The sequence below is a fragment of the Apodemus sylvaticus genome, chromosome 12, assembly GCF_947179515.1.
Source record: "Apodemus sylvaticus chromosome 12, mApoSyl1.1, whole genome shotgun sequence".
NCBI lineage: Eukaryota > Metazoa > Chordata > Mammalia > Rodentia > Muridae > Apodemus > Apodemus sylvaticus.
Genome location: NC_067483.1, coordinates 39880534 through 40022016, shown reverse-complemented (window position 1 = coordinate 40022016; position 141483 = coordinate 39880534). Strand labels below are relative to the sequence as shown.

Genomic DNA, 141483 nt, shown 5'->3' with positions numbered 1-141483 from the left:
TGTTTTGTTTTTGAAACAGGGTTTCACTCTGTAGCCTTGGCTATGTCAGAATTCACTGTGTGGACCAGGCTGGCCTCAAAGTCACAAAGATCTATCTGTCTCTGTCTCCCAAGTGTTGGGATTAAAGGTGTGCTTCAGACAAAGGGAAGATTCAAAAAGCTAGTACCAGGTGTTTATAATTCCAGTTTAGGATCAGAAGCAGGAGGATCATGAGTTCAAGACCATCCTGGGCTATTTAGTGTGGTGATAAGAGAACTTGCCACCATGTGGCCCTGGAGTTTATCCTGAGCCTTGCAGAAACACGCCATGGTGGCATACACCTGTGACTGCAGTGCTCAGGAGATGGAGACAGAAAGACTAGGAATCTGAGGTTAACCTCGATTATATGGTAAGTTCTAGGCCAGCCTGAGCTACAAGTCTAGTCTTAAGGGAAAAAAAAAAAAACAAGAAGAGAGGGCTGGAGAGACAGTTCAGCTATTAAGAACAGGGACTATTCTTCCAGAGGATCCAGGTTAGATTCCCAGCACCCACATGGCGAGCTCACAATTGTTAAGAATGCCAAGCTGGACGGTGGTGGCACACGCCTTTAATCCCAGCACTTGGGAGGCAGAGGCAGGCGGATTTCTGAGTTCAAGGCCAGCCTGGTCTACAGAGTGAGTTCCAGGGCAGCCAGGGATACACAGAGAAACCCTGTCTCAGAAAAAAAAAAAAAAAAGGAATTCCAGTCCTAGGGGATGCAACGCTGCTGGCCTCTGCAGGCACTGCACAGATGTGGTACAAACTTAAATTCATAGAAATAAATAACAATAAAAAAGTAAAAAGATGAAAGAGGCCATCAGAGCTCCCTTCTTGATGTCAAGGGTGGGGCTACTGCTCCAGTTTCAAAATAGACTTGGTCTAAAGCTTTAAGTGGTCCCTTAGCAGTGGGATGCTAGCCTAGTGTTTCTGGACCGCAGTTTCTCCTGCCTGGCAGAGCCGTAGAGGAGACTGCTGTCCGGTCTGAAGGCAGCATCAAGCCAAGGAGAATTACCCATGAGCCATGCCATCCAGCAGGACATACCTGGTATGACTTGGCTCTCTGCTTCATTATACTTTTTTTTCTTTGCAGGAACGAGAATGACTCCTATACATCTCTGACCTTACATATCCATTGATGGAGGATGATTTCGCCTCCGTCCTTGTTAATTCCAACCTGCCCACTCCCCCCATCCCATTCTCCCCAGCTCCCACCACCCCCAAGGGCTCTGGCCCCTAGCTCATGGTGCTTATGGGAGGTAGCAGCATCTTGATGAGGTCAGGCCTAGCTGAAGAGAGTCAGGTCACTGATGCTGGTGGTTGTGGGGTGCAATTGAAAAGGATTATGGGACACTGCTCACTTGACACCCATGCACCCTGTCTCTTTCTCTCTGTCTCCTACTCTCCCCTTACTGGCCATTCTGAGGTAAGGAAGTTCTGCCACATACTCCTGCCCCATGACAGGCTCCAAAATGCAGGAGGCCAGTTGAGGCAGGGCTGAAAACAGGCAGAGTCAAGCTTCCCTCCTTGAGAGTGGATTCACAGCGACAGTTGCACTCTTCCGCGTCATTCTCACCGCCTCTGACTGACGCGAGCCTTTGGGCTCCAGGGCTGAGCTTAAATGGGGCCCCACTTTGGGGGCTGTTGGATGAAATAAATGTACTTGGTGTACAAGAAGGATGTGAACAGGACAGGGTGCTGTGGACTGAGTCACACCCCCTCCCCTTCCTGTGTCATAACCCCCAGTGTGCCTGTATTTGGAGCAAGGAAGTACTTAAGATTAAATGAGGCTACAAGTATGGGCTCTGCAGGAGTGATATCCTGATAAGGAGAGGGCCGGGGAGTTCAGTCCTTCCTTCCTGCCTTTTGAGGACACAGCAGAGGGCTGATTAGAAGCCAAGATGAGTGCCTTGACCAGAAACCTTGGTCTGGGACTTTTAATCTTTATAAGTGGGGGAAAATAAACTTCAGTTTATAAGTTTCTGAGTCACTATGGTTGACTTTGTGGCCCCAGGACACTAATATAATCTGTAGTGATTATACTCCAGGGCTCTGTGGCACCTCACCACTGATGACACGTGGAGCCCCATTATATCAAGAGGACAAAGGAGGCCTCTTCTGACCTCTGATATCCTTGCCACAAATAAGACAAGAGCAAAATAACCTTTGGGGTACTGCTGTGCATCCCAAATTCAAACCGGGTTCCAGGCAGGGGCTGGGAACCAGCCATGAAGACTCTGCTTCTAAGCTCCAGAGCATAGAGGGCCAGAGAGATGGCTCAGGGGCTAAGAGCGCTGGCTGCATTTCCAAAAGACTCAGGGTTGAGTCCTAGCACCCACACGGTGGCCCACGACCATCTGTAACTTCAGTTCCAGGAGCTCCAATGCCCCTTTCTGGCCTTTGAGGTCACTGCACGCATGTGGTGCACAGACAGATGCAGGCAAAACATCCATATTCATATAATTGTACAAATAAGTTTAAAAAGTAAGAGAGGGAAGCAGTGGAAAGGATACAGCTCTGTTGGTAGAATGTTTGCCTGGGTTTCGTGAAACCCCAGATTTGGTCCCCAGCGCCACCAAACATTACACACAAAACCATAAAATCAAATAAAAAATAAAATCAAACAAAAAAGTCTCCACATTAATTATATACAAAGGAAAGACTTTGTTGACGTCAAGGTCTACTTATTAATACATATCCTTGTGTGGTTATTTTTCTCTTAATGTGTCAAATCTTTTCATGGTCTGTGAAGATGGTGATTCCTGTGTGCTCAGCCCATCCAGATTTATGAACTGTTGCAGAATGTTTGTGTGGCTGCAGTCCTCTGTTCAGGGAAGTCATTTCCCTCCAGTAGAGGGACAGCCCTATCTGTGGAGGACAAGTCTCAGCCGAATGGAGGTGGTCGGGCTGGCAGCCTATAAGCTTATGGTCAGCCAAACTGGAAGATGAGCGCCCAACTCCTCCCACCACACTCTGCACACAAAGGGAGGGTAGACAGAGGGAAAATTACGGTTTGGAATCGACCATCTTGGACCTACTCACAATCCACTCTGGAAAAGTGGTCAACAGAGGAGACGTTGAGGGAGCCTCCTTCCCTTGCTGGTTTTTAGCACTTTGTAAGTCGAGGCAGCCTCTGAGGCAAATGTGCTCCACAGGCCCCTGTCTACTTGTCACAGCCACTGGGAAGGTCAGGACCTCGAGAACCAGGTGTGCTGCAGCATCCCTCCTGCAGGCCCAGGTGCCCAGGGTCCAGAGGACTGATCTAGTGTGAGTGAAGGACATTAGCCAATGTTTGCAGGGAGAGCACACGGGGGTGGGGGTGTTTGGGGGGGTGGGGGTATGGGAGGTGGGGGGAAACACAGCAGCAGCTTGCAAAGAGCTGTGCTCAGAGTACCACAGGGGCTCAGCAAAGCAGAAGGTAAGCTCCGGAAGGGAAGGCCTGGCAGGAGCAACAGGAGCCTACCAGGAGATGTTGGGACAGACTGGCTCGTGGGGGCTTAGTGTGTCCTCTCAGGCTGCTCTGCCAGAAGATAGGAGGCTAGCTTCTACACCACACATCTGTCTCCTGCTCCGCCGGAGTCGGACAGGTTCTGGTCAAAGAACCAACAGGTTCAGCACCTGATGAGGCTCCTTTCTTGGCTCACAAGTGGCCATCTTTCTGCTGTAAGCTTGTATGGAGGAAGGGACGAGGGCTTCTCTGGAGTTTCTTGTAAGGGCGCCGGATTCACTCAGAGTGTGTGGCTCTCAGGACCCCATCCTGCCTCCAACATCGCCTTCTCACACCATCTTCTACTGTGGGGGGGAAGGGCTCACTGAATGAATTTTGGTGAGCGTTGATGGGAGAATGAACTAAAAGAACCGTTCTGCAGTATAAACGGTTGAGCGTGTAAAATACACTCATCATATATAGCTATAAGTTTGAGTGCCCTTTCTCTCTCAAACATTAGGGATAGAACCCAAGCATAGCCGGGAGGTGGTGGCACATGCCTTTCATCCCAGTACTCTGGAGGCAGACGCAGGCAGAACTGAGTTGTGGCCAGTCTGGTCTACAGATCTAGTTCCGGAGGCAGACGCAGGCAGAACTGAGTTGTGGCCAGCCTGGTCTACAGATCTAGTTCCAGAACAGCCAGGGATACACAGAGAAACCCTGTCTCAAAACAAAACAAAAACAAAGAACGTGCTAGGTAAGCACTCTACCAGGGAGCCAGCCCCATATCTAGGCTCTTATTTTAGAATTAATAATAAAGAGACTGGCAAAAGATGGCTCAGTGGATAAACGCACTTCTTTCACAAGCCCGATGACCTGAGTTCTATCCACAAATCCATGAAAAAAATAAATAAATCAGGCATTACAGTGTCCATCTATAATACCGGAGCCGCCACAGTGAGATAGAAGGCAGAGACTTGAGAAGCCCACCTCCCACCCCTTCCTGAAGCCCCGGAGCCAGCTGGCCTTGTGCAGGAGGCTCAAGAAACAAGAGAGGTCTGAGAAACAAGGTGAAAGGAAGAACACACCTTGGAAATTGACCTTTGACCTCCACACATGCTGGCCGTGAAAAGGTACTCACAGCCAATCCTGGTGACCCGAGTCTGATCCCCAAACTCACAGTGGAAGGACGTCGCCTACTACTGTGAGTTGTCCTGTGACCTCCATATACATGCTGTGGCAAACACACACACTGTCACTTGTGCATTTGCAAACACAGGCACACACATGCACATACACACATTCAGTCAGGCACACATACACACACATGCACACACATGCATGTACACATACTCACACAAGTACACACACACACTTGAGCACACACACGGACATGCACACGCAAACACACACACACAAGCACACGAGCACACATATGCACATGTACACGTGTGCTCAGGCATGAGTGCGCATGCTAGAAGAGATGCCCTGAGCTGGAGTTCACCTGCCCTCAGGAAACTGAGAGCTAGCTAGAGAGACAGACATAGTCATATGTAAACTTGGATGGTGTTTGGTTCAAGTCCAGTAACTTAAGATGACAGTGGAATCTAAGTGGGACTACACCCTCACACCTGGTGGAATGGCTATGACCCAGAACATTGACAGAACCGGATGCTGGGGAGTGTGTGTGGAATACTCACTGCTGGTGAGAATATGGAATACCACAGCAGCTTTGAAAGACAGTCCAGATCTTTCTCTTCTGTTCTTTTCTATTCTATTCTTTTCAGATTTTCAAGACAGGGTTTCTCTATATAAGCCTGGCTATCCTAGAACTTGATCTGTAGACCAGGCTAGCCTAAAACTCAGAGATTTGCTTGCCCCTGCTTCCCAAGTGTCTAGGATTAAAGCCGTGTGCCACCATTGTCCAGTTCTGTGGATGTTTCTATGGTGAGCACACTCTTACCACATGGTTCAGCAACTGTCTCTTTAGTATTATTTACTCCAAGAACATTCATCCTAAAACAAATGTCACACTAAAGCCCGCAGGTGCATTTTTATAGCAGCTTTACTGATGGTTGCCAAGATTTGGAAGCAACCAAGATATTCCGCAATAAGCTGTGGTGCATACAGTTGCTGAAATATTATTCGGCCCTGAAAAGGAATGAGCTGTCAATCCATGAAAAGACAAAAAGGAACCTTACATCTTAACATGTATGACTATATATTTGCAACATGTGTGACTATATGTTTGTGACATGTGTGACTGCTCTGATGCAGACACTGATAATGGGAGTGGGTATGTGTGGAGTTGGAATATTTGGGAACTCTGTACTTTCCATTCAACTTTCCTGCAAATCTGAAATTGCTCTAAAAGGTAAAAATCTATGTTTAAAAAATAGGAAGGAAGTCTGGAATATTGAGGGAAGATAAGGTCGATATCAGTGACGGAGAAGACAACGAGAAGCAGGCCTTGAAGACAAGACGGAACAGGCCTGGCAAGAAATGAAGGGCCAAGCAGTCTTAGGAAAGGGAGGCAGGCCTGCTGCAAGGTTCGCTTAGACGCGTGAATTTGTTCCAATAGGTTCACACATTCGCAAAGCCTCTGGGTGGAATGCAGATTGGCTTTTGGCTTCTGCTTGATTTTGCTAGGAGAGGGAGAAAAAAACCACACCCAGCTGAGCCAGGCAGTGAGGAGGACTCCAATGTGCCTGACCACCCATGCGTGCATTCACAGGTGGCCATCTAAATCCGGAACTCCTGTGCTGGAGGCACACATCAAAGGTGGGACTGGCAAGATGAAACAAACCTTTCCTTCTCCAAGTTGCTTTTGGTCTTGGTATTTATCTCAGCAACAGAAAACATACCAGCATACTTTCTTCCTGCCTTCTTCCCTTCCTCCCTTCTTCCCTCTCTCCTTCCTTCCTAATTCTCTTTCTTTCTTTCTTTCTTTCTTTCTTTCTTTCTTTCTTTCTTTCTTTCTTTCTTTCTTTCTCTCTCTCTCTCTCTCTCTCTCTCTCTCTCTCTCTTTCTTTCTTTCTTTCTTTCTTTCTTTTTTTTTTGAGATAGGGTTTCTCTGTATAGCCCTGGCTGTCCTGGAACTCACTCTGTAGACCACACTGGCCTCGAACTCAGAAATCCACCTGCCTCTGCCTCTGCCTCCCAGAGTGCTAGGATTACAGGCGTGTGCCACCACTGCTCGGTCTTTCCTATTTCTTGAAAGAGAGTCTTGTGTAACCCAGACTGGCCTTGAGTTCATAATCCTCCTGTCTCAGCCTCCCAGAGGTGGAGGGCACATGCTTTATGCCATGCCCAGTTTACCAGCAATGCCCTTGAGAGTTGTATCTCCATTTTCTTTGCAAGACTTAGAGTTGTTGTTGTTATTGTTGCTTTTAAAGATTTATTTATTTTATGTATGTGAGTACACTGTCACTGTCTTCAGACACACCAGAAGAGGGCATCAGATCTCATTACAGATGGTTGTGAAGCACCAAGTGGTTGCTGGGAATTGAACTCAGAACCTCTGGAAGAGCAGACGGTGCTCTTAACCATTGAGCCATCTCTCCAGCCCAACTTAGCGTTTTTATTTGGGATTTTTTTTTTTTAATATATAACTTGGTCATTTGTTTTTAAGTGCATATATGGAGTTGCAGCTGAACTCACCACACAGGGTTTTTTTTTTTTTTTTTTTTTTTTGGATTTGGTTTTTTCAAGACAGGGTTTCTCTGTATAGCCTTGGCTGTCCTGGAGCTCACTCTGTAGACCAGGCTGGCCTCGAACTCAGAAATCCGCCTGCCTCTGCCTCCCAGAGTGCTGGGATTACAGGTGTGCGCCACCACTGCCCGGCCACTACACAGGTTTTAAAGTATAAATAATGCTTAGAGACGTGTGAGTAGATGGCTGGGATCATCACTGACATGTGGAGAACTTTCAGACACAGGCTGGAATCAGCTCTATTTGGTCTTTGATCATCTGACCAGTCCACTCTGAGTGCCTGCTGCACACCAAAGTGTTCAAAGCCTTGGGCACCTGGCAGTGGAAAAAGAGACAAAAATCCATGCTTGTATTCTCTTTGGGGGAGACAGACCAAAACAAGATAAATCATTAAAATACATGTTGTGTTAGATAGTAATCAATGCTAAGAAGGAAAACACAGAACTGAGAAGATGTTGTGCCCGTAGGGGCAGAAGCTCAGAAGCTAAAACAATCGGCCTAAAACTTCACAGCTGGAGGTGACTCACATGTATAGGCTCACGGAGTTTGTGTTAGCAGCTGGTGCTCAATTTATAACATGCTAAGTTTGAAATGTGCATGCTAAGTTTGAAGTGGTACCACTAAGCAAACTGTGTGTGTGTGTGTGTGTGTGTGTGTGTGTGTGTGTGTTAGGGACTACTGAAAACCTTGTGCATCCTAGGAAAGTGTTAATCCCATCAGATGAAACTAAGAAAACTATACACTTTTTGAGCCAAATTTGAAGCAAACTTCATTAAATACTGGCCAAGATGATGTAGATTGGCCATCCCCCTGACTCCCAGAGAAGGGCTTCGAACTACATCAGTCTGGTGCTTATAAAGGTGAAGCCCACAAGGCTATGCGCCTATCCGCTTTCCATCTTCATCCAATCAGGGGCAAGCACACATCCTGAAGTTCTTTCTGCATAAGTAACTCCCTCCTAAGTGTGATCAGTACATCCTGTGCCTTTGGAGCAACCAACTTTGTTTTCAGAAATGAAAACACGCGGCTTGTTTATTAATTCTCAGGCTTCCAGGAAGTCATCTGTCCTTGGACAACTAGGTCTGACAGGTTAGAGACATTTTTTCTTATAAATTTCTCAAGCACAGTAAGTAAAACTTAAAACACAACTTTTAGCCCTCACAAAGGTATTCTACGAGGGAGGTACACTCCCCTTGAATAAACAACGGGATAATCACGGGTGGGGTTCTAGAAAGAAAGTGGTTCAGATTAGGTATACAAATGTGAGCATCACCTGATGAGAACCATCCATTTAGTGTGTTATACAAAATTGGGTGAAATCACCTTAGAAGGGTCCACATTTAAAATGAGATGATAATTGAACTGTCAAGATGGTTCAGTGACTGTGCGAGCCCTGAGCCCGAGTTAGCTCCTCAGAACCCACAGCTGAAGACACTGATTCCTGAAAAACTATCCACTGACCACCACACTGCACACACACACACACACACACACACACACACACACACACACAGTCTCACATGCACAACTAATAAACTTACAAAAATAGATGCTTCACGAGCCCTGAGCCCTGGGAAGTCCCAGAATCTCGAGGAACAACCGCCCCCCCCCCCCCAAAAAAAAAGGATAAACAAGGAAGGGGAAGAGAAGTCAGAGGAGTGAATCTCACTCTTAGAAGCCACCTTCAGGAGACGCTTCAGCTCCTCACTTGGGCCCACGGTAACTATGAGAAGATGGAAGTCTCACAGCTGTGTCTACATTGTGTGTCTTTCTGACTCCTTCACTGTGACTGAAAACTCAGAGGTAAGTGCTACCTTTAGCCTTTCCTAAATTACCTTGGATTCCATGAGTGACAAAACTTTGCTGGATAGAGTGTAATTATCCAAGAGGATGAAGCTCCACCCCAGAGCAGAACAAACCACATCCTAAGAACCACCTTGTCCTCTCAGGCCTTTTAAGGCCCGACTTCTAGGACAGAAAAGGAGACAACAAGAGAGGAGACAACACCTTATCCAGAAAGGCTTTATTATGCATATCCCTTTTATCCCTTGCCCCAAGTAGTCACTTTGAACGACTACTCTCCTCTCTGCGGGTCACCATTGTCCTCTTCCTTAATTGATGTATTAGGAGCAGGTGCCCGAGCTGCTGTTCAGACTGCCCTAAAACCCCAGTTACAGCAGGAGTCAAACCAGGTGAGAACAATGCCCCGAAACCAAGTGGAAAAGTCTCTGAAAGAAGACCTGAGGAGATCTTTACCTTTGCAAATGCTGCTGGAGGAAAACCGGAAGTTGGATGAAGGGAGCATTCATCACCATGGTGGAGGCCATGGCGATGGGTGGAGAACTGGCTAAAAAACGAGGAAAGCTAGAGGCTGATTACTAATCTCTCCTAGATTATTTTGTGAAGAAGAAAGAAGAAAACTGGGTTTGTAATTGAAGGGGAAAGTAGAGTTCAGAGGCTCTGTAGCCCAGGTTGTCCTGACACCCATGATCTTCCTTCCGGTTTCAGCTTCTGGGGTTGTTTTGTTTTGTTTGTTTTGTTTTGTTTTGTTTTGTATGAGAAAGAACAAGAGATAGTGTGCTGAATAGATGAGGAGAGGAAGAAGCAAGAAACAGCGTTGCTGTGCAAGATTTGGGTGGGCGGAAGTAGAGTAGGCCCTGAAGGAGAGGGCACCCTCACGGAGCGCAGGGACAGGGAGGCATTGTGTACAAGCAAGGGACAGCCAGGCGTGTGCATGTGACCAGCTCTTCAACTAGGAGGCAGGAGGAAGGGGGAATGCTGGAGCTCTGAGGCAAGGAGAAGAGAGACAAAGGCACTGCTGAAGGAGTGGGGTGTGAGTGCCATGGCCGCGGACCAGCGATGGGTTCCCGGAGCAGCCCCGCCCGGCCATACTCAGCTGACCAGAACAGATGCAGAGAGATGGGTTGGGCCGGGGAAGTGCAGCTGTCAAGGCTCACAGCTCTGAGGATCACTGTGCAGGCGGTTGGTGCAGTCTGAGTGTGTGCCTGTGCCTCCAGAGTGATTATTAATAATGTCCTCCTCATTCTCAGATTCCCCCCCCTCTCTCTCTGATATAGGGTCTCATGTAACCCAGATTAGCATCCATCTCCATGTAGATTCAAAACAGGCTTTGAAGTCATAATCCTCTTGCCTCCGACTCCAAGTACTGTGATTACAATTGTATGCTGCCAGGCCCTGCTTTCACTTCTGTAATCATTTGTATAGTAAAGGAAATGTCTTTTCACAGGCTGTAGAGCCAAAATGGCATTACTGATGTTTCAGAATTCATCAATGTTTGGCTTACCTTCCTTCCTTCTTACCTACCTTCCTTCCTTCCTTTCTTCCTTTCTTTCTGTGTGTGTGTATATGTGTGTGTATGTGTGTGTGTGTGTGTGGTGCGCGCGCACAAGTCTGAGGTGCATGTTCATGGAGACCTAGAAGTGAGTCAGGTGTCTTCTGTTTAGGCTTTGGTACTTTGAGGCAGGGTCTCTCCTTGAAGCTGGAGCTCATATTTCTCAACTGGGCTGGCAGGTAGCAAGTCCCAGGGGTCCTTCTCGTGCCCAGCCCTTATCTCCAGTACTGCAGTTACAGATGTACATGGGATCACTCCAGCTTTTATGTGGGTGCTGGGATCCAAGCTCCCACCCCCATGCTTGTAAACAACCACTGAGAATCCCTCCAGCCCCTCTATGAGGTCAGCCACAGAAGCAGCTCTCAGTCCCCAGCACAGCTATCACTGGTCACAGAACCTACTTACTAAGCTCTTTTGGGGTTGCGGGGTGACCTCAGAGAAGTCTGCACTTATTAGGACAGAATGATGCATGAATACACGTAGCCTCAGATTCAGAGTAGCCTCAGAACCCCCACAGCATCACTTTTGTCACATGTCACATGTCTGCCTAGTTGAAGAGGACATGGAAGTCATCTCTCAATGAGAGGAGCGTTCAAGTCACTTTACAAGAAGGCTTTATGGAGCTGGAAGTAGAGCCACATCCCCCACCCTTTTTTATAACAAGGCCACATGGCATCGGTGATAATGTTTGGCTCCTCTGGAAACAATGTAATTCTGACCCTAAGTTTGGATTCTCTTTCCTTCTTTCCAAAGATACTAGGGAAACACTCAAAACTGTAGCCATTGTTTAGTTAACTTTACCTGTGCTGATGCTGAGGGTCCTGGCACAAATGGGGCTTCTCAACCCACCTCATCCTCCTGAGGAGAGGGTCCGTGTGCAACTGTGCTTCCTCAGGAGAAACTGCAGCACACTGGCACAAACAGCTTATCTCAATTCCAAACAGTTGTCGGAATGTAGTCGTGTATCCATGGCTCTTACAACTGTGTGACAAAATACCACAAAGTTGTCATCTACAGTTTCTATGATCAGGAATCTCACTCTTGGTTTCAACAGATGGAAATAAAACTGCACACTGATTGGCCTTCCTCCAAAGGCCTACTAGGGAAAGGTCCCTTTGCAAGCCCCCGGTACATTGGTAGGGTTCCTTTCCAGTCCCTCTTGGCCTGGAGCGCAGCTCAAGAATAGAGGGTACGCTTAGCCAATGTGATGCCCTAGGGTCTATCCTGGGCAGCATATACATGAGTCTCTTCACTTTTGTCTTATAACTTACTTGTGGAATTTCTACCCATCCATTGTCAGTTTCATCACAAGAGAAGACTCTGTGGGGCTCATATCAACCAAGTTCAAGGGTTTTGTGTTCTTTTTTAACTAGAAAGGGAATGTGGTGCCCATTAATGGAAGCTGGGTCTCCTAGTGGTTAGCTAGTAAGTCGTGGTGGTTTGCATAGGAATGGCCCCACAGGCTCCTATACCTGAATACTCAGTCACCAGGGAGTGGAAGGAACTCTCTAATAGTATTAGAAGGATTAAGGAGGTGTGACTTGTTGGAAGAAGTGTGTCTCTAGGAGGTGGGCTTTGAGGTTTTCAGAAGCCCACACCTGGTCTGCCATGTGGATAATGGACTAACCCTCTTGAAATGTAAGCAACCTCACCCCTCCCCTCAATTAAATGCTTTCTTTTATAAGAATTGTGTCTTGGTCATGGTGCTTCTTCACAGCAATATAACAGCGACTAAGACATACATCAACCAGCAGGAATCTGAGAATTCTGGCAACCTTCCTCACAAGGTCCAGGAAGCAGGGGCCTGAAAAGATGGCTCAAGGGTTAAAAGCAGTCGCTGTTCTTGCAGAGGATCTGAGTTTGGTTCCTATACCCACATCGGACGGCTGTCATCTGCCTATAATTCCACCTCCAGGGGAGATGATGTCCTCTTCTCTGACTTCCATGGGACACTACACCTATGTGCATGAATCTGCATACAGATACACACATACGCATAACTAAAATTTGAAATAAAATATTCTTGAAAAGACTAGAAAGCAGTAAGTTCCTCAGAAGAGTGGACACAGCCAAGCCCACCAAACATAAAGAGCTGAATCCATGTGTAGAAATCTACTTTCACAGCACAATACCTGTACCAAGAGGCAGCGCTGGTGTTGGCACCATGGCTAAGACCTCTGGAAGACATTGGAGAAAGTACATCAGGATCTGCCACTCAGCTGAGGCTCTAACAGTATGGCCTGCCTGCTAGATCCTTCTGGCCCTGGAAGAGTTGAAATAGTGGGATAAGACTTGGGAGCCACAAGATTTGGGAGCCACAAAGCTGACATCATTGGGACAGAGACACCAAGCCGGAATCAGCTGCCAATATGTAGGAACAAAGGATGCAGGATTAGTATATTGTCTCATTTGGAAAATAAGATGGCAGAGAGTTGAACAGACAGGGAACAGAACTCTGGCCTCCTGAGTTCAAGGGTCATGTGTGTTGGAGGGTCTATGTGTGGGAATCTACTTAGCACAGTTGCATGGTAAGTCTCTCTCTCTCTCTCTCTCTCTCTGTGTGTGTGTGTGTGTGTGTGTGTGTGTGTGTGTATGTGTGTGTGTGTGTGTGTGTGGTGTACATGTGCAGGTGTGGCCTGGCTAACTTGGAACTTGCTGTATAGATCAGGTTGGCCTCCAGCAGTCCTCCCATCCTTCCCTCCCAAGTGCTGGGGTTAGGGCTGTGCACCATTCTGCTGGTTAACAACTGCATGTTAGAAAGGCTGTGATCCATCTCAGTGGTGGAGCACTTACCAAGCACATGGGGGACCTGGGCCCCATCCTTAGTGTGTGTGGGGTTGGTATTAACGCTGGTTAAAATAGGGACTGAGAACATAGCTCAAGGGCAGAATGCCTATCTAACTTGAACAACACCCTAGATTTTGATTCCCAGCACTGCAAATATGAAATAGTGTAACATTAAATTGAATTAGAAATTTGAAATCAAGCCGGGTGGTGGTGGCTCACGCCTGTAATCCCAGCACTCTGGGAGGCAGAGGCAGGCGGATCTCTGACTTCGAGGCCAGCCTGGTCTACAGAGTGAGTTCCAGGACAGCCAGGGCTACACAGAGAAACCCTGTCTCGAAAAAAACCAAATCCAAAAAACCAAAAAAAAAAAAAAAAAAAAAAAAAAAAAAAAAAAAAAAAGAAAGAAAGAAAGAAAGAAATTTGAAATCAATAGGAAGCAGGGTGGTGGTGGTGCACGCCTTTAATCCCAGCACTTGGGAGGCAGAGGCAGGCAGATTTCTGAGTTCGAGACCAGCCTGGTCTACAGAGTGAGTTCAACAACAGCAACAACAAAAACAACAACAAAAAACAACAACAACAAAAAAGAAATCAATAGAAAATTAAAACCTAACTAAGATGACATTAAAAGAGGGAGAAAATGATAAGGAAAAATAAGTATAACTGACAGAGAACAGCAAAATAAATGTAAGCAAAGTGAAAGAATTAAATAGAGACACACGGATCTGGGTGAGTTAGTATACTAAAACCAACTAAACTTCCTCGAATCAGTTCAAGTTGAAGCAAGTAATAAAAAGAATCTCATAACTCATAAGAGCATAAATAATAGGAGTGAGTACAGTGTAAGAAACTAGGAAGCAACAACTGGTCATGAAACAACAGCTAGTGGTGGTAGCAGTGACACACACCTTCTACTTCAGCCCTCAGGCGGAAGAGACAAGCAGATCTCTGTTAGTTTCAGGGTTACAACATGAGGTATTGTCTAAACAAAAGAAAAAGAGGGGCTGGAGAGATGGCTCAGTGGTTAAGAGCACTGACTGTTCTTTGGAAGGTCCTGAGTTCAAATCCCAGCAACCACATGGTGGCTCACAACCATCCATAATGAGATCTGACTCCCTCTTACAGAGTGTCTGAAGACAGCTACAGTGTAATTACATATTATAAATAAATAAATATTTAAACAAACAAACAAAAAGAAACTCAGAGGAAAGTGTGCTAGTTTGAGGGGCTGGAGAGATGGCTCAGCGGTTAAGAGCACTGACTGCTGCTCTTCCAGGGGTCCTGAGTTCAATTCCCAGCAATCACATGGGGGCTCACAACCATCTGGAACAGAATCTGACGCTCTCTTCCGGTGCGTCTGAAGACAGTGTACAGTGTACTCACATACATAAAATAAATAAATCTTTTTTTTTTTTTTTAAGTGCGCTAGTTTGAATAGGTTTGGCCCCAATAGATTCAAGTTTGAATGCTTGGCCAATAGGGAGTAGCACTATTAGGAGGTGTGGCTTTCTTGGAGCAGGTGTGGCCTCATTGGAGTAGGTGTGGCCTCATTGGAGTAGGTGTGGCCTTGTTGAGTAGGTGGCCTTGTTGGAATAGGTGTGTCACTGTGTAGGTGGGCTTTGAAGTCTCTTAATGCTCAGGCTCAACTAAGTGCAGGGCAGTCTCCTGCTGCTGTCTGTGGATCAAGATGTAAACCTCTTAGTGTCTCCAGCACCACATCTGGTCTGCCTGCACACTGCCGTGCTTCCTGCCACGATGGTAATGGACCTCTGAAACTGTAAGCCAGCCCCAGTTTATGAGTTTACCTTAGTAGAGGTGTCCTTTCACAGCAATAAAACCCTAAGAAAGGCAGTAAGGATGAGAGTAATGGTGTTTACATCTGAAGCAACAATAGATTGAAAAGCTCCGTGATGTCAGGCTAAGTCAACTAGAGACACTGAGGCGGCTCCAGCATCAAATCTCAGCTGCTTCCAGACAGGCTCCCTGTCATAACTGAGGGACACAGACAGCTATGCAAGTGGCTCTTTTCTCTCTCTTCTTCCCTAAGGATGATAAGTAACAAGGACCAGATAAACCAAAAGAGAAGTTGTGTTGCTGCATACTGGTTCATTTTGATTCCCAGCACTGCAAATATGAAATAGTGTAACATTAAATTGAATTAGAACAGCTGGGCTGCCCCCCTTTGCCAAACTGGCTGGTCTATGTCAAAATGCAGAGCAGGGTGGGGAATTTGCCTGGTACCCCACAGCTCTGGCTCTGAGAGATTCGGATCTCATAGCCCTGAAAGCCTTGAGACGGTGGAAACAGAAGCCTGATCCCTGGGGTACATTCCCCACTAAGAGCCGCTCTGTCCGACGACAAAGCAGAAGTCACAGGTTTACAAAAACCAGTGTACAGAGTCCAGAAAACATTTCTAACTTGGTGTCTTTCAAAAGAGAAAGAAGCTTGGATTATGCCTTTAATCCTAGCCCTCCAGAGGCAGAGGCAGGTGGATCTCTGTAAGTGTTAGGCCAGCATGGTCTACAGAGTGAGTTACGTAATGGTCAGAGAAACACTGTCTAGAAAAAAAAAAAAAGAAAAGAAAAGAAAGAGGCCCTTCCGAATTCCTAGTTCAGTAGCCAGCACTGCTATCTATCCTCTGAGGGCTGGCAACTGAGTGACTTGGGGTGGTTCCCAGTCTCATGCCCCTCCCCCCACGGTAGTGCCCAAATGAAGAGCAAATGACTTAAGGGTTATACACAGTCGCTTTTATCCTGACCAGGGACTCCTGCAAAAAAACAGAGTTCAACTTTGAAACAATCCTACCGGACACAGACAGAAGGTAACAATGGGTAAAAACTCAAGGAGGATTCTGAGGTCTTTAAGGCCTGTGCCCTAATTTGTTGGCTATCTCCTGTCATGTGACACAGTATACCAAATTTCAGTGGCCTGTGACAACAGATACCTTGGATGTTTCTGGGAGGCAGGAGTTCCACAGTGACATACAGCAGGCTGAGTACTGGAGCCCTCACTAGAATTGTCCAGTTTCCTCTTGGTGTGATGGCAACTTCGCTAACAGAGAGGAAGCCCTCACGTGTCACTTCCACTTTGCACTGTTCTATAGAGGTGCGTCACTGTGCTACACACAGCCCACACTTCAGGGGGACAGAATCACACACCCATATTGGTTTCTTTGTTCTGTGACAGAGTCTCACTGTAGATCTCCATCTAGCTGGCCTTGAACTCACAGATGTCTTCGTGCCTCTGCCTCCTGGACACTGGGATTAAAGATGTGCACCACCACACACAGCACAGCATGCCTTGCTGGGCGTAGTTTGCTGACCCTGGCTAAGTCATCCCAGTCCCTCAACCCCTCTTGAAGATTCCAATTCCTCGGGACTCCTGATGTACCCATTTTTAAAGGGAGGAACTCTGACAACTTACTTTGAAACTGATGCCTGTGACAACATTTGACAGCCCTTCCCCTCCCCCCTCCTGCCTCCATTGCTCCCTGGGCATCCTTCTGAGCGACATTTTGCTCTCTCTGTTCCTTGGTTCCTGGGCTTTCTTTCCTCATTCTCATGTTTACTCCCAGCTACACTGAACACCTTTCTCCCAGTTTGGGTACAAACATCCTGTGAGTGTGTGTGTATGTGTGTGTGTGTATGTGAGTGTGTATGTATGTGTGTGTGTGGTGTGTGTGTGTGGTGTGTGTGTATGTGAGTGTGTATGTATGTGTGTGTATGTGTGTATGTGTGTGTATGTGAGTGTGTATGTATGTGTATGTTTGTATGTTTGTGTGTGTGTATATGTGAGCATGTATGTATGTGTGTGTTTGTGTGTGTGTGTATATGTGAGTGTGTATGTATGTGTGTGTTTGTATGTGTGTATGTATGAGTGTGTATGTGTATATGTGTGTGTATGTGAGTGTGTATGTATGTGTGTGTATGTGAGTGTGTATGTGTGTGTGTATGTATGTGTGTATGTATGTGTGTGTTTGTGTGTATGTGTGTATGTATGTGAGTGTGTATGTATGTGTGTATGTGAGTGTGTATGTATGTGTTTGTATGTGTGTGTGTATGTGAGTGTGTATGTATGTGTGTGTGGTATGTGTATGTGTATATGTATGTATGTATGTGTGTGTTTGTGTGTGTGTGTGTGTGTGTGTGGTGCTGGGAATAGAACTCAGAGCTTTGAGCTTTCCAGGCATGCCTTCTACCACTTGGCTACATGTCCAGGCCAGGGACAAACCTTTCCCGAAAGAGCCATGGCTTCATGCGTCAGTCAGACTCTTTTTTTTTTTTAAATATTTATTTATTTATTTACCATATGTGAGTACACTGTAGCTGTCTGCAGACACCTCAGAAGAGAGCATCAGATCCCATTACAGATAGCTGTAAGTCACCATGTGGTTGCTGGGATTTGAACTCAGGACCTTCAGAAGAGCCATTAGTGCTCTTAACCGCTGAGCCATCTCTCCAGCCCTCAGTCAGACTCTTAACAAAAACTTTACTAAGTTGCCATCGTAGGCAAGTACCATGGACAGTATGTCAGTGAACATCTTGACTGTGTACCAATAAAACTTTATTTGCAAAACAGGCTGCCAGCCTGCTAGGCATAGTTTACTGACCCCTGGATAACTCATCAAAGTCCCTCAACCCCTCTTCTAGACTCAGTTCCTCAGGACTCCTGATGCATGTCCCCCTGCACTCTGACTAGTGCCCCCTGGGTGTCTTCGAACATCCCCCCACCTCCCAGTTCTCTGCACATTTGGGTTTTCTGTTCTTTCTCTTCTAAGTGACGACCCCAGTTTTTCAGTTGCTAGAGCCAGAAACCCAGGTGTGATCACAACTTGTTCCTATTCCCAACTCATGTGCACATTCAGTCTATGACCAGCCTATTTCTAGTCATCTCAAGTCTGTCCTCTTGGCCACACCCCCACTGCCACCGCTGAGGTTGTTTGTACCATTTTATGCCTGAAATACCTCAATAGTCTCCTGGAGTAAAAAATGAATGCTCTAAAGAAGTCCAACCACATCCTAACTCCAAAGCCTGGAAATATATTACCTTATATGCCAAGGGGGCTGTGGATATGTAGCCAAATTAAGGAAGTTTGTTTTACATCTCTCAGTGTAATCACAAAGGACCAACCAAAGGGAAGTGACAGGGAATCGGAGATTAGGAAGGGGTCATTTGAAGATGGAGAGAAGACCACATGACCCAAAGAACGCCAAAGACATCCAGGTGCTGGGAAAGAAGGACAGACTGTTGGCATGGACCTGCAGAAGCAGTCAGCCTCGCCTGCCCCTTAACATCCATCAGCCTATTGAGTCTGACTTTGGGCGTCTAATCTCTGGAACTGTAGATAGAACAGCTGTGATGTCTGAAGCCACTGAATCATTAGAGCTGCAACAGGAAGTGACCGCATCTCCCAACCCTTCCCCCCAGTTCTCTCACTCCAGCCTGTTTGTCCACACCACCCCAAACACAAACGAGACCTATCACTCCCCATGGAGAACACGTCAGTGACCCCCTCCTCCACCCTCAGTATAAACTCCAAGCTCCTGGCAGGGCTGCACCATCCACCCCCATTATGCCCTGACCGTAGCAAGTTTGATGTCATGCTCTTTTGAAATGAACTGGATGCTCTGATAAAATGCCTTTCTCTTCTCTTCTCTTCTCTTCTCTTCTCTTCTCTTCTCTTCTCTTCTCTTCTCTGTCCCAACCCCCCCCCGCCCCCCCCTAGAACAGTTCTTCTAAGCCTACTTCAGTTTCTGGCTGGGGTGTCATTTCTAAAAGGATCTAGCTGGTCCCTGGCCTCCGAGGGCCATTCTGAAGTCAATCCTATTGAAAGTGACATCACACTGTCGAAGACTGAACATCTGTGTGGGCGGCACAGTACGCATAGCTCCTGACATGCTGGCTGGGGCAGGGAGGGAATGAGTCAAGGAGGCTCCCTGGGGTGAGACTGGGGGCTCCATGTCTGTCTTTCCCCTTAAGACAAGTGAGACAGGGGAGTCCTTGGGGACAGAGAAATGGAGCAGGCCAGGAGGTGAGAGCTGAACTGCCCTCATTTCCCTCTGCTCAGCCCTGGTGGGGAAGATTCTGGAAGGATTGCCAGACAGCACTGCCCCACTGCTACAATTAGCTGAGCCTTTCATTCCTCTCTACAAAGAAGAGCAAGCAAATCAAAGGGAGATAAAAGTGAGTGTCCCACAGAGGACTTTGAGAAGAGGGAGAAGGACCAGGAGGGTGGTGGCAGGACCAGGCAGAGGCGGAGAGAAAGCCCCACAGGACAAACAAAGACGAAAGGCAGCAGATCCCGAGGATCAGACGTGGAGACACACGGACAAGAAGAGACCAGGCCACGGGACAGCAGCCTGTCAGCCTAGGAGGAGGGGATGAAGAAAGATAAAAAGCTTGTGTGAATGGCCAGAGAAGAGGGTGGAGAGGGACCCCAAATGGAGTTGGGACAAAGGCCTGAAAGGACAAAACTGCCACTGTCCCAAAAGCCACCACGGAAGACAAAGAGGAGCTGAGACAAAGGCCTAGAGGAGATGGAAGGGAGCCATGTGGCCCTGTATTGGTGACAGGGATGTCAACGCTAGCGCTTAGTGTGCTGTCCAGTGCTTAGTAAGCCGACTGGCAGAGGTCATCACGGGACTGGCCTCTGTTTAATGCCTGCTTCCTGTGTTTGGACTTTGTATCAATGTAATTAAAAAAATAAACAGAAACAAGGTATCGAGCAGCTTTCAGACAGGTAGATAGGCCTTTGTTTGACTTCTTTCTCTCAATTTAACGTTGTGGGTAGTATTACAAAGTCATTGTTAACATTGTATAGTATTCCACTGTGTGATGTGACTGTGTCAGGTCAGTTTGCCTATCTGGAAAAAGATTTTGGGTTGGACTCACTAGTCCTTATTCGAAACATTAGGCTGAGGTGTGCTGCAAAGTTTAGAACAGAAAGTGTACACCACACACACACACACACACACACACACACACATACAGACACACACACACTCAGCTCCCCATGCAGGTCCACTGCAGTGTCATTAGTCAAGTACAGAATTTCTTTAAAGACGAGGGTGAATTCACCTTGTAGTCAGCTTCTCCTTGGTTAGATGTTTTAAGTTTAGCTTTTTTTTTCTTTCCGGTTTTTCAAAGCAGGGTTTCTCTGTATAGTCCTGGCTGTCCTGGAACTCACTCTGTAGACCAGGCTGGCCTCAAACTTAGAAATCCACCTGCCTCTGTCTCCCAAGTGCTGGGATTAAAGGCGTGCGCCATCACTGCCCAGCCTATAAATTTAGCTTTTTGTTTATTTGTTTTTTTGGATTTGGTTTTTTTTTCAAGACAGGGTTTCTCTGTATAGCCCTGGCTGTCCTGGAACTCACTCTGTAGACCAGGCTGGCCTTGAACTTAGCAATCTGCCTGCCTCTGCTTCCCAGAGTGCTGGGATTACAGGCGTGCACCACCACCGCCCAACTAAATTTAGCTTTTAAACTGAGTTTTGAATTTAGTTTAGTGTGGGGGGGGGCCTTTTGGGTTTCAGGACTAAGGTGGAAGAACTGTGGATTCCCCTTTGCTGTGTCTCAGTGATGTTTGTTTCGGAAAATTCTGGCAGATAGCTTGGATATTAGGTTTAAGACAGCCATAGTCATAAGTGTGGGGTGGGACTCGGAGTTGACCGAGGGTTCAAGTTCTGACTCTGTGGGAGTGGGGGGTGAAGGGACACTGGAGGACAGGCGGGCTGCAGAGCTCACTCCCCTGCTGTGGTTGTTTGGACATCGTAAACTTCTTTGTTTTTCTAACCTCAGCTTGTAATCCTAGGAACTGTTGATTATATTTTTTGTATGATTTTTTAAAAGCTCATTTCTTTCTTGTTTCCACTCGTGCTCCACTCCTCCGGCTCTGTTCTCCTTATCTTGATCGTTCCTTATCTCCATTTTGTCCTTTATAATTTTATATTGCATTCTTTTATCTCATCTTATCTCCTTGTTTTTTATTGCTATTGTGTTATTTCTTCCTGACTGCGAAGAGACCCCTGGGGTTTGGAGGAGAAAGCTGTGCTGCCCGCCCCCTCCACCCCTCCCTGGAGCCAGTGTCCTCTGTGCCTGGGAAAGTTTCCTCCCCTGGGGAAATTCCTGGATGGTGGGGAGCCTCAAAATTTAAGTCCAAGCCTTGACTATTAATTGGTGGTGGGACTTTTGAAGGCTTGGGAAACACATAGGCTCCAGAGCAGGAAGCTGTTATAAGTGGCGGGGATTTAATTTTAAGCAAACAGTTCTTTGTCCAGACCAGGGACATGGAGGACACAGCATGAGCACCCCTTCCTGTCTACTGAACAGTATTCCTCGCTCACCAACTCTCTGAGTTTGCTGAGGTGAGGTTTGTAATGATGGTGAAGCTGAAGCCACGCTGCGGTCCTTCCTGTGGTGCCTGGTTCTCCACGTCTGTACTGGTGCAGGAAACACTGTCCCACACATTCAGGGCGGAGTAATAGCGGCTCCTTTCTAGCCATTGCCTATGAACCTCAGAAAAGAAAAAGAAGCTACCCAAAGGATGGCTAGGCCTCCTAGTGTAGCAGAGATGCCCTCCGGCAGCCAGGCTGCAGTGACCTTAACCCAAGAGAAATGCTGGGGTCTCCTCACTGGGCCTTGGCAGACTGAAAAGCCCTGGCTTTGGGAGGAATCTGTTTGTGGTGACGGCGGGGGTGGGGTGGGGGAGAGCGTATTACAAGTGCACCTCTGAGCTGGTGCTTTGCAGATTCTTCTGCCCCCACACTACTGACTCTGAAAGGGAATGAGACCCCGTAAGTGGCTGCCAGTGCCTGGGGGCTAAGGCTCCCCTCACAAAGGACTGAAGTCTCCCTTTCCTGAGGAGTGGAGAGGTGGAAAGCAGGCTCGACCACAGCTGTCAGTAGCCTCCAAGTTGACTGCCTGCACCAGGACTCCTCACCACGCATGCGCATGCGCCCCATCTCCAGACCCCCCTCAGCGCTCCGACCTTCCTCACTCAGCTTTCTTGAAGCTGTGTCTTCAGATTCCACCTCTGCTGTGGTGAGCAAGGACAGGCGTCCACTCACACTGGAGCTGCGTGGCGAGAAAGCGCTGCGTTCCAGAGCCTCTTCCCCAACAGTGCAGTGGGGACAGGTTTCATGGGGACCAGTAGTCCTGTCTGGCTATCTCAGGGCTGAGTAGCTGGTGAACTGTGGGTCGGAACAGGAATTATTTTTAGCTCATTTAATCATTTTTCTGCATATTGCCTTTATATTGTTTTAATAATCTTTTCATTTAGTCTACTTTGCTTCATCTTTTTTATTAGCTACTCTACTTCCCCCCGCCGCCCCCCCCCCCCCCCCGGCCTATGTTCTGGGTTTTTGGTTTTTTGTTTTTTTTTTTTCATCTTAATAAACTGGTTGCTGGGAGCACAGGTCTCAAAGGACAGCCAGGAGACGGGCTTCAGTTCACACAAGGGAAGCCTTCTGCTCTCTCCTCTCTAACCCACCACAGGTTTCTTTGCTAGACATCTCCCGTCCCCAAGGACCCTTCCGGACTGTTACAAATTTCTACTGTGGATTGTGGGGCCTCTGGGCAACAGTTCTCCCCAAGGGAGATGATAATGCATTCACCCAAACTAACAAATAAATACAGAAAGCCGGCTCGTCCACTATTATGTTTGGAATGATAATGCATGCACAAAGCCCACAAACATGCAGACACTGGGCTGTGAAGCCAGTTCCATGAGGCTTGCTTACTTAGCCTGTCAATTCTCAACAGCAACAAAGCCCAGGTACATCTAGAATCCCAGTACTCAGAGGGCGTGGGGTGGCTAGAAGGCTCGGTGGGCAGATGTGGTTGTTGTGCAGGCCTGGAAACCTGAGTTCCGTCCCTGGAACCCATATAAAAAAGAAGGGAAGAGACAACTTCACAAACTTGTCCTCTGATCTCCATACAAACATGGTGGCACACATGCTTATGCACACACACACACAATCAAATAAATAGCTTAAAACAACAGCAACAAAAGACAAACAAATGCATACTATGAAGAAAAAACTGTTTTTCCTACAATTCTTATTCCCATCTCAGAGTAACTTCGCCAGTGAAAGCAAGTGTGGGAATAGAAAGGACAGACCCACAGCTTAGCTATGCACAGCCCATTTAAACTGATCAGTTCCCAGGTTAGACAGATTGAAGCAGGGGGTTTCTAGGCGTAAACCTTGCCTATTAGTCACAGGAGAGGCAGAGTCCTAGCTAGGCAACCCCCTGTCCTGGCTTCATCATGCCAGTTGGCTGCTGTCCCTGAAGAATGTGCCTATACTACAGGCCCCATAGGCTCCTTACAGCCTCCAGACAATTGTCTGGTCAGGCAGAAACACCCACTCCCCACCACCAAGTCAGCGTGAGGATGGATGGTACCTGCCTCTGTCTCCAAGCTTAGAGAAGGGTCAGCCCGGAAAGTGTGTTACGATTTTCTCCCAATCATGCCCCTCTCTAAAAGAAGTGGCCGTAGCCATCCCCCCATCCTGTCTAAATCTGGAAGACACTCTCAATATGACATACTTACCCAGCTGGGCAGTGCAGTTAGAGAGGCAGAGCTTCCTGCTAGCACCCTGCAGAGGGGTGAGAAGAATGTAAGAGGGTCAACTGGGAGGTGAGACGTTAGAGGCACAGACAGCCTCCATGCGGGTAAGAAGATAGACAGGAGCGGGAGAGGAACAGAGATAAAGGGAAGAAGACAGACTGCCTGCATCCCTGGGCCGGAGCGACATCCATCCATCTCTGAGGCCAGGTACCTGATTGAACACTGAAAACCATGCACCATCCCAGACAGCTACCTTGAACCTAATGTTCATCTTCCCTTCAAAGAAGCAGCCAGGAATTTTGACTTGAAAGTTAAGCAAAGCGGTGCCTGGTGAGGGTTGTGGTGCATCTGCAATCGTATCACTTAGGCAGCAGAATCAGGGGGTGTCCTCAAGTTCACCCCAAGGGCACCCACACTAACGTGCACATGCCTCTGCATAGACATGCATACATGTAATTTAAAACAAAACAAATCCCTTCATTTTAAAGGAACAAAGTGTAAGATAAAGAAAGGAAGGAAGAAGAAAGAAAACCATTAAGGAGATGACGTCATCTTGAATCTTCAAATGGTGAAAAGGTGTGGCTTGTAAGGCAGGAATGTCCCAGAGGCGGTGGAGACAGCAGCAGCCCTGCCAGGTTTGAGTGAGGTCATCAAGGGCTCTGCTGAGTGTGGAGGTGACAGATCCCTGCCCTGGCTCACTCCAAGTAGAACAGACACATCTTTTAAGGCTCTGAATCGGCAGACATCTCTAATCGAGGACTGATGCACTACGCGCACAGCAGAGCATCCTCTGGCTTGCTGGATTCTCTTCTAGCAACTGGAAAAATAAAAGCCGACTTTTCCCATCTTCTGTAGCCGAGGGAGACTCATGACAGGAGGGAACTGAGTTGGTTTTGGAAAGATGTTTTCTTTTAATAAACAGAACACCTATATCGGATACCATTTCCTCTGTTACTGGTGGGAAAGTTTTTTCACCTGAATTCGGATGTGATGACATTTTTATTGTGACTTTGAGAAAGATCTGGAAAAAAACTAAACTGCTCTTCCCAATACCACTATGTCCCAAGGCAGTGCAAGCCACTGATAATCCCAGGTTTTGTGTTCTGTAAGGAAAACAGATCCAAATGTGTTTTAACCTTTCTGTTTCTCTTCTCTGAGATGCTACTCTATCTATAAGTGATCCAATAGGTATGGCTGACGTCATAAGAAAGGGTCTTTGTGGAGCCATTGACCCTTCCAGCCGAGATGTGTCCCCAAATACCCTGCATCTAGATTGGAAAATTGTAAGTCTGGTGAGGAGCCTTCTTCCTCAGGGGCCCTGGCCTCAGCCTGGCTCAGATGCCCCCTGTGGCGTTTCTCCCAGATGAAGCACCCCCCCACACACACACCCTCAATGTTCCCTCTGTAGGAATCTAGGCCCTGGGCCGAGTGCCAAGGAAGTGAAAAAGACAGCTGTACCCCATGGTACCCCCAGGACCCAGGAGGTGCTGGGATGGTGGGGCGCGGCCTGCGGTGAGCCAGGATTGGCCCTCTCCCAGGACAGCAGTACACCTGACACAGAAGCATGTCCTTGTCACCTCCCCTTTCCCGCAGCCTGGGACTCTGGGAGCAGCAACCCTGTCTCCAGAGACTCCCTAGACAATCTGGAGATTCAGGCAGCCTGGAAAAATAAAAGGCAGCCCCCAGGGACCGAGCATCCATCTGTGATCCACTGTGCACCACTGTGCGGTTCCTCACGGCTATGGCTGGGGTGACATAGTTCATCTCCTCAGTAGCTCTCTCGCTCCTCCATCCTCCTCTTCACCCTTGGCCTCCTCTACCTTTTTCTGCCCTCCCCGCTCCATCTCACGCTCACCCCCTCCACCTCCTCACATGCTCACACCATCACCTCTGTCTCCGCCCTCTCCCCTTCCCCCATTCTCTCATCTCTTCTTACCTTTACCTCCCTCCATTTTTTTTTCCTGCTCCAGAATTCATTTCTACAGTTCTCACATCTCCAAAAACTCTAATGCTCCCTGGGTCTCTTTCTCCAGCAAAGACTCCCAAGCTCCAGCCTCAGAGAGTCACCTATTGCTTGTCCATGTGCCCTTAGGCACTGTAAATCCAACAAGTTCAGATCGTCAGTTTTCCTTGTTCCCATTGACCTTAAAGTCCCCATTCTCTACTATAGTAATTTCCTATTTCTGCTAGAGTCCATTGCCAATAAACTTACGGGTCTATTTGTTTTGAGACAGTGTTTTATTATGTAGTCCAGACTGACCTCAAACCACTGATCCCCCTGCCTCAGATCTGTGAGTGTTGGCCTTGAAAACTCAGTGGTTTGTAACTCCACAGATACTTACAATCCTGAAGGCCAGAGGTCTGAAGTGCATCTCATCTTCGAAACGGGAAATATATTCATATATTCCGTGGGCTACAATGTGAACGACTGTGGGAGGGGTCGTTTTTCCGCCTACTCCTGGGCTTTGCTCTTTAAGAGGAATTACTTCCATCTCTGAATGCTTTCTGTGGGTCATTTGAACACAGTGTTGGAGGTCCAGCTCAAAGCCTCATACATGTGCTGCCCTCTGAGTTTTTTCAAACATCATAGGAAAAAAAAATTAAAAGTGACCTTTGGACTCTCTAAACCCTACTGGCAGAAGTCTAGCTGACAGGGCTCGGCTGCAGACATACGCTGGCTTTCATGAGGAAAACAAGGTGAGTTAGAAGTCAGAAGCAAGAGCCAAGAGTCGTGGAGTTTATGCTTTTTGCCTGGCTAGTGTTCAGAATTACTGTGGGTCATTGGCCACCTTTTAAATAGAAATGTGTATAGCAGCTATCCTACCACAACGTATATTGTACATTCGGGGGTCAGATAACACCTCTTTATAACCAGCCAAGAGGAGGCTATTCTGTGTGTGTATAGTGGTAGGGAGCTTGGCAGAGTCTGGAACCACCAGAAATGTACTTCTGGGCATGCCTACGGGGATTGTCTCCATTATACTAACTGACGTGGTAGGACCCATCTTAATTTGGGAAGGACCATTCCTTGAGCAGGGGACCCTGGATTGTGGAGGACAGAGAGAGCAAGCCAAATGCAGTCATTCCCTGTTCACTTCTGACCAGGGTCATAATGTGACCAGCTGCTTCAGGCTCCTACTGACATCATGCCATCCCTGTCACAATGAGCTGTACCTTGAGCTGTGAACTAAAGTCAACCTTTTGTTCCCTAAATTGCATCTATCAAAGTATTCTATTACAGTAACAAGAACAGAATCTAAGACACTCACTTAAGCCACTACACCTGAGGAGCCTCATCTTCCTACACTTGGATAGGACTTGATTTAGATGATAGAACAGGACCTTGGGGTCCTTAAGAGGGGGTGAGTGTATTTTGCCTGCAGACATAGACCTTAAGAATGTCTAAGTTTAGCCGGGCAGTGGTGGCGCATGCCTGTAATCCCAGCACTTGGGAGGCAGAGGCAGGTGGATTTCTGAGTTTGAGGCCAGCCTGGTCTACAGAGTGAATTCCAGGACAGCCAGAACTACACAGAGAAACCCTGTCTCGAAAAACAAACAAACAAACAAACAAACAAACACAAAAAGAAAGAAAGAAAGAGAGAGAGAGAGAGAGAGAGAGAGAGAGAGAGAAAGAAAGAAAGAAAGAAAGAAAGAAAGAAAGAAAGAAAGAAAGAAAGAAGAATGTCAAGAATGTCTACATTTTTCACTGCTGCGACCATATATAATCTGAGTCAAATAACTTGGAGATGGAGGATTCATTTTGCCTCACAGTTCCAAAGGTTCCTATCTGTCATTAGTTGGCTCCAATGCTATGGGCCTGAAGTGAGGTCATAGCAGAGAGCCTGTGGTAGATCAGTTCCCCTCCTGGGGACCAGGAAATGCAGAGGAATGGGAGGCAGAGGCCAGGAACAAGGTAGATCTCTGGGGTACACTTTCAATCACCTGCTTTCTCTAAGTAGTCCCCAGCTTCTAATTTCCATCATGTTCCAATAATGCTGCCGATGGGGGACTGGGCTGACATACAGGGGCCTGTGAGGGACACTCTATAACCAACTAGAGCAATGGAAGGCAAAGGGAGTCATCTCCCCATGGCCATCAACTCTTCACAGTCTCACTCTTGGGCACCCTCCCACACTGGATGCCACTTGGATCAGATCAGAAGGATAATGGTTGCTGACTGGGTGCACGATCCTGTGGTGGTTTGGATGGTGTCCCCCACATACAGAGTGGCATTATTAGAGCCACCTTGTTGGGGTGGGTGTGGCCTTATCGAGGAAGTGTGTCACTTGTGGGGCAGATTTGAGTTTCCAAAGCTCCAACCAGGCCCAGTGTCACTCTCTCTTCGTGCGGCCTTCAGATCAAGATGTAGAACTCTCAGCTCTTCTCCAGCATCGTGTCTGCCTGGACACTACTGTGCTTCCTTCCATGAGACTCATGGACTGAACCTCTGAACTGTGAGCCAGTCCCAATTAAATGCTTTCCTTTATAAGAGTTGGTGTGGTCATGGTATCCCTGTACAACAATGACAACCCTAAGATGTATCTCTACATCTTTTCCTTTTGGATCACTCATTCTGTAGGAGACAGACAGACTGCCATGTTGTGAGTAGCCCACAAGCCAAGGAAGAAAGACCCTGGGTCAGAACTGATCCAAGAACCAGAGACAATATCATTATTATTTAACCTGGCCAGGTTTTGGTGTGATCTTCTATTCAGCAATAACTTTTTTAAGAGCTAGAGAAACAGGGGCAATTCACTGAAAGCAGTTTCCATGAGGAAACTTCCTTATGTATCTGTGTTCACGTTGGGCCTCTTTGATGGTGTATCTTCTGCCCGACTGTAGCTTTCTTCAATTCATACTAGAAGGTGTCTCTGGCTGACAAATTAACAGTAACACTGTCCTTTGCCACAGCATCTCTCTGCCCCACATACATCCTTCACATAGGCCATTGGTTCATTTTCACTGCCTCCCCCTGCCAGAACAGAGGCTCCACAAGAGTCTTACTTTTTTTATTGCTGTGACGAAACACCATTGCCAAGGCAACTTCTGAAAGAAAGCATTTAACTGGGCTTATGACTTCAAAGGGTTAGAGTCCATGATGACAGAGTGAGGAAAACTTACTGGTAGGTTTCTGGAACAGCACCTGGGAGCTCACTCAGAACTGCTGTAGGATATTTGATCACATAGTAAACTGGGAAAACCCTGTTGTGGTTGGCCCAGCCCTAGCACACACCTCTAACCCAAGAACTTTCTGTAAACAGGATTAAATAAAGTCATAGGTCTAGAGGCAGAGCAAGGAGACAGCTGACAGGGAGTGTGCATAAGGAAAAGTTGAAGGGTATTTAAGACATTGTGAAGTAAGCGCTGTTTCCTTCTGGGATGTCGGAGGAGGAAGAAGGTCAGCTAGGTGCTTTCTCTGATGCTCTGAACTAACAGGGTTTTGTTATAGCATCCAGCTCCTGAGTCTTCATTTGGTAAATCAAAAGTTTGGGATTCTGTTTTAAAACCAACAGAGGACAGGGAGAACTAATTGGGAAGGCCACGAGTCTTTCCTTATAGCTTCAAATTCCATCCTCAAGTGACACACCTTCTCCAGCAAGGCCACACCCCCTAATCCTTCACAAACAGTTCTACCAACTGGGGACCAAGAATTCAAACATATGAGCCTATGGGGGCCATTCTCTTGCAAACCACTACAATACAGGAAAGGAGCCTGCCCCTCCAGCTCAGTCTGGGCCTTAGAACAGTGCGTAGGGTGACAAGAGAAGCCACTTCTCCACAGTCCATAATCCCTGTGCTGCTCCAGAGGTCCATTGCAGTCCTGTGTTCCCCATACTCTTCCTTCTTCTAGAATGTTTTCCCCTTTCTTCCTCAGGTAACAGACATACTGTCTTTGAAGTAAGTTCAGTGCCTGGGCCCTTGCCCATCTGGGGTGGAAGTACTACACTACACAGGACTCTGCACAGGACTCCACCTTATTCTGCAATGGTGCATGGTCTGCTGAAGAGTCTAGGCCCTGTAATGTGTGCATCTGTGGAGGACTGGCTTGGGCCATTTCTCCTTTACAATCATATCCAGGGCTCAGCCAGTGTTTACTGAATGGGCTGGGGCTAGATGCCACCATGTACTTACCCCCCAGGAGACATTATAATAAGCTAACATAGTAGAGCTGTTTTGTGATTTGGGCAGGGGGGTCATGTCAACTTTTAAAATGTCTTAAGATGAGAGTGGTAGAAAAGTGTTATTGAAACCTATAACTAAAGAAGCTTCTTAAAAATATATACAGTATATAAAAAGCTTAAATGGGGTGGCAATGCCCTATGAGATACCACAGGCTAACAAAAAAGAATCCCAGAACCAACGATGGGTTACCCCTTATGGATGCTTTAAATGTGTTGGCCAGTGAGATCCGTAGGTCTCCCAATGTTATTGCTTGCCCTCAGAACTAATGTCAAACCCCTTTTGCTAAAGACAACGTATATTTGAGTCAGAGAGAAATCAAGGTCCTACTTGTGGTAGTTTGAATACGCTTGGCCTTGAGAGTAGCACAATTAGAAGGTGTGGCCTTGTTGGAGTAGGTATGGCTTTGTGAGAGGAAGTGCATCACTGTGGGGGTGGGCTTTTAGACCCTCCTCCTAGCCACATGGGAGGCAGTCTTCTCCCATTTGCCTTCAGAACAAGATGTGGAACTCTCAGCTCCTCTGCATCATGCCTGCCTGGATGCTGCCATGTTCCTGCCTTGATGATAATGGACTGAACCTCTGAACCTGTAATCCAGCCCCAATTAAATGCTGTCCTTATAGGAGTTCCTTTGGTCATGGTGTTTGCTCACAGCAGTAAGACCCTAAGTCAGACAGTACTGATCTGTAAGCTTCATCCCTATTATCTTGCTTTCATAGCTATGGAAGGTGGTAACTAGGCTACTGGAAGAGTAAAGCCATCAATTTTACTCAACTGTGAACCCCAAGAGCTACAACTGGTCAAGGGACAGAGAATAAGAGACTATATATAGGGCCCAGGGATCATTGCAAAAGAGATTACAAGAGCCACGGGTAGTGGATGGCCACGAGAGAACAGTATTTTCCAAACACTACAGGGCAGCTGCATGTGTCAACTCATATCAGTTGTGACAGAACAGATGAGACTTGCACAAGCTCCAGCCAAACAAAATCCCAGTATGGGGAGGTGACTGTAAAGTTCCACCTGAGGAGCTACTGGCAAATGGTAGATACTAGGCGTGAGAGAGTCAGTTTTCTTTAAGGGTGGAGCCTGTGGTAGGTCAACTTCACCTCACACTTGGTAGAAGACCTTGCACCTAAGAGGCTATGGGTAGCACAAACTGAACTTGATGGGTTTGGAGGGTTGAGGCACAAAATGGAGTGGAGCTGGGAGGAGTTGGGGGAGGCGTGGAGATGGCTGCAACATGGGAAATTCTCAGAGAGCTGAAAGAAAGACAAAAAGACTTAGTGTAGTAATTCATGCTAGTGCTCTCAGTTTCCACGAGACAGGAAGAGGCAGAGAGGCAGAGAGGCAGAGAGGCAGAGGCAGCAAGTTCTAAGCCAGCCTGGGCTACATAAGAATTTCAGGCCAGCCGGGCAGTGGTATCACACGCCTTTAATCCCAGCACTTGGGAGGCAGAGGCAGGCAGATTTCTGAGTTCAAGGCCAGCCTGGTGTATACAGTGAGTTCCAGGACAGCCAGGGTTACACAGAGAAACCCTGTCATGAAAAACAAAAACAAAACAAAACAAAATAAACAAACAAACAAAAAAACCAAAAAAAATAAAAAACCCCAAAGATGTTGAGGCCAACCAAATCTACACAGTGAAACTCAATGTCAAAACAACAACAGCAACAAAAAACAACAAAACACCAAAAAAACCCAATGACAATAATAAATAATAAAGTCTATGTAGATCAGTCTAGATGTAATTAAAACAACAACAACAACAAAACCTTTTCAGCCCTTTGTTGGTTGAATACATAGCGTGCCTGCCGTGTGTGTGTGTGTGTGTGTGTGTGTGTGTGTGTGTGTGTGTGTGTGGAAGGCTGAGCATAACCTGGTAGGAAGACGGTGGGAAGACGGCGGGTGGGAAGGGTTGGCCTCCCTGGCTGGGACTGGTTCCAGTGTAGCTTTGTCTTCATCTCCAGGTGCTACCAGCAGGCTGGATCAGTGGGCTCCGTGGATCTTGGCTCCCTTAGTGGACTGCACAGGAACTGAGAGAGACAATTCTGTGTGCCTCACTTTCCTCTTGTGGAACCAGAGGATCACGTGGAGAGCACAGCACTTGTGACAGAAGAGAGAGCATGAATTTGGTCACAGAAAGCCAGTGAGGGAGAAGACAAGGCCGAGAAGAAGATGGAGAGAGGTGCCTCATGACTCGAAACTCTCCGGCATTGAGGCTCCAAGCACAGCCCCCTAGATACGGCAGCACATCTTCTTCCCCAGCAAAAAGCCTTCCTCAGAACAAAAGGCCTGTCACCAAAAGCACTTATTTAGCAACAATAAGAGCAAACACACAAGGTACAAAAAACATGTTTCTCAAAAAATTTCCAATTCAATTCAGCAAATATTTATTTTCCTGAAGGGAAAAAAAAAAGAAGCAGAGATATATAAAGAAATAGAAACATGGATTTTTTTTTCTTGGTTTTGATTGAAAAGCCTATTGGTACAACCAAGAGAACAGCTTTGCCCCAGTGAGTCAAAGCACAATGGGAATGCATTTTTAAAATAGAAAAGAACACTAATATATAAATATACCAAGGTAATTTTAAATCACGGTGGTATCTCAGAGCTCCAGTGGGGGATGGGTCTCATGCCCAAAGGCAATTTATATTCCATCTTTCTCGTGGGCTGCCTGGAGATACAGTCTAATCCAGGGCGAGTGTCCATCGTCATGTTAGGAATGTGGCAGGGTGGCAGCTAAAGAGATGGCTCAACAGCTAAGAGCACTTGGTGTTCCTGCCGAGGACCTGGGCTTGGTTACCAGCACTTGCACACAAGTTCATAACAACCTTCACCTCAGTCCTAGAAGAGCCAGTGTCTTCTGTCCTCTGAAGGGACCAGGCGTGCACATGCTGCGCATGTGTACTCCTGCACACAAAATAAATAAATCTGAAAAACAAAACAATGCGTGGTATCGGGACAAATGATAAATGACCATCAGTACATTTGATCTTAGCCGAAATGCCAAGAAAATGATAATTTTTCATCAGTAAAGACATAGATGGCTATGTCTTTCTCCCAGGGAGAAAGAGCCGGGTATCATGGTACACTCTTGCAAGCTTAGAACTCAGAAGCTGGCAGAGGGTCAAGAGTTCAAAGCCAGCCAGATGTGATGCCAGCCAGATGTAGTGGCAAACACTTTTATTCCCAGCACTGGGGAGGCAGAGGCTGGGGCATCTCTGAGTTTAAGACCAGCCTGGTCTACAGAGGGAGTTTCAGGGCAACCAGGGCTACACAGAGAAACCCTTTCTCAAAGAGAGAGAGAGAGAGAGAGAGAGAGAGAGAGAGAGAGAGAGAGAGAGAGAGAGAGAGAGAGAGAGAGAGAGAGAACAAAAACAAGTTCAAGGCCAGCCTGAGTTATATGTATGGAGTTTGAGGCCAACTAGTGCTACGTTGCTATGCTACAGGAGACAGCATCCCAAACAAAAAGAAAAGGGAGGAAAGGCAAAAGACAAAAGAAAGGAAGGATAATTTTGAAGCCAATGGAATTCCTATGTGCCAGTTTAGGGTAGGGAGAGAAAATAAAAGTTTCCTCTAAGTTTCTGTCTAAGTTTCTTCACCATTTCTGTTGCTGCGCTGAGACACCATGACTAAAAAGCAAACTGGGGGAGACAGAGTTTATTTGACTTACATTTCTGTATCGCTGTCCATCAACAAAGCAGCAAGGACAGGAACTCAGAAGGGAAGGAACCTGAAGTGTGGAGCTGATCCAGGAGCTGATGCAGAGGCCAAGGAGGCGTGTGTGCTGCTTCCCATGGCTTGATCAACCTTTCTCGTGGAACCCGGGACCAGAACCCGGGACCATCAGCCTAGGGATGGCACCACAGTGGCCTGGCCCTCCCCATCAAGCACCCGTTAAGAAAATGCCCTACAGCAGGATCTCAAAGAGGTGTTTTCTAAATTAATTTCTCCATTCAATAACTAATTTGTGTCAAGTTGACATAAGACCAGCCAGCACACTCACATATAAAATGGATTCAGTTACCTAAGTGTTCCTTCAAGCTGTAGTGTGCTGTGATTCTGAAGAGCTTGTGTAGGAACCTGGGGTTAGATACCGTGTGGGAGTCCTGGAAAATCTGCAGGATACCGGGAAAGACAGTCAAGACCAAATGCCCTAAAGAAATGCCCAAGAGGCTCACCCTAATCCCAGCAGGGATGTTTAGCACAGTGCTGTGAGCCTGTGCATAGCAGGGAAAATGGAACCCTGGGTAAGCTAGACGGGGAGGTAGGAGACTGGGGTACCCCTCTGCCAGGCAGAGGCAAAAGACAATAAGGATGATGCCAGACAGCCTTGCCACAGTGACCTGCCTGCTTCGTTTGGGATGACAGCTGCTTGTCGTGAGATCTCTAGGATGGACTGAAGCAGTTAGACAGTGCTCTGCCTGTCCACCCAGGGTCATCTAGTGCTCTTTTTAGTCTGTCAAGGATGGTCCAGAAACTGTAGTTATTTGTAAATGGGCCCCAAGCACTGGGGAGAGATACCCAGGATCCTGCCTGGTTCTCAGGGAACGAGGTTCTCGGATCTCCGTCTGTCCTTTTTTCTTGTGAGAGTACTTGCTGTCCAGTGTCCTGGCGTCCTCTATTGTGATTTGTGGGGTGGAGCTTAGACAGAATCCTAACATCCTCTACTCTGGTTCTCTGTCACCCACGCCCACCTGATGACGATACACACTGAGGGGACCTGCTGTGTCCCTCCACCCTTGAACACCCACGGACACTTCCACACTTCTGTCCCGAAGGCCATTCCCTGGCTTAATTATTTGCAGATCTTCTTTCTCTTTGGAGTCTCCCAAAGTCCAAAGACTCTTCAATGATTAAACCCAGAGGCAGGGAGAGGAAGGGGCCCACCCCTGGGCCTTTGGAATGGGCTGGGTGATGAGGTCATCATTGATCTCTATTGTGCAGCTGAAGATTATTCCTCTCTGGGAGAAGCTGAGAAGCAGTGTCACCACACCCCCTATCCCCATGGAACTGGCTGTGCCTGATGCCCGGAGCCCTCTCTCTGTCCCTACGAGGAACCTGGGTCGCGATGGGTGTTTACTCGGTTTCTCTCATTGGAGGCCTCCCCTTGCTGCCCCTCCACACGGTTTCTTTTTGTCTTTCTCTGAGCAAGTAGGCTTCCATGCTTTGGCCTCTGTCAGAGCAATTGCCCCTACGCACACAGCCTTCCTTCCCTGAGTGCCTGTGTGCTCACTTTCCCAGGCCTGCCCTGGAAAGGAAACAGCCAGAGGCAGGAGGATTCCTAAAAATACACTGCTGTTTCCTAATGGCTGGGTGAGCAGGAGGTGGACATCACTGCAAGCTACGGGCGACTTTTAGCTCCACCATCCCTGGGGTGCAGAGGAGCGTCCGGGAAACCGGGAAAGAAAGCGGATCTGCCTCATAGAGTCTCAAAGATGGCCCTGAGCTCCAGAGCTCCACTGTATAGTTATCTATGATAATCCCGCGTTTTGTTTGTATAATGCTGAGACATTTTTGTTGATTTCATTTTGCTCAGAAGCACGATGACCTCATCTGTCCTGGGTGAGGAGGCAGCCCAGATAGGAGCTCCCCTTGGAAAACAGGGCAGGCAGTTAAAGCACTTTCCCAGGTCAAAACCAGAACCTGTGCCTGTGAGCTGGATCAGCAAATAAAAGTGCTAGCCTGGTGGCCCAAGTTCAATGCCCAGAACCCATACAGAAAGCAGTCTGTCACTGTAATCCCATTATTCCCAGGGCAAGATGGAAAGCGGAGACTGGAGAATTTCCTGGAAGTTCACAGGACCCATAGCCTAGAGTACTTGGCCCATCTGCAGAACCCTGTCCAGCAAGGTAGCAGGTAACTTGAAAGCTGTTCTCTGATTCACATACAGACCAAGGCATTTCTGCAAACGCACTGGCGTGCACGCACACCCCAACATAAATAAATACTCAAAACCAGGATCCCAGTCCCCTGGCTCTCGTCAGTGTCTAGCTTTACTGAGACAGTACTGGGGTCTCATGGAGGAGTTGGGAGTGATGGAATTTTCACTTTTCTTTGAAATCCCCTAGTGAGACCGCCAACCCCACAAGAGATCTGAGTCTCCTGACCTCGCACAGGTCCTTCTTGAGTCTGAGTGTTGTCTTGGTCAAGAGCAGAGCCTTCTGTGGAATAAAGGATGCTCACAGTGCCTATGACTGGCTTCTGCTTTGGGCGGGATTCAGTGCTTGAGTAACCTCAATTCCCAAGAATGCTGGGTAGAGGGCTCGCTAGTTACTCTTATTTTGGGATGAGGTAATAGGATCATAGGCGTTAACATGCCCTGAGTTGCACAGCTAATAAGAGGCAGGAAACAAGATTTGAGAGCAGGACTTCCTGAACTCTGGAGCAAACGTCTGTAACTGTGAACCACGTACCTGCCATGGTTGGATGCCCTCCTGGAGGGAGGCACCCAACTCCATTTGGGCTGCTGTTGCAAAATGCATACATAGGATTTGTGTGAAACAACAGGCCTATCTCACAGTCCAAGGCCAGGGTATATGAATTCATATGTGTATGTGCACATGTGTGTATGCACGTGTGTGGTGTATGCATGTGTATGCATTCATGTGTGTTTCTGGGTGTGTGTGTCTGTGTGTACATGTGTGCACATAGAGCCAGTTATCAACATCTAGCGTCTTCCCCAGTCACTCTGTACTTTAGTTTTTGAGACGGGTTTCCTTGTGAGACCTGGCCAGCTTGTGTGACTGGCCAGTCAGTCCCACCGATCCTCCTGTCCCTGCCTCCTCAGCACTGGAATTACACCCTCAGTGCTGCTTCTGGGGTGCTGGGGATGACAGCTAAGATCCCCGAGCTTCGATGGCAAGAACTGTACCTACTAAGCTGTTCCCTTAGCTCCTCTTTCTTATCTCTCTACATAAAAAAAAAAAAAAAAAAAAAAAAAGATAAGGTCTTGTGATGGGCCTCAGGTTGTCCTTGAACTCAAGACCTCCCAGATGTTGCGCTGACTGAGCAGGTGCAGGCTTATGAGGGGCCTAGCTCAGATGTCTTACAAGACTTAATGTCTTCTTGCTTGAGTTCAGACATTTGTTTTAGCACAAGTTTCTTTCCAGGTGGGGAAAGGGTTCTCATCACAGAGTCTGCTGACCTTTGCCATGGCAGGTGGGGGGGAGGGGGTCTCAGGGAGGGTAAAATGGTGTCACTAGTGGAGAAAGCAGCTAGCACCCTGGCCTGGGACTGTGAAATAGGCCTGTTGTTTTACACAAATCCTATCTATGCGGGGGTTTTTTTGCAACAGCAGCCCAAACTGAGGCAGTTGCCTCCCTCCAGGAGGGTCTCCAACCATGGCGGGGATGTGGTTCACAGTTACACAGTTACAATTGTTTGCTCCAGAGTTCAGGAAGTCCTGCTCTCAAATCTTGTGTGTGCATACGCCAAACACACATATGCACACATACATATGAATGCATGCACATGCATATACCACACATACATGTGCACACACATATGGATTCATACACATGCATACACCACACATACTTGTGCACACACATATGAATTCATACACATGCATACACCACACACATGTGCACACACATATGAATTCATACACACATATACACCACACATACATGTGCGCACACACACATATTACAATAAGTAAAAGGAATAAAGAGCAAGAGAAATGAACAAGGAGGGGGAGGAAGAAAAATTGTGTCCCCTGACATCTGTTATCTTCAACCCAGGAGGCTCCCATCCCATTTTCTTCATCTTCCAGTCATAATTCCTTTCCCCACTTCTTTTGTGTTTGAACCAAGGCAAAGAATCCCCCAGAGCTACGGCCATCTTAGCATCCAACATCCAGCAGGGTCCTGAGCACATCATGCTTGCTAGTTTCCAGGGCTGGTGTGTTGGCACACCAGTGTCCGGTTCTGTGCCTTCACTTTGGCTTTTTTAATGTCCAGAACTCAGTATGGAACAAAAGAGAATAGTTCTTTCTCCAGAAGGGGACTCCAGCACCCCGTCTCATGGCCGCCTCTGCTTACTGACAGGGTTAGCGGGCCTCTGGTCCCCTGGAGTCTGTGTCCAGAGGGCCGGTGAGCCACACTTGGTTTGGGATTGCTCAGTGAGGCCCTGAAGGGGGGATGCCAAGTGGTCCCAGCAGCCCCAGTGAGGCTTCCAATGAGCCTGTCCCCATGCTATGCTAGGTCACCAGATCTCACGTAACACAAAATTCCCTGATTTGTAGTTTACTGACAGTGACGGAATTAAGACTTCCACAACCACCGATGACATGCCGCCAGGAATTAAACTCTCCTGGGCTTGTCACACTTGGGAGTTTCGAGAGCTTGTGCTGTGTCACACCGGTGTCCCTTCCAATCGCACCTGTTGTGGCTCCCAGGTGTCTCTGATTCAGGGGCCGCGTTTGGCTTTGTCTCAGTCCCTGGAAGGTGTCTGATGAATAGTCTGGGAAAACCAGACCCAGACGCTCCATCTCCCCAAGCACCCCGGCTCCAGCCACGGGGGAAAGGAGCAAACAGTGGGAAGCCTTGATGTCTGAAAGGTTTTTTTTTTCTTTTAAGGAGTTCAAAGTAGTTCTGCCTCTGATCTTTCCTTAGCCTCCCGATACCCTGGGGTGGTTAGTGGGGGAGCAGCCGGACCGATCTCAGTATCCCCCTCAAAGATGGATCCACTGAGGCCCAGAAGTCTCAGACAGTTGGTTCAAGGCCACTAGCAGTTGGTAACAGAGGCTGATGTGGGAGCTGTAGCATGCCCCACAGCTCCCTTCCCCCACTCCACCTGCTCATGACCCACGAAAGGAAGCCTGGGTGTAGTTGCTTGAGAGCTCCCTGCGGTTTTCCCAGACAGAACCCAGGTCTCAACTTCTCAGCTCAGACCACACACCCTTAGTGCCTCCAGGGGAGCTGGCCCGACAGGCTTCCCTTGGGGCGGAGCCAGCTCTATCTCCGCTCATTAGCAGGTCTGTTTCCAGGTGGATCTAGCACTGGGTCATTAAAGCAATAAACAAACTGCTGATTGTCGGGTGGGCTAGACCTGGCACCCACGCTCCCTGCATTGTGCTGAGTTCCAGCGGGCCCACACAGCCCCTGAAACAATGCCTCACTTCCTCCCAGGAAGCTGCAGACCCAAGCCAGCCTCCTGGGCTCGCCCACGTGCTCTGGCCAAGCCATTGTCTTGGAGTCCTACGGATCCAGCCATTCCCATGACTAGGGTAGCTGTATCCTCTTTGCAGTCCAAAAGGAGGGGGTCAAGTGACCCGGACAAAGAGCTGTCGTTTCCCAGTGGGTGCTATTGCCAAATCTCCAGGCTCCTGGTCAGGAGTTCCAAAGCTCTGCCTATACAAGATCCATGACCCAGCCTCTCCCTGGAACATAGATACAAAGTAGAATTTAGAAACAAAGGCAAGAAAGGAACGCAGAGAAAGCCTAAGTCAGTAGGTCTCAACCTTCCTAAAGCTGTGACCCTTTAATACCTCATGTTGTGGTAACCCCCAACCATAAAATTATTTTCTTCGCTACTTTATAACTGTAGTTTTGCTACTCTTATGAGTCCAAATGTAAATATCCGTGTTTTCCGATGGTCTTAGGTGACCCCTGTGAAAACTTTGGGTTGTGACCCACAGGTTGAGAAACGCTTAGTCGGCCAGACTCCCTCTCCAGGCTTGTTCCATCACCAGGATGTTTGTGAGTCTATCCCCTGCGTACACATGCACACACATGCACACGTGTGCGCATACACACACACACACATACATATGCACATACATACAAGAGCACTGGAGACACACACACATGTTGAGGGCTGATACAGGCAATGTTAGGAATAGAAGGAGGATCAGCCATGTGTGCAGTCACCTGCAGGGACAGGAAGAATACTGGCAAACTCGGTGGGTGGAGGGAGTGGGGGTTGGGGGAGGGGGGTCTTTCTCATACTATTCTAAGGGGCATTCTTTTCTCATTCCCAGAACTGAGGGAAGGCGTGCTATGCAGGAGTCACAGAATACCTAGGATTCCACCTCTCTCTCTCTCTCTCTCTCTCTCTCTCTCTCTCTCTCTCTCTCTCTCTCTCTCCTCTCTCCTTCTTTCCCATTTTTCTTTTTTCTCCAGTGCTAGATATTGAACTCAGGCTCCTATGAATTCTGTGCATGGATTTTACCATTGAGACCCATCTACCCTGTTTGAGTTATAGGTTTGCTTTCTCTCTTTTCTTTCTTTTTCTTTTTTCTTCCTTCTTTCCTTCCTTCCTTTCCTTCTTTTTCTTTCATTTTTTCTTTTTTGAACGGGAACTTACCATGGTTGCTCTGAACTCTGAACCATGATGGCTCAGAAATCATCATGTAGACCAGTCTGGCTTTGAACCCACAGAAATACCCCTCCTCCCAAGTGCTGGGATTAAAGGCACACACCACAGTCCTTAGGAAGCGTTGCTTTATTGAGACGGGGTCTCCTTATGTGTAGCTCAGACTCACTTAAACACCCCTTCCTGACTCTCCCTGGAGTGCTGGGATTATAGGCATGTGCCACCATGGCTGGCCTTTTCTTTCCAGCATCTCCTTTTGGGATACCTTATGGAATGATGTCTTAAGGCACAGGCGAGGACTGGGGACAGCAGGAACTTGGGTCTACAAGAGGATGAGATTAGAGTGAGGAAACCCAGAAAGCCACAGCCAGGTCTGTGGGAACATGTGTGCAGTCTAGGAAAGGCTGTGCCAGAGGCCCGCAGGGAGGTGTTGAGGGCTGAGACAATTGTGCCAGAGACGCTGTGTGCAGTCCTGCCCTCTGCCAAGACCCGAAGGAGCAGAGGAAGCTGGTGTGTCTGACTGAGGCCCAAATGTGTATCTGTCCAACACGATGCACTGTGTGCAGTTTGGCCCAGAGCCCTGAGGTAACTTCTCCTGAAGCCAGCTGGAGAGCTGAAGTAGAGCTGTAGTCTACGAGAGGCGCCTGGTTGTGGAGGCAGGTGAGGGAAGGGCTTGGCTGGGGGCAGTGGGGCAGGCAAAGAACCCTTCTCAGGGAAGGGAGCCCAGATATGGATGGCTCTGGGGTAAAAGAAAATAAAAATATGTGAATGAGTGTGTGTGTGTGTGTGTGTGTCCAAAGGTGAGTCCAAGAATGACTTCACATTGCCTCAGTATAGATCCAGTAAGGCTGCCTCCCTCTCCCTCCTTCCTTCCCCCTCCCTCCCTCCCTCCCCCTCCCTCTCCCCCTCCCTCTGAGGTATGCTAGGCTGGCTTCAAACTGGATTTAAACTGGACAAATAGCTGAGGGTTGCCTTGAATCCCTCTTCTCCCTCCATCCACCTCCCAAGTGCTGGGATTACAGGTTTGGGTAGCCAAACCTGACAAAAAATCATATCATTTTTATATGATGAGGTCTATGATTCTTTTTCCTTCATTCTTGTGTTTATTGTGACATCACTTGAAATGGGTATGGTGGTGTAAGGCCAGCACTTGGGAGGTGACACAAAAGGATGAGGAATTCAAGGTCCTCCTTGGCTATTTAGTGAGTTTGAAGCCAGCTCCAATTACTTACGGTCATGTCTCAAAAGCAAAGCAAAACAAGCAAACAAACAGAAAAAGAAAAAAGAAAAAAGAAAAACCATCAGGAAGACATGTAGGTCTATTTCCAGACTCTCTTGCTACATGTTCTCTAGAGGAACACTCCTCTGGTTACAACACTGATGACACAGACAGAGTTTCACAGCAAGGTGACATGAAAGCTACTTTGCCCTGGCAGATTACAGGTGCATGCCTGTAATCCCAGCACTCTGGGAGGCAGAAGCAGGTGGATTTCTGAATTCAAGGCCAGCCTGGTCTACAGAGTGAGTTCCAGGACAGCCAGGGCTATACAGAGAAACCCTGTCTTGAAAAACCAACCAACCAACCAACCAACAAACAAACAAACAAACAAACAAACAAACAAAAAACTACTTGTCTCTTCCTTTAGATATTCTAGGTCCTTTGAGTTCCCAACTTGCCAATTTTAGACTTAGTATGTCATCTTTTGCAAAAATTACTGAATGATTGTGATTGTTCTGCATCAAGAGTTCAAATTTAGAAGAGTGAACATCTTTTTTTTTTTTTTTAAAAAAAGACTTATGAACCAAGTGCAGTCTCTCGATGCCTGTTATCGAGGTCAATAGAAGGAGTTGGTTCCTCCAGAACTGGAGTCAGGGAAGGGTGCCAGCCTCCATGTAGGTGGTGGGAATCAAACCTGGGTCCTCTGTAAGTACAAGTAGTCTTAACCACTGAGCCAATTCTCCAGCCTGAGAATAAACATCTTAATAATACTGACTCTTCTTGAGGCTGGACAGAAAACTCAACAGTTAAGAACATGTTCCGCTCTTGCAAAGAAGGGGAAGATTGATTCCTAACAGCTCACAGTTGCCTATCACTCCAGCTTAGGGAAATGGAGGGGATTGATGTGTGTACTTACACACATGGGCATGTGATTTCTAAAAATATATTGGGGCTGGAAAGATGGCTTAGGGATTAAGAGAACTTGCTGCTCTTCCCGAGGACCTACATTCAATTCTCAGAACCTATATCACCACCACCTTGTAATGCTCCGGAGAACAAATACAGATGTTCTGGTCTGTACTGCAGCCTGCCCATGTTGATGTCCGTGGTCTGGGTTGCCTCTGAGGGCCTTGTCTGGGTTCATGGTCCTACTGCAGCCTGGGGTAGTGTTTGGGGTCTGTGATAAACATAGAAACCATGTGGAATTCCATGATCCAGTTTCCCACTGACTGTGAAGAACAAGGAGGCTACTTCTGTGAAGACATCAATGATTGCAGCTGCACAGTTGAGGGGGAGGGACATGTGAGAATCCTTACCTCTGCCCCCCTCAAGTAACAGCATAGACAAGAAGCCACCAAAGAAAACACTTACACATCTGATAGGGATGCTGAAGAGTAGCTCTCCACAATTGATGGTTTCTGGCAGAAGTGAGGAGGAGAAGGACTCAGTTCTATTAAAGGGCAGGCTACCAAGAGTTTGACCATGCTCCAATGGGTATATGGATAACACAAACTGAACTTATTTATTTATTTAAAAATTATTATTTTTTATTTTTACTTTTTTAGGAGAGGGTAGGTCACAAGGGTTGGGGACAGACATGGAAGGACTGGAAAGTGAGTGCTGAAAAAAGAAATCTTTAAAGACTCATGGTGACTCTCTGGAGGCAGAGGCAGGCTGAGTTTTGTGACTTGAAGGTCAGCCTGTTCTACTTAGTTAGTTCCAGACCAGAGTAACTGTGAGACTTTATTTTTTTTAAAAAAATACATGTATATACATATACATACATACATACATACACACACACACACACACACATTCACATATATATGGACTCTTGCATGACTTTGGACTTGACCAGACTAGAGCAACAGGGAACGGAGAAACAACAGATACACACAGAGAGAAACCAAGATCTGTTAGGCTGTGGGAGATTCACAGGCCATCGGGAAACCCAGTGTATTTATTACATTAACTTAATGAGGGGTCAGGCTTATTATCCACAGCTGAATGAAGAGGCAAACTAGCCAGTCTTGGTAGGGGAGTCTCTGTGGGGGAGCAGTTCCTGGAAAAGTCATCCAGAGGAGGGAGCTGTGGTTGACACCTTGCCACACACTGTCAACATTAAGTAGAGCCCTGGAAAGGTCTAGCCACTCCCATTGGTTTGAGGCATTAGGGTCCCTGATGTTGGCCATGCTCAGGTCAACAATATGCATTCATATAGGATATATTCTGTCCCCCTAGACTCTCATCTATGAAAATGGTATATATCTTCATACATTTAGATTTTTGCCAATGACCAGCCTCAGTGTGGAGAGGGGTTCCTGAGAGAAGGAGTGTATGGGAACTGGAAAACAACTCAAAATCAAATCATGGATTCGAGCTGATGGCCTGTGTTCTGCTGGAGACAGCTTTCTAGACAGCTCTCTGCTCCATGTTCTGCTTTTCTCTTGCTATTCTAAAAAACACTCTGGACCAAAAGCCCAGTCTTATTTACATATCAATTCAGTCATTAGCCCAGGTTTCTTTTTAATTATCCCATGAATCAACATCCCTTGATGCCAGCCCCTTGATTCTTAAAAGAGTCAGCAAATACAAGCACAGACAATAAAATAGCAGGTGGGATCCTGCTCTGAAATTATCATTCCTACCACACCTGGGTCTGGACCTAAACTCCCTCTGTCCCAGGCTGACCTTGAACTCAGAAATCTGCCTGCCTTTGTAAGCGTAAACAAAAAAGTTTAGCTAGGTGGGATCTTGACTTGTGATCACCACTCTCTAAAATCTCTATCTCCTTCCTTAATACATTTCTGACAAGCTGACGCATAGTGCATCTGCTTCTATTCCTTTAGATCTGTGAAGCCCCTTATACAATTCATATTGCATCTTTATATTTTGCATAGTTGAGAAATTACATATTTTTGAACTCAAGTTTTCAGAGTTCTTTCCCACAGCCTTAAAGGCTGTCCTGAAGGTCACAGAATTCTCTGATTATCATGAAACCATTAGCCTCGGCAGAAAGAATATTCCTCAAAGGAGGAGCATGAATTAAAAGATATATATTGAAATTTGGAGGCCCTTGCCCTCCTGGTTTTGCTCCAGGGGCAGGAACCACATCACACCACCCCTTGTGCATGACTAAGCAGGACTCAGCAGACTTTTAATTTCTCTCAGAAATGTTTTATAGTCTTCAGTGTAAATTACTTATTATTTGTTTATTAAATTTATCTCTAAATAGTCCATATTTGATAATGCTACTCTTAATAGCTCCTTATTTCATTTTTTTCAATGTATATAACTCATGTATATACATGTGTATGTAATGTTAAAACTGGGAACTTATAAATGCTAGGCAAGTATTCTACCACTGGGATGGGATGGGATGGGAACCACATCCCCAACTTCTTACAATTGATTATTGTACAGTGACCTTATATTCTATAACATACTTGAGTCACTTACTGGGTCTCAAAATTTGTTGTAATTTGTTGAAAAATTCTTAGGGTTTCCCATATGTACTATATTAACTGTAAATAAATTTAATAAAATAATAAAAGCAGTCAATCTCTTTGTTTTCCTATTTCCTAGTTGAGCATATTTATAACTTCTAGAAAGCCTGATTAGCATGAAGGAGGCACTAAACTCAGTCCTCAGCACAAAACAAAACAAAAGCCTACAACAAACAGGGACTGGAGATATGGCTCACTGGGTAAAAGTATGTGCTGCACAAGCATGAGGACCTGAGTTCAAATCCCCAGAACCCATCTAAGTTTCAGGGTGTTAGAGATTACACCTGCAACCTCAGCACTAAGGGTGCTGGTGTGGGTCACTGGGGCTTGCTGACTACCAGCTTCGCTACAGGTTCAGTAAGAGACCCTGTCTCAAGAGAATAAAATAGAGACCACTAGCGTAAGGTACACAATGTCTTCTCTGGCCTTTGTGAACATGTACACAGATGTACTTACCCCAACACACATATGTGCATATGTCACACACATACGTACACACACACACATCACATACACATCACACACATGCCAAACAAACAGGCATAACTATTTTTGAGCCCTGCCTCCCTGGATTACTCCCACTTGACCCTAATATATACATTTATTTCTGAGTTCAATTAAAAACAGTTAAGGCTTTGTGTCTGTGCTCATGGGAGACACTAGCCTGCGGTATGCTTTCCTTATGTCATTGGTTTCCTTTCAGGGTATTGCCTCAGAATAAGGAGAAATGTTTCTTCTCTCTGTTTTCAAACACTGTGTGATTGGAATTATTTTCAACTTCAGCTGTTTGATAAATAGTGTACTGTTTTGTTGTTGGCTTTGTCAAGGGACAGTGAGACAGGGTTTCACTCTGTGAGTAGCTCAGGCTGGCCTCCACCTCGCTGTGTAGCCCAGCCTGGCTTCAAACTCATGGTAATCCTCCTCCCCCAGTGCTGTTATGTGTCACCAGGCCCTGCCACGTTCTTATTGTGAGAACAAGCCTTAATAAGTAGAGAACTATTTAAATTTTATATTTTTCTAGGGCCAGTTTTGATAATACCTGTGCCCTAAGTAATTTGTTCATTTGACATCTAATTTGACAAATTTATTCCCCAACATTGCTAATAATACCGGTAGTGTAAGGTACACAATGTCCTCTCTGGCCTTTGTGAACATGTCCACAGATGTACTTACCCATGCCTTGTTTTTATCTTGTCTAGGGGTTCTGAGACTGGGTCTTATGTAACCCAGGCTGTCCTAAGATTTGCTATGTAGCCAAAGATGACCTTGAATTTCACATCTTACTGCCTCTGCTTCTCAAGTGTTGCAATTACAAATATTCACTACCATGCTGGTGCTTCACAAATTCCAGGCAAACACTCTGAACTGAGCTCCACCTCAACCCTCAACATAGCTTTCCTATTCTCTCCACTCCTGTAGGGTCTGAAGTAATGGCACCCTGTCTTTTTATTGCTCATACTAAAAGTTAGTGTCGCTTTTTGTTGTCAATCAGTCTGGCTAGAGGATCATTGATCTAATCGGTCTTCTCAAGAAACCAGCCTTGGGCTCATTGATTCCCTTTATTTTTAGTCTCTTTCTTTTTTTTTTTTTTTTCAGTGATGTCTGTTTTTTTTCTTCCAGCTTTGCCTTGGGGAGGACATGGAAGGGGACCGACTTGCACTGCCATCTCCAGTTATAAACCTCCAAGAGTCTGTGTGAGACATCAGCTCAGACCGTTCTGTGCATCCTCTGTGTTATAGGGGAACACAAATCTATAGGTGGAAATCAGTATTGTCTGGGTCCCTTAGCCATCTTAGTCTTCCTTTACTGATAGATTCTTGCAGGAAAGCATGTAAGATATATTACAGGAGTTTATACTGGGTGCCAGAGGCTGTCAGAAATTCTAAGGGGGTGGGGGATGCACAAATCACTCTCTTTGCTTTCAAAATCATTCCAGTAAAAACAAAATGAAGCAAACAAACAAAAGTAAAACCACGGTCCAGTTTATTGAGGAAGACAGGAAGTTCTCAGCCAACCCCACCCAGACCTCAGAACAGAGTCTTCTTGGGGTGACCCAAGAGCCACGGGGAGGGCATGGAAACTCCGATGACTGCCATGGATGAGGATGAGGATGGGAATGAGGGGTGGTCAGGGCACTTCAGAGAAGACTTTTGGAGTAGATCCACCAGTGGGACATACCTCTGCAGTCCTAGCCCAAGGGAGGCAGAGGCAAGGATGATGGGAAGCTTGAAGCCAGCCGGGACTATGTGAGACTATCTCAATAACTAAATATGAGTTACAGATGGAGCACAGTTGGTAGAGTGCTTGTTTAGCATGCCTGAAGCCCTGGGGTCCTTCCCCAGCACTGTATAAACTGCCTCTGGTTGGAACATTTCTGCACTCGCAGCCCTCAGGAGGTGGAGCTGGAGGATAAGATGTTCAAAGTCATCTTCAGCTGCAAAGCAAGCTTTAGGCCAGCCTGGAATGCGTGAGACCTTGAGTAAATAAAACAGAGCCAGTGAGGAACACAATTCCCTCATGCAGAGTGGCCTTGGCTTATATAGACTCACTCTGTAAAGTCTTTCCCTAGGGTTCCAATCTCTTGACTGGATTGGAGTCCAAGCTCACTGTGGGCAGGTAGCTTCAGTCTTCCCACTGGGCCGTCTGACACAGCAGGTAAGTCAAGTGCCATCCTCCATTTATGATCTGTTCTGTTCTAGGTATTAGAAATGAGTCATTAGGCCAACACACACTCACTGACAACAGATTGTTCTTGGATACTGTTGTAAACATCAGGTGGTAGTGATCACTTGAGACATACTGCCACAATATTCTCATAGACTGACTACAGTTTTTAAGAATCTGGTCCAAGCAGTAGTGGCTTATGGCTTTAGTCCCAGCACTCCAGAAACAAAGGCGAGGAACTCTGTGCGTTCAAGGCCAGCCTAATCTACAGAGCTAATTCTAGGACAGCCAAGACTGCACACACACACATACACACACACACACACACACACACACACACACACAACTCTGTCTCAGGAAACAACAAAAGAAAGAAAGAAAGAAAGAAAGAAAGAAAGAAAGAAAGAAAGAAAGAAAGAAAGAAAGAAAGAGAAAGAAAGAAGGAAGGAAGGAAGGAAGGAAGGAAGGAAGGAAGAAAAAAAGAAAGAAAGAAAGAAAGAAAGAAAGAAAGAAAGAAAGAAAGAAAGAAAGAAAGAAAGAAAGAAAGAAAGAAAGAGTAAATCCGGAAGTTAGGTTGGGTGTGGTGGACCACACCTTTATCCCAGTATTCTGGAGGCAGAGGCAGGTGGATCTTTGAAAATTCAAGTCCATCCTGGTCTATATATCAAGTTCCAGGTCAATCATGCCTACATTGTGAAACCCTGTCTCAAAGTAAATAAATAAATGAGCAAATGTGAAGCCCCTGCTTGCCTTCCCAGATTCCTGAGAACAGGACATGAGGGGCAGAGCAGGCTTACATGGATTCAGAGGCTCATTCACACAGTGGTCAGATCATCCCCCATCAGACACCCTGATGACCACAGAGGTCTCTCCTTGCTTACATGACCCAGTATGGACAGAGCTAATTATTTTCTAAACGTTGTCTGAGTGATACGACTCCAGGCTGGACATTCTTTAGTTGTTAAAATTTCAGACTTTTTTTTAGGGAACTAGTGTCTGAAGGAATTGATTCTGCTGCTGGAACAAAGGCTCCTGTCACTCAGGCTTACACAACACCAGTTTATTGTCCTGTGGTTGTTGAGGAACAAGCATTGCAGGGCTTTATGAGGGCTCCCGCAGCAGGGCCCCCGCCAGACTTCACTGATGTTCAATACTCTTCTTTTATCTCATGGCCTGGGAAAACGGCTGCAGCTCCTGCCGCCATGCCTACATTCTAGCCAGGGACAGGAAGAGAAGAGGGAGAACACCCCACTTTCTTCTGTGAGACATGACCAGGAAGTTGCATGCATCTTTCTGCGCAGGTCTTGCAGGGCAGAACCAGGAAGTATGCATATCTCAGCTTTACTGGGCAGAACCAGGAAACTGTATGTAACTTCTGCCTAGGGCAGACTCCAGGCACTTGCCCATCCTCAACAGCAAGAAGAGGTTGAGAAATGTAATATTTTTATTGGTAGTCATTTTCTCAGCTAAACTCACATTACCCAAGAAAGGAAAAGCTGATATTGGGGAGACAACCAGCAGTATTTTACACAAGAACCCCGGCAATCTTGCCTGGAAGAAAGACAACATGGGTACATAAACTTTTACTAGACTGTAACTTTATTATTTCTCACCGCTGGGACAGAGCCCAGGGTCTCACACATGTCAGTGTTCCACCGCTGAACTACAGTCTACCCCCTCAGATAGCAACCATCTGAAGGTGTGTAACATGAGAGAGCTCGGCCAATTTAAGGGCTCTTTGTTTAGCTTTGAAACAGGATCTGTCTAATCAGAGATGACCCACACTGTGGAGAGCTGGTCTAGCCTCTGGTTTGCTGCCATCTTCGTCCTGTCTCAGCCTCCCAGGTGCTGGGATTGTACACGTGATCCTGAGACAGTGTGTCAGCTGAGGCTGCTGAGAGCTGATCTTTCTGCCTCTTTCTCCCAAGATGAATGAAGATAGGGATGTGTTACACTCAGCATCTGAATAGCAGTCCTACTGTGCAAGCCTCCTATCTCCCTGAGGGAACTGTATCTGTTAGTGTCCTGAACTACAGGCAGGACAGGCCAGCTTTGAGGCCAATGGGGCTTTAGGGGTTTTTGCAGAGCCAGCTGGGAAAACAGAAGGCATACAGCCTCCTCCCTGGGGCATCTGGGCTAGCCTGGAAGCTTCTCCTGAGGGCTGTGTCTCCATCCTCCACATTTAATAAGCTGGGAGAATTGAAAACAGTTTTTAAAAAATGGCAGCTAATACAAGAGACAATAAAAAAAAAGATAAACTCAAAAGAAATAAAGAGATGGTTAAAAACAGTTAAAAGGGGAGAGGGGACAGCAGGCAATAAAAGAAGAAACTAAAAATAAGCCAAAGAGACTAAGAAGAAATTAAAAGACAACAAAGGCATGACTAGTCAAGGGTTAGAAATAAAAGACAGTGAGAAAAGAGATAATATAATAACAATAAATCTAGACGATAAGAGGAGATAGGAGGAAATAATATGAAATAGCTAGAAGAAAGACACAACAGATTAAAAATGACAGAGATAAGTAAAATCATTAAAACTCGAACAATAAACGACCAAAGAGATGAAAATGATAAAATGTATCAAAAGGCTAAAGCAGCAAAAACTCCAGCAGGTGTGGCGCCACATCTATAACCTGAGTGCTTGGGAGACGGAGGCAGGAAGATGAGGAGCTCCTGGTCATCGTCTTCAGTCACAAAGGAGTCCCAGGCTAGACTGGCCACGCGAGATGCTGTCTCAAAAAATATAAGGAAAAATGTATACATGCCCCATGTGTGCATGTATGTGCATGTATATGTTAAAAGGCTGGGCTGCAGGGGAGGGTGACAGGATAATAGACAATTTCCTTTCAAGGTAACAGAATGAATGCAGCCACAACGTGTGTGTAAGTACACAGCCCAGGCTCCCGAGGACAAAGCCTGAGTCAATGGAGCCTGCTTATGCAGGCCATAGCCTCTGAGCATCTGTAACAACAGCCAAGGCGCCCCAGGAGGAGCTTTCCCGACAGAAGTTATGGACTCTCAGCCCCCGAGGCTGGCAGTGGTGGTCCAGGATCGAGGGGCTGGGAGGGAGGATCTGCCCCAGGCTTCTCGCCTTCGCTTGCAGATGGCCCTATGACGTTTGCATGTTATCAGCCCCCCACATGATTCTGGGTCCAGACATCCTTGTTTCATAAAGACAGCAGTCAAGGCCAGGCAGTGGTGGTGCACGCCTTTAATCCTAGCACTTGAAAGAGGCAGGTGGATTTCTGAGTTCGAGGCCAGCCTGGTCTACAGAGTGAGTTCCAGAACAGCCAGGGCTACACGGGGAAACCCTGTTTCAAAAAAACAGACAGAGAGGCAAACAAAAAGACATCAGTCAAACTGAAGTAGGGCTTGCTATAATGACCACATTCTAACTAAATCACTTCTGTAGAGACCATATCCCTGCCTGGCATGGTGGTATATGCCTTTTTTTTTTTTTGGTTTTTGGTTTTTGGTTTTTGGTTTTTGGAGACAGGGTTTCTCTGTGTATCCCTGGCTGTCCTGGAACTCACTCTGTAGACCAGGTTGGCTTCGAACTCAGAAATCTGCCTGCCTCTGCCTCCCAGAGTGCTGGGATTACAGGTGTGCGCCACCACCGCCCAGCTGGTACATGCCTTTTATCTCAAAGGATCTCTGCGAGTTTGAGGCCAGCCTGGTCTACAGAGTGAGTTTTTGTTTTGTTTTTTTGTTTTGTTTTGATGTTTTTTCGAGACAGGATTTCTCTGTATAGCCTTGGCTATCCTGGAACTCACTGTAGACCAGGCTGTCCTCAAACTCAGAAATCTGCCTGCCTCTGCCTCCCCTGTGCTGGGATTAAAGGCGTGCGCCGCCGCCACCACCCAGCTGAGAGTGAGTTTTTGGACATCCAGGGTTACACAGAGAAACCCTGTCTCAAAACAGCCAAACAAACAACAACAACAACAAAACCCAAAGAAATACACATAAACAAAAAAAGAAAGAAGAAATTTTTTTCTCCTACTGCAAAGCAGACATGCCAATTTGTGTGGGATACCGAAACAAAATTCCAAAGACTATTTAATTTATAAACAACAAAAATTCTTGAGTTCAAGGCCAGAAGGCCAGCCAGGTCTACAAAGCAAGTTCTAGGATAGCCAGGGCTACACAAAGAAACCCTGTTTCTAAAGGATGGGAAGGAAACTCAACATCCAGGTAGCAGCCACATAGGAATCAGGTAAGGGTTCACCCTCGAGGATGGCATCATTCGTGTGTTCTGACCATGAAGCCTCAGCCCGCGCACGGGCCGCCACCTCCGCCGGCTCTTACTGCCTTGCAGCATTTGGCATGTGAATTTGTGTATGGAGGGGAGGGAGGGAGACAAAAATTCAGACCGCAGTCCACCAGCACATGAGCAGAAGTAAAACTTCTTTTCACCTTGGACGGGAAGCACAGAATCGAATCCTGAAGGAGCCCACCCAAAGATGGCACAGTTCCATCTCCCCAGTGGCTGAGAAAAAGAGAAATCCAAGCAGCCAACTTCGAGTGGTGGCTCACACCTGGACTCCTGGTACTTTAGAAACAGAAGCAGGAAGCTAGATCACCACGTTTGAAGTCAGGCTGGACTCCATAGTGAGTCTATCGATGGAGAGAAGACTTGCCCCAAAGTAATGTCCCGTTTATACCCCTTGCTCAGACTAATTTGGCCAACAGTGCACGCCCCGGGCAGCTTTCTGGAGAGTTGGCTTTGCCACTGGGAACCCTCGGCTTTTGGCTTTGATTTAACGGTCTGCTGTCACCATTTAAAGCTCTTCATAATTCTTGTTCTGGGGACTCTACACTTCCTTTTACCCTGGCCCCTATAAGTGCAGAGCTGGTTCCCTCTACTGCCTCATCCTATGACAAGCCTGGAGAAGGGAGAAGGAAGTCGCCATCAAGCTGGCTTTGATCAGGCGCTGCCTTTGGATATAGTTCTTAGGACAAAGTAAGCCCTTCCAAGGCAGGGCTCGGATGACTTTGATTTGGTCTTCCTTAATTCCCCAGCTGGCTCTTACGGGTCCAACCTCGGAGCCACTCTCGACAAATCTCTCCTCTTGAGTCTTGGACAGCCCTAGCCCTGCCTGCTCCCTTTAGGATCTCCCCGTCGCCCTGGCAGAAACCCAAAGTGGTGCGAAAAGAAAAGTGAAAGGATCGGCCTCTCTGGATGGCCCCTGCTCCTCCTTCTCCTCCCTTGCCACCCCCCCCCGTTGTCATGGAGACCAGAACAAAGCCTCTCTTTCCCCTCTTTTCTGGATTGTTAATTGTCTTTACTCCATGGTGCCTTTGTTAATTGTTGCCAGTCCCTCCCAGAATGGGGATCTAAGCTTCCTCTACACAGGAAAGAGGGGTTTTAAAAAAGTTAGGTGATGGGGGTGGGGCACGCTAAGCTTGGCTGGTGTGGAAGTGAAGGACCCCTGAAGCAGACAGAGGCACCTTTTCCTACAGTGCTCAGGATTCTGGGAGCAAAAGGCTTTTTTCCGCCTTCTCCCCTTTACCTCCCCCCTTCCTCCTTCAATCAACTGCCTTCTCAGGTGGTAGGAAGAGTGGAGAAAGGGGAGAGGAGAGAGGCAATCCATCACACGGTGCATGCAAGTGGGCGTTTATGGGTGTCCTCTCAGAGGCAGGAAGACGGATACAGCCTGCTCATTATCCCAGCATGAAATCTGGATGCGAGGGTCTGGAGAGACGGCACAGTAGTTAAGAGCATTTGCTGCTCTTGCAGAGGACCCAAGTTCAAGTCCCAGCATTTCTGCCCACAAACATTTGTAAGTCTAGTTCCAGGGAATCTGACAGCCTTTTCTGACACCCCTGTGGGTTCCAGGCATGCATGTGGCACACACATTTACAGGCAAAATACTCATTAAAACACAGACATACACAATAAATGTAATGTAAAAATGTAGAGAGAGAGAGAGAGAGAGAGAGAGAGAGAGAGAACCATGAAACACATGCACAGGCCCACTAAGAATGATCAGCCCTTAGTTCTTCATGGCAACTAAGATGTGAAAAATAGTGAAGGGGGCTTAAAAAGAGAGAAATGGGGGGGGGTCAAGGGAGTGTGGCACGGCGGTGTGGGGGAAGGGGGTGCCCAGGCGGGCCTGTGTCCAAGCACCTCTTCCCCCTGAGGGACCACACGCACACAGGCATGGTATAGAATAGAGTTTATTCAGGGTAGAGGAATGGGAGTTAGAGAGGCAGAGAGAGAGAGATAGAGAGAGAGAGAGAGAAAGAGAGAGAGAGAGAGAACAGAATAGTGGAGGCCAGCCATGACCACGTGGAGAGAGGGGGAGGGGAGGAGAGCCCAAGGGGCAGAGAGGTGAGAGTAGGATGGGTGGGGGGAGAGGAGGGGCAAGGATTCCCTTTTATAGTGGGCCAGGTCTATGGGGTGGGGCATACCTGGCTGTTGCCAGGTAAGTGTGGGGTGGAGCTTAGCAGAATACCAACAAATAGAGTAGAAGCATTTTTAGAAGTGGTGTGTGTGTCTGTGTGTGTGTGTGTGTTTGTATGTCTGTGTGTGTATGTGTGTGTATGTGTGCGTGTGTATGTGTGTGTGTGTGTGTGTGTGTATGCATATATATATGTATGTATAATGTGTTAGATTAGGGTGTGTGGTATGTGTTGGGTCTTCCCATTGGAAGACAGAGATGACTGTCACACGGAAGGCAGAGAGCTGTTTGTCTTCCTAGGGTCCAGGATAAGATGTGGGTGTTAGTAACACTCCAGAGATGGTTTACATGCTTCAAATCCTATATTGATTTATTCAAATGCAGCCTGTTTTGCTCACCACACCTGTACCAATCCCTGCGACATCAAGTTTTGCAAAAGGAGTTTGTGAGCAGTCACCCAGGAGGTAGGAGCTTCCAAGTCTCCAACATGTCTCCATGTCTCCACCAACCTGAGGATCGGTTTGGGGGGGCATTTCTGTGATCTGAAGCATGGAGAAAGGGGACTGGTATGGTGCCCTTAGCACGCTCAAGTTAGAGATCCTGATCTCCTGAGGTCAAAAGGTCACCTCGCAGACACCAGCACAGGCCCGGGGGAAGGCGGGTAGCGACTCCAGTCCTTGTAAAACAGACAACAGAGCACCTGGAATTCCCACCTCCAGAAGAGTATTTGTTTGGTCAGTATTAACAAGACCTGACATCATCAGGTCAGCCCACTAGGTGGGCCTGCCCAGTCCAACCCAAGCTTGGTGGCTCCCTCTGAGCTTCAGACAGAGGAGGACCAGACCTGTGCTGGAAGGTGGCAGGGCAAAAGTAGACAAAAATCCCAGACTTCTTCCCTGCTCCCCCCACCCCCTTCCCTTTGCTTTTGGTCTCAGCACCTTCTCAGGAACAGGAAGCTGCTCCTGACTAGGAGAACCATTCTCTGCGTTTAACCCTTTCATGCCTTCCAGCAGAGCTATTTTGAGATATCACCAACCTCAGAAGTCAAGGAGAACATCCATCAGGAGCCTTGCATACCTGGGTGGTTCACCTGCACCCACATTTTAGTAGCACATTGGAAATCGGAGGGGTGGTCCACTCCTGTAATCCCAGAATGTGGGAGGTAGAGGCTGGAGTATCAGCAATGGCCAGCTGGCTCTGGATCGGGTGTTTCCAGTATCTTGGCATCTTATTCAAATGATTGAAATAAAGGTGTGTGCTTGCTTCAACAGCACATACGGTAAAACTGGAATGGAAAAAACAAAGGCAAACAAAGATTGCAAAGTATAAAGGAAACCAAAAGTGAAAAGATAGCACAGACGGCTAGGCTGTGGCAAGTCACTCAGGTTACCGGTGTAAGAGACGTTCGATGGCTTGGTGTTACTACCTAGGGCTTCTTGTAGGGGCCTCCTAGAGAAGGAGAGACTTAGTTGCTAAGGCGCATAGCAGAGCAGGTTTCTTTACCATTGATAACATATGCCTGTTCCCAAAATGCATCTTTCTAATCATATGAATACCTAATTTTTAATGATCATCTTATACCTATTATGTATAAATAAGATGGCGAACAGGAGATTCTTCCTAAAGTTCACTAAAAGTTCACAGATTGTCTTGTGCATACATCCAAAACCAGTTCAGGCCAGATCCGCCCCTTACTACTGATACATTGAAATAGAAACAATATACTAAAGTGATGACAAACTATGTCCCTTCTTAGGTCTCATGTTTCTCAAGCTCAAGAATTGGGCTATGCCCCACCTGTAACCTTAACTACAACTGGCTCTGTACTGCCTGTTCCATGGCTTTGTTTCAAAAGGTTGTTATGAGCATCTGCGACCCTATCTTTGTTTCAAGAAGTTATTATAGCCACCTGTTGTTATGACTACCTTGTGGTACCACTCTGTGGTTCTGATCCTGTAACCCCACCTATTTTGCCTGCCAAATCCCCCATTTGGAAGCCCTACCTCGGAGCTATAAAACCTTGTCTCCTTACACAGAATGCAGAACCCTGCCTTAGGGGAGGCAGCCCATGTACATGAATAAAAAAGTTTGTTTTAATTAATTTAGCCATGATGATTTGGGTCAGTGGTCTTTCTCCTTGCATCTTTGGGATTAACATTAGGAGAGTCCCAAGTGGCTATCAGGAGCAGAGAGGCGTGTTCAGGGTTCTGCTCAAGGCAAGTTGTTAAATCTATTAACAGGAAAGGGCGTGTGTACACAGCACCTGTAGGTGGAGTTCCAAGGTTGCCAAGTGAATTGTTAACCAAATGGAGTTCAAGGTTATTAAACCAAGCCTGATATTTGTCTGTCTTAGGTTGTTCAGGAGTACAAGGCCATTTTTTAGCTACATAGAGAATTTGAGGCCAGTCTGGGCCACAAGAAACCCTGTTTCAAAACCAAAACCAAATAAACCAAACATACAAACACATTAGCAAAGGGTTTGATGCATGATTCCCACCTTTAATTCTGGCTCTTGAGAGACTGAGGCAGAAGGATCACCTCAAATGTGAGACTAAACTGGGCTACACAGTAAGTTCCAGACCGGTCTAAACAACATTAAGACATGCTAGATCAGAATACTAAACAATGAGCAAACCAAAACCAAAACAAAACAAAGAAACACAGCAGAGAGGTGTGCCCTGATGCCAACTTAAATTGACCTTTGAGTAATTATTATTTTTTAAAGAGTTGTTTTGTTTTATTTATGAATGCATATACAGGCACCCACAGAGGACAGAGGGGGATGAAGGAGCCCTTGCAGTCCCTGGATGTGAGTATGGATACTGCTCTTCTGTTAAGAACAGTAAGTACTTTTAACTGTTAAGGCATTTTTCAAGACTGGGTATTTAATTGTTTTAAAATTTTATTTATTTTATATATATATTGACAGACATAAAATATATACACTGCATGTTTTCCATGCTGTGCTCATGGAAGACAGAAGTAAGTGCCAGATCTTCTCTTGGAACTTGAGTTGTAGATGGTTGTGAACCACCACGAGGATGCTGGGAATGGAACCCAGGTTTGCTGAAAGAGCAGCTACTGATCTTAACCACTGACCCATCTTTGAGCATCTACTATAGACTCTAGAAATAAGGGCATCAGGAAAAGATAAAAACAAAAGTGGCTGTGGGTGACCTCTAGGGACATTTTGTTCTTTTTTTTTTTTTTAAGATTTTATTTATTTATTTAATATATGTGAGTACACTGTAGCTGTCTTCTGACTCCACAAGAGGGAGTCAGATCTCATTACAGATGGTTATGAGCCACCATATGGTTGCTGGGATTTGAACTCAGGACCTTCAGAAGAACAGTCAATGCTCTTAACCACTGAGCCATCTCTCCAGCACGAGGAATGTTTTGTTCTTTATTAAGATGCTAAGTTCTATGCTCCAAGATCAGGTTGCAGTCTGGACATTAGCATTGTATTGACCAATGTGCACCCCAATAATCTTTGACTGGTAAATAAAAAGGTAGAACCTGTGACCAGGCAGGGGAGTTAAGAAGGGGGAACTTTGGATCAAGTGAGGGGATCTCCTGTAGGGAACATATACAGAAGGACAGAAGAAAGGAAGAAGGAGGTCACCATGAAGCAGGATGGATCATGAGAATGAACAGTAAGGGTGGACCATGAGCCTGTGGACAAGAGAAGCTTTCCCTGAGGATACACATGAAACAGAACCGTATTAGATGGTAAATAAATGGAACATTTATCTGATTATTGATCTCTTAGCCATGTTAAAAGAACTCAGAACCTGTCCAACATAGTGCCAGCAGCTTGTTAATAAAATCTGTGGTTTCTGTGTTTATTCAGGAGCTAAACAGATCAGAGTGGGTGCAGAACCCCTCTGTAGGTATTTGAGAACAAAAGGTATAGTAAGAACCACCCCCTCAATAATCCTACAATATTACAATATTTGGCGACCAACATGGGACACCATCCCACCAGTGCCACCAAAAATATTGTAAGAAAAAGAGTCTTTTTCTGTATTCTGAGATACAGAAAGGGGGGAGGGATTTGGGGAAATAGTCAGGCACGAAGATTTGCTTGAGAACATTGGAGGAGACAATCCATGAAACTGAAGACCAGATAACCAACATAGCACTCACAGAACAGAATAAATGGGTAATTGAGGTATGAGCTAGGCAGAGAGCAGCCCTGGTTTTGGCCAAGGCAATTATTCATAACAATTCAGTCTCAGAGTCATTATTCCAGGGGACTTGGGGGAGGGTGATAAAGCTTTCCATTACATCAGATGGTGACAAGAAGCCTGCTCTATAAAGAATGAAGTCTGGAGAAGCTCTGGTGAGAAGAAATGTTTAGGGTTTGTTATCTTCCCATATGGCTCTCTGGTTGAGGTTAAGCATACATTGAGACATAACTGGTTAGAATTAAAAGACACAAAGAGAGCTGGTGATAGTGTCATACGCCTTTGATCCCATCATTCGGGAGGTGGAGGCAAGAGGATCTCTGTAAGTTTGAGACCAGTCTGGTCTATATAGCAAACTCTAGGAGTCCATAGAGAGATCCTGTCTCAAAAAAAAAATGAAGAAAGAAGGAATAGAAGACACTATAAGGGGAGAATTATGAAATACAAACAATTTTCAGAAAAGGAGACTGCTTATACAGTCTATTTTCAGGTCAATTGCGTTCAAAATTTTACAGAAGCAAATAATGAAGTTATTTACTGGTTTTAAGCATTATCCTTCTGGGATAAATATCAAAGTCCTGTGGAGGTAAGCAGGTGGCCTCAGAAGCAGGGAGACTGCTGGTCTATCCTGGCTAGGACAGGAAGGTGACAACAGAAATGGATGGGCTGGGATAGATTTTTGGAGGAAGAACAATGCCACTCTTGTTAGATGGGAAGAAGGCAGGATGGTGGTTAGGTATTTGCCTTGAATCACTGGCTGGGCTGTGGAACCATTAGTTGGTATAATGGCTATTCCTGGTTATCAACTTGACTATATCTGGAATGAATTATAATCCAGAAATGGAGGGCATGCCTGTGATTCAGATCTTGACATGGAATGACACACACTTTTGATCCAGATCATGAGGCATAGTGGTCATGAAAAGCTTAGGCTCAGGCAAGGTGGCACATGCCTTTAATCCCAGGAAACAGAGGCAAGCAGATATGAGTTCAAGGCCAGCCTGGGATAGAGCAAGTTCCAAATTCAAGTGCAGTGGTACACACCTTTAATCTGGGCCATATTTTCTGCTGGAGACATACCAAAGGACAACGGAGGAAGGAAGGCTCATTCTCTTCTTTGCCCACTTGCACTTACTTGCCAGCACACCTGTTGGAACCTACCTCTTCAGGATTCCAATTTGTACAGAAGACCAGCTAAAAATGAAACACCTAGCCTTGTGGGACTGAACAACTACTAGATTCTTTGACTTGCCATTCACAGTTGCCCATTGTTGTATTAGTTGGACTGAGGCCTATAAGTCATTCTAATAATCTTTAATATATAGAGACATTTCATAACTTCTGTGATTCTAGATAACCTTAATACAGTTGGGATGGAAAAAACAGAACAGGCCTTTGGTGGTGGCAGCGTGTGTATGTGTGTGAGGCAGGAGGGGGCTCAGACAGACAGACAGACAGACAGACCTAGGAGATGTGTTTGTGTGTGTGTGATTGGCTTAGGAGAAGGAGTTAGTAATCCTAGTTACTCTGGTTGTGAGGGAAAAAGAGTCATGAGTTCAAGGCCAGCCTGGGTAACTTTTAACTCTATCTTAAAATTAAAAATAAATAGAAAAAAGAAAGGGGCTGGGAATATAGCTTAAGTAAGGACAACTTTTGCTTGCCCAGCATATGAGGACTCCTAAATAGTTTAATCACAGGTGGTGTGGAGAAGTTAGGTGAGATGGTATATAGTAATGTCTGGAATGAGTGAAAGAAACTTGTCATAAGTACTGCCATTTTGTTTTCAGACTCCATTTTATTTTTATTTTTTAAGGATTTATTTAATTATATGTAAGTACACTGTAGCTGTCTTCAGACACCCCAGAAGAATGCATCAGATCTCATTACAGATGGTTGTGAGCCACCATATGGTTTCTGGGATTTGAACTCAGGACCTTCAGAAGAACAGTCAGTGCTCTTAACTGCTGAATCATCTCTCCAGCAGGAGGAATGTTTTGTTCTTTATTAAGATGCTGAGTTCTATGCTCCAAGATCAGGTTGCAGTCTGGACATTAGCATTGTATTGACCAATGTGCACCCCAATAATCTTTGACTGGTAAATAAAAAGGTAGAACCTGTGACTGGGCAGGGGAGTTAAGAATGGGGAACTTAATCAACTTTTAATCATACGGTGAAACTAAGTTAAAGTTCCCAGGCCCTAGGGGAGCTGAGGACTTCCCAATAGCTGACCAGTTTCCATTATTCATTTTTTGCTCCCCCAAACAGAATGATTGCTCCTAACCACAAAAGAACAACTGGTTTTGATTGGTTGGACCTAGAATGTAAAACCTACATTCTATATTGGTTGACATAGACCATCCACATAAGGAAAGCCCCATCCCTAAATCCTGATTAGTGGAAAATGTAACTGCTACTTGGCTCAGATGTTTGTGGTTTTCTGGCTTAAAAGCTCTGTAACATTGTGGCTCGGGGTCACAGTTCAGCTTCCGAGTCAGTAGTGGCTGGATTACAATACATTTTTGTCCTCTGGATTGACCTGGTGCTCCACTTTCGACTTCATAGCAGTACACAGCATTATGAAAACGGACATTTTATCTTGGGGGACTGGAGGCGTGGCTCAGTTGATAGAGTGGTGCCTTAGTATGTGGGAGGATCCTGGTTTCCACCCCCCAGCCCCACACCACACAAACCTTCCCATGCTGTGTACTCTTATAATCTCAGCACTTGGGAGGCAGAAGCAGGAGACCACAAATTCAAGTTCAGCCTATAGAGTTTGGGGATAACCTGGGCTATATGACCCCTTGTCTCAAAATATCTTTTTTCCATCTTAGGATAGAAGGTAGACAGACAGGAAAGTGGGGCACGGAAGAGCACCTCAGGAGAACATGCACCTGGAGATGGTGCAGAGGAAGGACACAAAGGAGGAAGGCTGAGAAAGAACAAGCTGGTAGGTTGGAGAATATTCTGGAGTGTGGGGGTGTAGAATGAGTACTACAGGGATTGACTTAAAGGCATACATTTGATGCGGTGGTCTTAAGAAAGACCTAGCATCTTTCACTAGTTTCCTCTCTCCACTTACTGTCTCTAACTTGAGCTTCATCTCCTTCCCCATCTCTAGAATGGTGCCAAGGATACTGGTGCCACAGAGTAAGGTGGGTCTTACTGCTGTGAACAGACACCATGACCAAGCCCCTCCTCCCTTGCCTTTTTTTTTTTTTTTTATTTGTTTGTTTTTTTGAGACAGGGTTTCTCTGTGTAGCCCTGGCTGTCCTGGAACTCACTCTGTAGACCAGGCTGGCCTTGAACTCAGAAATCCTCCTGCCTCTGCCTCCCAAGTGCTGGGATTAAAGGCGTGTGCCACCACCGCCCAGCTGACCAGGGTAACTCTTATAAGGACAACATATAAGGTTGTCTCTTACAAGGTTCAGAGGTTCAGTTCATTATCATCAAGACAGGGACATGACAGCATCCAGGCAGACATGGGACCGGAGGAGCTGAGAGTTTTCCTCTTCATCTGAAGGCTGCTAGCAGAATACTGACTTCCAGGCAGCCAGGGTGAGGAGGGTCTTACAGCCCACCCCCACAGTGACACGCCTACTCCAATAAGGCCATACCTTCTAAAAGTGCCACTCCCTGGGCCAAGCATATATAAACCATCACAATGGCACCAGACATTTTATGGGGAAAAAGTCCCATGTCAGCAGCAGACACTTCATAGCTTAATTTGGTGGCAGTGACTGGGAAGGTTGTGTTAGAAATGAACCGTTAGGCAGCGAGTGCTGCTGGAGACAGGAACCGGCACTTCTCAGCTTCCTGTTGTTTTTAGAGATGCTGGGGCTTTTATTATGTCTTAACTTATATTATGTTGTTGCTGCTGCTGCTGCTAATGATGATGAAGATAAGTGTCACAGTATGGAGTCCAGGCTGCTTTCAACTCAGAGATCTACCTGCCTCTGCTTCCTGAGGCTAAAGGAGAGTGACTCCACACCCAGTTCAAACTCCATCCTTGCCTGTCTCCATGTGCTCTAGCTAATGGCAGGGACAGGTAGGGGTTCACAGAGAAGTGTACCACTGAAGTCGACCAGAGGCCAGAGGGAAACCGCAAGGTACGGGTCGGTTGCACGGACATGTTGTCTGGGAGGAGGGAGAGAGAGTGGAACTTGGATAATCCTTTACTAGCTTCTGAAATGGCCCTATCCAATCACCCTAAAACCATTCCCTCAATGGTTAATGCTGACTTTCCCATCTGCTTTCCGGTACCCCTAGCCCTGCCTTAGCTCAGGCCTTCATCCTTCTGAAGCGCCTCCCTGGCCTACCTCCCTACCTCAACTAGACAGCTCTCATCAGGGCCCTGCTTAGAAACCCTTTCGCTTTAATAAGCCAACTGATAAACAAGAATTAAGAGCCGGGAGGTGGTGTTGCTCACCTTTAATCCCAGCACTTGGGAGGCAGAAGCAGGTGGATTTCTGAGTTCGAGGCCAGCCTGGTCTACAGAGTGAGTTCCAGGACAGCCAGGGCTATACAGAGAAACCCTGTCTCAAAAAAAAAAAAAAAAAAAAAAAAGAAGAAGAAGAAGAAGAAGAAGAAGAAGAAGAAGAAGAAGAAGAAGAAGAAGAAGAAGAAGAAGAAAGAAAGAAAGAAAGAAAGAAGGAAAGAAAGAAAGAAAGAAAGAAAGAAAGAAAGAAAGAAAGAAAGAAAAAAGAATTAAGGGCCTGCTCTTTGTCAGGTCCCATCTAGACACAAGGAATCTAGCCATGAACAAGAGGCATATCTCTCCCTGTCCCAAAGAGTTTACCATCTCTTGTTGTAGACAGGCAAATGACTTGTGGGGCTCTCAGAGGCCATGGATGGAGCTCCTGGCCATGATTTGATCCTCAAAAAATATTTCCTGAGAAGATGATACCAGACTGAGACCCCAAAAGACAGAAGACTATAAAAGGAGTTGTCGTCCAGGTGGGGAAGCAGGGACTGATGAAATGCCTGTGGGAGCCTCCTGGCTGGCTATCTCTCGAGAGGGTCATACAGTCCCACAGTGGTGTTCCTTCAACCAACCAGCCCTGCTCCGACAGGTCCCCAAGACCCACTTCAAATTGTGGCCTCTCTAAAGGAGATCTGATCGCAGTCTCCATAGTTTAGCCTCCTTGGTAGACCCTGTCTCTAGCACTTTCTAGAACTGGAGTCGACCCATTCCTTCACAACATGGGAATCCAGGAAGAGCTGCCACCCTGTCATGCATCTTGGTGATCCCTGGCATCTGCTTGGGTCAACTCTGGTGTAGGGATTCAATAGAACGGCTGAATGAGGAGAATCCATTCTTCAAAGTACCTTCCTCCTAAACGGGGAGGAAATGAAGGACTTGTTGGAGAGATTCTAAAAAGGACAGGGCTGAGAGTGGTCAGATACCTTAGGAAGCTGTCAGAGGACAGAACTGGTCAAAGCAGGTCTCTCCTCCCCCTCAGGCTGATTTCAAATTGAGATCCTCCAGCCTCAGCCTTCCTGGTTGCTATTATAGCCACGAGCCACTCCCAGCTCCAAGGGCAGCTCTCAAGTACAATCTTTTAAAAGCTCAATCCAAATCCGGGTCCAGGGAGCATGCCTTTAGTCTGCACTCTGGAGGCAGAGTCAAGCCGGTTTCTGTGAGTTTGAGGCCAGCCTGATTTATCAGTGAGAAAAATTAAGTTCAATCCAGGGTCTCCGTTTGGAGGAGGCTATGAACTGAACTAACAACTTCTTAGGGCTCATTGAAAAGAATGAAGATTCCCTGTAGCAACTCTCAAACCTGGGTCGAGGGAGAAGGCAGAATTCACCTTCTTCCTCCTATTTTCTCTACCCAGTGGTCACTACATCTCCACAGACCACACTCTGGAGAACCTCTGTTGTCCCCTTCCCAGTGTAGGTCTCCAGCTGTTGAGGCCTGGCTGGACCAGCTGCTGGGAGGAGGAGGAGGAGGAAGCTCCGTCCCTCCCTCCTCCATCTCCACACCCTCCCTCCTCCCCCGCCCGCTCGCTCGCGCCCTCCCTCCCTCTTTCTCCTCGGAGGCTGTCGGAGTGGCTTTCGCAGAAGCGAGCGACGAGCGCCCTGCTCCAGTCCCGCCTGGGAACTGAAGTGTACGAGCGCGGCTCCTGGAAGCCGAGCCCCAGAGCGGCCGGAGGAGGTCGAAGGCCGGAGCGGCGCGCTCAGCTTCGGAGGCCCTGGCTTTGGACCCAGCGGGCTCGGAACCGCGCGGAGAAGCAGAGCGCACTGCCCGCCGGCCTGGCCGGCGCAGCGACAGGGAGTCCGGGAGCCGGACTGCGGAAGGGAGCACGGCGGCGGCGGCCAGCCGGGGGCAGAGGGCAGAGTGCCTAGCGGCCTGGCTCGGCGGAGGGCGCCGCCCGATCCGTCCTCAGCTCGGCGTCCACGACGGTGGCCAGCGGAGCCCGGCGGGCCGCGGGTCCTGAGCGCTTCCAGCCCACGGCGGGGGGCGTGCCTCCGCCCGCCCGCCCGCCCGGCCGCGCCGCCCCGGCCCGCTGCCCGCCGCGTTGCCGGGGCATGTGAGCGGGAAGACCAGACTGCTGGTCGCCAGGACGCGCTGAGCAGGAACCAGAGCGCGGAGTTGCGACCCCCGACCGATTAGTAAGTGCGCCCTTCCGCGCCGCGCCGCGCCGCGCGCCCATCACCCCAGCCTCGCGAAGTTTGACACGCGCGCCCCCGCGTTCCTGGGGACACGCTGGCTGTCTTCCGCGCGACTTTCCATCTTGGGCAAAGTTTTTTTGCCAGGCGGAGCCGATCCTACCAGACCCCCTCACAACGCCCGCCGGTGGCGCCGCGCTGATCCCGCGTCCTTTAGGAGGGCAGTGGCTGCAGGCCGTTGGGGGGGTGGTGGCGTGCGCGCGCTACGCGAGCCAGGCTTCGGGGTCCTCTACCCGCCCGCCCTTTGCGACCCGCCGGCCCTAGGTCTTTTCCCCAGCCTGACCAACGCGCCCAGTTTAAGTACTCCCAGCCTGAGCTTAGGTGTCCCGCGCGAGCCCCACGTGGGGCTCGGGTCCCCGCAACGCGGAGCTCCGGCCCCGGGGTGCATGGGCAGCCGGGGTCCAGCGCGCGCCCTTCCCACGGCTCGGGTTCATTCCCCGCGGACCAGCCGGGCGCCGCCTCCCGTTTTTCAGCCGTTGCTGCTCTTGTCTTCTCTCCACTCCAGCCTGTCCCTTGCCACCTCAACGTCCCACAGTGGAGGGTCGGAGGAGCGCCTTTCACCCTCTTTCACGGTAGAAATAAGTCGAGCACAGGGCTGATGGGATGAGGGGGTTGGTGGGTGGTCGCGTAGTCCCAGCGGTTCGCCATTGTTTTCCCACCCCACGTTCGGTACGTAAACACACACTCACGCGAGTGTGTTTGTGTGTGCGTGCGTGTGTGTGCACGCGCCGGCTGCGGCAGCTCAGATTCCCCAGGAGCTCTAGGGTCGCCCGCGGGATCTCCCCACAGCCAGCCTGCCCGTCCTGGCAGGAGGTGCCTCATTACTTGAAACTGAGGGGTGTGGGGGAGGAGAGACACCCGAGAGTGAGAACTGTTCCAGAGTCCTTGGAGAGGTCGTGGGTGGGGGGCGGTTGGACGTGAATTTTGAACTTCAGCCCTGGATCTTTCCGGGAGGACCCCGGGCGCTCGAGCGGCGGCTCCCGCCTGGGAGGGTCCCCAGCAGCTGGCGCTCTTGGCAGCGTCTCCGTGACAAGGGCTTAGAGGAAACCGAGGAGTTTTCCTGGGAAGTTTGCTTTAGCTCTGTGGGAATTTCCGGGCCCGGCGCCTTCGCGCTGGCTCTGGCAGAGGGGTCTGACCTAAGACAGAGATGCTGCCACTCCGAGCAAGTTTCCCAGAGGGACCCTGTTTCCAACCTCTTGATGCGGTAGGAAGCCCCTCTCTGGGTGCTAGATTCAGCACACTTGGGTCTTGTTCCTGACCGAGATGGGTCGTTTGATCCTGGCGATATCCAAACATCGTCCATACTTCTCATATTAAAAAAAAGGGCGGATCTGCGCATCTGTCTTTGAAACTGGAGTATGTTGATGGTTTGAAGGATACTGGTTTGGAAGGCCTGTACCACGGAACACCAGATAGCCTGCCTTGTAGTTAGAACCAGGAAGCTGGAGTTGTACAGCAGTGCAGCCGCTGGTGGTGCCACCTGAGGCAGTTTGACTCAACTCCCTTACTCAGGTTACTTATCTGTAAAAGGACGTTAAATTCTGACCGTATCCACTTCGTGGGGGTGGTCTTAAGGATGAAAAGTGTAAATGCAATCTACGCAGTTCGTCGGCACAAAGTAAATGCTCGACAACTGTTAGCTGTTTGGGTGGGAACGTCTTAGTGGAAGAGCTCTTGCTTGACTGCAGGAGATCCTAGGTACTGTATTCAGCGTGTGCATTTGGGAAGTTAGCTGTTGTTTCTTATTGCTAATCATATTTACAATTATTATTGTTGCTATTAGTTTGTTTTTCCATACAGGGTCTTTGTGTAGTTCTGGCAGCTCTGGTACTTGTTTTGTAGACCATGCTGGCCTCAAACTCAGATTCTCCTGTCTCTGCTTCCTGAGTACTAAGACATGCACAACCTGCCCAGCTAGCTGCTCTTCTTATTATAATAACAGTATTATCGAGCCCAGGGCCCAGGTCTTACTGGGGAAGTGGCTACCACAGAGCAGCATCTCCAACCTGGGCCATTATAATTTAAATGACCTTGTTTAGAGTCCAGAAAAACTCTTTGGGAATGTGTCCATTTGATCAATTTTAGTAATTATCACTTATGGGGAGGAAGTGACCTCAATCTCCTTCCTACCTCTTCTGGATTTTGATCCTAACCAAATTTAACTTCTTGTTATTCATCTGCTTCAACCTTCGTGAGTATTTTTTTCTTCCTTCTTCCCTTTTCCTACCTCCACAATTTCTCCTTCCCTTTCTCTTAAAAATTAATCTTCACTCCATGTAGGCATTTTCCCCGGCGACAGCCCCAGGAAGGAAATGTCTTCAAAAGGGTATTCCCTGGACACCCTTGTCTGTGGTGCAGACTCAGGATTGGATGTGCATTTGTGTCTCTGGGACTGGATGGATTTCTACTAAGAGGATCCCAGCTGTCTAGGGCTCAGGGGAAGTCAGGTGGGAAACGCAGACTGCCTGCCCTAGAGAGTTCTGTTCCCCAGGTAGTATCTGTTTCCTGTTGCTGGGGCTCACTTGAGAACCTCCTCCGGCTGCCAGAGCATACTGCATCCGAGGCTTAGATAAATGAGAGGCAAGGCTGTCACCTTCAGCTTTACAGTGACAGTTGGAGAGCTTTCTGGGACTGTAGGGTAGACACAGGTTCTTGTCTTTATTGCTGCATAGCACAGAGAGGGGAGGTCCAGAGGCACCCATTTCTTCCTTCCCTGACCTTCTGACCCTTACCAGGCACGCGGGGGAGGGTGGCCAGTGTGGGAACACTTGGCCTTGGGAAGGTCCTGCAAAAATAGGCAGTTTGCAGATGAAAACCAGTGCAGTTTAAATCACCTGCTTCATTCCTCAATGGAAACTTGTGGAAGGAATATGCCCATTACCTGCCAGACCTGGGCTAGACAGTGTAATGATAGTAGATGGACAGGTGGATTGCCTACCTGTAGAGAGGTTGCTTTCTAATGGGGGAATCCCATGAAGAGAGTATCAGATCATAAGAAGAAATACCCCATGTGGGACATAGGGGAGTGGGATTGATTGTTGGGAGGCCAGTGAAGACTGCCCTGGGAAGAGCTCAGGATAGGCCGGAAGGCAAGGACCCAGCTGCACACAGCTGGGAAGAGGAGCATTCCAGGCTGAGGCACCAGCAAACGCTCGCTCGCTCTCCTACTCCCAGGTCAGACCCACTGTGCAGCTCTGTGCTTGGAAAATAGCCTGTCACTCAGAAGGCTCAGAGCCTGGCTTGTGGCACCTGGTAGAGTGACTGGGGGCAGGGTGGGGTGGGGTGGGGTGGGGTGGGTTGGGTTGGGTTGCATTTTACTGTCAGCTCCACAGGAAGCCATTGGAGAGTAGAGTGATTTATGATTTTTAAAGATGATTTGATACCAAAGAAATTGATCCCGATTGCCCCAGGGCAGGAAACAATGGCTGAGGGAGGAAAGATTGCGTTTTTTTGTTGTAGTTAATTTTGTTCTTTTTAAATTTACTACATGTCCACACATATCAACAGTGCCCCAATCCCCAAAATACTTTTAACAGAACATCTTAGAACCTGGAGAAAGTAGGAAGAAAGCTGATACATGTACACACACTGACTGATACACAAATAATACATGTACACACACTGATACACGGATAATACATGTACACACACTGACTGATACACGGATAATACATGTACACACACTGACTGATACACGGATAATACATGTACACACACTGACTGATACACGGATAATACAACTTGGTGCAGATCATTAGATGCGTACATGTAGGGTTTTTTTTTTGTTGTTGTTTCAAAAATTTTAATTGCGCTGGGCGGTGGTGGCACATGCCTTTAATCCCAGCACTCTGGGAGGCAGAGGTAGGCGGATTTCTGAGTTCGAGGCCATCGTGGTCTACAGAGTGAGTTCCAGGACAGCCAGGGGCTACACAGAGAAACCCTGACTTAAAAAACCAAAAAAAATAAATAAATAAATAAAAATAATAATAATTGCACTTATTGTTTGTGTGTTAGTGGTAGGGACCTGTGGGTCTGCATATGTGTGGAGAAATTTCTTTTCTCAAAGAAAGAGAAGGACTATGCTTTAAAAAAAAATCCCTATGTCCAGGTGGAGACTTACATATAGAGAGGGAAGCGTGGAACATGTGGAATTAGGAGAAACCAGAGGGAGGGGAGGTGTGTGTGTGTGTGTGTGTGTGTGTGTGTGTGTGAGAGAGAGAGAGAGAGAGGGGGGGGGCGCCAGGACCAGGAATCGTGTAGAGATGTTTCCAACCTCAGGTCCACCCTGCAGCCTTACTTCCAGATGGGAAGTAGCCAACATGGTCTTTTTGCGTTAAAAAAAAAAAAAAAACAGATTTGGGAACTGTGTATCGTATGAGAAAGACTTAGGTAGAGCAGATGTCCTGTTTCTGGTCTGTGAGGTAAGACAATGGCCCAGAGAAGGCCTGCCTCTTAGAACTGCTGAGGCCACTGGCTTGTAATGCTGCTAGGTAGGTGTCTGTAGCTGCATCTGCCCCTTCTGGAGACACACAGCTCTTGCCCTTGCCTTGATGTTGACTCTCTCACTAAGGTTTTCTCTGGAGGTTTGGGTGACCTTTCTTGGACTACCATAGGTATGCTTTCAGGAAGCTGATGCTGTGGTAAAGGGATTCCACACCCCATCCTGCACCCCTCTCCTCAGTACATTGATGGGTGAAGCTCTGTGCTTGCAAAGGCCTCTGTGCGGGCGGGGACTGCCCCCATGGGCCCTTGAATGGGAGTTATTTTCCTTTTGCTTAGGAGGGCCAGCTTCTGCCCGAACGGAGCGTGCTGCCTGCCAGCCCTACCCTTTGCTAGTCCCCTTCCTGAAACACGAAAATGCCATGGGGTCGCAGTTAGAGTTCCTGTCACCAGATGAAGAACTAGCACCTACAATCTCCCTGATGCAAAGACAGCAGGCATGATCTAAATGCTGGTCCTTCTCTGGTGACCTGTGTGTTCCTAAAGACCTACCTTAGAGGTTCATCTTTATGCCATTTGGGCAAGGCCTCCTCCACCCCCTGCCACTGTCCCTGAAGGGGACCTGTATCACCATGCTTTCTTAAAATGCAGATGTACCCTACATGTCCCTGTTCTGTGCCAACGAGACCCGAGACCCCCGCTCCTCCAGAATTCTGGCCCCCACGACCCCAGGCTTGGTGGGAGGAGGTTTCCCCGGCTTTAAGAAGACCTCTCCACTTTTGTGGCTTGGCAGCTTTGGGTTGGCTTGGGGGCCCCTAGGACTGTCAGGCTGTGATGCTGTCAAGGACTCCAAGTCCCTGAGAAGTTACTAGATTGTGATCAGACCTATAGGCTTCCAGGGGAGGAAGTGACTGGTTTCTAAGGCTCGGTACCCACCGGCACACCTGGGATCAGAGCGGCTAGAAAAGGAGTTCCAGATACTGAAGGGGCAGAGGCTTATGGGTTATAAGACTTGGAAAAGCTGGAGCGGTGGTGGTGCACGCCTTTAATCCCAGCACCTGGGAGGCAGGGGCAGGCGGATTTCTGAGTTCAAGGCCAGCCTAGTCTACAGAGTGAGTTCCAGGACAGCCAGGGCTACACAGAGAAACCCTGTCTCGAAAAACAGAAACAAAACAAACAAACAAAAAAGACTAGGAAGACGTGGGGACAATATCTGCTGCCTTTTTCCTAAGTAACATCTGGCTAGGCCCTTCTGGTCTCTGTGAAGCTGCAAACTTGGAATTCGGCACCACAGGTAGAAACCCACATCCCACTCCCACTGGCCTTAGCAGTAAGCCGGGTAAACTGTCCGCGGGGATGGGGCAGGGATTGGGGAGGGGCATTAGTTTCTCCCTCTACGTTGCCCCTCCCCCGTGCTTTGTGGGGACAGGTCCTAGGTAAGGTTTCAGTGTTCTGGCTTGACAGAAGAAAGGGAAGGGGCAGTCCAGGGCGCTGCGCTGGCGCCCGGCCCCTGGTGTTTGAGTCTGGAGTCCCCGCCAGGCCTGGCTCCCTGGGGACCCGCCCCAAGGCGGCCGGCCTGTCCTCCTAGCACCCCGCCTCCTGCCTGCGGAACCGGCCGGGCGGAGAACCGGTTCCTGTGGGCCGCCCCGCCCCTCGGAAGGACGAGGGTCGGCGCCTGCGCGGAGTTGGGTCGAGGCAGGTGCCTTGGGGTCCAGGTGTGACAAACGGAGGGGGCAGCCGACGTGGGGGCTCAGGGCACCGCAGGGAGAGCGGGCAGCCCCAGGATCCCGGTGGCCCCTCTGAGGCCCGCGGCCATTGCTCACTTCTCTTTTTAAGTTGTGGTTCATTTTATTTTTTTCTGTGCTGGGGAAGGACCCCAGTGCTTTGCTTGACCATGCTAAGCATTGCGCTGAGTCACATACTTAGTCACTTCTAGTGTCTAAAAGTAGTATTAGAAGTGTAGCTACTTTTTTTTTAATCAGAACGAAAGGATTTAAGATATATTGCGATTTGCTGGTGAGCCAAAAAGGATTGGACATTTCCATGGCAGACCTTGAGGAGTTGGGTGCTGAAAGGGGCTTCCTGCCAGGCAGTGACCATCACAGGACAGGAGACCTTTGAGGCTGGGCCAGATCACTTTGTAACAGCCCAGGGGCCCCTGAAACACTCAACAGCAGCACTGACTGAGGTGTAGTCAGGGACTTGCCAGCCCGATAACTTTGGCCTTGGTGCAGTTTGGCTAGACCAGAAGGATCTTGCCTCTCTGTGGGCCTAACCACCCCTCCCACCCCCTGAGCTCTACTGAAGAGGTCTGAAGTCGTTCTACCAGCCCAGGGAGGCCTGGCTTCTCAGCCTGTGTTGTGAGGGATGGGGAAGGAAGGATAAAAGGCTGGCGGGACGCTTGTGTGCAGGTACAGTGGGGGCTCTGGCTGGGAGCAGGCTGGGTGTTGGGTGGGCCTGGCCTAGGAAGCCTTGAAAGCATTAAGGGGCTCGCTTGCCTGAGTGGAGTGAGGGGGGAGTCATGTATATTCTATCAGCACAATATCTCCAAGGGAGGGGAAGAGTGACTGGGAGGGAAGGGACCAGAACGGAGCCCTTGGGGAGGCCAGGTGGAAGGGGGTCCGGGCGGGGTTTCACCTGTCTACTGGGGAGGGGCAGAGTCAGCAGGCACTCTCTTTGTGCTCTCTGCTCCTGTCTTCTGCAGATTCAGTTTCACAGTCATGGAGCCTCAGGTTCTGTCTCTCACTAAGGGTAAGGTAAGGTAAGGTAGGGTGGGAGGGAGAAATTGGGCCCAATAAGGGACTGGTGGAGGAAGCTGTAGGACAGCCTCGTGGATCCCAGCATACCATGGGTAGGGGTAACAGGAGAGAGGTCTTTTCTGTAGGCTCAGTATGCTCCCTAGCCAATAATTCTCTCCCCTACTGCTCATCCCTGGGGTGCAAAAGACAGGGAGCAGAGGGAAGAGTTCTGGTGTGTATCTTGGCGTGCAGTGGGAAATAGCAGAAGTGCTTTCTCTCTGGTATGTGAGAAGCAAGGCGTGGATTGGCTGCTGTCTGCCAGTGGACTGTTACATGAGTGTCCAACTCAAGGTGCTTGCTGCTTGGTGTTTTGCAGCGTGTGGTCTGCACAAGTGTACACTTGACCCTGTTGCAATTGGCTGCTTCCGGGCCCTATCTAAACTAGGCGTTGGACTCCCTGGTAGGCAGATGAGAAGAGGGGCCATGGCTAGATAGTAAAGATAGTTAACTTCCAGTGTGGCCAGCTTCTTTACCCGGAGACTGACAGCTTGAAACAAAGACCTCTTCAGCTTGTCTCCCACCAGCAGGCCCCTGCTGATGGACCTGCTCAACCAGTTGAGGCTGGATCAGGATGTGTCTGTTTTCAGTTTTCAGCCCTTGGGGAGGCCAGGTGGAAGGGGGTCCCTTCACTGCAGTTTTCAAACTGGCACCACTATGACTTTCATATCGTTCCTTCCCCTTTCTTGTGTGCACACATCCGTATGTCAGAGGACAGCTTTCAGGAGTCCGTCCTTTCCGCCATGACGGATCCAGGGATTGGACTCAGGCTCTCAGGCTTGGCAGGAAGCATCCTTTCCTGCTGAGCCACAGCTTGCCCTTAGATTTGCCTAGCTTTGGATCGGTGTTCTTCAATGCGACACCTCAGATTGGAGAGGGATTTTGGCTCTTTGGCGTTTTGTTTTGTTTGAAACAGGGTTTCTCTGTGTAATCCCGGAACTCACCCTGTAGACCACGCTGGCCTCGAACTCACAGAGATCTGCCTGCCTCTGCCTCCTGAGTGCTGGGATCCACGGCTGCACCACCGTGCCCAGCCTGATTGTGGCTGTATGTATTCTTTCCTTAGCACTGATGTGAAATTGTGGCAGAGCAGAGTTGAGGGGAGGGTTTGTGTTCAAGTGTGGTGCCCTTGGCAGTTTCGAGGGGGACTGTGGATTTGTGGCTGAGTGGTCGCAGGAGTAGACTCCTGGTGTCCAAGTCAAGGCTGATGGGCTAGGAGTGCTCGGATGGGGTCCCAGCACAATGGCGGGAGAATGGGAAGTGAGGGGTCCTGCTTGCCCGAGTGGTCTTAGCACAGGGATCTTGGCACCAGACAGAGCCTTCCTGTCTTCACCCATCATCCAAACCCACCCATCTATGTCCTTCGTGGGGAGCAAGCCACTGCCCTGTGGCATCTAAGGAGGTGACTGGTCAGATAGAACCAGTCTAGGCACTTGGTGTGGTGGTAGCTTTAAAGGCTCCACCCTAAGGCCTTAACCTGGAAGTCAGCTGGGGCCTCATTAATCCAAAGAAAGATGTTAAAGGGAACTGAGGTCGGGCGGGGCTGCCTTTTACTGTGTGTGATCTGCATAAAGGCTGGATGGAGCTGCCTTCCTTTCTAGCAGAGCTTGGGCCCCAGGTGACTGGATGCCCAGTCCTCTCTCCCAGGCAGCCCGGGGACAGCATTGCCAGCCAAGCTGGCTTGAAACGCTGTGCTGCTTGCCCTCCCCAAACTCAACAACAGTGTCAATGCGGGTGATCCGTGTTTGACTGGAGCCTCCAGGCTGCCAGGACCAGGCAGGTGCTGGCAGGGGCTGTGGAGCCCCATACAGGAGTCAAGCCACCAGTGCCAGCACTTCAGGATAAACAAGGCTGCTCAGAGGCTGGGGGAGGAGGCCACCAAAGGCAGGAGAGAACAGGTGTCTCAGGAGCTGCTGACACAAAGGGCCTCTTGTTCCATCTTCCCATCTGAGGGGGCACCCCGCCCCCTCCCTCCCTCCCTCCCTGCCTGCCTGCCCAGAATCCAATGACCAGGTCAAGTGAGGTGCTGTCTTTCGTGCTGCGTTTATGTTTGCTTAGAACAGATCCGTGCAGGTACACCCCAGGAGGAAGGGGGCCTTGCCTCTCACAGTCCCATAGCCCAGTGGTCTCTGTGGGTCTGAGGTTTGCCTTGTTGGGGCAGCGAGCCCAGGAGGAATAGGAGAAGAGAGAGCCTGAAGCTTGTCAGTGGACGGGTGTAGTGAGTACGGGAGTGGGGCTGGAGGGGCCGTTGGGGCTGGAATAGCTAAGTGTGACAACACCCTCTCCTCCTTCATAATCATTCATGAGAGGCCTGTGGTGACCTTTACTGCCGCTGGCTTTGTTGTAGGGCCTGGGGACAGTGCCAGCAGTCAGGAAGCCTCTGCAGCCAGACTAAGTCCTGTTTCCTCATCTGTAAAATGGGGTGATAACAGTGCTGTGTGCCTCATGCTCTGATGGCTTCCCCGGGGAGAGGTGTGAACCGGCCTGGCCTAGGGCTGTCCTTAGTCCTTAGGAGAGTTTCTTCAGGAGTCTGGGAATGAGACAGAAATCCGGTAATCACAATCCAGTTAAGTACTAGAGAGTGGGGATGCCCAACGTCTGTCTATAGGATGCCTCTTGTGGAGAATTGGCTCTTCTAGGAATGCTGGGACGGGCTGGTAAGGGATGGGGGTGGGGCGCTTACAGGGGTTTTGATTGAAGTGTCTGGCATTTGCTGCTCGGGACTGTAGGCCAGCGCAGAGGTGTGAGTTCATGATGTCCCTAGAGTGCAGCGTTGGGAGTCCCAAAGGTGGCCTGGGCCCTCCTAAAGGTACTCGAGGGGTCAGGGCACACCCTAGGCTCGGCTCCTACAGGTCAGGTCCCAGTATCTGTCCTGTCAGTGTCCTTTGTTCCCCAGCTCCATATCATGGTAGCTCCATTGCTCACTCTGGGTTAGTGTTCAGTTTACAGAGAGGCAGGATAGCCTGGTGTGGAATTTACAGAGTGGCAGGACAGCCCGGTGTGGGAGTCAGGACATTTTATTTTATTTTATATATATATATATATATATATTTGTTTTTTTTGTTTTTTTTTTGGTTTTTTTGGTTTTTTTGGATTTGGTTTTTTTGAGACAGGGTTTCTCTGTATAGCCCTGGCTGTCCTGGAACTCACTCTGTAGACCAGGCTAGCCTCATACTCAGAAATCCGCCTGTCTCTGCCTCCCAGAGTGCTGGAATTACAGGCGTGTGCCACCACCGCCCGGCTGAGTCAGGACTTTTTAGACTCCTAGGTTTTGAGAGTTGTTTATGGGCTGCTTAACCAGTTTTGTTGCCGTTTTGTTTGTGTGGTTTTTTAGTTGCATCTTCTTCATCTACAACACAGGGTGGTAGTGGCAGCATCTCCCACACAGGGTTTGTGTGAGGCCGAGGAGGGAGAATGCACAGGTATATAGTGTCCAATCGAAGGGTGAGGGTTCTCCCTAAGACATGCTTGCAGCACAGACCTGTCATGTCTGTAAAAGCAAACAATGGTCTGTGCGTTGTCTTTGGCTTTCTAGGGCTGATGGCCAGGCTGTCCATGGCCTGCGTGCATGGGTGGCTTTGTTGGGGACTCTGCCACTGTGCAGGACTAAAGGGGAAAGCCTGCACTCATGTGTGGGCATCACTAGGCATCCGGCTCTGCTTGGGGCTGCCTAGAATTGCTCTTACTAGGGAGGAGCCCCTGCCCCCACCCCGGCATCTCGCCTGATAGTTGTATGTGTTAGGGGTGGAGTATAGGACTGTGGACACCCTGGTGTTGTGTCTTAGGCCTGTCACGTGGTCTCTTGGAGGGTTACTTTGGAAGGCCTGGAAGTATATAGAACCTTCTGGGCTTCAGGGGCTCCACCCTAGTGGGAAAGACCCAAAGCAGCCCCCAGCACACCCAGGCAGGGCCTGCAATGTAACATTGCTCACCCATGGGGCAGACCATCCATCACCCATTCTGTCTGGGCCCTTTGGGTCATGGCTGTGTCTTTTTTTTTTTTTTAAGATTTATGTATTTATTATATGTGAGTATACTATAGCTGTCTTCAGACACCAGACGAGGGCATCAGATCCCATTACAGATGGTTGTGAGCCACCATGTGGATGCTGGGATCTGAACTCAGGACCTTCGGAAGAACAGTCAGTGCTCTTAACCGCTGAGCCATCTCTCCAGCCCCATGGCTGTGTCTTAACAGCCATGTGCTGTTAGGCATCTGGAAGGACATGTGCTCAGCCTAGGTCACTGTTCCTTTCCTTGCCTTTGTCACTTGCCACCCGTGACTGTATTCAGTATGAATATATAGCCCTTTCTCTTCCTCCCCCAGTCACGTTTCTTAGGTGTCTCCAAGGTGAACAGAGACCAATGAGATGGAGTTGCTTTGAGGGCGAACGCTGGGACACAGGGCTGGGACACAGCTCTGGGTTCACACGGCCAGGTGGTGAAGATGACTTTGTAGTAACTGCACAGACAGACAAGAGAAAGGGAGGAGCAGCAGGCCCCTGGTCCTTCCAAAGGACCTTGTCCATATTTAATATAATTTGAGTACAGACAGTGCACAGAACTCGAATTTACCGCTTGCATCCAGTCACTTGGGTGTATCTCTCACTGTTTTTCTCTGGGTGAACACTTCTGGCTTTTAGTCATGCCTGTGTCTTTCATTCCCTGCTCTTTATCCCCTCCCCATTACAGAGGGTAGGTGGCCAGCCTCACGCTGCTAATGGCTACCTCTGGTGCTGGGGTCAGGGCACCTTCAGGCTTGTACCCACTAGGTACTCAAAATATGACATAGAGCAGAATGACAAGGAACAAACTTACAGGGTTCCTTGGCCTGGCTCGCACCTATGAAGGAAGGCTTTGCAGTGAGGGGTAACTACTAGAAAGGAGAGCCAGAGGCAGTGGTGAGCCAGCAGGAACCAGCAGGAACCGGTTTCTCTGGAAGTGACTGGCCTAAGGGAGCCTTTCTCTCCCTGGTCTCCTGGGGACTGGTGTTGAGGAGCAGAGAGGAAGAGGCCTATGGTTTTGTTTTTCAGACTGAGTCTGTTAATAGCAATTTATTGCATCCGGGTCTCCAGCCAAGCACATTCTGTTCCCCACATGGACATGGCAGGGCTAGACAGGAAGGAGGAAGGGATCAACAGTTGTGATTGACGATGGTGTCTTGGGTGAAGGAGGCGCTAGCTTGAGCCTGGCCTGTGTCGGGAGATAGATGCACGCGACTGGGAAGCAGGGTGGGCAGCTCCTACCCTGCACCATGCCTGAGGGGCCTTGGGCGGTCAGCTTTCTGTGTGTCAAATGGAGTTTGGGCTGTGATGTTGACCAGACCTGAGGTGTTTTCTTGAGCACCCTGGAAAGACCCCTATAAGGAAAAGGAGGCCAGTCATGTAAGAGAACTCCAGAAGAGGGGGAGCAGGCAAGATGGCCGCCCCCGTGGAAAGAATGGCGCACAAGCAAAACACCCCCCTTTTTGTAATGTGCTGAGCTGGTGGAATTTTACTCAGTGGCTGCAAGATCGGGCTGCAGATAGAGGTCTGTGGGCTCCTGGGCTGTGTGTGTGCAGACTGTCATGTGGGGGTCCAGGATGGAGAAAGCAGGGCTGGCATCCGGGGTACCCCTTCTTCCTAGCTGCTCTCCATGGTTCCCAGGATGCATAACTGATCCCTACTCCTGGAGGCAAGCCCTCCACCTTTCTGTCAGGTAAGCGAACTTTCCCCATCACTTCCACATTGTTCTCCTAGATGTTTAGCACTGACTCCAGGCGATCTCCAAGCTCACTCCTAGAAACCATACTCATGATGGGGACCTCAGCTCAGGAAAGAAAGGTCGAACCTGATCCTAAGGACTGCTCATGGTTTTGGGAAAGCGGTGACCTCTGGCGCATCAGCCGCATCCCGAGTGTGGTGCCGCTCGATGGGTGTTGAAGATCAGGTTCCCTTTTTGTTGAGCACGGTGTGTGTTAGGCAACAGGAGTCTGGATGTGTTTTCTACCTGTGAGGTTTGGCCCATTGTTGTTCCTAGGGACAGCTGGTGGCCTCTGAGGCCAGTTGTTCGTCCTCTCTTCTCTGGACCGAGAATCGTCTTTCTCAGAGTTCAAGGCTCCCCCTGCCTGGGGCTCACAAAAAGGCAGACTCAGCTCACCTTGCCCAGGCTCCCCCTTGCCCTTCGCATCAGGGTATCTGGGACACTGTTGGCCCAGGTACTATGAGGACCGTGCCAGAGACTCAGGCCAGGTACTATGAGGACCGGCCCAGAGACTCAGAGGGGAGCTCTGCCGGGTGAGAAGGAGCGGCGAGCAGGAACCGGGCAGAAACGTAGACTGCACTCAGACGGAGCCCACCCGGTTCAGCCAAATGTTGGACCGGGGCCACAGTGCCAGGACTCTGTTAACAATGGGGAAACAGAGGGTGTTTCAGAGAACTTTGAGAATGGGTGGCTGGTTCATTCAGGCTGAAGTGTCTCTCATTGTCCTAGGAAAATTCCCAGCAGTCTCTGTTCTTTTCCTTTCCATTTGAAGCCATTGTTGCTGCCTTCCCATTGTGCTGGATGGCTGGTGACTGAGGACCTTGTCTTTACTTGCCAAGGCTCAAGGGTGTGGGCTCAGGCTAGCAGCCTCGGAGCCATGTTGCTTTCCCATCGGCCCAACCCATGGTGCCCAAGGGTTTTTTGGGTGTCACTGCCTTGCCTAAGACTCCTGCGTGTGCGGGCTCTCTAACGAATAAGCAGATGATATGTGGCCGGCATTTTTGAGACAGGATCTTGGGTAACCCAGACTGCTTGTGAGCTGTTTGGTTGAGGATGGCCACGAACTCCTGACCCTTCTGCCTTACTTCTTGAGTGCTTTCAGAACTGCTGTGTGCTACCATGCCGTGCCTGTTTGATGTCTCTTTTGAAATGAATGACATTCCTAGAAACTTTAATCATTAATAAAACATAATCAAGACCTCATTGTGTAGGGACGATGGGTGATGTGGTGGGAGACAAGGCGGCCAGGCTCAGTTCTCCCCGGAGATGTCTGTGGGACCTGACAAGGTTAGGGGGGCTACAGCCAGGCCCCCCTGGACAGTGAGACCGAGTGAGACGCCTGAACTATATGACTCCTGCCAAGTGTTGGAATGGAACGATCTCTCTCTCTCTCTCTCCCCCCCCCCCCCTTCTCTCTAAATTTTTTAGATTTTAAAAGAAAAAGCTCAGGGCAGGTAAGCTGTGACTCTCAGCAGCTGCTCTGGGGAGGAGAATGGAAGGGGGGGAGGGAAAATGCCATGCGAAGGGAGTTAAGCCATCATAGATGTCAGCTAGCCACATGGCGGACAGGCAAACACGCGGCAGGGAGGGTGGCTTTAGGGGGAAAATAAAGAACCCCAAAGAACCTGAGAAATCTTGCTTGCAACAGAGACAGAAGAAAAGGAAGTTGTTAACACTTTTTTTGAGTGATTTGGAAAAGCGGGCAGACTTACAAAGCTGAACCGGTGAGATCGCCAGCCTGGAAGCCGTCTCCTTAGAGCAGAGTTTTCTCACATTAGAAAAGGGAGTAACAAAAGATATAAAAGGATCCTGCGAAGGGATACCTGTGTTCTCACTCTTCATCTGTGGTGAGTGTGGAGCCGGCTGGCGGCCACTGAGGCTTGTATTGAGCAGGGCTAGAACTATCCTGGGCCCTGACAGGATGCCACCCTCCCGGGTACCCTGATCATGCTCTCTGGAAGGTCTAGTGAGAGAGGAGTGCCTCTGCAGAGATGGTGGGCACGGACATGGCATCTACAGGGCAGCTTCAGCAGTGCAGTCCTCTACAGTGCACAGCTTCTTCCAGCAGATGCATGCTCTGTTCACCCTGGCCAAGTGCTGCTTTCAAGGGCTGCCCACCAAGGCAGGCATGGGAAGGGCTCATCAACAGGCGCATGTGAAAAGTGCCCATGGTGGAGCCTGGTCTGGAGGGGTCTCATCCAGGTTTGCTGCTGTTACTGGCTGCTGTGCTCACTGTGTTTATCAATGACCATTTCACCCAAAGCCACCAAGGTGAGACCTGCTATCCTAGGCATCTCCTGCTGGACTGGGGTGCGGACCCTGAAAGGATGAACTTACAGGGTAGGTGTGACACATAAGGGAAGCTTGACTCAGAGGACATCGCCTTGTCCATCTCCGTGAGCTCTTGCCAGGTAGAAACCAGTGGAGACTCCTACACACGCTGGAAGCTGGGCTGTGCATTTTAATAAGTTTTAATGCTCAACAGCCTGTAGCTAACCTCTGGTCTATGGTTTGGATTTGGAGTCAGGCTAGCCCGAGACTGCGTCCTGCTCCCCTTAACCTCGATTTCCTTGTCTGTGAAATGTGTCTGTCTCGCAAACCAGCCCTGTTAAATCCAGGGATGGCCAAGGGCCGCATGCCACTGAGGGTGACTGAGAATGGGGACAGACACAGAATCGTAAGCTTACTTAAAACGACGTGGGTGTTGTTGCCGCTTTTTGTTTGTTTTTGTAAATTGCTTGTGTGGTTCCGTGGATGACAAGACGATGTTAAAATGGTGAGCGGGAGCCGTTTCCGACCACCCAGGAGATGGCTGTGCCTGCTATGTCTGCTGAGCCCTTTCCCCATGTGGCCTGCTTCTGGTGGGAGTTAGAGCCTTAGCACACTATCTTCTCCCATCCCTTCCCCGCTTTTGCATTGAAGGCTGGAGCCCCCTCACCTATAATTTAATCATCGAGAGAAGTAATAACTGACTCTTTGCAAATGTCTGGATGATACGGGCCATGCCTCTGAACTGAGGGTGTCCAGATGACTGGGAGTGCATAGGGCTGTGTAAATCATTTGATGTATCAAGTACTTGCACAGAAAATGAGTCTGCTGAGCCCCTCCCCCACCCCTACCCCCATCTCTCAGGAAGGGACGGGTATTTTGACTACTTTTGTATGGAAGGGGAAAGCCAAGGCTTGAAGACCTTAAGAGGTGCGGCCAGAATTGCATCCAGAGGGGCTCACGTCTGGGCAGGATCTCTCTGAACTGCCCAGGATGCCCACTAGTCAGGGCTGTGAGGGTGAATAGTCCGGAGCCAGCAGGAGAGGGTTAAATTCTTCCTAAGTGCAGAGCCTGGCTTTTCCAATGACCCCATCATTGACCCCCTGCCCTCCCCTGGGTCAGGTCTGCAGACTGTTGGGGGAGGGAGGCCATGGGAGGAGCTTCAGCTTCAGGGCTCTGATGGACAAGAAATGCCCTGGGGTTGCCTTCTCTCTCTTTCATCAAACAGGGCTGGATGAAGGTGCTGGTGGCTTTCCAGTCAGCATAGGAAGTCCCTCCGGTGGGGTGGGCTGCCATCAGAAGGGCCTGCGCGTTCATCAAGCTACAGAATACAGGCTGTGGACACAGCAAACTCTTAGATGTGTTTGTTCTTCGCCAGGAGGGAATGAACGTTGGCTTTTGCCAGTAAAAAATACTAGATTTAAAAAAAAAATCAGAAAATGAAACTTCAGATGGCCCTCAGGGCTAGTGGGACCTTGGGGCCAGCTTGTGATTTGTTGAGGAGGAAAAGGATGTGTGGATGGCTGACAGAAGCTAGTGTCCATGACCTCAAGTGGATTATTCCCTGAAAATTGGGACAGTAGCAGTTTGTCCTCCCCGGTGGCTCCTCCGTGGTGTCACTTCCTTGGCAGCAACAGAGCTGTCTCGAAATCAGGGGTCCAGCTTCCAAAGGGCTGGCCTGTGAAGAAGGGGTTTCCGGGAAAGGTCGCTTCCTGCCTCCCAGCTGGAGAATCTAGGTACACCCGTGTCTGTGTTGCAGGTAGAAGCCTTTAATCTTTCTTAGAGCCAGCAGGGAGAGACCTCGATGGCAGAGCTGGGCACACGCTCTCTGGCTCTGGCCATCTCTAGACCCTTCAATTAGTGACTTTAATTATGGCCTTCTGAGCAGCCTCCTGCCCTTCTGACGCTGTGTCAGTGGCTAGTCACCAGTCTGTGGATCTGTCAAGCTCTTGTCTCGGCCTATATGTGAACTAAAGGTTCATGAAGTACAGTTTATTAACAGTTTCTTAACTGATTGTGAACGCACGCGTGCGTGGGGGAAGGGGTACTAGGTATGGAACCTAGGCCCTCAACACATGCTATAAAGGGAGGGAGGGGGTAATCCCAGCTTGAGAAACTGAAGCAGGAGAGTTACTATGACATTAATGCCAATCTAGACTACAGATTTAGGCCTTGTCTCTACAAAGCATAGAAAGTATGTTATCATATACATATAGCATCAGCATTCCGGATGCGCCATTATAAAATTGTACTTCTCCGCCTTCACCTCATTATACAACAGTTACTAACTCCCCCCAATCCTACCCACAAGCAGGTCATCTACCCCCAGGTGGCTGTTCATGGGATTTGCTATGCCCCTCCCTGTCCCTCTGGCCCCTGCATTCTGAGTCCCTGACAAGTGACAACATACGGTGATTGTCCTTTACGTGATTGACACTTAGCGTGTCCCGTGTCCATTCAAGCTGCAGAGTGTCATTTCCTTCCTTCCCAGGGCCAAGAATCCGTTGTATCTGTAAACTGCGGATTGTTGGTTTACTTCCGTCTTTTGGTTGTCACAGTGTTACACTGGAGGAAGAGCTTGCTTTCAGCTCTTGGGGCTGTGTATACTGAAGGGATTGCTGGATCAGATGGGAATTCCGTGTCCCGGTCTTTCTGAGGAACCACCATGCTAGTTTCCAAAACAACCTCACTTTATATTCTCCATCCTAGCTGATACTTATTTCCATCTTTTTAAAAAACAAAACAAAACAAAAAAAGCAGCGTCCTTTGAGGGCTGAGAAGATGCTTTGGTGGGTAAGGGTGCTTGCTGCACTAGCATGAGGACTTGATTTCAAATTCCCGGTGCCCTTTAAAACATGCCGTGTATTGTTGCGCATGTCTGTAACCCAGCTCTGGGTGGGTGGACAGGGTGGAGACTGACTTCCCAGTGCTTGATGGCTGCCAGTCTATTTCAAGATGGGGGCTAGAGTAGCCCTGTGCCCCTCATTTGCCAGGAAGATATTGTGAATACAATTGGGGCTTGTTCCTAGACCCTGCGAGAGCTTTGAGCAGGTCTCAGAACTCCTCACCTGTACCGATCTGGGCTCCATGGCCTGGGAACCTTTTCTCCCAGGCTTGCTGTGAGCGTCCCTGAGCTGGGGAGCCGAGCTGGTCCCACAGGAGCGGGGCTGGTTCGGGCCCCAAGGGATAGCTCTCTTCAGCTGGCCGCAATGAGTTTTAGAGAAGGGCAGTCTCTGGGGCTCAGCCTCTGAGTTGCCATTGGCTGTGGCTTTTGCCTCCTATCTTGTGTCTCATCAGTGGGAGAGATGATGGATAGGAACTGTTTCACAGGGTTGATGAATGACATGACAGAGCTGAGGCTGACACTCACATTGTTAGTCAGTTCCTGTTTCCTGGTTGAGAGGCTGCCTGGGCTTAGAACTCCTCAGTGTGTGTCCGTTTCTCCTTAACGGTGCCCACGTCGGACAATTCCTCTGAAGGATAAGGAAGTTAATGGGAATAAAAACAATGGGAATAATGCTGGGCACAAAGTAAACACTCAGAGAAAGTCAGCTGTGGTCGGAGGTCCGCAGCCACTCATACCAGGGCGGCTCCGCCTCTCGCAGAACCTGCTGTCTGCAAACCTGCCTCATATGGTTCAAACAATGTTTTGGATGTCAGCACAAGTGTCTTTCTCCTTGGTGCTGCCTCAGGATCCCTCCCCTGCTCACTAGTGACCCCTGTACCTCAGTTTCCAGAGAGTATCGGTGGTTGAAGCAGAGCCTGGGGCAGGGCAGACTACAGGAACGCTGGCCACTTTGGGGCTGCTTGTTGAATGCTTTTAGATGGATCCTCGGTGTTAGAGACTGTGGCTGCCTCCTCCCTGCTTCCCAGCCTTTGAAACCAGGCCAAAGCCAAAAGTAAACACCACCTATAAAATTAAAGCTAAGGACACCTGAGGAATGACCCCCAAGCTTGACTCTCACCTACTCACCTACACACCAAGAGCGTACACACACACACACACACACACACACACACAGCAGGGTAGGGGGGCCAAGACTATGAAAGTAAAAAAAGAAATGTCAATCTGATGAGTGGCCCTTGGGTAGATAGTGGGAGAAGAAATGTGGTCTCCGCAGAGAAGATGGCCGGAGCACCGGTCATCGGTGAATGACCGCTGTGTAAATGAAAGCTTCTGAACCAGGGTTTCTGAGGAATGTGGTTTTGGGGAGATGGTGACATGGGTAGTAGTTTTCCCTCTGCTCCTGGGGTGGGGAAGACGCCGTGGAGGAGAAATAGACTGGAGTGGGTTACTGATGCCAGGATTGGTGACCAAGTGCTGCTGGCCACTTACTTTGTCTTTAGTGCCTGCTTAGGCCGGGGAGGTAGATGCTTATGTCCCCCTGGAAGCCCTCACACCTGGGGACAGCTTAGCTAAGTGATCGATCCTCTCCGACTGTTGGCATAATAACCTTCCTGTTCACAGTGCCTCCTCTGCTCTCTCGGTGGCCAGCGCTCCTGACTTCTTCAGTTTTTTGAAGGGCTTACCATCTTGGGTGCTGGCCCCTTCATTTCTTTGTCATGCAGTGGGATGGCTGCAGGCAGCAGAGTGAAGGGAACTAGGAAAAGGGTCAGACCCCGTTCCCCAGCCTGCAGGGACCCCAGGATACTGTGGACAGCTCTCAACCAAGGAACAGGATGTGGGCTCATGAGGCGGGGAGGCTGGTGTTTAAATGCTTTAAGGAGTGCCTTCAGAACATACCCTGCTTGGGGGCTAAGGCTCTGGGCCAGCAGAGATACGTACTTCATCCATCTCATTCATTCATTCATTCATTCATTCATTCATTCATTCAACCAACTAACCAACACTAAAGAACTAAGTCCCACTCTGTCTTCTGAGGACTTGGGCTGAGCACTGTATATATAGTAACTTGAAAGCTCTCCAGCCTGCCTTCAAGAAGGTGGTGTGAGCTCCGCAACAGGTAAACTGTAAGGACAGGCAGTCTCAGTGTTCACCAAGCCAGGTGGGCAGGTCCCACTCCTGCCCTCATGCCTCCTCATCTCTCCAGTTGCTGTGGTAACAGTCACCACAGTCAACTGGTTAGGAACTTTGTCTATTTTATACAAACCCACAGTGTGTGTGTGTGTGTCCATATTGTTACATTTACAAACGAAGGAAGTGGCAGGATTAAGAGTTAATAAATTGGCCATTAAGAAGAGGGTTTGGCTTTGGATACAGGACCCAGAGAATATGCCCTAGATTTAACTAGAAATCTAGTTTTCATGGTAGCAGGAAGGCACCATGCAAGCTTCGAAACAGCTACAATACCTGAGCACCACAGCAACCACCAGCATAGCACTCATGAGAGCCTTAAGGAGGTGCGGTAGCGGCACACGAACCTTGGTGGTAACCAACAGCTCCTGAATGAGATTTATGATGACTCAATAAGAGACAAATCTTTACCGGAGATTTAGATGACCACTCAGGGCTCGTGAAGTCATGGATTTTGAAAGGAGAACCTCCAACCACAAGTCTACACTGCATTCTAAATACCTATCCTTACATTCACAGATAGGTGTTCCCTTATCAGGAAACTTCTCTTTGCAACAGATGGAGACCATTAAAGAAAACTACAACTGCTCAAAATGTGGAGTTGTGGCACCCAGTCCCAATGTATGTATAGATACATTTACAACGTCTGCACCTAAGATCCAGGGATAATTGCAGAAGTGGAAAGATCGTAAGAACCAGACGATTAGGAAATGTACTGTAAGATTTCGTCTCCTAGAAATGTCAGAAACCACACCCATGGAGTCTCACCAACATGGCTGCCCATGTGAGCTGAATAGAGGTGACACAATAGAGCTCATGCTAGTGTGGAAGAGGGAAAGCCCGTGAGGCCTCAACCCCATTCAGACTCCAGGCAACCAAGGAATGCCAAGAACAGGAGAAATTGATCGCCTTCCCCAGGACAAGCACATTGACTGGCCTGAAGATTTCCAGGTGACATTATACAGATGGCTGACCAGGGTGTGATTATTTAAAAGTGCATTTGAATCCCAGAACTTGGGAGGCAGATTTCTGTGAGTCTGAGGCCAGCTTGGTCTGTATAGTGAGTTCCAGGACAGCTAGGCTAGGTAGAGACCCTGTCCGCAAGGGGGAGGGAGGCCATTTAAAGTAAGAGCTGTTGCCACAGTGTTCAGGAGGACTTTTTACCACATCTGTGTTTTCTCCACAGTACTCATCCTGTTAGTAATTGATAAGATAAAGCTAAAAGAACACATTAAACAGCACAATAAAAAAATGGAGAAAAAAGAAGAGATGGCTCAGTGGTTAAGAGCATCTGTTGTTCTTCCAGAGGACCCAGATCTGATTCCCAGCACCCATATTGTTCTCTGCTGTAACTCTGGCCTTGGCATTTATCGCCCTCTTCTGGCCTCTTTGAGTATCAGGCACACACGCCCAATACAGACATACATGCAGGCAAAACCCTTACTTATATAAAAGTTAGAGGGGAGGATCCTGGGATCTCAGCTCACATTGCATGACTGATGGCTACTGATCCCACCCAGTAGTTCTAGTCAAAGAACTAGAGCTCAAGTCTGCAGAGCCTAGACCTGTCGCTAAGCAGAAGCCACATGCCGCCCAGTCCAGACAGACGTGGTAGACGGTCTGTGTAGCAAAGGTGAAATTCCTCTGGCATGATAGGCAAACACAGCTTATTACAGATTGCCTCCATCATTCTCCTCTGTGGCCATCTTTCTGTTTCCATGTGCCTTTGTTCTTGGGCTTGGCCTGTCACTGCCTGGGTGAATAGAATGACCACAGTGTTTCAGGCTGGTGTGCACCAGAGGCAAATGAGGCTCTTCTGAGGAGCTGGTGAGTTCTAACAAGCTGTGTCATCCCAGGCAGGGAAGATGCAGCCGTTCATGTTCCGTGTGGTGATTGGTCTGATAAGCGGGGCCTTCTCCTTACTTGGGCTTCCTCCACAAGTTTGTATCCTGCCTGTTCCCCACTGTGGGTATCTGAGGACTCAAAGAGACATGCTAGGTTGTTGGGGATACCAAAAGAATGTTTAGGGTACCAGTTCTGGGGGCACACCTGTGACATCAGCTGCTAAGGAGGCAGGAGGATCAGGGCTAGTCTGAGATCCATTTTTAAAAATATCAAGGGCTAGGGCATGTCTTGACCAGAACAGGATTTTTTTTTCATTGTTTTTTTTTCTTTTTTTCTTTTCTTTCTTCCTTCCTTCCTTCCTTCCTTCCTTCCTTCCTTCCTTCCTTCCTTTCTTTCTTTCTTTCTTTCTTTTCTTTTCTTTTTTGTTTTTCGAGACAGGGTTTCTCTGTGTAGCCCTGACTGTCCTGGAGCTCACTCTGTAGACCAGGCTGGCTTCGAACTCAGAAATCCGCCTGCCTCTGCCTCCCAAGTGCTGGGATTAAAGGCGTGCGCCACCACCGCCTGGCTAGAACAGGATTAAACAGAGAGAGGGGGTATAGGAAGGAATAGCTAAAATTAAGGGCCCTTTGAAGCGTAGTATGGAAGTGTACTACTGTAGAAAAGTCTTAAATATACACTGGCTGCTCTTCCAGAGATCCTGAGTTCAATTCCCACAACCACGTGGTGGCTCACAACTATCTGAAATGGATCCGATGCCCTTTTCTGATGTATGTGAAAACAGCTGTGGTGTATTCATATACAAAAAAATAAACTCTCTCTCCCTCTCTCTCTCTCTCTCTCTCTCTCTCTCTCTCTCTATATATATATATATATATATATATATATACACACACACACACACACACACACACACACACACATACATATATGTGTGTGTGTATAATATAAATCTAAATGGAATCACCAAATAATGGAGAGACAAACATTAGACATCTAACATCTAGACATCTAGACATCTCTTGCCACCAAATAAAAGCCCCAGGGTCGGGAATGGGTTACACCTAGATGAGTTGTTGGCCAAAGAGGCACTGTGGAACCCCCAGAGAGCACCTTTTGCCTGTTGTCCACAAGGTAAAGCACTGTTGCTGAAGGTAACACCTACGGAGCTCACTGAGCACTGGGAGGCACGGCTGGTGCCTACCTAGAGCCTTCGCCCTCCTGACTCATGTCCACACTGCCGAACGCTGCTCTGCACACTATCAGAGGAGAAAGGTCAACACCCACTTAGGTACAAACCCTTAATCTAAGATGGTGGCCTGCCCACAAGATACACTGTTGAATGTAACCCAAAGTTTGTGGAGGAACCAGCTCTCTGACTGGAATCCGTGCTTCACACTGCTTGGGTGGGGAGAACCTTAGATAGGCCACGGACCTAAGGGAAGCTGATGGACTCAGACTGGCGGCGTGCACAAGTCTGTGCCAGATGGCATCCCAGTGCTGAGGGAAACAGGCACAAGCCCCCGTCCCGAATCCAGAAGCTGTCTGTAGTTGGTAAACTGCTTGCAAGGGAAGACTTAGTTCTCTTCAGCTGAGTCCCACTGGGTGTACAAACCAACCTGAAGGGTGGCCCTGTGTCAGTCAGTAGATGGCCCACACAAAATGAGCCACACAAAATGGTGGGTTTTGGAGTGGCTTTTGTTTTTGTTTGTTTTGTTTTGTTTTTCCTTTCAGGTCTTTTACTTAGATATTATACTTTTCAAGTTTGTGTTTTCATGAGATTTCTGTATATGCGAAGGGGTTTTTCTCTCTCTGTGTGTATGTTTCTTGTGCTGGGGGGGGGGCTCCTTGTTTTCTGCTAAACAAATGTCCTATTACAGTTTGCTTTTATTTTATTATTTATTTTAGATGCTTGTTTTCTAATAAAAAAGAGAGGGTGTGGGTTTGGGTGGGTGGGAAGGATCTAGGAGGAGGGCAAATTGATTGGAATATATTCTATGAAAAAGTCTCTTTTCAGTTTTTAAAAAGAAAATGTAATACAAAAATAATACAAACCTGGGGGCTGGCGAGGTGGCTCAGCAGGTAAGAGCACTAACTGCTCTTCTGAAAGTCCTGAGTTCAAATCCCAGCAACCACATGGTGTCTCACAACCACCCATAACAAGATATAACATCCTCTTCTGGTGCATCTGAAGACAGAATGTACTCACATATAATAAATAAATCTTAAAAAAAAATACAAACCTAAACAACAAATAACATCAAGGGCTAGGGTGCTATAGCCTACTAATGGAGCTCTTGATTTGCATGCATAATACCCTGGGTTCCATCCTTGGCTGTGTGTGTGTGTGTGTGTGTGTGAGTGTGTGTATAGGGATGGGGATGGATACGCTGACAGAAGTCATCTTGAGTAAGGGTGTGAGACAGAACCGAAGAGACCTGCCTGGTGAAGGCAGACTTGGATCTCTGCTTGTCGACCGGCTGAGGATGGCGGCAGCAGCAGCAGCGGCGGCGGCGGCGGTGGGGGAGCAGGGAGGGCGGGGGGCACACGGTGTGTAGGTTCAGGGAACAGAGTCGTTGTTTGTGTTTGGAAAGTCCATCATCACCTTCAGCTCTATCACGGCTCGGTTTCTTCCCTTTTATCTTTTCATTTTTCTTTTAGTGTCGGGACTGGAACCTCACAGCTCCAGGGCCAGTGCTCTACCAATGAGCTTCAGAGGTTGGGGATGGAGATGAGAGTCTAAACTCTGTCCTGCTCCATTCTTGCTGCTTAGGGGCCAAATCTCTAGCAGAGAGAGAGAGAGAGAGAGAGAGAGAGAGAGAGAGAGAGAGAGAGAGAGAGAGAGAGAGAGAGATTGAGATTCATCCTCATCATTTTTGAGAGAGACTGAAAAGGTGAAATATTCATTTCACAGTTCCAGGGAAGGTCTTCTTACTTCTCTTACTCCCTGGTCCCCAACCATGAATGTGTCCAGAATCCTGAAGTATATCTATCACCCTTGTAACCACGAGGCAGGTATTAGATATTTTGTATATAGGAAGAAGCAGAGGGGTTTTTGTTATTGTTTTAAAAAGGGATTTTATGTAGCCCAGGGTAGCCTAGTAATTTTTTGGGGGGGGGGCAGTATTTTTATTTTTTTGGTTTTTTTGGATTTGGTTTTTTTGAGACAGGGTTTCTTTGTATAGTTCCAGTGTCCTGGAACTCACTCTGTAGACCAGGCTGGCCTTGAACTCAGAAATCCGCCTGCCTCTGCCTCCCAGAGTGCTGGGATTACAGGCGTGCGCCACCACCGCCTGGCTTACACCTCCAAAGTGTTAACACTGCCTGATTGAAACTAAGGATTTGAGAAATAGTTTTTCCTCCAAGTTCCCAAAGCTGCCTTTTTCCTCCTCTTCCTCCTCCTCCTCCTCTTCCTCCTCTTTCTCCTCTTCCTCTTTCTCTTCCTAGAAGAGAGTTTATGCAACCCTGGCTGTCCAGGTACTTGCTTTGTAGACCAGGCTAGCCTTGAACTCATGGAGATCCACCTGCCTCCGCCTGCCTCTGTCACCAACCCCCCAGATGTCTTGGTTTGTTTGTTTCATGATTTATTTAATTTTATTTTATGTGCATTGGTGTGAGTGTGTTAGGTCCCTTGGAACTGGAGTTGCAAACAGTTGTGAGCTGCCGGGTGCTGGGATTGAACCTAGGTCCTTTGGAAGAGCGACGGTAGTCTTAACCACTCAGCCGTCTCCCCAGCCCCAGCCTTGGTTTCTTTCGATCACTTTTTCCTCATCCCGAACTCAGTCAAGAACTGACCTTACGAACCTTGAACACAGTCGTCAGTTTCTCTTTATTGGGTTGAAACATGGAGGTGGAGTGAGAATGACCGGGCACCAACCAGGGGATGCAAGATGTAGGCTTAGTGTTACTGGTTGACTTCAGATTCCCTCCTTTGCCAGATAGGATGTCCCAGCCTCTATAGAAAGACTGTAGCATCCTGTAGTGCTTGTGGCAAGTAAAGGCATACTGTCACCGACCGCTCAGATTATTTTAAAGATTTACTTATTTTATATATGTGAGTACAGCGATATTACAGATGGTTGTGAGCCACTGTGTGGTTGCTCGGGATTGAACTCAGGACGTCTGGAAAAGAATAGTCAGTGCTCTTAACCTCTGAGCCATCTCTCCATTCCTCCTTCCTTTGGCTGATACCCGGGCCTGTGCCTGGTGAGCTTTTGGTAAGATTGATCAGTCCCTGCTGCACCAGCCTAGAATTCTTCCTTTTCTGGGAGACAAGGATGGCCCAGTCAAATTCTTGGTTCCATTGGAATACACACGCCTGGAGATACCATCAGCTTTCCAGAGACAGTCTTCTGGGGACACATCACAGTGCCAACCCCAGCAGCACCTCCAGAGTTGTCCCTTCTCTTGAGTGTTCCTCTGTATTGACAATGCTCTGGCGCCTCTATCGCTGAAAGACCATGTGGCGTTTGGGGGTCCATCTCAGGTACTCTCCAGGCCACTGCTCTCCAGTGTGGGGGGCTTGTATCCCTGAGTATCAAGGAAGAGTTGGGTTCCGGGCTAGAGGCACTCTCTGGGTGGCAATCACCTTTCTCAGGCTCGGAGCTAGGATTTTCACTGAGCCTCCATCTGCCGATGTGGATAGATATTACTTGGCCAGCCAGTGGGATCTGTCAGTCCTGGGCCTGGAGTATTGGCTGTTCTTAGCCAGCTGAGAGACTTAAAGCAGCCACAGCTGGATCCTATCCACCCCAGGTCTGCTGCAAGGGGCAAAGGGACCGGCAGGAAAGGATTGCCCTCAGCCTGCAGCCAGCCCAGCTCCCAGCCCTGAGTAAACACAGAGATAGGATCGGGTGGAGCCAGGAAGGGTGGCAGGGTGCGGCCTGTGGGAAGAATGGCAGGATGTGGCACGGGGCACCATTCTGGGCACCCACGCCTTGGGACTATTGTTCGGGGCAGCCCGAGGCTCTCAACTCTCTGGGGTTTCAGAGGAAGTGACATTCCCTTTGGGACCAGGGCCTGCCCCACCCGTGCTACATGGATCTCTTTCCCTGGCGATGCCCTTGGCATCAGCCACTCCTGACAAGCTGGGGGAAGGGCAGCTGTAGAGGTTTGCTGTGCCCAGGGGCCCTCCTCGGAGGGTCTGCTGCATCTGTCTTCCTGTGCCCCGGGTCTGAGTCCCACTCATGCCAAGATCACTTGATTCTCCCTCTGCATCTCCACGTGCGGAGGGAACAGAACGGGAACTGTGGACCTGGAGGGACGCAGGGCTGAGAGTGAAGACTTTTCTTTGATTCCCGTTCAGCTGGGTCTGTTGCTGAGTGATTAGGAAAGGAAGCGGCTGGTGGCTTGTTTGGGGTAGAAAGGGGCTGGCGGAGGGTGGGAGTCGGGGTGGGGAACCTGCTTGTGGGAAGAAGGGTGAGGGGCATACAGGTGGCACTCTGCACCCCTCATCCTTGGAGGGGCTTCTCCACCCCTTTATCTACACAACTGGATTCAAAGTCCCAGGCACCAGGTGAGAAACTCAAGGGAGAAGATGGCTGAAGCCCTCTCCTTCTTGGGGGTGGCACCCTTTAAGGATGCTTAGTGAGAGGAAGGAGTGAGGAAGACTTGTGAGGAGGGCTCCCTAGAAGAGACAGGGCGGGTGGAGGAGGCGTACCATTCAACCTAACTGTAGTTCTGAAGTAGGGCTATCCCTACGAGCGCACAAACTTGACATCTCTGGGCCTCGGTATGTCCATTTATTTCAAAGAAAATAAAGTCTGATGCTGGACCAGAGGGAGGGCCACAGGTAACAGGAGACCGTCCACTGAGCTGGGTGCTCATGAGCTGCCTAGGTCTTGGGGTTGCAGAAAAAGGTTGAACAGGGTGACGGGGGTTGGGGGGGAGCCCATAGCTGTCTTCTGTGCACTGAGGGCTTTGGGCATCTGGAAAGAGGGAAGTCCCCTGAGAAAGCATGGCATGTTCTTTGCAAGGAAGGAGCTTTGCAAGGAAGGAGTTATGGAAGTTGATGGGGAAGTTAAAGAGGCTTTATGGGAGACTCCTACCAGGTCTTTAAGAAAGCGTTTATATCCCTGCAGGGGAGAAAAAGGAATGCGCTTGCTCTGCTGCTGCTGGGTGTCCTTTGCACAGGACAGGGAGCAGCATCTGTCTCCCTCCTCCAGGCACTGTGCTAGGACCTGGGCCTACTGTGATAAGTGTGACAGGTGGGTTTCTACCCTGTCCTGGTTGGGTTCCCAGGCTGTGGCGGGAGTCAGAAACATCAGGCATTCTGAGAGGCATTGCGGGCTGTGATTAGTCAGTCCTGTGAAGACCCAGTTCAAGATGGCCTGAGAATGTGAACAGGTGCATTTGATAGGTCAGCTGGGTTCTCTATACCCATTGTGCTGAGGAAGAGACAGGCTCAGGGAAGTCATTTGCCCAAGATGGCACAGCAGTTGTGAATTCAAGTGCAGATATGCCAGGTCTGTGTGACTCAGAGACATTTCTGTCATCCACCTGACTCAGCATCCTGAGCTATTTACATATAGGTGCAGGATGCTTGCCCTGTGTTGCTTCACCCCCATAGACTCCTGTGAAGTGTGGGTAACTGCCCGGTCTGCAGGAGAGGAGACAGTCAGAGAGGCCATGGTCACACAAGTCAGCCGAGATCAGACAAGAATTAGAGACTCTAAAGCCTAACCCTGATGCCTTGCTGGAGACGGTTCCCTTTTCACTGTGGCAGGTAGGGGACCTTGCTTCCTTCAAGGCTGTAACAGGTCAGTGATAGGTAGGCAGTAAGGTGGTCCAGGACGCTGCTTCCCAGAGGTATAGCCCAGGGAGGTACCTCCCAAGGTCTGGCTCCTAGGCCTAGGTTGTGCCTCTAAGTAAGCTCAGAGCAGACCAACCACGAGCCCTGCCCCTACCTGTGATGAGTCAGGTGCCAGTAAGCATGGATGTGTTCTGATATGGGCAACAACAGGATCTGGTAGGGTTGCCTGAGGGCATCAGGTTGAGGTGGCCGGGCTCACAACTCCAAATTAGCCTGATGTCACTAGGAGCCATTTCCTTAGTTTATCAACTTTGTATTGGGAGTCCCACAATGCCAATTCCTGGTATCAGATGACTCCAAGTATGAGCAGAAGGTACTGGGTGGGTGTAGAAGAGCTGGAAAAGGGAGGGCATTGAGGCACACACTGGAACACAAGTACATTGTGTTGTGTCTCTTAGATAAATATATGTATGTATGTATGTATGTATGTATGTATGTATGTATGTTGTGTCTCTTAGTAGATGGATGGATGGATGGATGTTGTGTCTCTTAGTAGATGGATGGATAGATAAGATTGGCTGTGCTGCTCATCAGTAGAGTACGCACTAGCCTGGTGAGGTCCTGGGTAAAACCCCCATTGAAACCCCAAACAAACAAAATGATAAAACGAGTCAGGTGACTCTTGGGTACTGAGGCAGGTGGATCTTGAGTTCAGTCTGGCCTACACAGTTAGGCCTTGTCTCCGGGAAAGATTTTTTAAAAAAAGGTGAAATGAATGTTCTGTCTAGTGCTAGGAAAATGGCTTGGCGATTAAGAGTGGTTGCCGCTCTCACAAAGGACCAGCGACCAGGTGGTTTACAACCTCTCACGGTCCCAGCTCCAGGGGCATCTGATGGCTCTGCTGCCTGCTTGTGCATTTACACACATGCGAGACACGCCTAATTAAGAATAAAATAGGTCTTTAAAAGATGTAAAAGAGGAACAAAAAGAGAATGTCTTATCTAGCCTAACCCATCAGTTTGTACCCACAGCCGGTTAGGAATAGGCTAATGCACCTGTGCCCTGTTTTTGAGACTTTGGTGTGTTTGATATGGCGCGTTCCCACCCGCACTGGCTGCATTACCGTGCTCAGTAACCAAATGTAGCCAGCCAGTGGGGGTGGTTCTGGGCAGTCAGGACAGGCAGTGGGCTCTTCTGCCCCCCCCCCAGTGGGGTGGGTGGATGGTCACCACATCCAGTGGGGCAGCATTTGGCCTCAGGCGTTCATCTGACCGAGCTCTCTGGCTGCGGTGGTTGGGACTGCTTGAACTGAGGTAGGAGTTGGAAGCCCAGAGGCTGGGCCTAATGAGGAAGAAAAACCCTTGGGACCCAAGTGTGGCCAGAGGAGGCGACCTGGTGGCAGCCTGAGGGTGTGGGACTGAGGTGCCCGAGAGCCGAGGGATCAGAAGCCCACAGGCCTTCATTGTGCGCCTGTCACACTTCCTCTGGCTTTATTGCTTTTGTCCGACACCCTATTGTCTGGCTTCCTTTTGTCCCCGCTTTCAGCCCCACTGCCTTTTATTTTCTAGCCAGCCTGGTTGTTTTCATTTCTTTTGTCTGAAGTTCCTGAGAGGAAGGTTTTATTTTCAGCGGTTTGATTAATTCACAGCTTGAGCCCGGGTTTGTTTGTTATGTAATTGCTGCCCTCAGCTCCAGGATAATACCCCGCCCCCACTCCTGCCCCCTGCGGGGCCTGGCTCCCAGCCCCTCCCCAGCCGGATGGGCTGAGCTGCGTGCTTTCTGCAGGTTCTTCAGGCGCCCCCAGGACCCCTGGGCCAAACTGGGCTGGGGTCTCTTTTCTCTTCACCCAGGTGAGATGGGGACCTAGGAGGGTCCACTGGCCCACTCTCGCCCTGCTCTCTCCTGGGTTCCTGAGGCACCTGCGCTCAGAAAGTGGGTGGGGGAGTCTGTGGTCTGATCTGTAGGACACAATCAAATTAAATACATATGTGTCAATTTTAATATTCTTGTAACTATTCTTAAAACACCTTATGTGTTCTGTTGTATACAGAGCTGTAACATTGTATATATAATTCAGTACACAGTACCAGAGGGGTTGGTGTACTCTATAAACTACAGTGTACCCTGTACCGGATTGATGGGATTGATTGTACCGGATTGATGGGATGTACAAATGCACTGGTCCCTTTATTTTCAATCCACTGTGATCTGAAAGTATTAGATGGAAAATTTTAAATGTAAATAATTCATGACTTGTTGTTGTTGTTGTTGTCTTGCTTTTAAATGTGTTTGTTCTGTGTGTGACAGGGAGGAGGTGTTTGTGTGACGAATATGGCAGTCAGGTGACAATTCTGGAGGGCAATTCTGTTGCCCTCGACATTTTCGCCGGTTTCAGGGATTGAACTCAGACAGCCGGGCTTGCCCTGTTGGGCAGCAAGCACCTTTACCTGTGAGGCTTCTCGGTGACCTTGTTTTAGAGTTTTTAAAACAGTCTCATTAGGCCCAGGCTGTCCCTTAACTTGTAACTGTAGCCAAGGATGACCTCGAACTTGTGACCTTCCTGCCTCTGCCTCCTGAGGACCGAAGGTATGTACCACCACATCCAGTTTTTGTGGTTGTCTCTTAAGATACCATGTCACTGTGTAGCCCTGGCTGTTCTGGAATGCACTCTGTAGATCAGGCTGGCCTTGAACTCAAATCTGGCTGCTTTTGCCTTGAAAGTGCTGGGATTAAAGGCGTGGGGCACGGCCCAGCTCTTATTTTTGTTTTTTTTTTTTTCCACGCGGTTTGGTGTGGTGCCTGGGATGGAGCCTCTTCCTACATGCTAGGCGAATACTCTACCCCAGAGTTTCTACAGAAACAGCACACTCTTCTCAGCATGGAATCTTCTGGTCAGTTACTGGATCACTCATTATCCAGTGTACCACACTGGTTAGTTAGTGGTGCCCCTTTGGTCAGCTGTTGTGACTGGTGCGAGTGTAGCATCTGTGTTCAGTCTACTCCGGGTTCACTCAGCAGTGGCCCCACCTGCAGTCACGGCACAGGAATCCTAGTGCTTGATTGGATAGGTGAAAGTTGAGGTTAAAGAGATGGCTCATGAGTTAAGAACACTTATTTGTCTTGCAGTGGATCGGGGTTTGGTTTCCAGCACCCACACAGTGGCTCATTCGACCTGTAACTCCACCTCCGGGATCTGATACCTTCCCTGGCTTCCATGGGCACATGCATGGGCACAGAAATTCACTCAGACGTAACATACACACACATAAAAAAGTTATCTATACAGGGAAAAATTATTTGCTAAAGTTGATAAAAAACCTAGTGAAAAGACATTGACTGTGGAATCGTCAAGGACAGGATTTTGTCAGTTTTTTAAAAAAAATGATTATTATATATATATAATGAGTATACTGTCTCTCTCTTCAGGCACACCAGAAGAGGGCATCAGACCCCATTACAGATGTTTGTGATAGGATTTGAACTCATGACCTCTGGAAGAGCAGACAGTGCTCTTAACTGCTGAGCCATCTCTCCTGCCCATGATTTTGTCTTTTTTTGCTGCAACTCAAACTGCAAGTGAAGAGCTTTGTGGGACCATGGCCAGTGAAGCTGGGGAGTTCATGGCTGCAGGAATCCCCTGGGGGCATGTCCCACAAGTGGCACTAGTGTCACACAGCCTCTCCTGTTTAAGGATCAGCTGTTTACTGCAGCTGATGGTTGCCCCTGCGCCTGCCCTGAAAACTGAATCCCTATGCATCTAAGTCTATTTTCTGGGAAGGCAAGTGCCTTCTATCTGTGTCACCCCACAGCAGGAGGCCACAGGAATACCAGTCAGCTAATAAACTAATCAACTCGATTTTCCAATAACACCGAACACATGCCCACCTCCCAGTGATGACATTAATCTATTCGTGAAGGCAGAGGGCTCCTGACCCAGTCACCTCTGATGAGGCCCCACCTCCCAATGCTTTTGCAAGAGGCCAGGTCCTTGGGTGCCACTGGAGCCCAGAACATACTTCTGAGTGCTTGCCCCGGGACACTCTGGCCTTTTACCCGACCTGATCCTGGAAACTACTCTGTGAAGTCGGTGATGCTCGCCCTCTGGAGATGTGGGAGGAGAGGAGGCAGCTTTGCAGGAGAGCCTACCAAGCAGATTGCAAGCTTGGCATGGTGGCACAGGCCTGTGGTCCTAGCACTTGAGTTCAAGGCTATCCTAAGCTACATAGTGCAATACTAGCCTGGCTATCCCAGACCCTGTCTTAGGAAACAAACAAATGTGAAAACCCAGGGGATAGGGACTGGTAAGATGGCTCAGAGGTTAGGAGCACTTGCTGCTTTTTCAGAGGACCTGGATTCAGTTCCCAGCACCCACAGGTGACTCACAACCATCTGTAACTCAAGTTCTAGGGGATCCAATGCCCTGCTCTGGGCTCTGAGGTTACCAGGCATAAATGTGGCACACATATTTACATATAGGCAAAACACGCTCATGCACATAAAATAAATAGTAAAAAAAACCCTATTTTTTGGTGGGGAAAATACAGCCATGGAGCTGCAGACTGCTTAGCAGTCAGCCTGCTTGCTGCTCTGTGGGGGACCAGAGATCGCTCCAGCACCACATCTGTGGTGTAGCAGTTCTCAGTTTACTCAAATGGTCGCAGCGGTGACTCCTTGCTACCTGCCCCAATGTTCTAGGTTCTCTTCTCTTCTCTTCTCTTCTCTCTCTCTCTCTCTCTCTCTCTCTCTCTCTCTCTCTCTCTCTCTCTCGTTGAGATAGGGTTTCTCTGTGTATCCCTGGCTATCCTGGAACTCACTCTGTAGACCATGCTGGCCTCGAACTCAGAAATCTGCCTGCCTCTGCCTCCCAAATGCTGGGATTAAAGGCGTGTGCCACCACTGCCCAGCATGTTCTAGATTCTCAAATGAAAGACATACACACGGCCTTATTTTTTTAAAAGATTTATTTATTTTATGTATATGAGTACACTGTAGCTGTACAGATGGCTGGGAGCCTTCATGTGGTTGCTGGGAATTGAATTAAGGACCTCTGCTCGCTCCCGTCAACCCTGCTCGCTCAGCTCCGGCTCAAAGATGTATTTATTATTATAAATAAGTACACTGTAGCTGTCCTCAGACACACCAGAGGAGGGCATCAGATCCCATTACAGATGGTTGTGAGCCACCATGTGGTTGCTGAGATTTGAACTCGGGACCCTCAGAAGAGCAGTCAGTGCTCATAAAGGCTGAGCCATCTCTCCAGCCCCACAGCCTTATATTTTAATAATGCTTTAAACAGCTCAGTGGCTGGGCTACTTCCAAACCTCCATGTGGCTATCACACTCCGCTCCGATATTCCTGAGTTATTACTTAGTAAAACCTATATCCATCTTGGCTGCCCGGGACTCAGACCTGCAGCTCTCCTGGGCTGAGTGGCCCCAGCACCTGTGTGCAGGCTATGTTCTCTGTCCGGCTTACCTCAGGCGTGACTTCTACGCCTGTCCTGGTAGGGCAGCTTCTCCCTTCCTCCTCCTTCCTCAGTCACTTGCCTGGGAATCCAAAAGTCCCACCTCTGTCTTCCTGCCCAGCCATTGGTAATTTTACTTGCCAATCAAAACCAACTGGGGGGGGGGCAGGGTCCCTCAGTGTCTTACATGCTGATGGTGGCTCACTACCACCTTAACTCCTCCATCTTCAGAAGAGAGGGTGCTCTTCTCTAGCCTCTCCTGGCTTCCACCTGCACATATCCATGCGTATAACACACAATTAAAAATTAAGAATGAATTTAAAAAAAAAAAATAAAAAGACTCCTCACCAAATCCCCAAACCTGGTACTACAAGTATCAGTGGCATCGGGGCAGACTCTACTAGGGATGCCATGCTACAGAGCATAACACAATGCCATTCATCTATAGCTTACAGTTAGGTATATGTGATATACAGATTTTTGTAAATATAAGAAATATTTCACTTTGACCCGTCCCCGCAATGAGAAACATAAGCAGTTGGCTCTAGGTTCCTCCAGAGCAGAGGCTTAGCTTGTGTGGGGTCCCAGTTTGATCCTCAAGTCCAGTTAAAAATAAATAAATAAATAAATAAATGTCGTGTCCTGGTGAGATGGTTCTTGGCTTTTGGTCAAGTTAGGAACTAAGGTATCTGTACCCTGTGTATGAAGGCTCCTGCTGATTCTAGCCACATTGGTCATTGGGTTGGAAGTTCAAATCCAAACTCTTTTGGGGGAATAAGGGTCTCACTCTATAGCTCTGGCTATCCTGGAACTCACTCTGTAGACCAGGTTGGCTCACTTCTGTCTGCTTCTGCCTCCCAACTGCTGGGATTAAAGGTGTGGGCCACACCGGCCTTCAAATTCAGGCCCTTGTAATGCTGACTCTTGGTCTTAACAGACAGTAGCTAGAACCAGTTGACACATATACAGTGCTCAGTTCTCTTGGGTTCAGAAGCAACCAGTTGGCCCATCCTCTGGTGAGCCCATCAGCTCACTAGACACGACATTGTGAGACGCGGTGGACTGGAGGGCGCTGCTCGGCTGGGTTCACTTTGTGTGAGAAAGGCAAAGGAGAAAGCAGGTTCCAAAGCAGGCTTGTGCAGGCGTTCGGATCCTTGCGCGGTACCTGGAGGTGCTTTGTTGGGGAAACAAAGGGTGGCTGCCCATCCTGGCCGGGGCGGGTTTATAAGCGGGCCACGGACCTCAATCACTCAGTGTCTTCTGTCCCTCTATCCGCAGGATGTCCATGCAGAGCCCCGTCTCTGTACCGCTGGCCCCAGACAGCGCTAACACCATGGTGAACTGCGCCATCAAGTCCGAGGAGAAGAAGGAGCCTTGCCATGAGGCTCCCCAAGGCGCGGCCCCTGCTGTGGAGACCCAGCCTGGAGACCCAGCCCCGGCCTCCCAGGATGCTGCTGGCTCAAAAGCTCCTCCTCAGGTGCCTAGAACTCTCTGGGGACTCATCCCCCCCCACCGCCACCCCACCCCCAGGGTCAGCGACCCCACTCTGCCTTTGTAGTTTCACAGCTGAGGCCAACCCACCCATCTCACCAAGTCTGCATGCTCTTGCCTAGCTTGTGTGCAGAAATGTTCTCTGCAAGGGCAAAATGGGGCCTAGGTGAGCAGAGGGAGGAGCCACTGTGGTCAGGGCTGCGAACTGAGTCACCGGTCAGAGCCAGATAGGGGCTGGCTGCTTCCGTCCCTCCCTGCTTGACCTCAGGGGCCACAGGCCTTGTGCCCGATTACTAGTTGGCAATGAGCTACACGTGACCTGGGAAAGATAGTCTCATTTAGTTGGAGTAAAATTGCTGCTCTCAGACTGTGATTTCCTTAAGGTGAGGGAACTCAGGTTGGAGAGATGATTCAGTGGGTAAGATGATTCAGTGCTTGTTGCACAGGTGTAAGCCTGGAAGTTTGGATTCCTAGAACCCTTGTAAAAAGCCAGGAAAGTAGGGCAGCTGCCTGGAGGCTAAGATTGAGAGTCCCTAGAACAAGAGACTGGGAACAGTGAGAGACCTGCCTCAGTAAATAAATGACAGGTGCTTGTCAAATGTGGGCCTCCAGACTCACACATAGACACATACACACAGACCTGCCTCAGTAAATAAATGACAGGTACTTGTCAAATGTCGGCTGACAGTCACACACACAAAGAGATGCACCTACCTGCACACACAGGTGTCCACACTCACAGGAACAGGAACACACACACACACATACACACACACAGGAAAGGGTACTGAAATATGTGGTAGAGATTCTGCAGATCTTCTGTTGTGATGCAGGAAATTTAATTTGCTAACTCTAAAGAGGAGCTCAATTTGGAGGAGTGGGGTGGTCAGGGAATGCATCCTAGAGGACTGACTGGGCTTTAGGCACCAGGAGGCTTGAGGCTTCCGTTAGAGGAGACATGGAATACTGCTGTTGCGCTGCAGTGGCCCTGGCAGTGGTGCCTCTGCTGAGGCCTCCTCCACCTTCTTGTTTTTGTTTGTTTGTTTGTTTGTTTTGTTGTTGAGACAGGGTCTCTATTATGATCAGACTGCTAGGAACTCCCAGAGAGTACCCTGCCTCTGCCCTTTGAGCTCTGGGATTAAAGGTGTGTGCCACCACGTCTGGTTGAATGCTTAGATCTGTTTTTATTTGTTATTTATTTATACTTTCCAGATTTATTTATTTTATGTGTATGAGTTTTTTTTTTTTTTTTTTTTTTTTTTTTTTTGCCTGAATGTGTGTAAGTGTCCCACGTGCGTGCTTGGTGCCCCAGAGGTCAGAAGAAAGTGCCAGGTCCCCTGGAATGCTTGTGAATCCCCCTGTGGGCCCAGGGAACTGAACCTGAGTTCTCTGCAAGAGCAACAGACACTTTTCATTGCTGAGCTATCTCTTCAGCCCTGAATTTTTTGTTTGTTTTTTGTTTTGGGGAAGTTTTGGTTTGGTTTGGTTTGGTTTTTAGTGTGAATCTGTTTCGGGGTATGCATATGTTGAATGAAGTGGCCCTCAGAGACCAGAAGAAGATGTTGGATTTTCTAGAGCTAGATGTGGGTGCCGGGAACTGAACTCTGGTCCCTGCACTGTGCCAGCTCCAGGGACCACTTAGGGAAGCCACTGTGGATGCCAGGAAGCAAGGAGAGTGTAGCTGGAGCGGCACGGGGGTTCATAGCAGACTAGCCAAGGGCAAGCTCTGCATTAGCACCTTTTCTGGTGCAGGGACAGATGTCTGAACACCCTAAAGAAGGACTTACTGGCTCACAGTTGAAGGGTTCGCATCGTGGAGAGGGCACGATGGCCAGGACCTTGAGGCAGCAGGTAGAACAGTTCAGGGTCCCACGTTCAGAGTGAGTCTCCCCTTGTCAGCTAAACCACCCTCAGAGACAAACCTAGCGGTTTCCATGGTAATGCCAGAACCATCATCGGCCCTTCCTGATGGATTGGCCTCTTTCTGATACTTTGGTACGTGGATCCCAGAGACAGGCCTGACTTTCAGAGTTAGTCATCAAGGGCTTGTGTGAGATCCAGTACCCCCCCTTTCCCCCCCCCCCAACCACCCAGCCTGGACTGAAATGTGGTCCTCAAGTCTCTCTGTTCATGTCCCTGTGTCATTTATCAGGTACTTTGAGCTGGGGCTGGGAATGTCACAGGGTCCCTCAGAAAGGACACCTTGTGGTTCTCAGCCCTCTGTACCATGTCCCCTTCCTCAGGAGTGGCAGTGATAATTCAGTGTCTCCTACAGGACTGTGCCTCACCAGAGAGTAGTGGGTCCCCAGATCCCAAGAGACCAGCAGCTTCTGAGGCCGCTTCGGGAAGCCAGGAGCGGCTGGACTTCAATCGCAACTTACAGGAAGGTAGGTATGATACCTGTCGGGCCAGAGGTGACATCTAGGCTGGTCTCTGCTGAGCCCTCAACCTGCTCTTACCTTGTCACCTTCCAGTTGTGCCAGCCATTGAGAAACTGCTGTCCAGTGACTGGAAGGAGAGGTTTCTGGGAAGAAGCTCTGTGGAAGCTAAGGATGTCAAAGGTGCGTACAGAGGGCGGGGAGCGCCTCTCCAAGCCTTTCCCTTCCGGTCTAGTCATGCATTCTGGGTAAATAGGGCAGTGCCTTGTGCATCTGTCCTGGGTCTTTGCTCCCACTGGGTTCTGAGGGTCATCACTATGCCTTGCCCAGAAGTCTCCAAGCAGTAGTGTGGCCCATCCCCGGGTGGGGAGGCCTGGCTGGAAGCAGATCCGTGGGATGGATCAGGACCCTTGGGATTCAGCAGTCAACCTTCCAGCCCTCAGCCTGCTTGTGAACTGACGGTTTGCACTCACTGTTGGAGTTGAGGCTAGGAGTTGAGCTACTGCTTACCTCAGAGTGACCATTTTATCAGTGTTCTTGACCACACCCACAGGGGAAGCTTTAAATCAATGCTTCCGCCCCCCTCCCCCATTTACTGACTGGGAGTCCTGGGGATGGGGACCTGAGCTTCTTCTGCATTTTCCACAGGCATCCTGAGTATAAATCGTCCCCAGTTGAGCTGTGAGGGCCACACTGCCACATCAGACAGCCAGGTCAAAATGGAAGGCAGGGACTGAGCAAACACTACCAGATACTAGGCAAACAAATCTCCACACATTAGCACGTTCATCCTCAGAGTAACCCGGTGAAGTGACTGTCATTGTGCCAATCAATACATTTAAAAACAAACAAACAAACAAACAATCCCCTAAAGTACAGAGAGGTTGAAGACTGGGCTGGGGGCTGGCAGGATCCTGGAACAGAGTCATTGTCAGATAGGTGTGGGGGGGGATAGACAGGTGAACTAACAAGAACTCTCACAGCGACATTTCTTTGTGGAACAGGGACCCAGGAGAGCCTGGCTGAGAAGGAGCTCCAGCTTCTGGTCATGATCCATCAGCTGTCTGCCCTTCGGGACCAGCTCCTCACAGCACACTCTGAGCAGAAGAATATGGCTGCCATGCTGTTCGAGAAACAGCAGCAGCAGATGGAACTGGCCCGGCAGCAGCAGGAGCAGGTGTGCCTGGGTCGGGGCTTGGGGGTCCTCCACGGGGAAGGGTGACTGCCGACCAGAGAAGACCGGGATCTGAGAGCTGGCGCTCGGCTGTGTCCCCTGGCGCTCTGTCCCCTGGTGCTCTGTCTCCTGGCACTCAGCTATGTCCCCTGGAGCTCAGCTCTGTCCCTGGCGCTCTGCTCCGTCCCCTGGCACGCTCCTCTGTCCCTTTGCTCTCTGCTTGGCCTCCTGGGGGAGTCAGGGGTAAGCTGGGACAGGCACCCGCCTGTCTTCCCGCCAAGGGCCTTCCGTGATCCCCGTCAACTCCATGCCTCACCAGATCGCCAAGCAGCAGCAGCAGCTGATCCAACAGCAGCACAAGATCAACCTCCTCCAGCAGCAGATCCAGGTGCTGATGGGAGGGGCACCAGCCTGGGGGCTGCGGGACACTCCCTCCTCCACGCCCTGGGCTTGATGAAGAGACCATGCTTTTGCTCCAGTTCCCCCAGATTCTGCTGTCCTGTTTTCAGAGGGTCACCCAGGATGTCTCCCCCTGGTCCCTGTTGAGATTTAAGGGCAAGGAGATGGGTTCACAGATGTGATATGGCAGACAGGTCCTTTGGAAAATTGTCCCCTACTCGGCCCTGTGTGTCTGACCCCAACTGGGCAGCCCTTTGGTTCCCCAGGACTTACTGTGGGTTTCTTCGCCTTCAGCAGGTTAACATGCCTTATGTCATGATCCCAGCCTTCCCCCCAAGTCACCAGCCTTTGCCCGTCACTCCCGACTCCCAGCTGGCTCTGCCGATTCAGCCCATTCCCTGCAAGCCAGGTGAGTGGGTCGGGGTTGGGCCGCCATGGAGGCAGCTTTCAGAGCCATGCTTCACGTGCTAGTTTACTCTGGGGCCCTTCCGGGCCGTGGCTTGGGGTCTGTCCAGCGGAAGAATAAGTCCTTTCTGAACTTAGGCAGAAGAATGAGAAGGAAGAACGTGCCACAAAGCACGGAGACTCAGGAGAGGAAGGTCCGGGAGCTCCCTGAGGAGCTGGCTGGCTTGATGGTTGGGTCCAGGAGTAGGGTGATAGGATCGTGAGGGAGAAATTGGAACTGGGGCGCGAGGCTCTGAGAAAAGGCTTGCAAAGGCGTGTGAGGGTGACGGGGATCTGGGAGGCTGTGGAGGATTGGAGCATGGGTCTGGGAACACATGAGCAGGGAGTCTGCGCTCTCTCTGGTTGTGGGGGATGGGAATGAAGGTGACTGATGGGATGATCCCAGTAAGTTCTGGTGACAGTGCCCACAGAGAGAGTTGGGGCAGGGTGGACATGCTGCCTGTAAGTGCCACACGGGATAGGTAGCAGTGAAGACAACTCCTAATCTACCCTCCCCGACCCACAAGCCTGAGACATAGAGTACAGGCTCTCAGCCACAGAGCCAGCCTGAGTCCATCATCCTCACAATGTCCTCCATCTTACTACCCCAGCTCCATCCCGGCAGGAACAAAACGCCCTGACACGCCTCCTTTGAGCCCCTATCATACCTGCCGTGTGGCTAGTGATGTGTACACGGGCTAGCGATGTGTGCACGGCCTTATCTCTGCTGCCCTCCTCCTTGATTCTAAGCCTAGTGAGGTAAGGTAGATAGGAGAGAGAACTGTATAGGCTGAGAGATAGGTTATGGAGTCTAGCCCTGGGTTCAGATCTTGGTGTCGCCATTTAATGGGCCTGTGGGCAGCCCGCTGAAGGTCTGTTTCCTTACCCGTTGGGATGTGTGGAGAACTCTGACTAATATGCCTGTCACATGAGGCTGATGCGTTGAGTACCTCTTACCTACCATAGGGACACACAGCAGGAACAAGATCGGAGGGTGCTGTCCCTTGCATGAGCATGGGAAGTCCTTTAGAGTGGGCTGGAGGGGCAGGCACGGCCATCAGCCTGCAGGGGCCATATGGGAAGAGGGGATAGATGGTCCCTTCTCCTGCCTTAGCCGGCTGAGAACAGAACTCCCCACCTACCTGTGCTCCTGGACCCTGTCTCTCTCAGGTGCCTGCTATTCTGGGCTCACCTGGGACTTTGTCCTTTGCCGCTTTTCTTCCCACAGTGGAGTACCCGCTGCAGCTGCTGCACAGCCCGCCTGCTTCTGTGGTGAAGAGGCCGGGGGTGGCCACCCACCATCCCCTGCAGGTACTCCCCTGCCCACTGCCGCTTGGGACCCCCCCCCCCCCTCTCTTGTGGGAGGACACTCCCTCTCCTTGAGTCCTGTCTGTCCTGTGATGGGTTGGTCCTCCCTGGGTGTTTCTCATTCCCTGCCTTTCTGCGTCCGCAGGAGCCCCCACAACCACTAAACCTCACAGCCAAGCCCAAGGTACCTGAGCTGCCCAACACCTCCAGCTCTCCCAGTCTGAAGATGAACAGCTGTGGGCCTCGGCCCGCCAGCCACGGGGCTCCCACAAGGGACCTGCAGGCCAGCCCCCCCAGCCTGCCCCTGGGTAAGCCTTTTCATCTGCTGTCACCTAAGATGATGACGGCTGAGTCCGACGCCACCATGGGCACGGCCCTTCCCTTTCTCAGTTCCAGTTTGGGGTTTTAAACAGTTCTGAGGTATCCCATCACCGATCTCTGCCCCAGCCTCCGCTTTCTTAAAGCCAGGGATGAGGCTTGCTCGGAGGCCGCCTCTTCCATGGCCCATTGGCTCTCCCATAGGCAGCACGGGGTCAGGCCGCTGAGCTGCACACTGGGGAGAGTTGCTTCAGCCCCAGCCCCTCAGCGCCTGCCGCGGGCAGTCCTGCTGGAGGTATGGGGATGGGCAGGGCAGGTACCACCACGAGGAGCCCCTAGGTGGGACCTGGCTGGAAGCACGAAAGTGTGGGCTGCTCCATCCCGGGACAAAGCCCTCAGGCCCCCTGCCTTTCACTTTGTTCTGTCTCCAACAGGCTTCCTCGGCGAAGGGGATGCTGTCACCAAAGCCATCCAGGACGCTCGGCAACTGCTACACAGCCACAGTGGGGCCTTAGAAAACTCCCCCAATGCCCCATTCCGAAAGGTATGGGCCACTCTTCCTCTTCCCAAGGGACAGGGGCAGGCGATGGAAGGTCAAGACCTGATGACACAGGAAGCACTGATCCCCGCGTTGTCTCTGTCACCTGCAGGACCTCATCGGCCTGGACGCCTCCCCGGCCAAGGAGCGGCTGGACGAGAGCTGTGTGCATCCTCTGGAGGAAGCCATGCTGAGCTGTGACATGGACGGTGAGGGCTCTGGTACTGGGTTGCCACTTAACTCCACTAAGGCTGTGTGTGTCCGTCTGTCTCTGATCCCTTCCTCCCTCTCGCCAGTCCTTCCTAGCATCTGTCTCCACTGTTCCCTGGTGTCTCGATCCGTGGGTCCCCTTCCGGTGTCTTGTAAGGACTCTGTGGGGCCCTGCAGTTCTGGATCGCGGCTGTGCCTGTTCTCTGACTGGTGGGCCTCTGCCCACTGCTGGCCTTGGCTTTGCTCCTCACCCTCTACTTCCTGGCTTGCTGGGCCTGAGCTGACTTCTGTTTGAGCCTCATCAATGCCTCCTGGTGGCCATTGAAAGGGACAGCTCGGCCAGCACCAGAGCTGTTGCCTGCCTCACTCTACCTACCTGTCCTCCAGGTTCCCGCCATTTCTCCGAGTCTCGGAACAGCAGCCACATCAAGAGACCCATGAATGCCTTCATGGTGTGGGCCAAGGATGAGCGGAGGAAAATTCTCCAGGCCTTCCCGGACATGCATAACTCCAGCATCAGCAAGATCCTTGGTAAGGGCCAGGGCGTGGGGTCCTCTGCAGCTCAGGGGGTTGAGTCCAGGGCACATAGTTCAGTGGGACTGGGCCTGTTTGGGGCTTGCATGCCCTCTGGAACCCTGGTAGAATCTTAACAGGGTTTGGCAGTTGAGATGTTCTGGGGAGCTGGCTCCTGGACCTTGTACCAACCAGTGCAGGGCTCTTTTGGTTGCCCTCTCCCTTTGGGACTTTGTGTGTTCCAATCACCCAGTGCCTCTCATAGCCTGTGCTGTGCCAGTAAATGGAGACTGGTATTTGGGACCATTGGTACAAAGACTTTGTGTCTGAGGCTGAGGAAGGGGCAGGGCTGACAAGGCTGAGGAAGGGTGGTGTTTCCATGGCTGAGTCCCCCTCTAGGAACTGTACAGGTTTCCTGTTCAGAACACCAGGGTTCTGTTTCGGCTTTGCCATGTCCGCCACGTGTCCTCTGCCCTGGCACATGCTAGGCCGGTGCTCTACCACTGAGCTACACCTCCCATTGACACCATATATGTGGTGGCCTGGAGTGGCTGCTCTTGGGACAGAGACCTCTCGGGTGCTGAGCTGTCTGACATGAGGGCAGTGTAGACAGACTACCTGTCGTTGCCAGACTCATCCAGTCTTTGCCCAGCATCCAGGGAGCATCCACACTTGGCCAGGCCCTTGATGGGTGGTTATGGCTGTATCACTTTGGATCCCAGTTGAGGACCAGGGTCCAATCAGGGCTTCTAGCTAGGACCTGGAACCTGGGGAGAGGACCGTGAGAGTCTGGCCCTTAGTTCCTTCCTGCCTGGTATTGGATCAGGCTCTCGCTGGAAGTCTATGACCAACCAGGAGAAGCAGCCGTATTACGAGGAGCAGGCCCGTCTGAGCCGGCAGCACCTGGAGAAATACCCCGACTACAAGTACAAGCCAAGGCCTAAGCGAACGTGTGTCGTGGAGGGACGGCGGCTGCGCGTGGGCGAGTACAAGGCCCTGATGAGGACGCGGCGCCAGGGCGCTCGCCAAGGCTACGCCATCCCGTGAGCAGGCCCTCCCTGGTGGCCAGAGGCAGCTTGTGGCTGCCGTGAGAGACTGGGTTCGTGTGTGGTGGCTGGTCTTTGTGTGAGGCAGGCAGGGCCCTTGTGGCTGCCAGCAAGGATCTGGGTGCAGATTTGTGTGTCCTCTACCTGTGTGTGATCCTTGATGGATAATGACTAGTGTGAGACTGTGGTGACTGGGGGATTGGGTATAAGACCTAGACTGTGGGGCACCTGCTGCCTGAAAACGCAGGGCAAATTCAGAACACCACAGGTATACATCCAATAGGACGGTGCCTTATTTGACTGTAGCAGGCACTAGAGTGGAGTTCTGTAGACAATGACACTAAAATGAAATAATATTCACGTGCCACTGTCCCACTGTCCCTCAGCTCTGAGTTTTCCAGCTATATAGGTGACAGTGAATTTAGCCATCAGGAGGCACACACAGGGGCCAGCATACGCTGGTTACCCAGCTGGCTGGGAGGGCTGGGAGGGCTGGGAGGGCTGGGAGGACTGGGAGGGCTGGAAGGGCTGGGAGGGCTCGTGGGTACATCTGTAACTGCGACTTTTCTCTGCCTCTCAGCCCGCAGGCTGGCCAGGCACAGGTGAGCTCAGATATCCTGTTCCCTCGGGCAGCAGGTATGCCCCTGGCACGTCCGCTGGTGGAGCACTATGACCCCCAGAGCCTGGACCCCAACATGCCTGTCATCATCAATACCTGCAGTCTCCGGGAGGAAGGGGAGGGCAGAGATGACAGGCACTCGGTGGCCGATGGAGAGATGTACCGGTACAGCGAGGACTCGGACTCGGAGGGTGACGAGAAGAGTGATGAGGAGCTGGTGGTACTCACAGACTGATCCCTAGCTAGCTGGGCCCGGCCCGTCACTGCTGGGGGAGAGACCTTGTTCCCACCCCGACAAGCACAGCCAGCCTTCCTGAACTGTCTGGTACTTGGACTTGGGTGTGCCCAGGCGATGGGTGAAACTGCACTTGTAGATACATTCCCAAGGTGGGGCTCCTCCTCTTCATCACAACCTCCGGGCACATCTGAGGAGCCAATGGCCTGGCTGGGTGGGAGTCACGTGGCTGCCGCGAACCAAGCTGGCTGAGTGTGTTAGCCCTTGGGGCTAAAGGCCAGGGACCACTGGATATACACCCTCCTGGATGTCTGCCCACTCAAGGGGACCCCTAAGGTCACATGCTCTGTTTTTGTCTTGGCCCAGACCAGCCATTGTGGGACGACATGTCTGCCCTGCAGGCTCCCAGGTCACCCCTCTGGCACCTGGGTTACTTTGAACTCTGTGCAGTCTGGCTGTCCTGTTTTTGTCTTCCAAGTCCACGTGCCTCTGGCTACTGCGTGTCTGTGCGTGGCTCGCATCTTCATCCCGCCACTGCCGGCAGAAGGTGTTTGCAGAGTGGCCACCGTGAGCCAGGCATGTCGATGTGACGTGTGTCTTGATGCTTCTCTGGGGGCTTCTGTGTTCCTTCGTCCCCAAATTGCTACCTCTTTGTCAGTCTGGTGTCTCAGGTTCTGTGTATTTCCTCCCCGTGTACATGGCTCTCTTCCTTCGTCTGTCCCTGCTCCCACCATACCCGCCGTATCCTCTGGGTGTTTGTGGGTGTTTGTAGGGCCCGGCCTGCCCCTGGGACTGGCAGTTTCCTGACCCCATGACCCCTTTCCTCCCTTCTGACTTTGCCAGTCGGTTCCCACGGAGCCATTTTTAGCTCCCAGGACCGTGAGAGCGAGCCCAGGCCTCCAAGGGGCTCGGCCCTTATTCCCAACCTGTGTCGCAGGCACAGGGGCCTTTTTTTTTTTTTGTCCGTGACAGCCCTGCAGAGGGAACCCATGGCAGCCGGTCTCCATGCCTTCTTCTTGAGCTTAGAGTGGGTTCTCCCCTCCCCCATCCTTTCTTAGGGAATCTTCCTGGTTGTGTCCCATGAAAATCAAAGACCATTAGCAGCTAGCTTCAAAGATCTGGAGCTGCCCTGGGTCAGGGAAATGACCCGAAACCCCTCATGGCCAGGCGCCTTCCTCCCCACCTCTGTCGACCCTATTTCTCTCCAGACTGTTTCTTTTTATGACTGTAAACATAGATAGTGCTTTATTTTGTTACTAAGAAGATAATGATGAATAACTTAACCAGCATATTTGTTTTTTCTGATGGTGTAATAAAGACCAACCATTTCAGAATGTGATTTTTCTCTGCCAGGAGGCTGGCCTGACCACATTCCCAAGTCTGGCGCATGCCAGTCGCTTCTGCCCCCTGGTGGCAGCTCATGGGAGCATCAGGCAAAGTGTCTGAAAAACTGGCTTTGACAAGAGACCTAGGACAGGCCTGTGATGGACACTGTGAGGGAGACACAGCAGCAGCCTGGGGGAACGGTGGCTCAGCTCCCCCCCTCCGGGCTTCACTGAAAGGAAGAGACTTAAAACTTCATGAGTCTTGCTTGCCTATCCTTTGGGAGAGGCAGCCTCTTGAACCCAGTGAAAGCTAAAGGCTCATCCCCCAAGAGGGTTCACACTATCTCAGGAGGGCTGCCCGCCACACTTATTAAGGGAGCGGGGTCTCTAGTGTGTTCTTCAAAACTCCTTACACTTTGAATGAAGATTTCAATTCAGCATAGTTGTGACTGAATCGTTGCTGGAGATAGGGCTGGAGGAAAGGACAACATTCCTCAAAATTAATGGGGTTCTCCAAGGGGGGGGGGGGGCGATGGGGCAGTGTGTGCTCCTCACAGGGCTTGGGTCCCGGGTGTGTTGCTCCAGTCCAAACCCCTTCTTTAGGAAAAGCTGCATCATCTGGAGGGGCCCGGAGTCTGCCTCTGAAAAAGAGGGATCCTAACAGGTATACCCTTAGATGGTCAGAGGGTCATCCAGCCCACCAGACGAGGCAAGAGGGAAAAGACTTTCTGGGTGGCAGAGATAGATGCTCTGTGTATTATTGATTGAACCTGAGCTGAGAGTCTCAACATTCTCTCACACACACACACACCCTCCCTTACCCTTCAGCGAAGATGTTGGGAAGTAAGAGGGAACTTTAAGAACTATGGGGTAGACTTGGCATGGGGGGGGGGGGTGTTCTTATTTTTTCATGCTGGTGAGACTAGACATAGTGGAATTAAGGCCACACCTTCACACCTTGCCAAGAACGAGGGCCAGTTGATGAGGAAGTGCCCTGACTCCTGGCTCTGTCCTTCAGAGCCCTGGCTGTCTTTCTTTGCTGTCCTCACACCTCGGTGCCCTGTCCAGCGTTGAGGCAGGGGCCAACAACAAGAGACTTGCCCAGGGTTCTGGAAACTTCTCTGGCCTCTAGCTGTTAAGGGCCTCTAGGGGGAGCTGCTTGGCTCAAAGCCCCTAAGGTCACCCCAAACGCCCATCTCAGACAATTAGATCCCATAATCTTGGGGCTATTCCCAGTTCCTCCTTTGGACCTATGGCTGGTCCTATGCATTCTGGAGGGACTGTCCCCCCACTACCAAAGGTATTCCGGGCACCTTTGTCCACGGGTCTCATCTAGCTGCTGTTCCATCAGCACCCCAAATCCTCTGGCCAACGGGAGCCTCATCCCTTCCCGTGAGAAACAGGGCAGGGCAGATGGGGAGAAGCAGGGACAGTATGTTCTTCTGGTTGCTATCAGGACAAAGTGCCTCAGGCTGCACGTGAAGCCAGCTGCACAGGGGCTCGCTCTGCCCTTGGTTCCGGGGTGGCTGAAGAGAATAAGGTGGGCCTTGCTATGTAATTTGTCCATGGCCACCTGAGTCTCCAGGTGACCGTGAGCACCCCTCCTTCCCAACACTGGCACCATTTGTATGCCCGGGCACATCTTTTCCCCCCGGTCCTCCATTAGTATCTGTGACCATGGAGCCCCCCAACAATGATGGCACAGAGGTGTACTCAAGCAGGAGTGAACCCCAAAGGCATAGCAGAAGGGAGCTGAGTCTGGCCCGGCTCCTCCGCATGCATGCATACCAATCGGACTCCACTGTCCTTCCAAGACCGCATTCCAGAAACAAACATTTTAATGCAGAAAACCATGATAAATCTACAAATGAATCACAGTAGGGGGCTATCCCGGAACCCCTTAGGACTGTAAGGACTGGGAGGTGGGTGCTGAGCTGGCAACGCCTTCAGTATCTGGCCATGCCCGGGCAACTGTGCTGGTCTCCAGGTGCCTCCGCCCCGCCCCCTTGTCCTCCACCATTCAATCCCCAATGGGAAGATCACGGTTAAATTCAGAATAGAAGGGAGATTAGAACAGGGAGAATAGAAGACAGGTACCATGTACCTGCCACCTAACCCAAGGTCATGCCTACTCCAGGTCTGTCATCCCTCTCCTCTGCAGGGACCTAGCAGGAACAGCACAAGGAGGGGACCTGGGGAAGGGGTGACTGGATGGCATCTGGCTTGAAGTCGGCAGCCTCAGATGAGGCAGCTTCAGGAGGAGCTGTCGAGCGCAGCTGGGACCTCTCTCTCCAAGATGACAAGATGACAAGCCGAGCTGGCTTCCTGCCGCCTTGGAGCTCAGCGTCTCTCACCTGGGGCCTCCATCGCTCAGCTGGAGGCTCGGGGCACCAGAGGTAGAAATGAGCCCTCCCCTCCCCTACTAGGAAGGGTCAAGGACTAACTGAAGCAGCCCAAGCCTGGGCGGGCAACGGTGTGCTCTCTCAGAGGGGCAGTCCAGGCCCCAGCTCTCTGCAGGCACTTCCTCTCCAAGCCTGGCAGGGTGAAGGGGGTCCCACCCCCCAGCGCTGGGACTCAGCCCCTCCAAACAGGAAAATGAGGTCTTCATCGGCACCCACTAGGGGGCCCACCTTACCCCAGGGTGTCAACTCCAAGGCAGAAGGGTACCCTGGGGAGCAGTTCTGGCAGCAAGAGGACATGGAGAGACAGAAGGCTGGTCACTTTGGCATCTCCAAGGCCGACACCTGAGGCTTTACCTTAAAGTACTGGTTGAAGCGGATCACGGCATACCTGCCAGAGACAGGCAAGGGAGTGGGTGAGCGGGGTACCTGACAGCCTACTGAGGACGGCCCTCAAGCTCAAACTCAGCCAAGTCTAGCCAAGTCAACTGTTTGGAGACAGGGTTTCCTCTGTGCAGTCCTGGCTACCTTTGAGCTCACTGTGTAGACCAGGCTGGCCTCGAACTCAGAGCTGGGCCATCCTCTATGCTTCACACTGGTTTTCAGGCTCTGGCTAGGATGGCCCCAGTAGTGTGGGCCCTGATGCTGGGAAGGACAGTTCAGAGCAGTGGTTCTCAACCTTCCTAATGCTGTGACCCTTTAATACAGTTTCCTCATGTTGTGGTGACTCCCCCCCCCCCAACCATAAAATTATTTTCATTGCTACTTCATAACTAACTGTAATTTTGCTGTTGTTACGAGTTGTAATGTAAATATTTTTTGGAGACAGGTTTGCCAAAGGGGTCAGGGTGCACAGGTTGAGAACCGCTGGTAGAGGTTTAGTGGCGGATGGGAGCGTCTTCACTACGTTTGGTGGGACTTTCCAGACAGCTCCTGCTGGGAATGGGTCAGCTGCACACTGGAAGGCCTCTGACGGTTCAGTTCTGATTAGCTTTGGTCATGTGGTGCTCAAGGTTTTCCCTTCTCGCTGCCGCGCACCCATCTTCCCACAATTCCCTGCTGCCCACAACCATCTTCCCGCAACTCCCCATACGCACCTGAGGAAATCAAAGCTGATGGTGGAGTACTGGTTCTGTATGAGTGCCCAGAGTGCCCAGAAGAAATGGGATGCCTGCAGACAGGCCGGAGAGAGTCAGCCTTACAAGGCCACACCTGTCACAACCCTCAGCGAGAGAGACGCAACCACCGTGCGTCCTGCAGAGCTAAACACTGCCCACTGTGGGACGAAGTGGAGGCTGGACCCCTGGGCAGCACTCGGGGTCTCACTGCCTACTTGCGAAAGACAAAGCAGAGCCAGTTCCACCCAGATCCTGGCATCCAGGTCAGCAGGAGGTGGGGTCCCCCAGCCTGCCTCCCTCCACCCCAGGCTCAAAGAGCGAGAAAGCTGTGATTCCCAGTTACCTACCTCTCAAAGCTACACTATCCCCCTCCCAGGCATGGGGGCGTACCCTTGGGGCTTCTCCCATTCCACCGCAAGTTTTGGCCACACTGTTGCTACCAAGAGTTCTCTCTACTTCCCTTCTCATGGTTTAGAAGGGGCGTAGGTGAGCCAGCTGGAAATGGGATTATTTTGGCTTAAAAGTTGAGATGTGTTCTTAAGGTGCAACAAGGGAGGAAGAGGGTTGGATTTGGGCTAGTGTGAACCAGGACAATCGATCACAGAAATGGCTAATTTTCTAAGCTTCAATGAATTGTGAGATCTGGAGAGGCCTGGCTTGTCTCCCCATGTGTTGGTAGTCCCCTAGGCACACACCGGGGTACACCTGGCATGAACCGTTTTCCTTGGAGAAGTGGCATACCCACTTGAATGCCCTAATGCAGTGCTGGTGGGAGGAGCCCGGAGGCCAGGCTGGTGAGTTGTGAGCCAGGTAGTGGTTACAAGAAGGGTCGTCTTGCAGTATGAAATGCTAAGGTTAGCTAGCAGAGAGAACTGTCCATTTGTACAGATTTGCTGGGTGAGGTCTTTCTTGGAATTACTCTAGAGAGGTGAGCGCCCAGGCTAGCTGGCAGGGGACAGTAGGAACATTAAGAGAATATCTGCAATGGTTGTTTTCTGACATTTTCTAAGTAGGGTAAAGTCCCCAACTGGAGCGGCTAGTTTTACGTCGACTTTACTCAAGCTAGAGTCATTTTGGAAGAGGGAATCTAAATTGAGAATATACCTCCACCAGATTGACCTGCAGGCCAGGTCTGTAGGGCATTTTCCAGACTGATTTGTGAGGACCCAGCTCACTGTGGGCAGTGCTACTCCCTAGGCTGGTGGCCTTGATGAGAGCAGACTGAACAAGCTGTGGGGCGCAAGCCAGTAAGAAGCACTCCTAGCTTCTATCAGTTCCTGCTAGCATGTTCCTACCCTGACTTCCCTGGATGACGGACTTCAAGCTGTAAGGCAAGATAAACCCTTTCCCACCCAAGTTGCTTTTGGCCATGGTGTATCGTGTATCGTCACAGCAATAGAAGGCTAAAAACAACGGACTCTAAGCTCTGGGTGGGAGGCTATGGCGGGCCCCAGCACTCACCAGAGCAAATTTGTTGACCTGTGCATAAAGCCGCTCCACCTCCCTGGGGGATGCAGCTGTCCCCTTCTGCGCCTCAAGATAATAACGCAGCCATTGCAGCTGGATCTCCCGAGCTGGATACCTGCAGTAATCAACCTCATTCACACCTAGGGAGCAGGGGAGACAGAAGTTACTGGAAAAGCTCCTCTCACATTTGAGCCCAGGAGTCGTCTCTGTTGAGCTGTGGGCTGGCCTGAGGAGGAACTGTGTGAGGATAACCTCACTGGTGGAGGGGTCTCCTCTTCCCAGCTGGGTACCATTTGCCAAGGGCTGAGGAAAGAGGCTGGCTGAGGGGTCAAAGGCCAGGTATTGCCCCTGTATGTGGTGGGAATCCCAAGGCAGTGCCATCGCGTGCCTGCCCTTCTAGAAAGCGATGCTTCGCAGGAAGTCTCAGGCTTGGCAACTCTTGACCTCAGGCGGCCCTTTCACCTCAGAGGCCTAATTCTGTCACCTTTCAGACAAGGAGCCCGGCTTAGCTACCAGTGTTAAGTGCCCGCCATTGCTTGCACTGGCATTCCCCAGGCATGTCCCACCTCCATTGCTCCCCACGACTGACAGCCTCCCCACGATTGCACCCTTCCCTGTCCCAAGGGCCCTCAAGCTGCTTCCCAGGCATGTGCCCTGCAAGGGGAGGCCAGGAACAGGAAAGAAGTTGTTTAAGGTGGGAGCAGAGCCGGGCCACCGTCTCCAGGGTCTCTCAGTTCCCTTCTATACCCCTTCCTACTTGTTCCGTATGTCCCCTAGACACAGAATTCCTGATTTCCAAGCCTTTGGGTAGTGCATCCCCTTGCAGATGAGAAGGCCCAGCACACCCAGCCAGTTGGAGGCAGGGCTGGTCGGACCTGTATCTTCCCATTGCCTGGGCTGGCCGGCCAGCTCCTAGAGGATACAGTCCCCCCCACTTTGGACAAGCTCCAGCTGAACTTTGCTCTGTGCAAAGGATTCACGCCTCTGCAGCGGCCTCTCTGCAGTTTAGCACTGCCAGGCATAATGCCCTCAGGGCAGACCTCCCCACAGCTCATCAAAGCTCAGCCGAGGCCCACCTCCCTCCCTCTGATCTGCCCCCAGAGAGCTGAGATAGGGTCTCTCTATATAGTCCTGGCTGTGTTGGAACTTACTTTTTAGACCAGGTTGGCTTCAAGTTCACAACAGATCTGCCCCCCCCCCCACTCTGCCTTCTGAGTGTTGGGATGGGAGGCATGCTTTAGCACACCCAGCCTATGTGTGACATAGGCGCCACACCATCCCCACCTTACAGCCACCGAGACAGCAACCCCAATCCCGCCAGGAATAACAACAAAACCGGGATTGAAACTTGCAAAATCGAGTTGCAGAAAACGCTTTCACTTGGACTGCCTAGATTATTCGCTTCAGGACACCATGAAAACAGCTATTTACAATTTATTTGGTCACATATCTACGTTCAGGGCCTTCATGGGCAATTGTACAAGTTATGCATGGCATGAAAGTGTAAGCCAAGTTTGTGGGGGCTCTGCCTAAGGAAGGATATTTTTTGTCTTTGTTTCCTTCCTTTTTCTTTTCTTTTTCTTTTTTGTACTGTATATTGAATTAATTCAGATTCCTGCACATGCCAGGCAAGTGCTCTACCACTGAGATATATCCGTAACTATCTTTAATTTTAAGATTGAGGGGGGGGAGGTCTCATCAAGTTGCCCAGGTTGGCCTTGAACACACTCTATAGCCTAGACAGGCCTTAAACTGGGATCCTTCTGCTTCAGCCTTCTACGTAGCTGAGAGCACAGGGCAGTGCTCCTGAGCCCGGTTTGGAAGGGGGTCTTTTCCTAACAGACACAGCAGGCTGAGTAGCTCCTAGGAACCCCACAGTGAGTACATTTCCCTCGCCCCATGGGCTGGCAGCTCTGGGCAGAAAGTTCCCTTCTGTGAGGTGCGTTGCTCTTTAAAAGCAGGCTGTGCCCCACTCTCGTCAAGTCTAGAACCATGTGTGATCCTCCCCACAGAGCCAGCACCCCCTACCTGCAAACTCATTGAAATGGTTGCCAATGTCAAATGCCTGGTAGTTGTACCCTGCGTACTCATAGTCGATGAAGCGCACGTGGCCTGTGAGGGAGAGGAGAAGCAGTGAGAACTGGTCCCAGATCTGGGAATGGGACACGGTTAGTCTTCCAGACCTCCACAACATACTCTCTGACCCTCTCTTGTTGCAAGAAATTTCCCATCCATCCACACTGAGGCAGTGAGAGGCCAGTGATTGGAGGGGAGAGAGGAGGAGGAGCTAAGGAGGAAGAGGCTCAGTGGATCGCACTATCAAATGTGTGTGTGTGTGTGTGTGTATATATATATATATAGAGAGAGAGAGAGAGAGAGGGAGGGAGGGAGGGAGGGAGGGAGAGGGAGGCAGGCTTGGTGGAAGACATGAGTGGAGAGAGGGAGACAGGACTATCCAGATGGCTTCAGAAGTATTGCTGGTGTTTTGGAGAGGTTAGAAATACTGGGATAAGACTTTATCATTGTAAGTTGGCATTATGTAATTGGGAGTTCCATATACATAAATATATTTTGTTAACTATATTAAGAGTCATGCTTTACCAGATACTTAGAAGGAGTGGGTGCTGGGCAGAAGCGTGGGACTCCCGCCCTTTGCAGAGCAGAAACACAGCTGGGATGCTGTGAGAGCTTGGCTCTTGTGAAGAGATTGGCTCAGCGGTGACAATGAGAGCCCTGAGTGGGACCCGCTGGGACTTGGTGCAGAGGCCTGGCGGGGCAGCCTCTACTTACTACACTACACTCCCTGTTATCTGTGGCACTTTCCGGCCGCTCCCATCCGTCCACCTGCCTTCCCCATAGCTCCGGCCCCCTCCAGCTCAGCTGGGTCCTCAGTTTCCCCATCTAAAGGCACCGGTCCACAGCATAGCTAAGAATCAGAAGCAAAGCAAGTATCTCTGCCCACCATGTCTGTGGGTCCTACATCCATGGATTCAACTATAGACTGGAAATCTTGAAAATTGGATCCGAGGAACTGAGACCCATGCTCTGTGGGTAAGAGCATGGGCTACCCTTGCAGAGGATCTGAAATTTGATCCCCAGCACCCACAGGGTGGCTCACAACCAACCGTAACTACAGGTCCATGGGACGCAGCATCTCTTCTGTCATCTGTGGGCACCGGATCAGTGTGGCACATAGGCATACATGCAGGCAAAATAATCCTACACATAAAATACTAATTGAAAAATTCATGTGCACTAAACATGTACAGACGTTTGCCCTTTGCCATTCCTAAGACAACATGCCTTAACACCTATTTACAATATTTCTATTGTATTGGGTATATCTGGGAGGTGGCCAGAAAGTACCAGAGGATGTCCTATGGAGGTCACATGCAAATACTATACTATTTATTTATTTATTTTCACTTGCTTTTGGGGGCAAGGGGGCAGGATTCTGGTTCTCACTCATGGTAGTCAAGTACTCTCCCTGCCTAGCTCCACTCTGCAAGTTTTTAGGAGACTTGGGCACACATGCATGTTGGCATATCCCAACCAATCTGCCTTGTATAATGAGGGACACCTTTATTTCGGGGGGGGGGGGTGCTTCATTCTCCTCAACAGCGAAAGGCAGGCAGTCTCCCTCCTCTCTTCTCTTTCCCACTCCCCCTGCCCACTCAAGGCTTGGAGAAGCCATGATGTCTCTTCTCCAGAAGGCCATATAATCACCAGGACACATGGCTTGGGTGTCCTGATGTTAATTCAAGAGCTTCCTATCTAAGGTTTTACGTTCTCTCTTAGAATGTGTTTTTCTAAGTGGGACTTTCCTGTTCTTTTCCTTTTCTTTCTCACACATGAAGGTCAACATGAGGCATACCCGTGCCCTCCTTGCAAAACGGAAGTCAAGGCCCATTTCTCCTGGAAGTCAGCAGACCAACCAACTGCTTGTGTCCTCTGAGGGGCGTGAGGGGCTGTACCTTTGTCACTGTCATAGATGATATTCTTGCAGAGCAGATCATTGTGACAGAACACCACGGGGGAATCCAACTGGGACAGGTGTTCCTTCAGCCAGGCCAGCTCCTGTTCCAACACCTCTACCTTAGGAACATCTGCAGAAAGGCTGGACAGTGGGGGAAAAGGTTGCACACTGGGGAGTGCTCACTCCAAAAGGCAAGCCTCAAACCAGCCCAACCATTCCTTTATGACTGAGACCTCAGACAAAAGGCCAGCCCAGCAAAGCCCCCCCCACCCCCACCCCCCGCCACCCCCTCCGCTCTTGTCACACATAAGTGTGTCCTGTCCTTCTGGTTCCCATGGTTACATTGAGGAGCAGATTAAAACCTGGTCATAAAAGTAGCTGGCAGAAGATGAAAGTTACTATCTAAATGGCATCCCTGCTACTTTATGAAAGGGAAGGGGTGAGGCAAGGGGACCCAGGAGAAGACAATAAATGTCAATAGGCCAGGGGGCTCCAGAGGGATCGAGAACAGGGCTGTGGGATTAATGGTGAGGAAGGGTACAGAAGTGGCCATGAGTGCTGGAAAATCCCTAGAGAGGTTGTGCTCCTTCCTGTAAGATGAGACTCCTTGATAGCAGAACCCCAGGACCGGCTGGAGAAATGGCAGAGGGGTGTCCTGGTGTCCCTCAGGCCCCAGCAGCTGACAACCTCATAGAGGGCGGTCTAATCAGTCATCTCACAGACCTGAAAGAAGGCAAACTATACACTGTGCACTGTCAGAGAAGCAACAGCACCCTCCACCACCTCCCAACACACCGCGCTGTGAGAGGCCTGTTTGGCCACTCCCAGCAACTAATTCCTGTCAGTTTGTGTTATGAGTGCTTCCTGTCCCTGGCTCCTGCCAGAGCAGCTTGAAAGCTGAGCAAACTTGCATGAGGCTACATCTATCCACCCCCATGTCACGCCAAAGTAGCGTTGTCTGCCAAGCATGCAGGGGAATGATCTGTCATAGGTCAATCAATGCAGACATGGGGGTGAGGGCACGTTGTACTCAGGGGCTCTGAACTTTGGCCTTTCGGACACACAGGTCTGTGTACACTGAAAAAAAGGCAAACAGTATAGTCTTTCAAAAGTCAGAACTACCCATGGGAGAGGGGTGCTGGGCTGCTCCTGTTTCTCTGCCTGGGACAGCAGAAGACAATAATGAGATGGGTCCTAATTCATCTCCATCGAACAAAACTGTCCCCTGTAGGAGAGGGAAGGCAAGCCAGAGGGGTCTTAGGTCTTTTATTTGGCCCCACTGGGAAATGAAGGCTCCAGAAATAAAAGAAGCATCATCCCAGATGTCTTGTAGCTTGGGCACACACGGACCCAACACCTCAGCCCACCTGGCTTCCCAGCCTCTCCTGGGTCTTCCCCACAGGGTTGTATACCCTGATCTGTTCCCTCAGTCTCTGAGAAGGCAGCCGCAGACAGAGGGAAAGGCCAGGCTCCATCCTCAGCCCAGCATGTAGCCCTCCCTGAAAGCTACATTAAGACTCCCTTTTTACTCTGGGGCTATCTCAAGATAAGGACTGAGGAGACTTCCTTTGCTTTGCCCAGGTCTCAGTCTGAAAATCATGCTGTGAAATCCGGATGCCTGCTCCCAGTCTCTGGCCTCAGTCTGACCCTACCCTGGCCACACCAAGGCCACTGTGATATTTTACTATGAGAACAATCCTGGCCTGTCTCCAGGGGCCCCTTTGACAGCACGGTGTCCCTCCCTAAAGATGTGGACCTCTGCCAGCTTTTCTGCTTAAACAGCACCAAGTTCCTCCACCTCTGATGGCAGTAGGGTGGCCAACACTGTCACCCAAAATGGCAGAAGGGATGAGGGGCTGGGGTCTCTGGAAGGCCTGGGACTCCTGCCTCAGGAAGGACTGCTGCTTCCTTGGCCATATCCAACAGTTCCCAGTGGAGGAGCAAAAGTTTGTCCTCCCCTAAGGGACCAATTTTCTACTGCTTTGCTCTCTGCCTTTGCCCTCTCATTGGTCCATCCATCAGTATTCCCCCCCCCCCCCCCGTTGTGTCCCTAAGGTGCCCTCACTGCCCACCCAGGGCCAAGCAGCCAGTACTGCACAAATCACTTCTGCACTCTCTGACATAGTCTATCCTCCATTCCCAACCACCCGTCAAGCCGTCCCAAGCAATGTTGCCCATATGTGTTCCAAGCTTCGAAGGGACCACCTACAGTGCAGCCCTGGGGCCAATGAGAGCCCCTCCCCCAACCTAGACTGGCAAAGTACATTCAGCAAACCCTCTACAGAGGATCTGGCTCTCCTAGCCTGGGTTTCATGGTCCTGGAACCTGTCCACAGCTTATCTCCCTACCTCAGATGCATAGCCAGCTCCTTCGCCAGAGGTGTCCTTATGCCCAGATGATCCCTTCCTAAGCCATAGTTCTGGCTCAGATACCTTCATAATAGTGGTAATAGCAGGGGGCACTCACTTGTAATCTTAGCATTTGGGGCAGTAGGATCATGAACTCAAGACAGAGTAGCCTGGACTACAGGAGTTTGAGGCCAGTGTGGGCTACACTCAATAGACTCTGTCTCAAACAGAAACCAAACGCACCCCCCTGGTTTCCTGATGCTTGTTCCCTTCTGCCCTGGCTCCTTGGCCTGGTACCCAAGCCCCTTTCCCTCCAGCATCATCCCCCACTCCTGAACATCATCCTAGCCTCCTGAGCATCTGTTCCAGCCACATTCACCGACTTGGCAGCCTTGGGGAGGCCTGTCTTCTGAGGCAGAGAAGCCCCTCTCATCGCGGCCCCGCTGCCTCTGCCGAGATGACTTTTGCTGCCCCTTCCCATCCCTGCTTATGTGTTACACACCCTGCCGTCTTGTGCCGAGTACAGGCATGTTCTGTTTACACAGCCGGCTTCTAAACTCCTCACGGGCAGGGCCTGTGTCACAATCACCTCCAGTCTCCTACCATTTTAATCCCAGTCAGTCAGTGTTTATGAAATGGAGGACTGAGTAAGTCGGGGCTTGACCAGTGAATGAAGACATAAAGCCTGGAGTCCAAGATGCTCCACTTAGTTTTCATGCCTGTTCAGCACTGACCTGCTTGGGGAGGGGGGGGCGGGGGCGTGCAAAGCATTACAAAGGGTCGGGGGATGATCTCTCAGACAGGTTCAAAGAAGCTAAACCCTGATTTCCCAGAAGACAAGGGCATGACAAGAATGAAGGAAGTTGGCCAGCTCTTCATGAAGGACCTCTCTCTTCCTGACAAGATTAGTCACCAAAACGTCACAGGACAGCAGTCAGGGCAAGCCGTAACATCCAAGCATGTGCGAGTACCAGGCCTGCACCTAGTGACCAGCAAGTCCCGTCTCCATCTGTCAAATAATGGCGTCGGCTGAAGGGACATTCTACAGTCTCGTCTTCAGAGACACAGAAGTCCTTGTCTCAGGATGTGAATGACAGAGGGCAAGCTAGTGCCATGCTGGGCACTCAGAGAACAATCATTGGGTGTGTAAAGTCATGGGTGTGTGAGAGACACACAATGGGGTCAGAGTTGGTGACAGCCGCCTCAGAGGAGGGAATGAGAGTCCTTTCTCTCAGACCTCCCTCTTACCACCCGACTCCTGTGACACCGCAGCACAAGTGGCATTTAGATTAATTGTATAGTTCAAAAATTGCTAGGTGAGGACTTTGGGCGTCCAGCACAAAGAAGTGAAGCCCATCTGAAGTGAAGACACGGGTCATCCTGATCTTCTCACTGAACACCATATGTATAATTATCCATCAGTCAAGGACATTCAAATACATTTCAAAAGGAGATGCTGGGTATGATAACATACTTTTTAATCCCAGCTCTTGGGAGATAGAGGCGGGCAAATCTCTCTGAGTTCAGTGCCAGCTTGGTCTACATAGTGAGTTCCAGGCCAGAGGGGGCTTCACTGTCTCAAAAAGCGGGGGGGGGGGGGGGGGGGATGGGGGATGGAGCTGGGCAGTGGTGGCACATGCCTTTTATCCCAGCACTTGAGAGGCAGAGGCAGTTTTCTGAGTTCGAGGTTAGCCTGGTCTACAGAGTGAATTCCAGGACAGCCAGGGCTATACAGAGAAAAGCTCTGTCTTGGAAAACCAAACCAAACCAAACCAAACAAACAAAAAACCCCAAAACAAACAAAAAAGTGGGGGATGGGGAAGGAGTGTTGGGAGACCCTATTTTGCATAGATGGGAGGGAAATCTCTGTCTCTGGAAAGAGCAGTGAGTGTGATTGGGACACAAGAGGGCACATGGTTTCCAAAGCTACACAGGTACAAGAGGAGTCCAGGCTATCAGACCTTGACATCCCAAGGGCTTGGGGTTTCCTCCTGATGCCCCCCCACTGAGCTCAGAGGCGCCACCCTCCCATGGTTCCCAAGACAGAAGACTGCTCACGAAAAGAGTGAAGACCTCATGTGGGAGCCTCAAGCCTTACACCGACAGCCTGACGGGAGCAGAGCTCTCTCTAGCGACACTAGTCTCTTCTAAGGAAAAAAAAAAAGAGGGCGTTGTCCTAATCCTGCTGCCTGACACAGAAAAGTCAAAGAGACACAGGTGCTAGTATGCAAAATCTGCTGCTTCCTGTTGCTGAGATGCAGCCAACGGCCTCCCTCTGCTGGGCCTGTGGCTCAGGATAGAAGGTCCTCAGGAGAAACTCCTCCTCACTGGCCACTGCATCCCTGTATCTCCTTTAAGAGTGGGCGGAAGCCAAGAGTAGGGGGCAGGGCCGAGACTGCGGCATCCCCGAGCCCTCTTAGATCTCCGTACCTGGGACTGATCTCATCCTTGACCAGCGTGAAATAGCGATGCATCTTATGCCAGAGCGTGGGCTTAGGCAGGCTGCCGTTGGTGTGGATGGTGTGAATCTTTGCCATTTCTAAGGCAATTAACCTACAACAGAGAAGGGAGAGATAAGGAGTGTCAGTACAGGCCTCCTCCTCCTCCTCAGCCTCTCTTGACCAGCAAAGATCTGGAAGGTCTTCTGGGTACTAGCCAGAAGGCCACCTGTGGGGTCATTACAGGTCCTGCGAGCCCTTGGTCTTCCAAAGACTGTTTCAGCAGGAGGCGGGGAAAATGCAGCAAGACCTTTTGCCATTGCTGCTTTTCTAGTCCCAGAGTTGGGCCACAGAAAAACAGAGGACCATTTGCCCCAGGCCAGTAGCTTGGCTCTTCTCAGCCTTCCCATAGCAGCCCCTGAGAACACAGGGGTAACCAGGTATAAGGGCAGGAGCCTTCTTCCCCCCACCACTGGACTTTGCCCCCTCCCCTGAGAAGAGGTGGCAGCAGGTCCCTTTCTATGAAGAGCTCAGTGGGTGTCGATGCTAGGGAAAGAGGAAATATTAGCCTCTTATCAGTCTGGCCAAGGTGGGGAGGGAGGCTGGCCCAGGGCAGCCCCTTCTGACGCCACTGGGAGTTGATGCTGGTGGGCGGACACCAAGGACGCAAACAAACCAGCCTTCTATTTTCAGTTCTCCCACAGACATTATTCAAGGTCCTGGGGGAGGCATTGGTAGCGGGGAGGTGTGCTGGGAGTGCAGGGATGAGTAGAGGGCTGGCTCCTGAGGAGGGAAGGACCTTGATAAGAAGCGAGCACCAAGGCCAGTGCCGAGGTCAGCATGGAGGGAGGGTCTGTCCCAGCTGGGCTCTGCCGGCCCTCCCTTCTGCAGTCCAGCCTAACTGCCTGCCAAACCTCTAACATCCCAGCTTCTGAGGTTCCCTTGCCTCTGCCTGTTGCTGGCATAATAAGCCCCGGGAAGGACAACAAAGGGGCTGCTTGTTTGAAACCTTGTTACAGAGCTGTCCTGAGGACACTCCTCCCCTTGCCAAGCCTGGGAAGGGACCACTATCAGGAGAGTGGCAAGTTCAGGCTCCTCCCCACACCTCCCACTTCCTCGAGGGTGGAGGGCAGGCGGAGGCTGAGTAGGTGCACGGGGGTCAGAGGTCCTGGGGGAGGTGAGAGCTCACTAAAGGTCTGGGAAGAGCAGGCACAGGCCCGGGGCCCCGCCCTAGTCTTCCTTCCCGAGGAAGGTTCAGAACTGAGCTGCTCCTGGACTGTCAATAGAGCTGTTGTCTGAAGAGCAACGGAAGTAACTCCAGTGCTCAGCATTTTCAAGCTGCAGAGCTTCAGCAGACCAGGCTGGGGTGGGCTCAAGGGATATGGGGTGGGGGAGGGGTGGGGCGGGCCGTTCCTGCAGATACCCTGTCACCATGACAGGATGGGAAAAGCTTCATCCTGGGAAAGTCACCAAGGAAAAGCCTACCTCCCACACTCCCCCCCAATTTCTGGCTCTCCCCCAGACACCAACTTCTTATTCTGGCACCTAAATCCCCCTTCAATTTTCCTGACAGTGGTAATTGTTTCCAGAAAGAGGGTGAGCAAAGGCCCGAGGTTCAGAGAGGCGGAGGGAGATTTAGGAGTGGTGGGGCCCTGCCACTATTTGAGCTTTATTTACACAAGACTAAGGGAGGAGCCCCGAGGGGGAGCAGGGCAGGGTCCCCTTACCCTTCTTTGACCTCACTTCTACAGGTTGGGTGCGTTCAGATCAAACTCCAGTGAGCCCTGAGTAAGTGGGCACACCCTTCACGCCCTCTACCCGACACACAGCTGTAACACAGAACTCAAATACGCCGTCCTGGGGCCCCCAGCAGTCTCTGAGGAAGCACTGGAGGCTGGAGGACCAGACGTGGTTGCAAAGAGCCAAATGGGCTTCCTCGGGTCAACTGGTGGGCAGCACCGAAGAGGCTAGGCCTACCCTTAGGTGGGCATTACTGCCCTCGGTATGCAAGAAAAGTCTCCTTCTTCTTGAGTTGGACACGGCATATGCCAAGCAAAGTCCCTAGGCAGACCCTGCACTGCTGTCCCCAGCAGGAGTAGACCTCAGGTATCGCTATGGTAGTCTGGTGGCCTTTATCCGATTCTGGGGGATGGGAAGAATAGGATACTGCTTGGCCCCTGCCCTACCTCAGTCAGAGCAGAGAGTGTGGAGTGTGGTATACGCTCTGCTCTACAGTGGTATCCACAGGGCTTGAAGGTTAAACGCAGGTCTTAGGTCCTACACGTCCAGGGATCTCCTGGGACTAGGACCTAGTCCTTGTGAGCCTTCTGCATGGAGGCCTCAGCAGTACTCCAATAAATTTGGGTGTTTATTGTCAGGGAACCCAAAGGGCCCTCAGCTCTGGGGGAGGAGAGGCTGTTCCAGCCTGCTAAAGTTGACTTAGTTTACCCTGCACAGGTGTGTTGGCCCTTCACACTTTCCCATCTTTGCAAAAGACAGGCCGGAAGCTGGGCAAGGTGGCGCACACCTTTATTCCCAGCCCTTGGGAGGCAGAGGCATGTGGGTCTCTTTGAGTTTGAAGCCAACCTGGTCTCCATACTCTAGGACTCTGACTCCAGTAAAAATAAAATAAATAAATAAAATTAATAAATAAAGGCAGGCGGGGTAGAAATCCTGTGTGCTTTCAGAATTTGGCTCAGACTTCATTCCCGGGACTTCTGAATGTTTCCACATCAGACACAGATGGACAAAGGTTTGAGAAATGGGGGTGGGGTGGAGTGGGGTAACAACCTGGCCTCTGCTGTGTTTCCCTGGATCTCATCCTTCCCGTGGATACCGCTGTAAGCCCGTGGCATGGTGTAGCCTCTAAGTTGAACACACTAACAAACATTTTCAAGGCAATGGCGGGCCATATGACTCTTCCTCACTGTTCATAGGCAAGATCATCAAAACCACAGCCTCAGAGAAAATGTGCCATCCTCACCTGAAGAGCTGGGGCTCTCGGATATTCTCTGGTCCCAGGGCCACACCCTGCATGTACTCGTAGCATAGCCCATTCTGAAAGGTACAGTAGAGTTTGGGGGCGCAGCCGTGTGCTCGCAGCAGTTGGAAGTTTCTGACCTCATTCTCCCGGTCCACCAGCAACTCCGTCCGCTCCCCATACACCCGGACCAGCACGCAGTCCCGCATGTCCTCCTCCACATAGCAGGCCAATAGCTTGTTGGTGATGCCGTCTTTGAAGCGCTAGCATGGGGAGAGGGCATCCATGGGTGGGAGGGTGCGGCACGATCGTCCACTCTCTTCCCAGGGCTTCAATCAAAGCAGAGTGTGTTCATCTGAATGCTGAACACAACCCCACACTGGCTAGCACTAGACTCTGCCTTGGAGTAAAGGAGAACTCAAGTGAGGGGGGGGGCTGCCACAGTGAGCCCTGACACACTCGCTCAGGCCAGCTGTGCCTCCAGCGCATGGTATTTAGCACCCTGGCCATGGCCACGCTAGGCAGTGTGGGTAAGGTCCTCCCCTCCTTTCTCCATCCTGGCCCTGAAAGAATCCACCTCAGGAGAGAGTGTAGCCACGGAGGGCTGGAAGTTGCCCAGACAGACACTCTGACCAGCTGCCTCTCACCAAGGCAGGCAAGGGCTCTCAGAGCCGCATCTCCTGCTCCGTCCAGTGGCAGAGACACGAGGAGGGTACTGAAGTTGGCACTCATCCCAGGGTTTTGGTGGCCAGAGGTCCTTGAATCTCTGAATTCCACACACACAGGAGACAACAGGAGTTGGGAACACAGACTTTCTGGCAAGTTGATAAGGAGGGAGACACTATGAACTAAAGTTTTATGGGCGCCATGGGGCAGAGCTGGTTGGGATTTCAGAGGCCACCTGAACCCCCTTTCTGGGTGGGAAGTCAGGCCTAGTGGGAGTACTGATTAGCATCTGCTATGTAGTGCTAGGTCTAATCTCAAATCATACCTTCACTGCCTTGCTCCTGACCAGGTCTTCTGAGAATGCTACCACACAGAGCCCAGATTTTCCTCACTGCTGCTCCTTCCCTACTCTGAAGGTCTGTGACATGGGGCCTGGACCCTCCGCAGCCTGCCCAGGGTGTAGGGCTGGGTAGGTTTTTATGAGAATGCAGGACGACAACTAGGGAGATAGGCTGGGGGGTGGCAGTGGGCAGCTCTACCCACAGGTGTATGTGGGAGAAAGTATTCAGCTGAGGTGGGAAGAAAATGCACGGGGGGGGGGGGGGCGCGAAAGGGGCGTTGCTCAGAGCTAGCCTGGGGCCATGTGAAGGTCTCCGTGCTTAGCTGGGATTCCAAATTCCACAGGGCTGGCTCCTTTGGCCACAGGGAATGCTCAGATCCCCGAGGCTTGGATCTCACGTTAGGTTTAAGGAACAGCATGGGTGTAGGGAGAGGTTTCTTTAAAAGTTCGTGCCTCCTCGGGTTTCAGAGTGGCTGGGTAGCACTTCTGAGCAACTAGGGGACAAGCTCGCAGCGACAGGGGGTGGGGCTGCACGCGCAGCATGCTGACAGTGGGCAGGTGGACCTCCGGCGGCGGCATGCTTGGGAACCTCAGGAGCAGGCGAATGGGGAGGGTCCAGGGAAGCGTGAGCCCCGTTTTGCATAGGGATCAAAGAGAAACGGAGAGCTAAACACGTAGACAAACCACGGTCCAAAACCTCTCCTGCGCAACAGCCGCACAACCCTGGAACCCGCACTTGGGAGGATGCACTGACGGGCGTCCACGCAGCCCCTCTGCAGCCCATGCAGCGCCCCATCCCCGGCCTCACGCCCTCTCGGCTACCTTGGTCCGAACTTGATCGGGCTTCCAGTGCGGCCGCAGCTCCCGAATGAGGCGCAGGGCACCGGGGAGGATGTCGTCCTGGTCTACCGTGACGCCGAAGCACGGGACGGCGGCTCTCGGGCGCCCTGGGGGCTCCCAGCAGCCAGCGCTGGCCACCGCCTTCTCCTCCATGCTCCATGAGCACTGCGGGCAAGGCTCCTGCCTCCGCAGGTAAAAGGGCGAGCACGGCACTGGAGCCGAAGGGGGCACAGCCATTCCCAGCAGCCCCACCCCCTCGGAGCCGCCGCGCCCGCGTTAGCCCCTACGGGGGGGCCCTGAGAGGGAGTGGGAGTGGTCGAGGAGGGGCCAGGGGAAGTCCATGACTCATGAGCGAGCTGCCTGTTCCGATCTTCGGCACGCAGCCGGGCAACACAGCTGGCCGGGGATCGCCAAGGTCCGCCGCGACAGTGACATCATGGGTAGCAGTAACGCCCCTTGCCCGCCCCGCCCCCGCCTCCGGACGAGTGCAGCTCGCCATCTCCGGCGGCTGGCTCGGTGGCTACCTGGAGCTCTGGGTGGGGGGTGATGCCCCGCCTTGATGACGCAAAGGGCGGAGCCTCCCAGGCCCCGCCCCAAATTCCTACTCGGGCATCCTAGGGCTGGTTGACTAGTTTCTCATTGGAGCCCACAGCTCTTTGCCAGCTCTTTCCCGGTAGTCTAGAGTAAGGGGCTGGGGCTAAGACAGGAAGAGCTTGTCTTTGTTTCAATCTCATCCTGGAATGTGGAGATTGGATGCTCCTATAGTGTGGGCTTTGGCTTGCCATTAAATCTCTGAACTCTTGGGAGAGGTTGGGCTGCATTTCTAAGGACTTCTAGGCATCATTCAGCAACACACACACACAAACACACACATTCGATGGAGACCCGCCTGGTGATGGTGCGGGATGAGTGTCCCAGAGGCAGACTGGTCTCTGATTGAACATTCCCGGGTACTTTATGAGTATATGAGCGAGCACATTGTAAGCCAGGATTTTGAGCAAGATTGAGTTTGGCTCACTAAATAATCCTTAAGTCTTCCTCCCTGTCCTGCAAGGCTGACTGGGTACAGATAGTGGCCGCACAGGTGCCTGGAGCCCAGTGCTTTGTTGAGCAAAGAAGTAATTAAAGGCTGTGGTACAACCTAGGGACCTACGTGCATGTAGTGTGACAAGGGGAAGGGCTAAGTCCCCTGGCAGACATACGGTGCAGAGAAGACACATGGGAAGAAGCCTTTGGAAAGCCCCTCCCTTAGCCATGTGTTCCCCTGGTTACTCCCAGCAAGACCAGTCAGTTAGCTGCCAGCCCTCTAGCAGAGAGAAACCTAGGCTCACCTTGGGGATCTCATTTCTTACCACCTCACACTGCCCCACTTGAAAACTGCCTACAAAATGGATGTGTTTCTGTGTCCCCAAGTTGTCCCTCTGACCTCTTCAGGGACCTTTCCACCACAAGGCCTTTTGGTCCTTGCTGCTTTAGCACCCAGGTCTTGGGCTGCAGTTTCTATGCCGGTGCATCTTACAGGGGCCACTAGCCTCATGTGGCCACTTAGCCCTTGAAATGTGGCCAGTGTGACATTTTGTGTGACTTTAATCATAATAAGCATGCAAACAACCACGCACAGCCACTGTATTGGACATCATAGCAGATGAGAGGGGAGGGATCACCTACTTGAGGTCATGACATCCCAGGATGTCAGAACTGGAGAGGACACTGCCTCCAGCTCTTTCTTTTGCAATAGGCAAAAGCAAACCTTGCGGCACAAGGGAACATAATCAGTGGGAGTCCGGGCTCATTTTCTCAGCCCTGTGCCAGCAGCCTGCAAAGCAGCTCCCGCTGTACAAATATCACCTCAGAGAAGCCCTGGGTCCTTAACCTTAGGAGAGTGAAATCCTACAGATACCCAGGGCTTGCTTGGGACACTCAGTACCTTGCTTTTTTGGGGGGAGGGATCAAAATAGGAATGAGGAACTACAGGTTGATGCTGCTTTCTTATCCTCTAAGCTATATACTCTTCATGGGCAGCCTGAGGGGTGAGTGGGAAAAGAGCCCCCCACCAGCCCCTTGTGGGTGGTGCTGTCCCTGGGCTGGGGGTTCTGGGTTCAATAAGAAAGCAGGCTGAACAAAGCCTGTGGTGTTCAGGCCTGGAGATGGAAGACAGCCCGTGAATGCTCCTGACCCAAAAGCAAGATGTTTGGTGCTCTGTCCCTGTGCCAGCACCGCTCATGGTGGGATTGAAGTGGGAGCCCTACCCCCAGGGGCTGAGTCATCTGGGCTGGACTCTAGGATAGTTTTTCAGGATTCATCCCCGCTTGATTCTTCACCGAGGGATCTTGGGCAAATTAGCCTTTCTGTCTGTGTGCTTCTCACGTGTGAGGTAGGAGTATTGGATGTCTGACATTCCACGGTCTTACATGGTGACGACTTAGATTGCCTCTGTACATGGTCACGTGGGGCAGGGGCACACAGAGTGCGCAGGGCATGCTGGCACAGGTTTCCCAGGGAATTCCATAGAGGGTTGGGTTGCTCAGCAGAACGGAGCCTGGGGGATGAAACACCATGACCATGCGGAGGAAAGGGTCTGTTTGACGTACACATCACAGTTCATCATCAAAGGAAGACAGGAACTCAAGGAGCAGGGCAGGAACCTGGAGGCGGGAGCTGATGCAGGGGCCATGGAGGGTGCTGCTTACCGACTTGCTCCCCATGGCTTGCTCAGCCTGCTTTCTTATAGAACCCAGGACCGCCAGCCCAGGGATGTCACCGCCCACAGTGGGCTGGACCCTCGCCCATCAATCACTAATCAAGGAAATGGTCTGTAGGCTTGTCTACAGCCCCATCTTCTGGAGGTATTTTCTTAATTGAGGGACCCTCCTCTCCGGTGACTTTAGCTTGAGTCAAGCTGACATTAAACTAGCAGTATACTTACCAACACTCTACTGTCATAGCCCTGAGGCTTCTCCCCATTGGCCTAGGGGACATGGGGCCTATCTCTTTGTAAACTCCCCAGCCAAAGTTGTATGAAAATTTTCTATGTGAATCTGGTTGACAGTAGATGGAAGCCATCAACCTTACACACAGAAATATTTGTGTGTGTGTGTGTGTATGTGTGTGTCTGTTTTGTCACATTCTCCCTCTAATCCATCTCTCACTGGCTCTCTGTCCATCTCTCTGTCTCTTTCTCTCTATGTCTCTGCCTGTGTGTTTTTCTGTGTCTCTCTGTCTCTCTGTCTGTCTCTTTGTCCCTGTCTCTGTCTCTCTGTGTCTGTGTGTGTGTAGGCCAAAGGACAACTTCAATTATCATTCCTTTTTTTTTTTTTTTCCGAGACAGGGTTTCTCTGTGTAGCCCTGGCTGTCCTGGAACTCACTCTGTAGACCAGGCTGGCCTCGAACTCAGAAATCTGCCTGCCTCTGCCTCCCAAGTGCTGGGATTAAAGGCGTGCGCACCACCACCCGGCTTCAATTTTCATTCCCAAGGTATTACGCTGCAGGGATCTGCTTGTCTCTACATGTCTTTATCACCCTGGTTGCCAGGATTGACACATCTGCCACCATGTCTAGCTTTTTTGTTTTTTTAATGTGGATTCTGGGGATCAAACTCAGGTTCTCACACTTGCAAAACAAGTATTTTACCAATAAAACTACATCTCCAGCCTCATCTGTCATAGTATTCTCCAAATGTGACCATGTAGCTGTCCTTCATTCTCTAAACCCAAAAGAACCCATTCAAAACAGGTTGTAAACATGAAGGCTTTATTCTGTTTTTCCTTAAAGCAGGGACAGGTGAGTGCAGGCAAGGGGACAAGCACTCCTCAGGGGCCCTGTGTCCAGTGTCCCTATGTTGGGGGCAAGGCCAGACAAGAAGGCCCCTAGGAGCACCAGCTTTGACTTGGCCTAGGGTCACTGGGTGGCAGAGGGCCCTAGCGGGCCAAGGCAAATCCGATGCGATTGTTATGCCGATCGAACTCTGTGTAGAACTTGCGGATGAAGGTGGCACCCAGGACCCAGACAGGCCCGGTGGGTGGAGGGACATCCAGGCCTTGGAGAGCCAATGTGCACAGGTCGTCATTCCTGTAGGGATACTAGCAAGAAGCGGGAGGCTTGCTCTACTGACCACCACACCACCCCTTCCCACCACCAGACGGGAGCAACTGGCTTCAGTGTCTGCCTCCCGCCCCTCCCCCATCCTCCGAGAGTCATCCCAAATCCCAGCCTTCCTGAGGCAAGCAGGCACTGTAGTAGGTTATCAGGCAAAGGGTGTGTCGCTTAGCTTTTGACCCAAAACAAGTCACTGGACGTCTCTAAGCCCAAGAGCATGAAAAGGACGGAGGGCTAGAAAGAGGGCCACTCAGTAATGGAGAGAGGGGGCTGTCACTGAGTCACAGCTTAGCTCCATAATGGACTCTGCTGATCTGCTAGGCGAGACGTGGCCTGGGTATTACGACGGCTAAAGATTCTCCAGGTGACATGAGCCACATTCTGCTAGGAGCTCTGCACATTACACCTGTGCCCCTTCAGTGGCCCCTGCCCACCCTTCTCACAGCCTCACCTGGAGCACGTAGTCCATACTGTTGAGGGTGTAGGCCCTGCCTCCCAGGTAGAAGGAGATGACGGGGAGGGCGGACACCTGGCTACAGTTCACAACATACTGGGGGAGTAAAGAGAGGTGTTGTCAGTGTGGAAGGCAGACTAGAGAGTTCTGGGCACAGTCCCTGGTCACCGTCTATGGGAGACACGCCATACATTCAGGGAGGGAGAGGCGAGCAGGGAAAAGCTTTGTTTCTGACCCAGTGCTGTTTGGATGGTTTGCAGGCTGGAGCCTGGCCATACTGCCGCCACCCCCCCTCACCCCCTCACCCCCTGCCACCCAGCTCCCCACGGATCTCTTACTTCATTTGTTCTCTTCTCCTTGGCTCCCAGGGCTTGCATGATCAACTTCAGGGAGCTCGTGGGGCCCGAGATGTAGGATGTACCGGTGTCTACCACTACCACACAGCCTTCCTCACACAGCAAGGTGGAAGAGCCCACAGACACCCTGCAGAGGCTGCAGTTAGACAGGCAGACAGAACGGACAGACGAGGCAGGCAGGTGGAAGCTGTGAGGCACCCCCCCCCCCCGCCTGTATGTCTTTCCCAATTTAGGGAAGTGACCGGAGGCCACATGAGTGGTCTGGTGTGAACTGGAGGAGAGCTGAGGTGCTATGGAAAAGGCGCTGACTGTCCCTTGCCATCAACACATAGCCTCCAGACGCCACCTCCTTTCCCCGAGACCCCCTCCTTCCCACCCTCAAATCTTCATGCCCCCAGCTTGAACAGAGCAAGCAGAGAGCAGATGATGGCTGTGCTGTAAGGAGTGTGACCCCCCCCCCACACACACACCCCATCCCCATCCCACCGCGATCACACAGAGGCATCCGTTTGGATGGTTGGGAGGGTTACGATTGCTGACCCCTTCATCGTGATCTGCCAGGAGCCAGTCTTGCTGATGCTCACGTAGTGGAAATTGCCTTGGTAATGCTGGGGGTCGCTGCCCCCCAGCACCACCTCGCCGCCCAGCAGATGGGAATCCCTAAGGGAAAGATCAGCCGAAGTCAGAGACACGCCCAGGATGCAGGGGCAAGGGAAAGTTGAGTCTGGTGCAGGGTAGGGCAGAGGGCTTTGGGGTAGAGGTAGGGTTTAGTGCGAAGATGACAAGACTGTAAGCGGCCATCAGGAGGCACACAGACCCCATCACGTCTCCCCTTGCTGGACCCTCACTAAATGTAACAGAAGTATTTCTAGGGATGTCCGTCTGCCCCTAGAAAACCATCTAGTTCAAGGACACTGGGTAGATGCAGACGAGTGGCAAATCGTGCCTTTCTCAGCTGTGTGGGGCAGACTAGGGAGAAGGCAGACATTTAGTGTACCCGGGCCTGATGAGCGGAGAGTGTGGGGGTGGTGGGGATGATTCTGGGATAAGGGTCTGGGAAGTGTGAGAACTTGGGGCCACACGGGGTTCCTCTCTCCACCTTCTTGGTAACTGAGTCACCAGATGGTGAGACCTTGGTGGACACCTGGTGGCTGGAGCCAGGCTCTCCTTCCCAGCCGAAGCTGACCGCACTCACTTTCCTCTCCACATGCACGAGGCTCCCTCAGCCAGGGCTGCCTTGGGCTGGTTTTTAAGGTACTCATAGATAGATGAAGCAGTTTCTTAGAATTCAGCACATACACATGTGCACATGTGTACATGGGGTAGGTGTGCACAGGTTCCGTGCAAGAGTCAGTGACTTAGCTAGATCTTCCTTCTTCCCAGGCCAAGGTGAGCCCAAGGCTTACCAGGCCTGCTTGCGACCTGTTGCTGGATCCTGATCCCTTCGCCCCTGCTTCTGAGCCCCATGCATGTGCTCTCCACATTTTCAGTCCTCCCGAGGCTCTCCTTCCACCCACAGCATTGCTCAAGCATCCTCTAGAGTTTAGAGCACCCATCTCCCTTTTCCTGCTTCTCTCTGGATCTCACCCACACCCTGCCCCACATCTCCTTCCATGTTGAATTTTCCGGAGCAGGCCACATTTTTGTGGAACCCCCCTGCCCCTTTCTGACATCTACTTTTTCTGGTTTCTTTGAAACACAGTCCCAAGACCACTGACTACAGGAGCCTCCGAGTGGAGTCATTTGCTCAACCCCTCTCTTTGCACAGAAGTCTGCTCCAGTCATGATCCAGAGACTCCCACTTCCTCTGAGATTGTTCTAGGCCACCCCTCCCTTCCACTCTCACCACCCTGGCCTCTATTCTCACTCGTAATGATCTTACCTCCAGCTCAGACCATCTTTCTAAGCCCAGCCACTGGCAGCAGATCCCAGCCCTGCAGGGGCGCTGACTACAGCTTCCCCAAAGCTGGCTAAACTGCCCAGAATCCTGGCTTAGAATTGAAAACCATCTGCAGCCTCAGAATGGCGCTCATTGTGTTGTGTCTCCTGTCTCCCCTGCTGGGCAGTAAGCTCTGTGAGGATGGAGGGCAGGGGCTGGCCTGTTCTCTGTGCACCCCTGGCGCCTACCACAGCACATGGTAACAGAGCACTGGCCGGATCAATGAGAGAACAGATAAACAAAGGCGCCAGTGAAGGCGTGAAGCTGGCTGTGTCTGTGTGGCCGGTCCCTGAGGACCGACTATTTGACTTCCATCGTTTCTAATTGGCTAGTGAGGTTCTACATATGGATTGAAGACCACCTAACCAGAAACACGGAAATCCTGGACCAGACTTCTGCAGTTCTCCCAGCTCTCCACCCCTCCCTGGCCTGGCCTTGGAGTCAAAGGCCCACCTGCTGTAGTAGACAGAAAACACTTCCTCCTTCAGCACCCCCTGGGAGAGGATGTGGTCAAAGACAGGGGTGACCCCGTCGACGGCCTGAGCAGGAAAACCCATGCCCAGAACCCCGTCAAACTTGGCCAGCATGAAAGGTATCAGGGGCAGCTCGGTGACCTCGCCAAAGGTCTGGGTCACAATGATTCCACCCACCTGTGAGAAGAACCAGAAGGGACAGAGGTTACTGCCCAACCTTGGCTGGGATCTGCTCCAGATTTCATACCAGGGCAGCAGAGATACACAGGCTCTGCACAGAAGTTAAGGTAAGACTATCCCTGTCAAGTCTATACAGAACCTCTCAAGAATAAAGGCTGAGAAAGAGGTCCTGTCAGACAGGTGACCCGCACCTTCCCAGAGGCCTGCTTTCATGCTAGCCCCACCAGCCAAGGCTGAGGATGACCTCATCGTAACCAGGGCGTCTTTCTGCCCCTCCCCCAGGTCCCACAGGCATGGTGAGAGGGAAGGCGTCATACTGATTTCCTCGGAACCTCTATGTGCCTTTCCTCTGGCACAACAGGGCCGAGAGACGCCAGAACAGGAAAGGCTTAAACACTGGTGGAAAGAAATCGAAACTGCCCTGACACAATCCCTAGTCTCAATACCCCAAGCCTGGCCTCAACTAGCAAAGTTACTAGGAAGGAAACTGTGGGGTTTAGGCACGCCCACATGCAAGTTAGATGCAAAGCCTTGTTCATCAGTGTCAGCCTGTTTGCCTTACTGCAATTGGTTGTCTGAGCTGCAGCTAGAAGCTGCCAAGGAGGTTGTACTTCAACTTCCCAGGCTCTGAGCAGGGCTGGAGTATACCCGACCAGCACCGCATGGGCCCCACGGGTGTAAATAGGGGTGATCCTACTTACAGTTACCACGTCCTGGCTGAGGAAACCTTTGACCGTCCCTGATCCATAGTGGATGGTGAATTCGGTCCCATTCTCCATGTAGCTGGAGGATTCCGAGGAGTCGTAGAGGCTGTGAATCCCTAGCAGAGGGGCCCAGGCCTCAATCAGCACAAGAGCGTTTGACCTACATGGAAGGCTCAGAGGCAGGACAAGGGACATGGCTAGTATGGTTGAAGACATGAGCGTGTGTGTGTGTGTGTGTGTGTGTGTGTGTGTGTGTGTGTAGTTTTCTGAGTCCCCAGCTTGGGGAAAAATGCCTACCAGTAAAGGACGGTGTTTCTTGGTTTTGTCTTATATGCTTGTGCTTTTGAGACATTTGTTTCAAAGAAAGAATTCTAAAGCCATTGCTAACACTGGTATGGTGCCAAAGTGGATTCTGGGCACAAAGTAAGGACTTAGCATGAGGGCATTGGTTTACAACTTTGTTCCTGTCTGAATGCTTAGGACACTGGCAAATGGCCTTCCAGGTGCCCAGGCGCTTCCCAAAGCTGGCTTTATTCATCTTGGTTACCAATTCAGAAAGATGAGAGGCCCTTCCTCTCTCTTCCTCGGCTCAGTGGTGTGGGGCTGAGGGAAAGGAGTTCACAGGTGCAGCAGGCAGCGCTGGGGGAGGGGCGTTTTTTTTTTTTTTTTTTTTTTTTAACAGAGCTGAGGACCGAACCCAGGGCCTTACGCTTGCTAGGCAAGCGCTCTACCACTGAGCTAAATCCCCAACCCCCCCCCCCCCAGGCTTGACTCTTACCACAAGCAGTGTAGAGGGGGCCACACTTGGTGGAGGGCACCCACAGGTTGGCTGAGCCCGTATCAAAGATGACTTTGAAGGTCTGGGGTGGAGTGCCAATACCGATCTCACCATAGTACTGGGTCTGTGGGGAGCAGAAGGAATGTGGGGACCCAGGGCTTGGGGGCCCCGGGTTTGGGGGCCTTGCCTGGTCCCCTTTTTGGCTCTTGGCTTTTATTTTGCTGAGATGTGAGGACTCTGCATTGTCCTCTGCTGTCCTGGGATACAGGAGGCTCACTGGGGCACGGAAGTCTAATCAAAGCAGTTAAAATAGCTGGGCACGGTGTCACATGCCTTTAATCCCAGCACCTGGGAGGCGGGTAGAACTCTGTGAGTTCGAGGCCAGCCTGTTGGGCACTGGTGAGCTTAGCTCAACACCCCTAGCGGAACTGTTTGCACAGGTTTCCTGAGAGCAAAACATCCTGCGGCTTAGCTTGATTCCTGTTTTCCTGCCCAGTGTGGTAGAGACTTCCCAGGTGCCTGACCTATGTCTATGATTGTTTTTTCCTGTTGTTTTTCACCCGGCCTCTAATATATATATTCCTGGTCCCTCAGTAAAGCTTTGGCATTCTCCTTACAGAATGACCCATGTCTGTGTTTTCTGTCAATCCCCCAGGCCTACATCTGATACTTGGTACTGTGGCAGCATAGGTGCTGTCACCAGCCTGGTCTCCATAGTGAGTTCCAGGCTTGCCAGGGATACACAGTGAGATCCTGTCTCAAAACAAAACAAAACAAATAACAAAAACAATCACAACAGCCCCTCCCCACCAGACTTCTCAGCTGTACATAGGAGTTCTATAGGGGGTTCAGGTGCTCTTTGGCTCTCAGACAAACACAGCGTGGAAGGAGTGGGGGCCTGCTAGTCCCAGAGAGAAAAGGAGATAGTGGATGAGCCAGGACTCACATCCAGGTAGTTGGTGAGGACCACAGGGGAAGTAACATTGCTGAAGGAAGACTTCTTGGTGAATCCACCCCATTCAGCACTGAGCCTGGTCATGTCCACTCCCCGCTCCTCCAGGATTTCCCGGACGGAGGGCATTTTCTTGAGCAGGATTCTGCTCCAGGGTAGAGGAAAGAAAACAGAAGAGTCATACAGTATTCCAACATTGGCAGAGCCCAGATGTTGCCTGGCTTTTTGGTGAGTCTATCGCTAACCCTCTCTCATGCAATTACGAATCGCTTTTTGTGCCCTGGGGTTTCTGCAGGAGAATGTACAAGCCTCTTGGATTTACTTATTCTGGTACTAAATAATTCCCAAATCCCTCCTGTTATCTTATTTTAGTTAGATAAGGCAGTTTGTTCACTCATCCAGCATCCATCCATCCATCCATCCATCCATCCATCCATCCATCCATCCATCCATCCATCCATCATTATCATCATCATGTACTGAACACCTTACTCTGGGCCTCACTGTTCTGGATAGTGGCAAGAGGTCTCTTGCCATCTCCTGACCAGCAGGGGAGGCAGTACCACTGGTGGCCTGTAGATGGCAGCAGATGCCCACAGCAGGCTGGAGGATTTGGTGCCCCCCTGGGGTATCACAGAGCCAGGTTGTAGGTAGCCACTGAACCCAGCCTCACTCGGATAGGCCAGTGTTTATAGATTGCCTGTGCACCTCACCTGGGGATTGATGTGTCTTGGGCCTGAATCCCGAGGCACCTCCTCACTTCACATCAGTTATCCTCCAATCATCACTGACTGACGAAATTCAAGAGATTTAATTTTGAACAGCAGCCTGCTGAGCTGCTCCTGGCGGCAGGCCAGCTGCCTGGCACGTGCCCTCCCTCATACAAACCGCATGACAGCTCGCTCCCTGTTTTCCGGCAGAGACACTGAAGGTTCATAGGGATGAAGGTGACTCAGAAATGCCAAACGGAGATAGTCTATGCTCTGTCTGTCTGTCTTTCCTACCTAGGGCTGCCGGGGCCAGACAAGCTTGAAGACTGTTTGAAACTGGGGGAAGGTGCTGCCGCCAGCCCTGGGTCAGGCCTTTCCCAGACATCCAGAGAGCCCTCCTCCTTCTCCAGCGTGAGCCCTAACCTTCCTCCTGGCGCTTGGTGCCCTCACTTCCCTGCTTTGCCCATATTTCACACCTATCTGTGTAATCTCCATCAGAAACGACTTAGTCCTATCACGGCTTACAAGTATTTCCACTTTTATTTTAGTTGACCCCAGCCATTCCACCAGATGGGTGTGTTTTATTTTTCCACTCTACAAAGAAGGATATATATATATCCAAAAGGGTCTATTCCCTGCCATTTCCTGAAAAGACCCAGGCTTTGCTGTACTTTACAGCCCTTCCTGTTTTAGAAAACCCCTTTCAGCACTCAGGAGGCAGAGGAAGGCTGATCTCTGTGGGTTTGAGGCCAGTCTGGGCTATATACTGACTTCTAGGCTCCATAGTGAGGCTCTGTCCTGAAAGAAAAAAAAACCATAAAGCCCCCTTCTATTCCTCTCCTAGGTCTTTAGTCCTTCAAGGCATGACCCGAGCCCATACTAGATGCTGTCACCAAGGATGCCAGCCCATGCATGGGTCCATTTCCC

The 141483-nt window shown here is 50.1% G+C and overlaps 3 protein-coding genes across 5 annotated transcripts in view; 1 reads left to right on the top strand and 2 right to left on the bottom strand.

Moving 5' to 3' along the window:
• The first annotated feature begins 66125 nt into the window (after nt 1-66125).
• Sox13 (SRY-box transcription factor 13) lies at nt 66126-111362 on the top strand. 3 transcript variants are annotated; one of them, XR_007980478.1, is made up of 14 exons: nt 66126-66212; nt 100624-100822; nt 103112-103223; nt 103311-103397; nt 104219-104391; nt 104708-104776; nt 105082-105196; nt 106460-106542; nt 106685-106847; nt 107292-107401; nt 107508-107604; nt 107993-108136; nt 108945-109217; nt 109745-109793. XR_007980478.1 is itself a non-coding variant. In XM_052200714.1 (14 exons), exons 1-14 carry the CDS (start codon nt 66208-66210, stop codon nt 110016-110018), a joined length of 1845 nt encoding a protein of 614 aa, XP_052056674.1. In that variant the 5' UTR covers nt 66127-66207; the 3' UTR covers nt 110019-111362. The 3 variants fall into 3 exon arrangements, 2 of the variants coding, with proteins under 2 accessions (XP_052056674.1, XP_052056672.1); XM_052200714.1 differs by having other exon boundaries at nt 66127-66212; nt 105085-105196; nt 108945-109161; nt 109745-111362; XM_052200712.1 differs by having other exon boundaries at nt 66128-66212; nt 108945-109161; nt 109745-111362.
• A 1801-nt stretch (nt 111363-113163) lies between these two features.
• On the bottom strand, nt 113164-130329 carry Etnk2 (ethanolamine kinase 2). Its single transcript, XM_052200924.1, has 8 exons — nt 129898-130329; nt 128073-128332; nt 125082-125204; nt 120302-120444; nt 118356-118439; nt 116322-116467; nt 114840-114913; nt 113164-114133 (listed from the first exon to the last, which is right to left on the bottom strand). Exons 1-8 carry the CDS (start codon nt 130150-130152, stop codon nt 114061-114063), a joined length of 1158 nt encoding a protein of 385 aa, XP_052056884.1. The 5' UTR covers nt 130153-130329; the 3' UTR covers nt 113164-114060.
• Nucleotides 130330-133708: 3379 nt separating this feature from the next.
• Ren (renin) overlaps nt 133709-141483 on the bottom strand; it is a 22248-nt gene continuing 14473 nt past the window's right edge. Inside the window, exons 5-12 of the mRNA XM_052201063.1 lie at nt 139841-139991; nt 138895-139018; nt 138114-138232; nt 137213-137409; nt 135361-135480; nt 134803-134947; nt 134462-134560; nt 133709-133994 (exon numbers count right to left, since the gene is read on the bottom strand). Coding sequence (XP_052057023.1) covers nt 133833-133994; nt 134462-134560; nt 134803-134947; nt 135361-135480; nt 137213-137409; nt 138114-138232; nt 138895-139018; nt 139841-139991 — 1117 coding nt within the window. The 3' untranslated portion in view covers nt 133709-133832. The remainder of the gene's footprint in view (nt 133995-134461; nt 134561-134802; nt 134948-135360; nt 135481-137212; nt 137410-138113; nt 138233-138894; nt 139019-139840; nt 139992-141483) is intronic.

What these genes read in the sequence shown, in the direction of transcription:
- Sox13 (XM_052200712.1), top strand. An exon ending in TCCTCCAGCAGCAGATCCAG is followed by an intron (nt 104,777 to 105,081) that starts GTGCTGATGGGA and finishes CTTCGCCTTCAG; the next exon opens with CAGGTTAACATGCCTTATGT. An exon ending in CGCCAAGGCTACGCCATCCC is followed by an intron (nt 109,162 to 109,744) that starts GTGAGCAGGCCC and finishes TCTGCCTCTCAG; the next exon opens with CCCGCAGGCTGGCCAGGCAC.
- Etnk2 (XM_052200924.1), bottom strand. Translation starts at nt 130,152, where the DNA reads ATGGCTGTGCCCCCTTCGGCTCCAGTGCCGTGCTCGCCCTTTTACCTG. An exon ending in CCGATCAAGTTCGGACCAAG is followed by an intron (nt 128,333 to 129,897) that starts GTAGCCGAGAGG and finishes TCCCCATGCTAG; the next exon opens with CGCTTCAAAGACGGCATCAC. An exon ending in ATCAGCTTTGATTTCCTCAG is followed by an intron (nt 114,134 to 114,839) that starts GTGCGTATGGGG and finishes TGTCTCTGGCAG; the next exon opens with GTATGCCGTGATCCGCTTCA.